The 125093-nt window shown below is 38.0% G+C and overlaps 1 protein-coding gene across 1 annotated transcript; it reads right to left on the bottom strand.

Annotated features, from left to right (window-relative positions):
• Window positions 1–3613: 3613 nt before the first annotated feature.
• LOC145987912 (inactive pancreatic lipase-related protein 1-like) lies at window positions 3614–113140 on the bottom strand. The gene is made up of 7 exons (XM_083122721.1): window positions 113065–113140; window positions 33673–33790; window positions 30729–30877; window positions 24743–24991; window positions 9543–9731; window positions 8794–8965; window positions 3614–6348 (listed from the first exon to the last, which is right to left on the bottom strand). Exons 1-7 carry the CDS (start codon window positions 113117–113119, stop codon window positions 6198–6200), a joined length of 1083 nt encoding a protein of 360 aa, XP_082978847.1. The 5' UTR covers window positions 113120–113140; the 3' UTR covers window positions 3614–6197.
• Window positions 113141–125093: the final 11953 nt, after the last annotated feature.

Raw genomic sequence — 125093 nt, 5'->3', positions numbered from 1 at the left:
CCACACCCCCATTCAATGCAGTTTCCGCACCTATACCCACTTGCAACATGTGATTTTCCTCCGTCCACGGGTCTCGTTATTACTGGCCTGTCCCGATACTTTTGACTAACCCTGTATATATATATATATATATATATATATATATATATATATATATATATATATATATATATATATATATATATATATAAAGGCTACAATTTGAGAAGGTGATTGGCCCCTCGGTGAAAGAGGCATCCTCCCTCTCCTTTGCTTCCTCTCGGGGGACAGGGGAGGGGAGCAGATCCTGTTACCACAAGTAAGGTGATTGTTGACCTGTGTTTTATTCAATGGAAACTGAGGTGACAACTTGAATGAATATTGGCGAAAGCAAAGTGATTCATAGTCAGAGTAGAGAAATTATCTTAACATGCATAAGTTTATAAAGAAAGAAGCTGACAATGGTCTTGCGTTGAACGTGAAACAAGTGCAAAAGCGTTACAAAGTAACTGGGAAGGGATTAGTAACGCCTAACAAACCACGCAGAAGAAGGAAATTCAAAAGTGATGTGGACCAATTTGACAAGTGTGTTTTTCGTAGAACAATTGACGAATTTCGCGATCATGAAGGACAGGGTGCCATTTTAGATTCGTAAGTTAATAGTTCTACCAATGAAATAAATTATAAGTGTTAGAGTTTACTAGATTACACACAAATATATAAAAAAATATCCTGTCACACACATAATATAAGACTGTTACTTTGTGAGACAGTGAGTAAATCTGAGAGTATTACTGTTCAATCATTCAAAGGATTTGCATATTTGGCAGGTAAATTAATCCCCACCGGCCACCACCACTAATCCTATTTGATGTTGAACATATATCTACCATGATGTATACCTGCCTAAGTAGGTAAGTATGTACAGAGCTTTAGAAGTTTATTTGATTTGGTTTATTTTACTTCAATTTTCTGCCACTCTTTTGGCTAATTGCAAAGCTGAAGATGAGTGATGAAATTGAAGAAGAGACACTCAGAAAGAACACCAACATCCAGGCTGGGATTCAAATGAAGGACCACTGGCATCATAGTGTGCTGTGCTAACCACTCTGCCATGGAGGTCAGCTTACAGAGCTTTAGAAATTCTGAAGCCTTCAAAGACGTGATTTCTTCACATCTTAAATCAATAGCATGCCTAAGACAATCTTATTGTATATTATTCTTCAGTATTCTTCATAGGGAGTCACGCACATGACAAGGGCATCACACACGTAATGAACATTATTTCTGATATATGTACAGAGCTAGAACTTATTTCAATAACATACTGTATTTGTAATATCCCTACATAACATGAGGTAAACTGCCATAATATTGGTTACCCGCCCAAAATCGGATACCATCATTTCTCGGCTCGTGGGTGCTGCCATGTGCAACAATCCACTGAACTACGTTCGTCGATTACCGCCAATTCTTCATTGTGAGTGGGAACGCTGTTGAGCACTCTGTGCGTGCACGATCGACGAAAACAGAAATTTTCAGTTTCCGAGTTTTTGGAAGCATTTCATGATCAAAGGTTTTCAAAGGTAAGGAGAAACTATAGCTTGCTTATATTTCATAGAAAGATGGAATATTAGAGTATGTTGATATGCTAGTCCTATTTGGGTAAATGTCTTTGTTTGATATTAAGGTTATATTTTCCACGAGGTCGCGTTCGGCCTAATATTGGATAGGGAGGCCTGCCAAATATCAGATATCAAATTGGTCAAATTGACATTCCCCAATCCCAAATTGTGGCAGAAAACATGTCAAGAGCAATCTGACTCAGAAGAATCTGACACTAGTTTGAAAATAAATAATAGGTTGCTTCTATCATGAGATGTAATTTTATTTCAAATATAATGTTAATATATATATTATATAATGTTAAATTCCTATCTGATATTAGGCATACCCACTATCCGATATTCGGATGGCTTTTTTCGATTCCTCAAATTTGCATTGTTTCTTATTTTGTACTGTACAACAAATAATTTAACAATAAGGGAGATAAACACATCACAAGGCAAAAGGTAAGGTACCAATAGTTTATATTACCAAAAATTATGCATATCTGTTAAATTTTAGTGGGTTATTATGGTGATTTTAAAAAGTATCCGATATTATGCCGGTTTACCCTACTTCATGAACAAAAAATATTATCCTTTGTAGTTGATGTAATTCACAGAAAAATAAGGTCAAATATTTCTATAACATGTTCTGCATTTCTAAAATGTCACACACGAAACATCTTTTCATTTATGCTTTACATGCAGTCAGAGTGGGCCATTCTATTCGTTATTTTTAATTTGTTAGCACATACTACTAACTGTATTATAATTCTAGAGAAATCAAATCATTATGAACTGTAGAGTCTGCTTTCATCTCTAGAACCTTTAATTTTACATGCGAATGTCCCATACATAATGCTGGAATGCCTCAAATGGAGATTAATACACAGACATTAAAAAAAAAAAGGTTTTGTAGTTTATGTAAAATACGTATCAAGTAAATTACCTGCCCAACCCAGGATATAATACTTGTAAAATATTTTTTTTTAAATGTTTTATTGAGTCATCACTCAACAACAAATTCAAGCTCTCTTTACACTAGGTAATCAAGATATGCTCCATGCTTACTAATGGAATGTCTGGGTTCACATTTGGGGTTTGAGTGAGTTTAGTTGCACAGATAGGCTAATCGGGAATACACCTGGAGTTTATAGTGGGATTCAAATCCCTGTACCTCTAGAGAGTATCGAAACTGGAACCCCTTGATTGTGATAATATTACCACTAAGCCATCATGGAGATCCATCTGGGTGCACATGTAGCAATTAATGTATAGGACTGAAAATTATAAATAGTTTATTGCATCCCACATTCTCAAAACAAAATGAGAACATTACATACATAGAATGTTTTACTGAATCTTTTTCACAATGTTTCTGGTTGCCACTTCATAGAAAATTACAGGTGGTTATAATTTCGGTAAAAATATCATGGCTTGTACTAGATATATATTTTCAGTTTATTAATAAAACACTGTTTACATTTTATTAATAAATTGTCTTGACTTTCCAATTGGTTTCAGTTGAGATTCCGATTGAAACCAATACATTCCGATATAATCCAATTCATTCCAATTGAAACCAATAAAATCTGATTTATTCCAATTGAAACCAATTGAAATTTAAATTGAAACCAATAGAAAATTCCAGCTGGGGTACCATTAACTTTGGCAAGAATGTTAGAAATTACAGTACACACATGGACTTTGCAGGTTTTTCCACAGAGGAGCATCGAAGGTATTTTTACATGGGGCGAGGGGGTCAAATGAGGCATATTTTCCCCTAAAAGAAAACAGAAAAGAAAACACTCCTTCAGTTTGAAGTTATCATGTTCCTACAATGCCCCTATAACACTGGTAAAAAAATAAAAATAAAAATGGGATAAACTTTTCCAACTGTTTTAGACTAATTTCAGTGTGCTGATTCCAAATCTGATCTCAGATTTGCTCTATCACATCTCATTTGTATGCTATTGCCAAATCCCATTTTCATTGATTTTACCCGGAATTGACCGGTGGTCACTTATGATTACAAGTTGTTGCTAGTCAGTGAGTGCTTTAGTGATAAAAGATGTCGTTGTATTTGTAGGATAGTGTGTTTATAATATGATTTTATGTAGACATCAACATTTATGTCATATTTTTCATCTGCAGGTCGTGATCTAACAATGGCTACAACATCCGGAAGAAGTACTTGCCGTAATGACGCAGATATCTTCTGCTACATCTGTGGCAGCATCACTTTGAGGGATCAAAGGTGCAACATCAATACCTTTGTCAAGAAGGTGTATCTTGCCTACTTTAAGGTACGACTGGGGACCAAGACAAAAATTGGGCTCCCCACAAAGTGTGCAAGACCTGTGTTGAAACTTTGCGATCATGGTCTAAAGGAAAGAATGCTAAGCTGAAGTTTGGTGTGCCAATGGTTTGGAGAGAACCAACAAACCATTTGGATGACTGCTACTTCTGCCTTGTCAATGTAAACGGTTTGAATAAGACGAACAAACACCACTTACAATACCCAGATATCCCATCTGCCAGACGACCAGTTGAACACTAAGAGGAAATACCTGTGTCTGTATTTACTGACCTACCAGAGATTGATGTTGAAACCCTCACTTCACCTGCTTCTACAGATGATGAGGATGATGATCTGACCGAATATACGCCATCTGTTGCAGATTCTGATAAAATTTCTCTGTTTAGTCAGCCTGAATTGAATGATCTGGTAAGAGATTTGTATTTGCCAAAGCAGTCTGCTGAAGTGTTGGCTTCCAGGCTGAAAGAGAAAGGACTACTCAGACCTGGCACTAGAGTCTCCTTTTATCGAAACAGAGAAGCAGCACTGCGAAAGTACTTCCATTCAGATGGTCAACTTGTTTATTGTAATGATGTTGAAGGGCTTCTTCTGAATATGGGACTGCCTGCATATGATATGATTCAAGTGAATGGAGACTTTTTATTGACAGTAGTAAACAGAGTTTGAAATGTGTGTTACTGCACAACATAAATATATGGTTCAATCCCAATAGGACACTCTGTACGAATGAAAGAAGAGTATGCAAACATCAAGACAATTCTGGATAGATTGGAATATCATGTTCATGGATGGGTAATTTGTGTTGATTTGAAAATGGTTAATTTTCTGCTGGGGCAGCAAGGAGGTCACACCAAATACCCTTGTTTCCTGTGCTACTGGGACAGTAGGGCTACATTAGAACACTGGGTTAAAGGGACCTGGCCAGCAAGAATCAGTTTGACGCCTGGTGACACGAACATCAAGAATGAGCCTTTGGTTGATAGGAATAAAATTGTATTTCCCCCAGTGCACATAAAACTTGGATTAATGAAGCAATTCGTCAAAGCTCTTGATCACACTGGAGACTGCTTCAGCTATATATGTTCAACATTTTCAAGTGTTAGTGCCTAGAAGAAAAAGGCAGGAATATTTGTCAGCCCTCAGATAAGAACACTCATCAGGGATCCACACTTTGTTACAACAATGACTGCGGCAGAGGCTAGGGCTTGGAATGCATTCTCTGATGTGGTGCGGAATTTCCTTGGGAACAGGAAAGCGGACAACTATGAAGAGATTGTAGAGGAGATGCTCTTGAGTTTCCAAGCACTTGGATGTAGGGTGAGCACCAAGGTTCACTACTTACATAGTCACTTGGCCGACTTTCCCGAGAACTTGGGTCATTTGAGCAAAGAGCATTTATATGCAGTCACAACTGTGCTACGGCTCATTAAATGTTTGTTTCGTTATTATTGTATATTGTATCTTATCTTATTCTCATCTGTATGTCTGTTTAGCTCTTTGTATATGATCATAAATGTGCTGTTTTTATTGAAAATGCAATATTTGATATCTCAAAAACCTGATGTGATAGTGACCACCGGTCAATTCCGGGTAAAATCAATGAAAATGGGATTTGCCAATAGCATACAAATGAGATGTGATAGAGCAAATCTGAGATCAGATTTGGAATCAGCACCCCAAAGTTATCTTAAAACCATTGGAAAACCTTATGCCAGAAAATGTGTGTTGACCAGTGTAATAATTAACATAAATTATTGTGACTAAAATTGAATTAAATGTGTAAAATATAGAACTTTAGACTGATTGATTTTGAAGGGGGCATGGTACCTCTTGCTTTTTCCTTCTCGATGTCCATGAGTACACACACACACACACACACATACACACACAATGAAAGATATTGCCAGTATTATTCACAATGTCGATGTCATATTTTTTAAATAGTATGAAGTTTTTGTCACAATATGTGAACTATTGTACATTTAGACATTGTACTTCACCACATTGACGAGGACAACTCGTACATGTCCAAGGATTACGTGATGAGTGTGATCTAATACTTCTGCTGCCTCTCACCCCTTAGTCATTCACCTTCTTGTATGTCCAGCAATAGATAGAATATAATCTTTCAACTTGGGTATACTTTCTGTTGCACAGAATATATGAGAACACTTCTATTGCAAATCCTGCTTGGTACCCTTACTAAGAGTTGTACTTCTTATTACTGTTATTTAATGTCATTTTCACAGATACAATTTTTTTTAATTCAGCTAGAACTATAAAGGTTTACATTAACTAGGAATGTCACGTGCCCTTCTATTTGAATTTCTTCTCCTTGATGAATTTCTATTTGCATTCCTTATTTGTGCTTTTCTTCTTAAAGGATGTCCTTTGGCATAGGGTTTGTTTCCATTTGTCTGCAGAAAGTAGATTCCTCTCGCACTGAAAGAATAAAAGAAACAAAACAAGAACAATAAAGAACTACAACCCATTTTTTTCTTAATACATATTTTATACAAGTATTTTGGTTACATATTCATTACAATAAATTGTTATAAGCTCAAATCATAGGGAAAGTATGGCCCTAAAGTTGGATACCCTATTCATTTGTTCTATGTAACATCTTAATGTTACAGATGGAATTAACACACCCCAAAGTAGCAAACTTTTACTATCTCCAAATAACATTTATTTTACAGAGAAAATTAAGACAAACATTAGATTTATTTTGTACTCGAAATTTTGTATTTCCATGTTGTGAATTATGATACTTTTTTCCGATTAATTTTGAAGACTCGCTGGCTCATTCACTGAGGATATGGCATCTGGGACGGAGATGGTAGTGTGTCAAGTGCGTCACTTCTTTGTTTCATTCATATTCAAAGTTCACCAACAGAATAAAAAAATAAAAAAAAACTGGTCCTTACAGTTTGTTTTCATCTCAAAGATATTCCTGTTTGAACTGTGTCATTGTTGTCCTTCATATGTTTCGTAAATCGTTTTTTTATAAGTGACATTATCTGTTAAAGTTCTAGGATTAATCAAAATGTTAGCAGCACAGAGAGAGCACTATGGGGCCCCTACACCTTGAAACACCCCCTCCCCCTGCACCACAGTGGTAGCAAGGGTGGCCGCTACACCACTGGTTGTGAGTACAAAAAAAATACACTATAAAAAAATTACTTATCTTTGCTTGTTATGAAGGGATGTGACTGTCTTTTTCAAGTAAGGGCAGTATATTCCTTACCCAAGTAACCAAAGTGGTTGGCCCAATGTTGGGCCAACATACTGAAAGGTAAGAACATACCATTGGGCAATGGTAATTTTGGCCATGGTTCCAACTTTGGCTCAACATGTGGTTTTAACGTTGGGTCAACATGTAGTTTTAAATTGGGCCAACATACTGAAAACTAAAGAACACATAGGTTTGTGTTCGTATTTATATATAATTTATTGTGAGGCTAAATGTAAAACAATACTACAAATTATTCATATGGTATCATTGTTTTCGAAGTACATTCAAGTGGTAGCGCAAAAAGCTATCTACAGTTTATTTAGTTTCCACCTTTCATGGTATTTAGTCTGTGCATAACATTGTTTAACCACCTTCTCAAGAATATCTGTAAGAGTGTTCTTGTTCTGCTACAGCAAAAGAGACAAACGATAAGGATTTAGGTCACTTTTCTATGATCACATCTTTCATCCATGGTGGCTGACAAAGGACTGGTGAGTGACTACAAGTTAAAAATAGCTTCTATTTTCATTAAAAAATATTATATTTCGAGTATGTGCTGTGACTGAAATATTCGAAAAGAAACACTGTTACATGTCTTTAATTTTACACTCTAGAATTTATAGCATACTCTTGAAAGTTGTTTTAACATGAGAAAGTTGTTTTGAAAACTGATTTGGACTCGCTTTTCCGTGGTTGGGCAAATGTCGGTAACCACCGTTGGTTTAATGTAAGACCAATGTCAATTTGCCAACCAGGTAAAAACAACCATTCCCACATAAAAACTCATGTTGGCCCAACAGTTGTGAATACTTGGGTAGCCAGCCTTACCCTCCATCCTTGTGTGCTATCCAACTAGGCTTACGAACTATGGAACTGAGAATGAGAGCCATTCTCCAAGAGAGATTTGCAAAGAGCAATACAAAATAGAACGTAATAAATTGTTTTCTGTCCCTTTGATGGAATCTTTGTGTGTGTGTGTGTGTGTGTGTGAATGTGCTGTTGTTGGAACATATACAAAAACGTTGTTGGAACTTTTTGAACTTCTGGAATACCACTAACAATATGCCCAACCTTAATCTGTTTGAAATTTTGGCCAGTAGTAGGCAAATGGGTTCCTTTCTTTCATGTTGTCTCTTTGTTTACGTCTCAGATTCATAATTTCAAATCAAAAGCAATATTCACTAAATAGATGAATTAGTGCACTTTCTTTTTACCACAAACCACAGAAAAATTTAGGGACCATACAAAGGATGGTAGGCTATGCCCCACTCCCCAAACCCTCTTGACCAGATATCAATGAATTAAGTTACATTCTATAATAAAACTAATCAGAATGGCTGGTAGGACAACAAATAAGGAAGAGTGTGTTAAATTAGAATAAATGTTAAGAAAGAGATGCAAACATAGAAAGTTGCTATAAATTTAAGTTTGGAAGACCATAATTTCTGTTGAATGTTAAATATCAGAATGTACTATAATTATTATGGTAACCAATCTCTATTATTAGCTTTTACTCTCATTTTCTAATTGTCATTAATTTTCCATCCTTAGTTCATATTCCCCGACATCTCATTGCCTCATTTGTGTTAATTGTTTATGGTAGATTTATATATTAACATCATAAGCAGATTAATTTGAATTAGTGGTTTTACCTTGTTGGACAATCTTCTCCCATGATAATGTAGTCACGTTCATTATTTGATTCACACCAACCCAGTAAGTAGTAGACCAGATTTGGACAAGGAGCTGCCCAAAATCCATCCCGTGAGACAATTGACTCAACAAAATATGGGGTCACTTTTGTATGATCACAAGTTAATGTCTCTGAAAGAAAGAAAAATCAATATCTGAAGTGGCATTGTGATTAAATATTTTATATCAATTTCGTGTGTATCTGGCACAAAGCCTTATAGCTCTATAAAATATGTAGCGAACTGACCTATTTTGAAAGGATCAAAGTGGCAAAATTAGCATTAAATATGGAAATATCACAAATATGAAATGCATGTGCTTTTCATATTTTCATGTGCTTGCATGCTTTGTGTATTAACTCCTCTTCTTAAGATGGAATGAATCCTTAGAGATAACTTATACATCAAAATTTAACCATCTTAAGAGTTTGATGGGAGGCTGTGACTACATAGCTTATAATATGGAAATGAAAAAAAACAGGAAGAAATTACATGTTGCATTATTGAGACCGGGAAGGCAAAGTACATAATGGAGAAAAATGTAAAATAGGAAGTTAAAAATTAGGATTCCACACTATTTGTAAAATGTGCAAGCCATATTGAGATTGGTTTTGTTTTCAACTGGCAAGGTTGACGCTGTGGTACTGTAACTGCCAAAATAGATAAATCAGTGTGTGCTCAGTCTCTATCATCAAGGAAAAATAACTTACTGTAAAGCCCTCCAGAACACCCTGGCTGCCCAGTTCCTCCATTGACATAGAAGTCCACGTGGCCATTCGGTCCAATTTGACCTAGAACTCCAGCACCAGTGTGAATCACATCCACAAACAATGCATCCGTTGGATCCAGATCAAGTGAGGTGTTTGATCCCATGTAGAAAATTATGGTAGGGTCTAGACCTAGAAGTTAATATAGCATTTTATACTGATTTCATAAATATATGATTGAATGTGTAACACTAATATCTCATCTCATCAGTAAATTAGAGATGTGTTTGGTGTTAGGCTTACCAACTTTAAAGAATAAAATTCTGGGAGATTTCTTTAAAGCCTTGAAGCCTTTAGATTAAAATGTCCTGGAAGACTAATGTCCTGAATATCAGCTGTTATCCGTTTGTAGGTTTTCTACTGTTAATACAAAATTGAATCAACCTGATCAAAACAATCCAGCAACCACAATTTACAAGTAAACAAAACAAAGCCAATATACAGATACACAGACTCTTCTGAAGGTGTAATACTATATTAAAATTATTCAAAATGAAATACCATGAAGATATTTTAAAATTATAATAATACTAAATTTCATCATTCCGGGAGATAACAAAGTTTGTCTAGACTGAGAAAATGAGATCGATTCTGGAGGGGGGGATTACATTCTGCTCCAGTCGCACTAGGAATGCAAGAGTCGAATGAGAAGTATGGCTGGAGGCCTTATCCTAATTCACCCATACCTAATTTGCATCCCTACCATACATAGCTGGGATTTCAGTTCTGTAAATTGGATTCAGAACTTCAGTTTGATAATATGTGGAGTTAATTAAGACCTTATTGGCAACATGGTGAAATAGGTGTATCCTGAATCATGAATTCTTGCATTCTGAGTACCATGTCTGAAAATGTTTTTCACCCTTTGGATGGTAGTTAATTGCAGTCACTTAGAAAGACATTTATGCTTTATCCAAAGTCACCACAAATTTTCATCTTTCTCCTGCCAGATAATTTTCATGCATTTACCTCCTACAGTTTTAATTTATGTTCATAATTTGCATGCAATTGTTTGTTGTGTGGCTGGATTACTTTGACCTTTCTCACTATAGTTGAGTCATTGTATCAACTGGTGTGCAATCACAGCACAGAAAAGTAATTTTGACAAAATCCTGTTTCTCTGCTGGCTGCTTTGGGGAGGAGAGATATAAATCTTGCTGATTCTTGCCCAAGCAGTAGGCCTATTGCTAATTGGTTGTTTGACCGCAAGTTCGTTCATATAGGTAAACGTGGCAACAGAGGGTCACTGCCATAAAGGTGGTCCCCGCACAGGCTGAAAGGGCACCTCCACTGTAATTGCATGCAGAGGATATGCCTGTTTCTTTCATTTTGGAGTCAATCCCACAGAGGCCTTTCCCATTTTATTCAGCACACTGCTAATAACTTTCTCTGATATGGAAAAAATTCACTTCCTGCACATGTCTATGACAGCAGAATAGTAATAGTTTGTGTAGGATAGGGCATCAATGTGGCTTTCAAAAAATGGTTCAATTTGCTTTGCCATAGTTGCAAATGCACAAATGTAAGAACTGGGCAGACATACTGGCAACTGGCTCATATATCCTCCAAGTTGACCTTGGTAGTGTCACAATGACACTTGTAATTTGTTACCGAAAATTGGAAACAATCCCCTCTATAACTTTTGTCAGCTAGTACCACCCAAGTTAATGACAATGCAAATGCAATCATGCTTACAGTGTAATTCAACACAAAATTAATTTGTCTTCTACTCTTCCAAATTTTGTGGTGCTGTGAATCCTTGTGTGTAAAGTGTAATGCCTATCGCTTTGAACACTTTTGTATAATTTATATAAATTATTCACAAAAATAATGTTCACTGTAGTAAGCTTTATAAAATTATTTATTTATTTAAGCAGTTAGTAGTAAGTAGTAGCATTATTGTATTATACTGCTGAAAAATAGCATGCAGCAGTTTCATATATAATAGAAAAATAACATATACATTCAAAAGTACACAAGAAAAATACAATGAACTTCTATATACTAAAGTATACTAAGAACACAAATTACAATGGAATAATAATACCAGTTCTATTAATTATATCATTATAATACAATTATACAAAGATTCACGTTAAATTGGTAAAATTATACATTTTAATTGATAAAAAAAAAGTCATTACCGTCCAACAGATTGTAGTAGTATTGTGATAAAAGATACAGGAGGGAAATCAGCAGCGGCGTATACTGTGGGTCATCTAGGTAATCCCAGATGACCCCGCTGTATTTCTTTTTTTTTTATTAAAAAAAAATATATATATATACATTTCTTCGCAATATTCTTCCAAACCAATTTCGATGCATACATTTGTTTGCTTCCAGCGCGCGAATGCTTCCAACCGTTTGCAGCTGAATGTCCGGGAACCTTTCTCCAGCCCGTGGAATGACTTCAGGGAATCTCACCCTGACGTCATTCCTCCCACTTCCCTTACAACCCTTGGCGAGGAGGGAGGAGAGAGGAAAGAGGGGGAGGAAACACTGCTTCTCAGGCGCCGTGATTCCGTGCCCAGGGTAACCTCCTTCTTGTGAGAGTCCACCGGTCGCACTCTCAACCTTTAGAGTCTTTTCCGTTCCCTCCGCTGAACTAGGGAAAACATACCCGGTAGAGTGCGAAGAACAGGAAATTGAATAACATGGGCAAACCAATTCTACACTAATTTTCACTCTACATTTGCTTCTGTCTTGCTGATTTCTGTTACTTGAACATAAATTTATCAAAAGGAAAAAGCTTAAATATTGAAATTGAAGCAAACTAAATTAAAATTCAATTAAAGCACCTATATGCTGACTCCCCCCATCCTTGTATTTACAAAAAATAGTGATTGTTTCTCCTCTCTAATCTTCACAAGCAGCGAGAATACTTCTTTCACGAACTGCATATTTTTTAAAGGGAAAGATATCAAAAATAAATCATATATATATATATTGTAACGACCCTGTTTGGTCGCCATTTAATTCTTATTAGACCTTGCGTGGTCACTATATTATTTTTAATCTGATGAAAGAGTTAAGCGGAATGTCCCTGCGAGGCGTACGCTTTTAGTTTAAATGTATTCAGTAAACGTTAACGGTTCCACCTCTACGTTTACGAGCTTCACTCATTATTAGACCCTGCGTGGTCGCTATATTCTTTTTAATGTTATCAATTATTGTCATTTACATCGTTCAACGTGTTGTTTAGAATAGCAGAGTCCTGCGAGGCTCATTATTAATTATATTATCTGAATGCACACAGTTTTAGTTTATATTGTCACGTGCATCTAGTGATTTTCCCACTAGTGATTTCTCAATGTCAAAACCTTGATATTTCTCAGTACGAAGGTTGCAATATGTAAAAAAAATGGGTTAGCAACGCGTACTTGTAGTAAAAATTTTCACCACCCATGCGCCACCGCGAGTATAAAACCCAGCGCAGCGAGACCGGAGCTCAGTTGGCTCCCGGATGTCAACTGGCAAACATCTTGGGAAAAACCGGCCATCCAGCCAGAAGCCTAGCAGCCATCCCAGAAGGAAGGAAGGAGGAAGAAAGAAGAAGAAGAGCCTAGCAGCAACCTAACTACCCGGTCTAGGTGCCAGGTTCTACCTGCCTGGCTTGTCTAGGAGCACCTAGACCTCCTTCCTAACCTGCCGCCCTTTTTCAGGAGACACCGGTCGGCTTGCCGATTCCTAGCTAACGCTGGGGGTGTCGCGGCATCCTTAAATCCTTTACCCTGCGCCCGCTTGTCGGAGGTGCCGGCTGGCTACGGCCAGTTCCTAGCTTTGGTTGGGGGCACCGCGCACATACTACTTTCTCTTACAGGGGAGCCCGTGACGTCAGCAGAGAACAGCGCCCTAAATAAAATTAGGTCCCTATACTCCCCCTGGCGCCTCACTGCGAGGAATAAATTGAATGGTCCCTTTCCCCCTTTTGAATCCAGAAGTGGTGAATGCACGTGTATGGTAAATGTAAATGCACTTGAGTGATAAGGGTTAAAGACTAGTGTGCTAACAGACTTTCTTACGATAAGTTTATAATAAACATATATATACATATAAAGCTGTTGTTCACGTTTTACCCAGCAAGCCCTGAGATATCTAGAATCTGTGTTCAACGACTGGTAAGAAGTTAGCATTTATGGGTAGACTTTTGCCGTCCTCCTAATTGAAGTGTTTAGAGTGTGGTGGGACGTTGCAAAAGAATTTGGCGCCCAACGTGGGGCCCAGTAGCGTACGCAGGATTTCATCAAGGGGGGTGTTATTTCAAAAACTTTTTTCCAAATTCACATTACCATTGTTTTATTATACTTTAATTAAATAATAATAATCACAATTAATTAATAATACTTATAATTAATTAATTATCTAAATTAGTACTAATAATACTACTAATACCACTACTACTACTATTAAGTAGTAGAGATCTACATAAATCTAGTAAAAAAGGTGAAAAGGTAAAGTGCTCCCCTGTGCATAGCACCACGCCATGAAGGCGTATAGGGGGTGTGGGGGTAACGCCCCACACTTTCTTGATCAGGTCGTGATTGGGGATGATGTGATCAGCATCACGTCCCTGACCGCCTTTACCCCCCAGGGTTTCCCCCAGGTACCCATGTTATTCGACGCTGTTTTAGTATAGTATTTATGAAAACATTAGAACGAAATTACTTTCTACTCATTCGATTTTTATCAAATCCTGGGAGCATTTTTTGGTTTCTTTGTTACGAAATAATTGTCTGGTCAACGAGGTGAGACATTTCAAGGGTGAAGAAGATCCATAAATACAAGGAAATATATTAAAATAAATTGAAATAATCAAAGTATGGAACTCATCCAAGGAGCAGCGGTGATCTGGTCGGTAGAGGGTCTGACAAGTGATAATCAAGCGGGAGATCCGGATTCGATTCCCGAAATTGGTTGGAATTTTTCCGGCTTCTTCCCCGCATAAATGTCCCCGATAATTCACACCTGCATTGTCTCGCTGTTCTTACCAACAAAACATTTTACAATAGTTAAGCTTATTGTCGTTTCAATAATTGTCTAGTCAACAAGGTGAGACATTTTAAAGAGAGACATTCAAACGTGCTGCGGTAAACAATACAATGGGAAGGCGAACTGGTGACTGTATTCTTGTCCGCCTAGCCTTTGTCTATACATTAGCCTCTTACAACGAACCAAGAACTTTATTTTGTTAATTCTCGTTGTTCACACAAAAAAAATACATGTTCGTTGAACACTATAGCGTACGAACAGGGGTGGCCGATGGTGTTCCAGCCCCTACCGAAATTTTGAGGAAATCAGAATTTTCAAATAAAAATCCCTTAAGAACTTTAAAAAATCAAAATGTGTAAATGCGAAACCTCTTTTAAAGTGAATCCCGATGACCATTTTTGTCTTTGAACACAATTTTAATAGACTGAAAAGATCCAAAAATACGAAATATTTTATTATGCATCCTGCCCTCCAAAACGAAGTTATGTGCTATCCACATTTACTATTCCAGTCCCTCCCGAAAAAAAAAAACTGCGTACGGCAGTGTATTGAACATTGTTGCAACTGAGATACAAAACAACTTTTTTTTTCTCTTTTAAATCATAGTTACCCTAACCTAACCTCATAAACTCGTGTTTATTTTCAAGGCATCACTGAAAGACACGTGTGTTTGGAATGCTGTGCTTTTCTCCATGCTGCATGGAAATAATAATTCAAATATTATTATTATTAGTAGTAGTAGTAGTAGAAGTAGTAATAGTAATAGTAATATTATTGTCCCAGATCTTTGACTGTGAAAAATTGGCCATTTAATTTTTTTCCACAGCATTTTTCATATTTCACAAGCTCAAGGGGGGGGTTTAAACCCCGTAACCCCCCCCCCCTTGCGTACGCCACTGGTGGGGCCCGACAGAACAGTGCAATTAAGTGAAGCCAACCGAACCGTGCATTAAAAGGACTGTCCAGTGAAAGTGAAAGTGTGGACTGTTTAAACATGGACCAAGAATTTACTGGTATGAACCTGAGAAGTAGAGGGAGGAAGACCATGGATTCAGAGTCTGGATATGGTTGCTGTGAAGAACTGGGAGAAGAGGCAGCACATTTCCAGTGTTGCCAGTGCCAACGCCAAATTCACTGGAGCTGTGATGGAAAAGATGTGGCTACCTTCCCTGCTGTAGGAGTTAAATGCCAGACGTGTGAATCTGCTCCGCAGACCCAGGTAGCAGAGACCGCAATACAAGAACCAAGTGCGCTGACCAAGCCTCCATCAGACCATTGGTTATTGGAATGGCTGACGAAAGATAGGGAAGACAGAAAGAAGGAGAGACTTGAAGAAGAAATACGGCGAGAGAAAGAGAGACTTGAAGAAGAAATACACCGAGAGAAAGAGAGACTTGAAGACGAAGAGCGCAGAAAGAAGGAGAAACAGGAGGAAGAGAAAGTACGCAAAAGAGAGGCAGTTCAGGCTGAAAAGCTGAGAAAAAAGGAACTGATAGATCTTAGATCCCTAATAGAGTTTCATGAAGAGAAAAGAGAGCTAGAGAAACGAGAGATTGAAGAGAAGAGAGAGCTAGAAAGAAGAGAAATTGAGGAGAAGAGGGAAAAAGACTTTGAAACTCTCCGAGCTTTAATTGAGAGCCTAGAGGAAATAAGAAAGAAAGAAAAAGAGGAAGAAGAAGCCAAAAGACGGAGAGAAAAAGAGGAAGAAGAAGCCAAAAGACGGAGAGAAAAAGAGGAAGAAGAAGAGAAGCGTAGGAATGAACTGCAAGCCCTCTTTGCCCAGCAGAGGACTGACATAGAAGGTCTTAAGGCCGGAGTAGAAAATATTCAAATTACTTCTCAGCAAGATATAGCAAAGGTTGAGGAGAGAGTAAAAGAGGTACTTCAGGAAAGACTGGAACCATTATCTCAGTGGCGCGGACAAGTAGAGATTACAGTGGAGTCCATTGAGAAAGCTGTCCAAAACTTGGGTGACAAGACCGAATCCATCGAGAAAGTAGTGCAGGAACAGAAGGAAGTGATGGAGTCAATAACCTCAACTCTGAGGAAGGACGTAGAGCAGGCAGCTGAAGAGAAGGTGAATTCTCTTAGGGTAGAGACAAGGAAGCTTGAAGTATCTCTGCGAAGAGAAATGCAAGATCAGACAGGAACATTTGTTCAGAGGGTAAGCGAACTTCAGGTTCAGTTCCAAAGATTGATTGTGCAGCCAGAACCCACTCCAGATGTTCATTCCAGCCCATTAACTCCGGATAGAGATCTGAATCCGGATGCTACTCCTTATGAGCCCCCCAGGTTAGCTGAGAAACCTCTATTCGCTGCCAACAGAATGAAGGCTGACGGAAGAAAGAGGCCTCGGTACGATGATACTTCAGATGGATCGCCACCTAGAAGAAGGCCAGATTTTAAGATGCCTAGAATGGCGGATATCGCCCACATTCCTAAATTTAAAGGCGACATTGAAGCTCAGTCAGCTGAAAAATATCTTCGGGAGCTCAACGTCAGCTTTGATCTTATGCAGGTACCCGAACATTATAGGCTAGAGTTGCTTCCTAGAGTCTTCACTGATAAAGCTGAACACTGGCTGGCAGGAAATATTGATAGTTTCGTGAATTATGCTGACTTTTGCGCCAGGTTCAAAGAAGAATTCGCTTCTGAGAAGGCTAGACAATGGCAGCTAACAGCTGTGAGAAACAGGAGATATTCCAGACTTGTCCACGAAAGTATGGAGAGCTTTGCCTGGAGCGTTTATGCGGCCTATAGAAACCTGAGTGATAACTTTAATGAGGGAGAAGTACTTAATTTGATCATCGGGCAACTTCCATATAGAATGCGAAACCTTTGTTTAGCACATGCGCCCAGAACGGTAGATGACCTAACTCATTTCCTCAAGGATTTTGAAATCTATGATGAGCCAGATGCATGGAGGAACAAAGATGAACCAAAGGGAAAAGAACAGAATCCCTCAAGGAACTATAAAGTCCGGAACATAGAAACGATGTCAGAAAGTAATTATCAGCGCCCTCAACGTTTCACTAATGAAAGAAGAGGCAGGCGTGATTTTAGAAGAAACTCTTTCCGACCTTACCAAAACCAAAGATGTAGATCTCCTGACCCAAGAAGGATCCGTGAGGGTAGAAGTAGCCCTAGTCCTCCGAGACGATGATTTACGGCTGAGCAGAATGAGATTTGCGGACCTCCATCTCCTAGACAAAACATTACATCGGAGCAGGAGGAGGCCGTAGAAACAGCGCGGGAGTTTCATCAAAATCAAAGGTCCCAGTCTAGCCAGACAAACTAGGACCTTGTCTAAATGCTTCGTTCCTGTTTAGGCAAGGGACTTCGATGGAGCGGCCCAAATTAATAGATAAAGATGTCCAAGAGTTACTAGTAAATTTCCAGCTAACAGAAACTGAAGATACCATTTTACAAAAGGAATTGAAGTCTGCAAGGGAATCCAAAATTAGATACAGATCTGCAGTGGTGCAAGCTAAATTAATGGACTTCACAGTAACCTATTTGATTGGTACTGGAAGTGAATGCTCGATCCTTAATTATTCAATCTGGACTAAGTTAGTTGATAAGATACCTGGCATACAGATCCAGAAAGTTCCAGGGGTGCGATTGGTAGATTTCTCTGGAAGTCATAAGAAGCGTGTCATCGGAAGTAGACGTGTGGGACTGGAGATCGGAATTGTGAAATATATTGTTACAGATCTTCTTTTAGTCAAGAAATTCATCGAGCAGCACGATGTAGAGATGCGATTCAGAAGAAGCCCAGTGAAGCTATTTTTCGGGAGAACTCCTGATCATGAGGAAGGGAATCCTCTGAATATTGAAGCAGTGCGGTACATCCACATGGCCCAGGAAGAGGATGTTGAGATGTATAAATCCGCGGACCTACGACGGAAAGTAGAGTCAGTAGATATTTTGACTGGTTCCCAAACACAGGAGTCGAGAAGTGTGCTGGACTGTACTCTGAAGAGAATCCCTGAGAAGCTCGTGCCAGTGAAGGAAGATAAGTGTGAGATGTTGCAGTGTACCGAAACTGTTCTTTACACGCCGTATTCTGTGCCACTTTTCCTGATGGAAGTTCTGGAGAATGAACTATATCTGTGGAAGACTTGGAACATTATCCGACCATCACGGTATCTATTTGTGAGTGTATTGGTTATCAGCTGGCTAGTTACTTTGTTCTACATTCTGTGTCAGATATTACAATGTATTATTCTTGGGTCATTAATCCATGTATTCATGCCTAACGAAGTCCTTCATCATTACAACTGGTCTTTCAACGAAGCAGACCGCAAATCTCCAACTGGAATCAAAAGCTGTTTCTAGCCAAGTCCAAAGAGCGCTCTAGAAATATCAAACGCAAATTTAAGACTAAAGACCATGCGCTCGAGCTGCACGAAGACGACTTGGTTCTTGTTCGAAATCATAAGCTTAGTTCGAGGAAGAATAGAACAATAGCTAAGCTCTTCGAAGTGTATATTGGACCTTATTTAGCCACTGATCTTCGGAACAACACAGCAATGTTAGTTCACCCCAGGACCAGGCAACCCATCGACCGAGTCAACTTCGACAACCTTCGCCTCTACAGGTGTTCATCGGAGCGAAGAAGAGAAGTGATAGGGGAAGAAGATGACCTAGCGACTAATGTGTAGGAGAAACAGACTCTTTTACTGTCATTTTTTTCTATTGAATTTGAAATCAATGTTTCATGAAAATTTTTCATAAATTGTAAGATTTAAATTTCTTCAAAATTTTCGCCCGAGGAAGGGGCATATGTAACGACCCTGTTTGGTCGCCATTTAATTCTTATTAGACCTTGCGTGGTCACTATATTATTTTTAATCTGATGAAAGAGTTAAGCGGAATGTCCCTGCGAGGCGTACGCTTTTAGTTTAAATGTATTCAGTAAACGTTAACGGTTCCACCTCTACGTTTACGAGCTTCACTCATTATTAGACCCTGCGTGGTCGCTATATTCTTTTTAATGTTATCAATTATTGTCATTTACATCGTTCAACGTGTTGTTTAGAATAGCAGAGTCCTGCGAGGCTCATTATTAATTTTATTATCTGAATGCACACAGTTTTAGTTTATATTGTCACGTGCATCTAGTGATTTTCCCACTAGTGATTTCTCAATGTCAAAACCTTGATATTTCTCAGTACGAAGGTTGCAATATGTAAAAAAATGGGTTAGCAACGCGTACTTGTAGTAAAAATTTTCACCACCCATGCGCCACCGCGAGTATAAAACCCAGCGCAGCGAGACCGGAGCTCAGTTGGCTCCCGGATGTCAACTGGCAAACATCTTGGGAAAAACCGGCCATCCAGCCAGAAGCCTAGCAGCCATCCCAGAAGGAAGGAAGGAGGAAGAAAGAAGAAGAAGAGCCTAGCAGCAACCTAACTACCCGGTCTAGTTGCCAGGTTCTACCTGCCTGGCTTGTCTAGGAGCACCTAGACCTCCTTCCTAACCTGCCGCCCTTTTTCAGGAGACACCGGTCGGCTTGCCGATTCCTAGCTAACGCCGGGGGTGTCGCGGCATCCTTAAATCCTTTACCCTGCGCCCGCTTGTCGGAGGTGCCGGCTGGCTACGGCCAGTTCCTAGCTTTGGTTGGGGGCACCGCGCACATACTACTTTCTCTTACAGGGGAGCCCGTGACGTCAGCAGAGAACAGCGCCCTAAATAAAATTAGGTCCCTATACTCCCCCTGGCGCCTCACTGCGAGGAATAAATTGAATGGTCCCTTTCCCCCTTTTGAATCCAGAAGTGGTGAATGCACGTGTATGGTAAATGTAAATGCACTTGAGTGATAAGGGTTAAAGACTAGTGTGCTAACAGACTTTCTTACGATAAGTTTATAATAAACATATATATATATATAAAGCTGTTGTTCACGTTTTACCCAGCAAGCCCTGAGATATCTAGAATCTGTGTTCAACGACTGGTAAGAAGTTAGCATTTATGGGTAGACTTTTGCCGTCCTCCTAATTGAAGTGTTTAGAGTGTGGTGGGACGTTGCAATATATTAGTTAATTTAAGTTGCTATATTCCACCTCTTTAGATTAATAGTGATGAAGATGAACGAATTAAACATAAAACGAAAAAAAACATCAGGCACGTAGCCAGGTGGAGGACTCGGGGGGCTAAAACCCCCCTCCCCGAAATCCTACAAATATTTAATTTAAAAAGTGTATAGTGGTAATTAATTTTACTTCATTAGCAGGATTAAACACCTTGCATAATACGTTGTAATAATCTGAGATTCATCTTCAGGACTTCGAACTCCACTGTTTCAACTTTATGTGGCGGACGCTAATAAGGGATGATCCCCATCCTGAAATAAAATTCTGGCTCTGGCCTGCAATGATTCGATCTTTTAAAACCTGTCATTTCGAGCTCGGAAAGGGATTTTTTTTATCATTCATAGGGAATTTCATTCTGAGCCAGGAACACAACAACAGAAGTTTGGCGCATGAAACTGAATGCATGTAGTCGTTGGCTTCGTGCTGTGCTTCGTGTTTATTATTTATTTAGGTGTTAGTGTTTGTCGTGATAGTGCTGTGTTACAGGGTAATGGATGTGATACAAGATTTGCTGGTGAAACATTTTGGAACAAGATCTTTTCAGGAGAAGTTGCAAATTGTTAATACAGGTAGGCCAGTGTCATCGCTTGAACTTATTTCTACACACAAAGACAAAAATCGGGAATATGTGAGGCATTTTCGCAAGCAAATTATGACAAAACACCATGGTTGACAGGAAGTATAAGTGTTAATAAGCTTTGCTTTTTTGTTGGCTGTGCTTACTTTTTGGGGCTGAAAAGAATGTATGGACGCATGGCGGATACTGTAATCTTTGCAACGCTTGTGCCAAATATGAAAAATCCAAAAGTCACATAATTTCCTTTGTTAAGCTGCAATCTTTCACACAGACACATGTGACGTGCAACTGGACAAACAGTGTGCTTTGGCTGTGGTACGGCACAAGTAATCGGGTCCTGGAGTAAGTTGAATTTTGCACTTAAATTAATATTGTGGGTTTTTATTTCACTAGTGCATGTCTTTCATTTTATATTTCACAGGTTGTTTTTTTATAGCTTTATAATACTGTCTTGTTTTATTATTTGAAATTCTACATTTATATTAAACTGCAATAACGAGAATTAATTGATTGTGGTCGTAGCAATAAGACAAACATTCCGACACAATACTCCTAAATCCAATATGGATCCTGACATAAATTGCATGGAAACTTTTGGAGTTTGAGTATCAAGGGTCGGAGATTACCCACTCGTTAGAACCAGCATACGCCACTGGAAATCAGGCATGTGCTCTAGGTGCTGCATTGCACTTTGTGGGTCCTCTTCAACCAGAATGCCACATTTAAACAATACTTACTTACTTAAAGTTATTTAACTTTACTTACAACAGTGAACATTATTGCAAGATTTCTACATTTATCATTAGTCAGAGAAAACATTGATATCTAAAATGAGAAGAGATAAAAGAAACTATCGTACAAACATAGTTGCCATCATATGGAAGTTTAATACCTTACATATCAACAGAAAAAGACAAACTGGAAATAACATTACTGTAAGAAAGCACAAAATTACCTATATTTGTTTCATACCTGTATGTATTAGAAAAAAATGGTAGATCACAGATCAATGATAATAATAATTTTTAACACTAAGTTTACATGACAAAGTTTGGAAAACTTTGAATGCAAAATTGGCATTTGGAGGCAAGATGTACAGTCATAGACACTTCTGTCTTCCAATGGTATTTTTACAATCTAGAAGCATGTGCCATTCTACCATCTTCATTCTGTTGCTCATGATAATACAGCGTGTCCGGCTTAGACCTTTAACATTACAAAAGAGCACAATTTGCAGAGAAACCAATTTTATTACCAAAATTTACATTTTGGTAGAAAAACTCATGCATTTTTTTGTCTCAGCACCAGCATTTCACAGAATGCACACAACCTCAATATGAGCCCCCCCCTGTGTACACAACCGATATTCCAATTCCGTCCAGGTATTCACTAGCATTTGAGGGGTCACTCTGTTACGCAGATCTTTCAAGTTCTCGACAGGCCATACTGTAGACTTGGTCTTTGATGAACCCCCAAAAGAAAAAATATAGGGGGGAAAGATCCGGCGAGTGTGGAGGCCAAGCAAGTGGTTTAGATCCTCTTCCTATCCATCTTCTAGGAAAATGCTCATCGAGAAATTCTCGTATAATGATAGCAAAATGTGCCCGGGCTCAGTCTTGTTGAAAAATGGTTTCTGGAGGCATTTGAGGCACAGCATAATGCTGAAGCATGTGTAAATAATTTGTTCCTCTCACTGTTTCTTCAGCAAAGAAGAACAGGCCTATTATCTTCTCTTTCATTAACTCACACCACACATTAACTTTTGGCGAGTTTCTCATAATTTCACGAAACTTGTGAGGATTGTCACTTCCCCAAATATGGCAATTATGCTTGTTAACTTTCCCACATGTGTGGAATGCAGTTTCATCAGAAAAGCATTGTTGTTGTCAATTTCGATTAACATTTTACCCGAAAACGTCTGTCTTTTAGGTTTATCATCAGGATAAATTCATTGATGTAACTGGATCTTGTATGCCCATAGACGTAACCTTTTTTGCACAACATCATGGACAGTAGACCGAGGAATGTTGAGCTCTAAACTTGCACATCTTATTGATTTTCTTTGACTTCTTGTGAATGCAGTGCGAATCACTTCAATGTTTTCCTCTGATACCTTTCGCTTTGCGTACTTCCCATGCACCGACACAACACTTCCAGTTTCTCTTAGTTGCTTATCCCACTTAACAATACTCACATAGGAGGAAACATTGTCGTGACGTAGAAGATTGAATTCACGCACAAAAGCATATTGAACAAGCTTCACAGATTTGTTTTCTGCCAGTGAAAGAACGCAGAGAACTTTCTGCTGAACCGTTCAGTCTGCCATCTTGGAATTTATGCATTACATGCACATGCACGTCATGTCAACTCGGCCACAGTTACCAGTCTCATACAAACAATAGGTTTCGTTTGAAATTGAATGTAACTAAAGTTATACTTACTTACGTGAGAATTAGAAATTTCGTATTTCCGCGGAAATACAAAATTTATAAATTCCACGTAAGTAATTTTAAACTGCCTTTACCGCATCCATCATGAATAAAGTTATACTGTTTTGTACTGTCTAAACCAGACACCCTGTATTATTATATCATTCTTATGTTTCAGCCAGGAATTTATTTTCAAATTAAACAAGTTATCTGTTATGGTCATTAGAGCTTGAAGTTGATATTGTTAGCTGGGGGATGATTACCTGAGCCTTGGGGCTAGCTGGAGGACACTCCTATGTCAAAACATTGTCAAAATGAGACAGGTTGGGGGTGCTTTGCATAAATTTTCTCACTTGGGTATACCATTGTTTTTTATATTATATAGTTAATTATTGAATAGACATTGTGAAAATGGATTATTGCAATTGTTGTTCTTTTGATTTCACAATTATCATAAAATATTTACAGGATCACCTTAAATACGACCAAGTTTAAATTTAATTTCTGAAAGATGGTGATCTGTGATTATTCTACATCCATTTCTAAAAAGCACATGCCAAGCGATCGGTAATGCGTCTGACTACCATGCTCAAGGTCCCAGGTTCGATCCCCAGCCGGTTCAAATCCGGGAACTTTTCTAATGTTGGAAGCGACCCTGGTGCCCACCCAGTGTCGAATAACATGGGTACCTGGGGTAAACCCTGTGGGGTAAAGGCAGTCAGGGGCGTGATGCTGATCACATCACCCCCACTCATGACCGGATCAAGAAAGTGTGGGGTGTTACCTCCACACCCCCTATACGCCTTCATGACGTGGTGCTAATCACAGGGGAGCACTTTACCTTTTCTTTTTTACCTTTTACATGCACTATTCGTATGCCTATATAGGAAGATTACTCTCTATCTTAATTTAGGAGTAATGTTTGCATTGACACTTATATATAGCAGTAGCTTCTAGGCTATAATACAGATTTTGTGTTCAACGTATTGTTGTTCAAATATGCTTACCTTGCCTGGCACATATTAAATTACTTAGTATATAATTACACTGTACCTGTTATTCTTCCAATTTTCCCTGACTTCACATAATTAGCTGTGAGGCCTGCAAAGTGAGATCCAGCACTCCAACCAATCAGATGAGTTTTCTCTGGTGGGACACCAACAAGGCTTAAGTAGTCCAGGAACTGTGCAATACACTGGGCCATGAATCGAGGTGACCACTCCAGTTGACTGAGGCAGGGCTCCACAACGAGGGTTTCATAATGCACCACAAATAGATTATATTCTCCTCGAGTAAAATATGCTGTAAATTTACAGAACTATGCACGTATTATTAGTGTGTTCATAATTATTTTACATATTTACATTCATAATTTACTTACAACAAAAAAGAACAAGTAGAAACCAACATGTGGAGCTGTGTTTCTGCTTCATAATCAATATGATGCAGTTCCACAATTAGTGGAGGCTTCAATATGTTGATGTTAGTAAATCATTTGGTATCAATTGTATCCTGCCATACCAAATCACTAATCACTCATCCTTCACAGTAACTATCATTAAAATTTCAGATCAAAATCTGTAAATTTACACAAGATGAAGACTTCTCTTCCTTATAACTGTCCTTCTGCACCTCCTAAATCACTTGATACATTCTATTTTTATTAAATAATAAGCATAATGAATTTTTTGTGAGTTTGCTTCTTTGAGCTTTAAAGCCATAGTTAAGAAAAGTTTTTAAAACTAAAGCACATGCAACTCTGTAAAAAAAAATTCTTCAGCCTCTTAAAACCAGTGTTTGGAAATAACTAGTTACAAGTAACAGTTACTTTTTTTAAGAAATTCTAACTGTAACTAGCTACTTCTAAAAGTAAGTAGCTTTGACTGTAGCAGATACTTCTTTGCAATAAAAGTAAGGTTATCAACATTTACTTTTACAGTTACTTTATTGTTGACTTGAACATGTGTAATTTGGGTGAAGAATTCAATTTGTTAACTCTGTGTTTTCTCTGGATGCTAAGGTGAAATGATGTTCATAGAATTGCTTAAGACAATGTAACTGAGCTTCATTGCATGCCAAATGTAGAATATCCATGCTTTATTGCAATTCGTCATTTCTAATTGCATGCAAAAACTTCTGGATGGATTGCTACATTCATTTGGTACGTGGTTCTCAAGCTAGAAAGAAGTTATTGCCAAGGTAATGGATCTTAATGAATTTTGAATGAAAGAGATAGAAACAGGTGCAACTGGAATTGATGCCACCACATGTAAAGTACTGTGGCTAGCATATGAACAATTTTTTGAATTAAAATAATTCACACTTAGTGAACTACTGGTTTCACCATTTTTTTTCAATAATATAAATATATGAAGCCTTATATTATATACCACAAACATAAATAAAAAACATACGAGGGGCATGCTATAATGATTTACACTTTAGTTATTTTTTTAGGTCCCATGGTCCACCATTCAAGAAGTGAGGAATGGCATATGAAGCTACAAGTCTAGTCTACAGATTGCAGGCAGCAGTGCCCAAAAAGGATTCCCAGTGTTCACACAGCAGCACGTTCCGTACTCATTGTCAGTGGACTATTGGACAACATGGAAAGCAATTATAATGGTCAGCGTTGGACAAGTTGGTTTCTATGGAGAGAGGGTGTGACCACAGCAGAGATTTACAGACAATTGGCAGCAGTGTGTGGTGAACATGCACCTTCACGGAAAACCGTTTCCAATTTGGCAGAAGGCTGGAAAACAGGATGCACGTCAACAGAAAAAGAGACAAGTTCTGTAAGGAAAGTGACTGTGACAACACCAAGAAACATTACACGGGTTGACCAAGTCATTCTTGAGAACAGGTGCATCACGTTTTCTGAAATGGAGGTAACCACGGGCCTGTCCAGAAGTGCCCTGCAGCGAATCGTGCATAATCATAATATGGGGAAAGTATTCGCCAGATGGGTTCAGAAAAAACGACCAGGAAAATGGGCAAAAGGAGTGCTCCTGCAACATGACAACGCACGCTCCCACACCAGTCGGGAATCAACCACGGCCATTGCTGAAATGGGATTCGAGGTCCTGCCACACCCCACATACTCTCGTCTGTAAATCTCTGCTGTGGTCACATCCTCTCTCCATAGAAACCAACTTGTCCAACGCTGACCATTATAGTCACTTTCCATGTTGTCCAATAGTCCGCTGACAATGATGTACGGAACGTGCTGCTGTGTGAACACCGGGAATCCTTTTTGGGCATTGCTGCTTGCAATCGGTAGACCCAGACTTGTAGCTTCATATGCCAGTCCTCACTTCTCGAATGGTGGACCATGGGACCTGAAAACAAATAAAGTGTAAATCATTATAGTACGCCCCCTTGTATATTCATATATTTATTTTATTGCAATAATTAATCATTGATTGTGTGTAATATGTTTGCAAGAAAATTTCGAGCCGGAAGCAACAGTAAAAGTAACTACAGTTACTTTTCAAGTACAGGTAACTGTAACTGTAATCAAGTTACTTATTAACCAAGTAACTGTAACTGTTACTCAGTTATTTCTAAGATGTAACTTTCCAAACACTGCTTGATACTCATTGGCTTCACTCGAATGCAATACCATACACGTTCTTCAAGGTCTAGCTATAAATTTAAGGCAATTGTCATTCACATACTAATGCCACTGTGCCAAATTTAATACCACCAAGGGGAGTTTTGTAACTGACTCGAATGGAATTGTGTACTTTCTCTTAAGAAAATGTGAAAATACACATTTTTGGGAATGTATGTAATCTAAAATGTATTATCAAGATATCCATTGATGTACTGAAATTCACTTATATGCAAAAATGGTTTCATGGATAAGCGAGTCCTTCATTTCTGTATATTAATGTTGCTACGTTGCTGCTCATCCTTTCTCCCCTGGAGTGTGAAGGTATACAGAGAGTTTATTTATTTATTACTTGAAATTTGACTACAGCAGTTTGTACAAATATTATGTTACCAGGAATTAATGAGAAGATAATATAAATTGCTACATAAATTAGTATATAAGAATCCAATTTATGAATGTACATTTTTAGTAGAAAAAAATGAACAAACAAAGTCTTTACTTCCTGAATTCTTCTTGATGATATTTATATTTTATATTGGAGATATCTGAATATCAGGGTAATTTGGATGACTGATATTCATATACTCAACTTAACTGGATATACATCATTGAGAGGGGCCTTCCTGATGGCACAGTGACAGCGTCATCGCCTTGTAATCAAGGGGTCCCGGGTTCGTTACCTGGTGGAAGCACATAGTGGTTCGGATCCCACTTTAAACTATAGGTCCGGTCCCCATTAGCCTTTCTGTGCATAAAGTGGACTTAAAACAACAATTCAATATCATTGAGATATTCTAATAATTTGCTAATAATTTCGTTAATGAAATTCAGATGCCATATATTTGTATTTTGGATATTTGTATATCTGAATATTCAGTTTATGCAGACACATATCATTTTGAATTTTCAGATAACAATCAATAAAAATCCTAAAACGAAAGCAATGGTGATCAGAAGGAAGCAGAGGAAGGCAAGTGTGAGTATCAGAGGTAAGAGAATCAAACATGTAGACAGCTTTAAATATATTGGATGCATCAAGCAATCATATGAAATGCAGCCAAGAAATAGAAGTGAGAATAGCAATAGCGAAGGAAGTCTTCAATAGAAAGAAAAAATATTTTATGTGGATCTATGAACAAAGAACTGAGGAAAAGACTAATGACATGCTTTGTATGGAATGTAGCTCTACATGGTGTGGAAACATGGACACTGAGAACAAGTGAGAATAAGCGATTGGAAGCTTTAGAAATGTGGCTTTGGAGATGAATGGAACAGATGAAATGGACAGAAAAAGTGAGAAATGAAGGTGCTAGAAAGAGTTGGGGAAAAGAGATCAATGCTGGAGATAATCATGAAGAGAAAAAGAAATTGGTTGGGCCACTGGATGAGAATAAACTGTATGCTAAGGGATCAGTGACGGATTAAAGACTTTCTCTCGGAGGGGACGGGCAGCCATTACGGCACCTCCCCCCCAAACTTTCGACACGCAGCACACTTCGAAAGGGGCAATTTTCCCTCTGTGCACCCCTGAAGGTGCCCTTGTCCATCAATAGTTGCCCCCGCTAGAATTGATTTCCTTCCAAGATTGGCCTTCCTGCCCCTCTGGTGGTTGCGCCACTGATGTAACATAGAGCGACGTGAAATATAAAATGCACACGCAACATGTGTAATACCACATTACAAAAATTTTCTTTCAAATGTGTACTCTCCCTTTCCTCCAAACAATTGTTCATGCATTTTAGACAAAATCAATAAGGAGAAGTCTTACTTCTCTCTCTGGTAAATTACAATGTGTTACAGAAAAGAAAATACAGTGCGAGCGAAGCGAGGAAGAAAAGTTTTAGATCCATTTTCTTGCAAACTGAAAACAATATTGATTTAATAGGGAGCAAATAATTCCACGGGGTGCCATGACATTCTCTCTTTTACAACTTTTTTCATAGATTGCTCGGCACCCAGAGCTGACTCCCGCCACTCCCTAGCTACGGTTCTGAACTTGATGAGACTAACAAAAGTAGGTATTGCGAGCGAAGTGGGCAAGAACATTTTATGAAATGTACTTTTATTTGCATAAAATTTGTAACCAAGGGGGCAGGCAATTGCCCCTTCAGGTGCTCTTGGCTGTCAATGTTTCCCTCTCTAGAATTGATTTCCGTCCAAGGTTGGGGGGCAATGCTTCCAGTCCCCCTGTGGTTGCGCCACTGTGTAGCACACCAATCATTCTAAGTTGTTTAACTTCAATAAATATAGACTGTAATAGATTTCTCAAAAATCGAAATAAATTTATTTTTGATTCCAATAGATGTGGTAAATATAGACTGTAATAGATTTCTCAAAAATCGAAATAAATTTATTTTTGATTCCAATAGATGTGGCTGTCGGGAACAGTAAAGCAAATTAACCTATGTCCCCAAACAGGCAGAAAGAGCACTGCTGTGTCACCTTCCATGGTTGATAATTCTCAGTTCTTGGGTATCTCATAAAATTCCACAATGTTTGATACATTTCATTCCAACTTTGTAAATTTATCAATAAATTAAAAAAAGAAGAGCCCTAGTGAGAGGCGCAGTAGAAGAATGATCACCCCCTCAAGCCATTAATTCGCCCTTGCAGCAAGCTACTAAGATTGATAGTTGTAGTTCGCCTAATTTTTTTACATGTCACCCTAGTAACACTAGACAATGACAGTAAGCATAAGGCGCGAGTTAATATGAATTGGCTAATATGGAATGTGCTCAAACTACTACAAACACCAGCTCAAAGTCCAGACTTAAATCCCATTGAGCATTTATGGGCAATTTTGAAGAGGCGAGTCCATAAAGCAGGCGTCAAGTCCAAACAAGAGTTGAAAACTGTTGTGCAAGCCGAGTGGAATAAAATAAGCTCTGAAACATGTCGGAAACTGGTTAATTCTATGAAGAACAGGTGTCAAGCAGTAATTAAAACCAAAGGATACACATCAAATTATTAGAACTGTCAGTCAATTTGCTCTGAATATACTTTTTTCTTTTATATTATTAAGTGTACAAATAGAAAAGTTGTACAAAAATGGCATGTTTCTCTTTCAGTTTCATTTAATTTATTATTGTCATTGGTTATACAGAATTTGGGTAAGATTTTATGTTCCTAATGATATTAGTTATTGAATTGTAAGGAAACAATTTCAAAAGAGTGTATTTCCTTTCAGGTATTAAAGCATTTTCTTTGAAAATCCGTGTGTACGAATAAGAATGTTACATACTGTAGTTTGTTTTTATCAGTGACCAATTTAATTTTAAAAACTTAGTAATTAAATTAACAAGTCATGCAAACTACATAGAATATTTTATTCAACTTGCATTGAGATTATTCTTGCTTTTTCACCCATTCTTTAACAGAGGTCTCCCATGTATCTTCTATTACATGGAGTTCCAGGTTGCTTACCTTGCCTCATGTCGGTGTTCGGTCGCAGATCCTTCCCTCCATTAAAGCCATGGATGATCACTTTTACTGGATGATCAGGGTTGAATTTGGAGTTAGGCAAAGAGTGTGGATCAGTAGTATTAATCAGTTCAGGGTTATCTTGTGTTTCTCTGACAGGTAAAAAAATGATACAAATGAAATCAGAATTGCTTTATACAGAGCATAAATTTATAGACACTATCATTTTCTTCTTTCAGTTGGCTACTAAATCTTCTCTGCTGTCTGATGTTGTAATATTTTTTTTTTTGAAATTTTCAATTAAATGTATTGTTAGTATTATTATTTGATATAACAAGAGTGACAATTACATTTTTTGCCTTTGGAGGAAAAGTGCTGGAGGGCCTTCATGGTACCATAGTGGTAATGTTGTTGCCTTGTAAAGAAGAGTTCTTGGGTTGAATTCCTGGTGGAGGCATGTTGCATAGTGGTTCGGATCTCACTTTTATCTGTAGATCCAGCTCCCCCAGCATCTGAGCATAACAAACAAACACACATCCTTCAACTGGATTTAAATATGAGAATGAATGAATGCATGAAATCTGCATATTTTTGAGGGGAAGAGAGGCACATACATAAAGGACTAGCCTTTCTCCAACCAATCGGTTACTTATATTCAGTTTACCAACAGAGTATTCTTTTTCCAACAATACTAGAAAATTGTTAGTTTTCTTTGATATAATAACATTTCAAAACAGATTTTTTTTTTAGCATGAACAAGTTTGCAAAGAATAATATTCAATTTCACATTATCACGCAGTACACTATGGGAAGAAAGAGCATGAAGATGGACAAAAAGATTCACACGTGTTAAGGAAAGCATATGAGAAGCCTTCTTACAGTGAGAAATTGATATATTTTACACGTACACATTCCTCATGTAATCATGATATTCTACCTTGAATTACTTCGGCCAAGATCACATGCACAATGCTTTTCTGGCATGTTTTCAACCCAGGATCTGATCTGTTTGCCTGAAATATGGCTGTGGAGCATAATTTTGTGCAATGAATTGTGGGTGAAGTTATTCATTGAATATCATCCATTAAAATTTTGAAAGTTTTACAAATTTGTTTGTTTCATATGTAAATCTTTTGTATTGAAGTGGAAAAAAATCATCCCTTGCAGGAATGAAAATGAACTGTCCCTGGTATTTTGTAGTGCACAAATTAAACTTCCTACTTTTGGAGAATCATCCATTATATATAAGAAATGCATGTACTACTTCTTACATTATCTTACGATGATAAATGCATAAGGATGATTATAATGACAACTAGAGGAATTCCTTAAACTTAATACAAGCCTCTATAATAAATATATTAGTCAATATATGCATCTATATTTTGTCATTATAACATTTAAATTCATTAAACATATGTTTGATATTTATATATTAACCTCTGGAAATTGCTCAACAATTCTGTCTTCTTGTGGAAATATTTAATGTTTGACTCTTCTTGTGGAAATATTTAATGTTTGACTGAGACATGCTATGAATTGTTGGCATTACATTCGTTAATAAATTAGCAGATATGGAGAGTAGTGCAATGTAAATATCGCCTTTAGTCCTCTGCAGTATATGTCTTAGTAAAGTGACTTGAAATAAGAAAGACATGGGTATTGTGCATTTGTTCATAGCCATTATTCACACAGCATCAAAGGCAGAAATTGAACACCTGCAAATAACATTCATATGTACTTTATGGTACATGTTGCCACCTAATGAAAGTACTAGAACTTTTGAACAAGGAAAATTTCAGGTGATATGTCTTCATACTATCATTCGACATCATCATCAACCAAAAAGTCAATTAAGAATCCTACATCTCAGTATTTTAAGAACAACACCATAATCCACTTGCCTATACCTGTCAGAGTAGCACGCAAGTACTCATTGATGAAGGCTATTAATGAAAGAACACTGAGGGAAAAATTCTCACTTGAAATCTTACAGGTTCAAAGCCTGGTGGAGGCACATATTGTTTTGATCCCCATTTAAACTGCAAGCCCAGTCCTATTAGTCAATCTGTAGATAAAGTAGACTTTGAAAATGTTATTGCCAAGGATGTGGTATAGTTGACTCACAATATTTCCATCGTAGGTTCCTGCTTTACAGCTGCAGCCTCAGTGTAAGTGTTCTTTGTCAATGACCTGTCACTGATTTTATCTAATAATAATAATAATTAATTTTCATTATCGCAATTAGTGTAAAGAGGCAGAAGAGAGGAGTAAAATGACAATAATGCAGAAATGTACACCTATAAATATTGCTTGCAGATTAATGTGGTTAATATTTACATAGAAATTATCAGATTGATCTTTGAGGAAGACATATTTTCATGTGATATGAATATTGCTAACTGTATGAAATAACTTCAAAATTTAAGACACAGTCCTATTAAAGTACAAGAACTTTCCTTTGAGTTAGACATTTAAACAACCATCTATAAATAATATTAATGATTTAATATGTTGGTTACTCAGAGAACCAGTAGTGTAATATATAAGCAAATTATTGCATTATTATTATCCTTATTTATATATAAAATTGATCAAGAATCATTTACATTTTGTATTCCTAGTTTAAAGTAGCAATTCCAGTGTAAAATATCAAATGAAGGATAAAGATGCATTGCTTTTCGTGTCTCTACTATGTCTTACATATATTAATTATTTGGCTTCTGTCCACTAAATGACTTCACCAATGCCAGTCCTGGAGTGGCCTCCCCATAAGCATTTTGTTGTGAAGTAAGCAGATGTTGAAATGCAATCTCTTTATCACATATGACTCTGAATCTCCAATAACTTATCCTCAATTGGCACATGTGCTGCATGAGATCCCTACAAGAATATTGTCAGCTAAAAACTAAATTATGACTTTTTACCTCTAGTGATAGTATCTTACCTGGTATAAAGATAGATATTGATGCTTGGATGTGGGCAGGTAAATGGTGGATCAATGCACGATGGTGTTTTGAACAGACTCCAAAGACTAGGTGGGAGCCTGTCTTGTCCAAATGAACCTTGAAAGCGATAAAGGTAATCAGGCACAAATTATATAGTTATTTTAAAAGGTACAAAATTATGTGCATACTAAAAAACTAAATGTGTACTTGATTGAAACAAAAAATGAAGCAGATCAAAAATATAGAAACCTTGCAGATTGAGAATACGGTTTTGAAAGAGCAATAATTGAATGAATATAGTGAAAATAAAATCTCAGAAAGTAGCAGGGAATAAAATATTACTTTTGTCAAGTAACATTATTGAAATATTAACTGATATCAAGGAAAACAAATACCAAAATATACAAAATATCAGATCCTATGTATGGTTCAGAAGTGCCAGTGGAGAAAGAAGCTTGCAAATATGGAAAATAAGAGATTTTTGAAAAAAAGAAAACTGGCGTGAATCAAAATTAAAAGGGATCCAATGTGATAGCTAGATAAAATAGTAAAGAATATATTCATAAGTAAGGCAGTTTGTTTTAAATAAATTGACCAGTTGGGATACAGGCTGAGAAGAAGAAGCTATCTTCACATCTAGGGGCAGTGACTGCACTGAGCCTTAATGAGTCTAGCAATGATAGATCACTTAGTCTTCCATCTCTATTTTGAACTTGTAAAAAAAATACATGAGCCAAACACAATGGATAATATTCAACTTGACATCATCACACAGTATACTCTGGGGAGAAATCAGTCAAACAGTGTCACATGTCTTAAGGAAGGCATACACGAAGCGTTCTTACAGTGAGAAAATTTGCATTGTATACGTTCCTCATATGATCACGAAAATCTTATGCACCATGATTACCCCCACGTGTTTTCAACTTGGGATCTGATCTATTTGCCTGAAATATGATGCAATGAATTGTTGGGGTAATTGTTCACTGAGTACTATCTATTGAACCCATCTTTGACTCATTGTTTTCAAGTTTCCAGTTCAATAGGCAACCAGCATAATATTTGCTACAATTACTACATACATGAGCACTTTCTGTATTGTCAGTATACTTCCAAAACCTGCTAAGTCACAAAAAGTAAGTCTCAAGAAAACCAATTTTTAAAGTTTGAGACTTTGTATAAAATCAGCTGATTTTTTTCAAGTAAATTTTGCCAGCAAATAAAATAATTGTGACAAGAATGTAATAATATTTTCATTTAGATGACCTCTGAAATTTCTGCACAGTAAATAGGCAAAGCTCAAATGTGCATGTTTTACTTTTATTTATTGACATTTCATCATTTTGATCATTGTCTAGTCCAGTAGCGGCTCGTGCCTAAAATAACAGGTGAAGAAGTATATTTATAGGCAATGAAAACAAATAGTAAGTGCCAGTGCCCCCCCCCCCCCAATTTAAAACGCCTTTTTTGTCTTCATCCGTCCATCTGGAAAATGGTGTCTGCAACAAATTACACACTAAGTCATTTACTGGGTTCATTGTAGAAACCACAGCTCAACACATGAACACAACACACGATAGGAAACGCGAAACACACACGCGGAACAAGATCTCGCGAGAACGCGAAGATTTTGCCACAAGCACTGGATGCGATGTTTTCTCCGACGAGAGAACTGATTCACGTAGAGGGCGACACCATGTTCAAGGCCAACGCTAGGTGACGTCACCGTTGCCATGACAACCGGCTAAGTCTTCCGCAACCTAGCGGTGTTTGCTCTTGGGTTGGGACGAACTCAATACGTGCGTAGCGCCGAGCGGCGTGTTATTTGAGTATTATCGTGTGCGTTCTGCTGGGAAATAGTTTAATTTAATAAGCAAATGAAAAATGTCAATATTAATTTGAAAATTAGGTGAAAACATCTGCACTTGTTGCACTTGGCCAGCCGCCACTGGTCTAGTCTGTGTATCTAAGTGAAGCTAAACGTTTTATTTTTACAAGATAGTCCTGTATTCCACAAGTTGTTTCAATGTCCTGTAAACATTTATACAGGATATTATTTTGGCTTGTATTTGCAAACTGGCAGTTTCAAAAATAATTTTTCCATTCAAGGTGTAAAACTATAAAAGCAGATGTGCATTGGACCCACATATTCAAATAGTTAGACCTCGCATATTTGGTGTCAGCTGTCCCGAGTTGGATTCCTGGTATAACCCCCCAGAATTTCAATGTTGACCCAGAAACATGATGAAGTCAATTGGGAAGTTACTTGAAAACGAAAAGTAGTGGGTTTTGGTCACGAAAGCTGCAATCCCAAGTAACCACAATGTTACTTGCCAATGTCAATTTTTATGTTGAAAAGGTTGGGTTTACATTGGTTGGCAAATTGACGTTGGGCCAACGTTTATCCAACCATGGAAAAGCAAATAAATGACATGTAACATGTTTCATTCGAATATTTCATTCACAGTACATACTGGAAATATAATATAAATATTTTTAATGAAAATAGAAGGTATTTTTAACTTGCAGTCACTCACAAGTCCTTTGTCAGCAACCATGGATGATAGATGTGTTGCTTATGATTTGTCTCTTTAGCTCTAGCAGAACAAGAACATTCTTGCAGATATTCTTGTGAAGGTGGTTAAACAATGTTACGTGCAGACTAAATTCCATCAAAGGTGGAAAACTAAGTAAACTCTAGAAAGTTTTTGTGCTACCACTTGAAGGTGTCTTGAAAACAATGATGCCATGTGACTGAGAAAGTGCTGTATTAGTTTTCATTTTCATAAATAATTTGTACTATTGTTTTCATTTAGTCTCACAATAAATTATGTCTATATCAAAACACAAACCTATCCATTCTTTAGTTTTCAGTACGTTGTTCCAACGTAAAACCATACGTTGGCCCAACATAAAAACCACACGTTGGGGCAACATTGGAATCACAGCCAAAATTACCGTTGTCCAACGGTATGTTCTTACGTTTCACCAACTATTTTCAGTATGGCCAACCACTTTTGGTTATTTGGGATGGGATTCGACATGCTAACTACATGTCATGCAATGAAAGAGTCATTTGGCAGGTCCTGGCCCCTAATTGTGTGCTGAAGGCAGTGGCAATGTCAGTTGCGAAGTGCATGTTCTAGAAAGAATATCGCTGTCTTGTGGTAACGTTGCCAAGCGTAGTCCTGTTTTTCCTTGTATCTGTGCCAAGGTCCTTAGATCGCCAATTGTCCCTGTGCTTTAATCGAGTTCGTTTAGCAGCCCTCGTGTTTTCAACCACACAAGAGGAAAACATTCACTTGCATTAGGGTTGGCAACATGCATGTCTCCGATTCATTTTTGTTTTGCCCCGTGAGCGGCGTTCGGCACCTTGGGATGCGAAAGTAAATAATCACTGAACAGAGCGCTGATTTGTTAGTTTGCATCCACCAGTTTAAAATGCTTTTACTATAGTTCCCACATTAGGTGTGCAAATTAAATCTTGCCCCCTAAATTAATTCACCTATTACTTTACTGTTGCGATTGCTCAGATTGGAACTTTCCTCACCATGATTGGGCACTCCTATACCACCCCAATTACGTAAAATACCTAGGGTTGATCACTATGAGGGAAAAGTAGTCCTTGCTATCCCAAAATGTAGGACTTTAAGTCAAAATGTAGGACTCTAAGTCAAAATGTAGGGCTCAAATCATTCACAGTAAACCTAAGATCCAAATTTCCCACATTTGTTATCAATAATAAACAATACATTTTTACACCTGTTTTCAGTCATGTTTCTCGGAGGAGCCAATTGTTCTTAAAATTTCAGATTTAGTCAAAATACGAATACTCGTATACTTATACTTGTTGAAATTATACTGAACCAGTACCAAACCTTTTACACACTCTGTGAGAAATTTCTTTCTTTCATCACTATATTGTGCTGACATTAATAAAAATACTCTCTCAACATTTGTATTATTACCGGAATGACAAACAAATATTTAGAAATTAACATAATTTGAAATAATATGAAACATTATGTCCTTAAGATAACTTTAAATGGTTCCAGATGTGTCATTTGGGATGTTTATTGTTCAATAACTTTGTTCTGGTACTTTTTTTCTTCAGTGTCTGAATCAAAATTAATTTCACTATTGGGTGTGGGATTACAGTCCACAGAATTTTAATCAATGATGTTTCTTTTGATTACTCTTTTTTTCGACCGAAGCAGAATGTAATTACGTGACGCTCAAAATGTAGAACATTTGTAAATTTTTCCCCAAATTCCTCCCGAACGCCGGGCATTAGGCTAAAATGTAGGACGTCTGGAAAAAAGAGGATGCCTGGTAACCTTAAAAATATCCGACTAGCAGACAACGCAACATAAAGAAGCAGCAATGAACACATGTTGTTCGAGAATCAGCACGTCAAGCACTGCAGGCATCTTGCGTATAACTGAAGAAAAAAGGCGGCGAGGCAAAGAAAATGATTTGTTCGGCCTTTGGTGCTGAAGAAGCGCATACATCACCTGCAAGAAGTGGTTTCAGCGATTCTGGTAAGGGAATTTCAATATAGATCAGTGGTTCTCAAACTTTTTTCTCATTGTACCCTAATGTACCTCCACCATTGGTTTTCTCCGAATAGTGAGTCTTGAGGATTTTTTTTTGGCTGCCTCATTGGTGGGACGTTTTTGATATGTTGGAGGCGCGTATCTGCAATAGAGCAAAATGGCATTCGGCTTATATGTGGAACAAATAAACATTAAAACTGTACATTTATTATTTTATTGGGTGTTCCTATGTTTACAATCTTTTTGATTAGTTACAAAAATAAAAATGTGAAACACACGTATGCTACGAAGTACATAAACAACTTTAATGGTAATATATTTTTTCCGGAGTTATTGAAAACAAAGTAAAGAACAAAAATAAGTTTGTAAACTAACTGTCAAGCACAATTGTGGAGTTTTTATTGTAAATCCTCAGAGTTTCAAGTAAGTAAGATGTGCCTGCGTAACCTGACACAGTTTCTTGGTGTTTGGCTTTGGCTGTGCACTTGAAACTTTCTAGCGGAGATTCGTCTCCAAATTATAGATCTTGAACGAGTATTTTATTTCAAAACACATCAAACAAAGATAAGAGTGTCAGTGAGAAAATCAGCCTCATTTTCCTGTTGAGTGTTAAAGCTATGAAGTCTGCTCTACACACCTGCAGCAAAAATGTTATCGTGTGGGTATTCTCAACATTTCTCTTCCGAGCTGATGGCGTAGCCCCTAAGTCTTATATGTACCCTCGGGGGTACACGTACCACAGTTGTACCACTGATGTAGATGAAGAGCGTCATGGACAGGCAAATATAGTGGAGGATGGAATTGGAGCAACTGTTGAATGAAAATCCAAAACTCAACGTCAACCGATTCGTTTGAGTAAGGAAATCGAGAGGAAAATACCATTCACCGGCAGCGGGACTAGGCAGGTGACATTGCTGCATGATGACGCCAGGCCGTACGCGGCAAAAAGAACTAAGAAGACACTCCATTAATTGGGTTGGGAAGTTCTTTCTAATGCGGCTTATTTCCCTGACCTGGCCCCTTCATTTCCGGTCCCTGCATCACCAGGTGGAAAATAGCATTGAGTACTCGAAACCGCCGCCGTTCTATCGCCAGGGGATTCTACAGATGGCCGAAAGATGGCAAAGTGTGTAAATTCCAATGGAGATTACGTCGATTAAAATGTAAGACTATTTTTCCATGAATATGTATTTTAATTTATCAACGTTTAATGTTGCCTAATCTAAGCAGTGATGAATTCAGGTGGCGGCCCGGGGGAATCTCTTCTGGAAATTAAAAAGCTCCCATCGGAAAATGTCAATAACCTATCAGAACATTCGGACAATTTCTAAGAATTTTGGCAACCTTGTTACATTTGGCTACTTTAAATTAACGCGGAATGTACTTCTTGTGGCTTTTTCGTAATTAGCACGGATTCGGTCCTCTTTATAATTACAAATCAAAATAATGAACGTTTTTAAATTATCGTCCGTTTGATACAGTGGCTATGTCCAACGTGGATACGGGCAGCACGGTGCGTGCGGGGCGATGCGAGCAACGCGGCAGTCGTATCCGATCAAACCTGTAGTCAGAAACGAGCCCGTCCTACGTAGACACGTGACGCGTGCGATTCGTCCGCTCGCAACGCACGCAACGTTTGATTTTCAAACAGGTTTGTTTTGTATCGCATTTGCCGTCCGGTGGCCAGTCGCCAAGAAAGATGGAAGGGCTTATTGCAGAAGTGCAAAGAAGAAATATGTTGTGGGATAAAAGAAACCCTCGTTACAAAGATCGTTTAATTGTTGATAAGGAATGGGATTCCGTAGCTGAGAGTACAGGAATTAATGATAACAAGCACCATCCAATCTTTTCACAATATAGTCAAAGGTGTTTATTGTCATTCTTGTGTACTGATGAAATGCATTTTCATCTGCTCGTAGCTGCGGATACAGATGATGAAATTCTCCATACGACAACCTATTCCTGAAGATTGTGTTCGTCTTTTGTCTGTGACGTCTCTTGTGTTCCTTCAATATTTTCATTTTAATGACACTACTTTCCATTAATAGCACGGAGCGCACCGAACTGGAAGCCATGTTCGTCGCAACTGCTCAACACAATCGCACGCAGTAACGTTGGACACTCCCTGCGTTCACGCACATATCTGCGGTGCGGCGCTCGCATCACACCGCACGCACCGCGCTGCCCGTATCCACGTTGGACATAGCGTATGCCAGGAATCTCTCGAGCAAGACAGTGTATAACGGTAGAGAAGGGGGGAGAAACCGAGTGGACGAAGCGAAATAGTATACGCTGCTGCAAATGGCTGGTAGCTGCAGTCGCCTTTCCCCCTTCATGTAATACAATTCCCTCGCATCCTGTTCCCTCCCGTTCAATGGTCGAGCCCTCTCGACCAGAGATCTCCCGGGACAGAGTATAACTAGTAATATACAGGGTGGTTCATAAAAAACGAACACATTTCATTCTATTTTTTTTCAACAGCAATACATTGAGATGCTCTGTGTTAGTTTCACATGACGCAGGGCATCTGGCAGATTCATACATCCTTAAGAGAGTGCGCAGCTGTGCATAGTTTGGTAGCTGACGTCGCCATATTGCCTCAGACGTTGTGAAGATACAGTACCCGCTACGAATTTTCATGATGTTTGTTGAGGTACCTGCAAATTTCCTCGAGGAGAGGGGGCTTTTTAATTTCCTGAGGGGATTCCCTTCTCCGAGCAACCCCCTGAATTCATCGCTGCCCATTACAAATATCATACTGAATGTGAATTACCCTTGTGACACATGGGCAAGTGCGCGCACACCCTACCGCACAAACAAATTTACAGTATTAAGTTTCAATCATATTATTGTAGCACGATATATGTGATTTGCAAGCCCTTGAGTTCATTGAACTAGACTGAGGACAAGCCCTCACCGCATAAGAAGGTGCTTAGCATGCAGTCAGCCAGTCCCTCGTGGCGCAGGTCACTGCCGTGCCTCAGCTCAGCAGTTCCTACTTCTTACATGAGCGTGAGTATTGTGTGAAACTTCTTGTAATGTTTCTTCTAAGCGGGAAAGTTGTTAGCAAATAGAAATTATATTCTCTATGGTTACTAGGCAACAAAATTGACTCTGGATTGATTTGAGTGACGTTTACGAGTTGTGCTCAAGTTGTGGAATAGGTTTACAGAGATTTGAATTCTTTTGGAAAATAAATGTTTGATCTATTAGAAAATATGTTATTTTGACAGCAGCACCTTGCATCTCTCTAATTATTTGAGGGTGGGTGGGTAAAAGAGGCTACAACTCCGATCTGCGGATTTAGGAAGGTACTGTACCCCTTCAAAAATTTAGGAGGGTTCAATGTACCTCTGTATCCCCCACTCCTGTTCCTGCACCACTGATACTAACTTGCGAGTAAGTCTGGCTGATAAGTCCGATTGCATCAATAAGAAGTCCCAGAATTCATTACCTTTGTGTAAAACTGTATAATTATTTGAAAATTATTCATGTCACGTAAATAGGGTCGTTTGGTAAAATAACACAGAATCCATGACGAACCATTAAATATGTAAACTAATTGTTTCTTTTTTCAATTGAAAACATAATAGAAAAATAAAAACTAACGATGAATTTTTAAATACTTAATAGCAAGATATTATTTTCCATTACGTTGATGGACGTCCGGAACGGAGGGTGGCAAGGTGGGCCCACGACCCATCCTGGAATATGAAAGCCAACAAAAAAAATATACATTTCACACATGCAATTTCATTTCAGCTACAATAATATATGTTAATTATTGCATGAACATGATAACTTAAAATTCAAGCAATTTTTTTGAGGGAACAACACTATTATGGGGGGAAATGTACCTTATTTACCCCCTCCTGGAAAAAATACCTTGCTTGCCCCTCCCTGGAAAAAAAATCCTACGTTCCATTTCCATCAAAATAAATTACTACTGTGTCACATGAGTTATAGGTAGAGAACGACCAAAGAATAGTTACATATAATTGTAATTGATAGTTGTGTTGAAGAAAGGTACGTTCTGCGTGCAAATAACAATTCCAATTCTTTATTAATAGCGAATCAAGGTAATCGAAGGACCATAACTGAGGCTGTCGAATTGTTTACGGACGTGATTCATGCCCTAATTCAGGACTATGTGCCACATAAAACAATGAAAAGTTTAAAATTTCCCCTGTGGTTCGATAAGGAGTTGCAGCATCTGTTGCACAACAAAAAGAGAGCATGGCAGCTGTGGAAAAGTTTCCGCAATCTCCACACACACAACACTTTCAAAGCACTTCGTAAGCATAGTAAAGGCCTTACGAAACAGAAATACACAGAATATGTAAACACAGTCACAAATGAACTCCTTACTAATCCGAAGAGAGTCTGAACATTGATAAATTCGCGGAGACAAACCAAACCATCCCTTTGGAAGCAACACACAATGGCATTTCAGCTGTTGGTATTCAATCAAACATTTCAAAATAATTTTGTTTCAAATGATGTTTTAGATCATCCTCGTATCAAATCTATTTGCTCTCACTCTCTTTCTACCGTATTTACAGAGCCAGGTGAAGTATTGCACTTCCTTACCTCCCTTTCTTCTCACCGAGCATCTGGACCAGACAATATTCCTACTATCTTCCTTCAAAAAACAGTTCACTCACTAGCTACTCCTTTTGCAATGTTATACAATAGGTGCTTCTCTGAAGGCTGCTTTCCCACTCAATGGAAGAAAGCAAATATCATTCCTATTTTTAAATCTGGCAATGCAAACGATACTACATGTTATAGGCCCATTTCTCTCCTTTCCACACTTGCCATTGTCTGTGAAAAAATTCTGAAAAATAGACTTCTGAAATTCACATCTCCTTACATTAACCCAGCACAACACGGCTTTCTTCCAAATTCTTCATGCCTTACCAATCTGTCTTCTATGCAATCCTATGCCATAAACGCAATTACTAATCGTAATCAGTTAGATGTTGTGTACTTTGATCTGTCCAAAGCTTTTGATTCAGTGGATTACCATTATTTACTGCATAAATTAGTTAACAGATTTAATATAACTGGAAACTCGCTAAAAATAGTGAAAGACTATCTAAGAAATAGACAACAACGCGTCATACTTCCTGGAACTCATTCTAACTGGCTTCCTGTTATATCTGGTGTGCCGCAAGGAAGCGTTCTTGGCCCTCTGTTATTTGTATTATATCTGGATGATCTCACAGATCTCTTTAATTCCCCAATCTCAAGCACAATTCTAATGTTCGCCGATGATTGCAAGTTTATGAGAGAAATAAAACAGCCATCAGACATGCAACTTCTCCAAAATGACATAAATAGATTCTCTGAATGGTGTAAGCGATGGAAACTGTCCACAAACCCTTCGAAATGCTCTTACATAACAATTGCATTGAAGCAAAACATTCTTGAAGGTAATTATACACTCACCGACATCACTCTAGCAAAAGAAGCACAACACCGAGATCTAGGTATCCTCATAGATTCTAAACTAACTTTCGATAATCACATATCAACCATCACAAAAAAGGCAATGCGTATCCTAGGCTTACTTTACAGATTCACCGAAATCCATAACCCTAAAGCACTTTCCATTTACTTCAAAATGTTTGTGTCCCCCATTCTAGAATACTGTTCACCCATCTGGAAAATGGCTGCCCCTTCTCATACCTTCAAGATCGATAGTGTTCTCAGCTTTTTCCTCTCCATTGTTCGATATAGAGTGCCGGCCCTGAGACACCAACCTAAGAGAGATCTGCTTGAAAACTTAAACGTAAATGCTCCAGAATCACGTAGATACGTTGCAGATATGAAATTACTACATAAGATAATTAATGGAAACCTAAGATGCAGCATCCCACTCCACAAACTCTCCCTCAGAGTGCCCAGACACAAAACACGGAGCAAGGAAACTTTCCACACTGCAACTCCAAGACTCTCACTCTTTCAACGTTCACTATTTCATAGGCTACCAAATCAGTTCAATGTCATATCAAACCAAATCGAGATATTCAGTTCATATCCATCTTTTATCACCTACATAGAAAAAATGGTATATAAGTAATGCTTTTGTGAAACTCATCTGTTTACCTTGGTACTGTCTTGACTTGTTTATGTTCATATTTATATTTTGTTTATTTTATTTTATTTTATTTTATCTTGTTTCGTGTGTTCATTTTAACACTCTAGTGTACTGTTTTACTGTTGTTTCTTTCTGGTTTAAAATGGCTTCTGCTGTACTGGAAATTTCAATAAATAAATAAATAAGTCTCGTCTCATCGAAAAATATTAATAATCTGTTACTTCTGTTCACAGCACACTTCATTTGAGTTACAATAGTTTGGGTATTATAAATAAAATCTTGAAGAAAGATTTATACGTGAGCCTCCCAGTACCGAACAATGTTTGAAATATTGCCTTAATTTAAAGAACCAGGACTTCGGCTGTTAAAGCAACAATTGAGGCGTTGCGGATACGAAGGGCTACCTACAGGGTGGGAAATAACCTTTTGCTAGGGGTCTGCAGGAAAAAGTAACAACAATTAAGAAATTATGGTAATACCAAATGTTTACTACGACAATTGTGGTTACAAAAACAAAATTAAAAGTTAGTTCACGACAAAGCACCTTGCTTCAAGGCAAATGCTAAAACCAAGACCTTCTTCGGCGAAGTGGCATTGATTTCTTCAGCAGTTCTGAATGGCCGGGTGCATCACCGGACCTGAATGCAGCGGAGCATTTTGGGGCTATTCTGAAGGACGCACTTGAGTCCTTGATGATAGTGGAACGCGGACCGGACCGCTATTCCCGGCCAACACTCCTTGCACATCTGAAACAAGTCCTCCGTGACATGGAATGGAATACGGACTGTTTGCGAATCTTCTGAGCTCCTACCCAGATCGTCTTCGTGCTGTGAGAGAAGCAAACGGCGGACATACTAACTTTTAATTTTGTTTTTGTAACCACAATTGTCGTAGTAAACATTTGGTATTACCATCATTTCTTAATTGTTGTTACTTTTTACTGTGGACCCCTAGCAAAAGGTTATTTCCCATCCCGTACATTGTGAGGGAAATGCGTTTCAAGTTGTGAACAAAAAACTTTGGAAATCACGCATGAAACATTCCGATCTACTGTTACCAAGTTTTTGTGGAGTTTGCACTGTGCCTGACAACTTGAAACGCATTTCCTCACAATGTAGGCTACGTTTGTTGAGTTCGCCCTTCGTATCCGCAACGCCTCAATTCAATGGTTTAGATCCTCGTTTTCGATTGTGTGGGGACTATTTAGAAAACTCTGAAAAGTACACCCTGGTAACGAGGCTCTGGCGTCTGGCGAGTAAAATCCTCTGTAGGGTTGTGTGTTTTCTTGCATTTTGTCCACATATGTGCTGTGCTGAGTGACCCTTTACAGGTCGGCTTTTAACCTAGATAAAGATATTTTATTCCTTAGAGATATGTGTTGATTTTAGTAATGGTAAGATCCTGGCCCCATATAATGTGACGGAAGCAAAGCGCTGACGCACCCAAAATGCTCATTTCATTCAATCTTTCATTTGCATAAAGCAGATACAAAGATGATTGTACCAAATTTAATCACTTGCCAAGACGCACATAAACACGCGCATGTGCGTCTGTGTGCGTGTGCGTGTGCGTGTGTGTGTAGAAAGCATTCGTACATTTAGCAGATCCATGCAAAGAGATCGTACATACTACCTCGATACCAGAAGTATTTTTTTTATCTTGCTCAAAAGGTGATTGAACTAATGTGGATAGGTACTTGAACATACTAACAACATTCTTGTCATTGTGCAGTGTTCTTTTTATCAAGCAGGCGTGTTGGCATTTCAAGGGACACAATAGTTGTTTGAAAGCAATTCATCCGTTCTTCTTCTATGCACCAAACGACACGGAACGAAACAAATGACCAGGTGGGGCACTGAGCGAGGAAAGCGCAAGAAAGGGAGGAAGCGACGCGACGCGACGGAATTGAACGCTATCCGGAGGTTACTGACAGACATTCAACGTCAGGAAATGATGTGGGTACGTCTTCTTGGAACAATACAAGGTCAAAACCATTAGAATAAAAGCATATCAGGCGAGAAGGAAGTATCTTCTAATCAGTTGACATTGTATGGTCCTGCACAGTTTCTTAGTTACACGTAACGTCACTTCACTAGCTGGACACTACTCCATGGGAAATCTTCTGCTTAATATTGGCAACATTGCTTTAATATTCTTGCGCAATGTTAAGAGAATTGTGTCTCTTCATGTGAGAAATGTTGTCATTATTCTCAAGTCCATTTATCGTTGTATGTCACAGGTCTAACATTGTGAACTGCTCTTCGACAATATCATGGCTACATTGCGCAGTGACGGAGCCGGATACAAATCAATGGCGAGACGGAAAGAACCGCGGATATATTATCGGGGAATTAAATTGACCACTGGAGATCAACCGGTTTTTTATGTACTGCTAAGGCATAAAGCAAAATGGGATAGACTCAAATAGAAAAAAACATGAATTAAACGTTCCCATCAGCGGAGGCTCAAGATAAAATTTTCACTCGGGCAAGGTGCATTTTTTATAAACCCTTCATTCCCATTCTCTGTCCCTTCTTATATTTCTAGCCGGTCCTGCTACTTTCCACCTTCCTCCAATAAGAAACATGACCATGTTATGTTTGTATAATTATGGTGATAATTACGAAACACAAATAGTCTACTTTAAACGTTACTGTTAAAGAACACGTTTATTGTATGTATGTGTTTATTTAATACTTAATTACATAACGACATCAAAATAACAGTAGTCTCTTAACTTAAAATTGCTTTATACTTTTGCAATATACTTATTAAGTTATGCATCTGTAACTTCAATTAATTATTGTCAACAATAAACGCAACTCCCTTTAAAACAAATAGGCACGCACACGCTGGAGGCACGTGGTGCTTCGGATCCCACTTTAAACTGTAGGTCCAACACCAATTAGCCTTTCGGTGCAAACAAATAGCAACGCTAGCCAATGGGAACATTCCGGTTTGCCCTCCTTCCCCCGACGGGTTGCCCGGCCTTTAAGTCGCCTCTGGTTCAGAGGCGCAACCACGAATTTTTGTCTGGGGGGGGGCAAGTAGCAGAATAAACGTACCAATAATAATAATAATAATAATAATAATAATGGCATTATTATTATTATTATTATTATTATTATTACTAGCGATAGTAGTAGTATCAAAGGCGTTATTATCCTCATAAATTACGTAAGAAGGGAGTAGAAGTCTGTGTTAATGCATTTGTGTTGGAACAAACAATTTGAAATATTTTTTCAACACTTTCAGTTTCACATTAGCTAATAATGGAAAACAAGCAGACAAACTGTATTTTTCAATGGCAGAAAATGAATGATAAATGCATTCCGAAGATAATTCTTTTTATACATAGAGTGTATGACTTTAATGTACAAGATATGCTTTACTCATATGCAACATGGAGCGACATAAAATAAGAAAATGCGTATGCAACATGTTAGCACTAAATTGTGTACGTATTGAAAGTTTATTCAATACATATATACGTACAACACATAGGCTACTATTTAAATACATTATAGAAAAGAAATAGGCCTACATTGCGAGCGAAGCGAGCAAGAACATATTTAGATCCAATTTTTGCAACTGAAAACAATTTTGATTTAATAGGGTGCAAACAATTTCACGGGGTGCCATGACATTCTCTCTTTTAAAATTTCTTTTCATTTAGATCGCTCAGTGCCCATGACTGACTCCCGTCTCCACCTAGTCTGAACTTGACGAGACTGAGAAAGCAGGTATTGCGAGCGAAGCAAGCAAGAAAATTTTGTGAAATGTATTTTTATTTGCATAAAATTTGAAATCGAGGGGGGCAATTGCTCCTCTGTACTCCCTGCGGGTGCCCTTGGGCGTTAACGTTTGCCCCCCCCCCCATGCCCCCTAGAATTGACTTCTGTCGATGGTTGGGGGGGATGCCTCATGCCCCCTGTGGTTACGCCACTGCTCTGGTTCCTATCCATGATATAGGAAAGTGGGAATACTTGTTCCGATATGTTATCAGTGTGGCGACTATCTTAAAAACAGCCATCTTGGAGTGAACTTCATTTATTTTAACGGTAATATACGTAAATTTCCACTTAACTTTCACCGAACCTGGAGATATATGTAGGGTTCAAGCAGTGAAAGGATAGAATGATTGATTAATTTAGGTTTTTTTTTTCTGTGGGGTGTACACCCTGGACTGCATTTTCCAGACGAACGAGGCTCTGGCAACTGGTCCTATGGCCAGTATAATTTTGTGTGTGTTGTCCTGTTTTTTATCCTTGTGTGTGCTGAGTGCCCGTTTACAGCCTCAGCTTTTAACAGAAGTCCGAATATTTTAAGATTTTAGTTATGCAACGTTACAGTTGTTATTTGTAATGGTAAGGGGCTGGCCCCCGTATAATATGACGGGTGCAAAATAGCCTAAGTGCTGACGCATCCAAAATTTTAAATTCAAATCAAATGTTTATTTTCTGTGAAATAAACTACATCAATCAATCAACCAATCCTTAAGGCCGAATCACACGGAACTGGATTTCCAGTAGGAATGCCATAGTTGGCGTTGAACTGACTACCTGGGTGGAAATCATGGCTGTCGGGGTAGATGCTTGACAGGTTTAAACGACTAGGCAACTGGTTTTCTTCGGCTGGATTCTGTTGAACAGCCAATCAGAGCGAAGTTTGGCCATATGAAGATAATCTGTGAGTTTGCCAAAGAAAAGTTTTTTGTCTGTGGTTTCAGAGTGTTTATTGTTTTTGTTCGCTTCTAAGTAAAAGAAAAAGTAACAGAGATGATGTGCATTTGTTTTCAGTTCATTAATATTTAAGTATTTATGTAAAGTAATGAGATTTGTACGTGAGAAATATGGTTAGCCGATAATGAAAATCCTTATTATTACAAGTTGATTATTAAATGTTTGACATATTTAGTTGAACAAAATATTTTTTTATGAATGAATCTTGCCAATCTCACCTATGCCTGTTCAATACGCATTGATTACCATATTTTCTTTCGAGCCAATTTCCAGTCCTCTACTTTTCTTTTTTAATTTTTAATAGCATCAGTAATTCTCCTGCAACGTTATTCAAATCGGTCGTCCACCTTTTTAGCTTGTCTGCTGTGCGCAATGTCTCATGGGAACAAACGTATACCGACAAGTACGGTAAGAAGCATCGTGTCAGACGAAAACTAGCGGATGGGTAGCCAGTCCAGCGCCAACTAGGGTATTCTACTGGAAATCCAGTTCCGTGTGATTCGGCCCTTACACTGTTGAATCTTACATATACTAACTAACTAACTAACTCCCTAGCCTTCTTAAACCCGAAGGTTCATGGCTGCAGCAACACAGGCCTTCCATCTTTCCCTATCTTGAGCAAGTTCTATATATTCTTTTCCATCCCTACCGATTTCCCTTAGGTCCATCTCATCTTCGTCTTGGCCTTCCTACAGGTCTCTTACCATCAGGTTTCCCAACAAGAATCCTGTAAACTCCTCTTTCCTCTCCCATTCGTGCCACGTGGCCTGCCCACCTAAGTCTTCTGGATTTAATTATTCTAATAATATCTGGACATGAATACAAATTATGTAGTTCTAAATTATGTAACCTTCTCCACTCACCTGTCTCCTCATCCCTTTTAGGTCCAAAGATTTTCCTAAGGATCTTATTTTCAAATACTCTCAATTTATGTTCCTCTTTCAATGTAAGGGACCAAGTTTCACATCCATATAATACTACAGGCAAAATTACTGTTTTGTATATTTTAACTTTTAGTTTCTTACATATTAAACGAGAAGACAAAAGTTTATGAAGAGAGAAGTAACATGCATTTCCTGAATTAAGCCTACTTTTTGTTTCCTCTTTAATATAATTTTCATTTGTTAATATTACTCCTAAGTATTTGAATTTGGAAACTGGTTCAAACGAGTTGTTATCAATAATTAGATTTTAATTATTACCTAACACTTGGTTTCGGCCTGTAAGCATATATTTAGTTTTCTCTTTGTTAACTTCCAAACCTATCTCTTTAGCAGTTTTGAAAAATATTTTAGCATTATTCTTAATTGTATTCACATCATCCCCCAGTAAGTCTACATCATCTGCATATGCTAACAACTGAGTCACACCATTTAATTTTAGTCCTTCTTTAGTTTCTTTTACCTTCCTTACAGCATATTCTAAGGCAAAATTAAAGAGCAATGGAGATAATGCATCTCCTTGTTTTAACCCATCAGACATATTAATACCCACACGAATTTTACTTTCTGTTTCACTGGTGCATATTTTTATCATACTAACAAGCTTCTTAGGTATTCCAAACTCTACTAATATATTATATAATTTATCTCTTTTGACCGAATCATATGCTTTTTTGAAATCAATAAATAGCTGATGGACATTTTGATTATATTCCCACTTTTTTTCAAGTGTCTGTCTGATGTGAAAAATTTGATCTGTTACGTTTAAATCCACATTGATAATCAGCTATAATTTCATTAGCATATGGTGTTAGCCTTGTTAAAAGAATGTTAGACAATATTTTGTATGTTGTTGAGAGTAGAGAAATTCCACGGTAATTATTGCAGTTCATTTTATCACCTTTTTTAAACACAGGAACAATTATGGATTCTTTCCACTGTTGAGGGATTTCTTCTTTATTCCATATTAAACAAATTAATTTATGAATTTGACATATTAAGAAATTTCCACCATATTTAATTAACTCAGCTGGTATTAAATCAATGCCAGGTGCTTTGTTATTCTTGAGCCTTTTAATAGCATCTTTAACTTCAGTCAAGTTAGGTTCTGGAACTAAAGGTTCTGCTGCGTATACTTCATTTACTTCTGATTTATCTCCTACATGAACATTTAAAAGGTCATTAAAGTAGTTCTTCCATCTATTTAGAATATCGCTTGGGTCATCTAGAAAATCACCGTCTTTATCTTTTATCCAGTTTACTTTAGGTTGCCACCCCTTTCTAAACTCATTTACACCTTTATATAAATCTCTGATATTTTTATTTTTGCTGTTTGTTTCAATTTCGTTAATTTTGCTTTTCAAGTAATCTCTTTTTTTACTTCTAAACGTGCGGTTAACTTCTCGCTTTATTCTATTATAATTGTTTAGATTTGTATCATCAGAGTTATTTAACCACCTAAGTCTAGCTTGATTTCTTATTTCTATTAGATTATGACATTCATTATCAAACCATGGCTTACTTTTTCTCGGTTTATGGTATCCTATACTTTCTTTAGCTGCTGATTCTATTGCATTACGTATGTGCTCCCAATTCTTATTTACGTCTGTTTCATTTATATTTTCATCATCATTTAAATCCTGCAAAACATCAAATCTATTTGACAGTTTAATTTGGTAATCTTTCTTAATTCTTTCATCAGTAAACTTTCCTGTATCAAATTTTAGAACTTTTAGATTTTGTTGCTTATGATTTATCACTGAGAGTCTTTCTCTTAATTTAGCAATTACTAAATAATGATCACTGGCACAGTCAGCACCTCTATGTGTACGAACGTCAATTATACTAGTATGCCTTCTCTTATCAATGAGAATATGATCTATCTGATTATGAGTTTTACCATCTGGAGAAGACCAGGTATATTTATGGATATCTTTATGTTTAAAAGTGGTACTTTTCACAATTAAATTCTTTGAGGCTGCAAAAGTAATCAATCTTATACCATTATCATTACTTAATTCATGAAGACTTTCTTTACCAATCGTGGGTTTAAATGTCTCTTCTTTGCCAATCTGTGCATTACAGTCACCTAACAGAATTTTCATATCATGTTGAGAAAATTTATGAAAGACCTGTTCTAACTCTGTATAAAAATCATCTTTAGTATTATCATCTTTATCTTCCGTTGGTGCATGTATGTTTATTAAAATAATTTTACACCACCTACCCTGTAAAACTGCATATGATATCCTATCATTAATAAATTGTACTGTTTTAAGAGCCGAGATAATTCTATTATTTATGAAAAAGCCTGTTCCAAAATTATGATTTTCAGTACCACCATAGAAAAAAGTATAATTTTTAGTTTTACAATTCCCTTCTCCTGGCCACCTAACTTCCTGGACAGCTACTACATCTAATTTATACTTAACTATCTCATTAACTGTACACTGAAATGCCCCAGGCCGGTAAAGGCTCAGAACATATATCTTACATATACTAGTATCATATATCATTCAGGTTCGATAGGACGCCAGTTGCTACTCTGAGTCCTCTGCAAAAGTAAAGTGCTCCCCTGTGATTTGCTCCACGCCATGAAGGCATATAGGGGGTGTGGAGTTAAATCACCATACTTTCTTCTTCACGGGCGAAGGTGAGGGTGATGTGATCAGCACCACACCTGTGGCAACCTTTACCCACCAGAGTTTTATACGACGCTGGGTGGGCGCCGAAACCGCCGGAAAAAATCCTCGTTCTCTCCCGCCGGAGATCGAACCCGGTCTCTCGCACGGTAGTCAGACGCCCTAACGATTGGACTGAGCTACCGCGGCTATGGGAGTAAAGTTCCTAAATTCAATTTCGCGTCACAACATAAATTATACGAGTAAGGAAAGAAAGAGAAAATAGTGAAGAACTGTAGAGGACACGAATTTTCCGCTTATTAATGGATTCTACTACCAAGTACTGGCATACTTCCGTTTTGAATTTGAATTTGAATTTGAATTTAAAATTTTGGGAGCGTCAGCACTTAGGCTAATTTGCTCCCGTCACATTATACGGGGTCCAGCCCCTTATCATTACAAATTACAACTCAAACGTTGCATAACTAAAAACTTTAAAACCTTAAAATGTTCTGACTTCTGTTAAAAGCTGAGGCTGTAAACGCGCACTCAGCACACACAAGGACATAAAACAGGACAACACACACAAAATTATACTGGCCATAGCGCCAGTCGCCAGAGCCTCGTTAGTCTCTTGTCCAGGGTGCACTACGTGGAAGTGAGGTTGACATTTGGGTGTGCTACGTGGAAGCAGCACCCCTTACACCCCATACTTCCGTTTTCATCCATTAATTTAAAAACTCCGCATGAATAACCTACATTTTGCATTAATTTGTATGTTTACCACATGAAGACTATAGGCACTGATTCCTCTATTGCCCCGCCCTTTATCCTTGTGTAAACTCGGAAAGCAGATCCTTGTGGGAGATTCCCACTGGAAGGCAGAGAAAAGCAGTCGTCGCTTCCTTCCAAGGCTTCCACCGAAGGCTCCGTTTCATCCTCAACACTAATTCGAGTTATGAAATGTGGCCTTTGTGTTGCTTTTTAATAGAGTGTGCTTACAAGAAGGCTGCAGGCGACAAACCTTGAGTATCGGTTTCAAGTAACTTTTATTTCTAAAGACAATGAGGAAACTTCGTATTTTGAATGAGTGGTACCCTCATGCAGTGGCTGTATAAGACACAAATAAATTGCCTGGACTGGGAATATTTCGAAGAGTATGCTTTTTTAAATCCACAAATGTACTTTTCTTTTTTTCAAAAAGTATTGGTCGTTCCTACACACAGAAAACTACGTTAAAGGAACGAGCGTAGGAGCAGGTCGTGCAGTATCGACCACCTTAAGTTTCGTTGTCATAAATGCGGAGAGTGCGAAAAAAAAAAACTCAAATGTGAAATCAGTGACCTCCAGCAGGGTTCATGCTTAGTTATGGACAGGTCTAAAATTAATTAGTACAAATTCCAGTGCATACAAAATTGTCGTCCAAGTTGCATCTTTATCTGATTGTACGGGATAAATGATTAACAACTCAGTGATAAGACGTTTATTCAAGCAAAGGTGAGATATAAAACGTTTAGACGTTAATAACCCGTGGCTCGATAGCCCTTGAAGGCATGGGCGGAGTTTGAGCTTTTGCTTTGAGGGGGCCAGACTCTGGAAGAAGCATATGATGTACCTGAGGGTTGTTGAATATCCCCTAGTTTATAAGGGGTCCGGAGGCCTTCCCGCGGGAAAAAAAAAACAACAACTGAGTTTTAGGCCTTTTAGATTTGAAAGTGTTAAATTTCCTCGCTTAAGTGAACAAATATTAATTAGTATATTGGTTGTCAGTTTTAAAGAAAGCAAAACAGTACGATTATTGCATTTTGCATTTCATTATTTTTTATTGATACAATACTTTTAAAAAGTTACGGTACAATAGTAAGCTTCAGAAATTTTAGAAAAATTAAATTGAAAAGTTCTTTTGATGCCTCAGCAGTAACTGTTGACTCAACACAAAGTCATTTTACGTTTTTCTTTCTTCAAACTGTACACATCAATCAAATCGTCTATGACCCGTTATTGCGGCGCAATTGCCGCACATGCCATCATGCCAAACGTCGAGATTTGCGGTATGGCTTCATAACAAAAATGTAGTAACTGAACTTAATCATGTGTTATTTTTTTAGTCTTTTTTTAATTGGGGGGCAGGCCCCCCTGGCCCCAAAAAATTCGCCTATGCTTGAAGGGCCTAGACCGATCTCCCGACTGCCAGTCTCCCTCCCACAATCCTACCTAGAGGTGTGAATATCTTCAACCGGTAATGGGATGACGTGGGGCAAGCACGTCGAACCCCCAGCCGTTATAGGAGATTTCCGAGACCGGGTTACGCTACTCACTCGTAGCTGCCCAATTTCCTCACGATGGTGGGTTGCCACCGGTCCTATACACATGCCGAGAACCCAGAGACTGAACCCAGGCCGACTCGAACCCATGCCGTCTCGCAGTTGGAGCCTAGACCGAAAGGCCACGGAGGAGGACTTGTACTAACAGTGGCGTGCCCAGGGGGGGTTGGTGGGGGTTAAAACCCCCCCCCATTGGTTTCGTAATTTAAAAAAATTCAAAACAGAAATACATTTTATTTCATAAATCGCCAATATTGTAAAATGTTTACATTTGGCAATGAGAAATTATTTGCTTCTTCAATTACTTTTAATAATATTGGAGTTGAGTTACAGCAATGCACAAGCATTCATTCATTCCTTAGTCACTGAAAAGAAAGGAGAATTTCCTTCTCAGTATGGTCAAGAAAAGAGCCGTAACCCTTGGAATGCGAACTGAAGGAATCCCTCCTCCCCTTTCTTTCACCCACGATGGCCCTCTTAGGAGAATGACCCTCCCTTTCCTGTTACGACAGTGCTGCTAACTTTCCTTTCCTTTTTTCCCCTTGTTATACCATTTATGCCAGCAGAGCAAAGTTCTGTGAGATTTGAATCACTACAATTAGTAGGCAAAGTAAGTCGAAATCTTATTTCGCACCTGGATGCATATTTATTTCAAAATATCAATAATTATAATAATAATAATAATAATTGTTGCAGGCAGTAGCGAAGCATGGTTTTACGAAGGAGGCAAGCGATGTTTTGTACAATAGCATGCCGGGAGGAAGGGAGGGGTGAAGGATGCAACAATAGCCCAACTCAGGCACGTATCCAGAGGGGGGGCTTAGGGGGCTCGAGCCCCCCCCGAAAGTTTTAGGTTTACACTAGATAAAAAGAGGTTTTTGATTTCTTGTGGTGTGAAATAAAATAATGTGACAATAATTTAAGGAGAGAAATAATTATCGAGGTAAGACGGAGAATGTTCCGTAACCCTGTTATTGATAATAGCACTTATCCAAGATGGGGCACCGGGGGCTCGACCCATTCCACAGGAAATGTTTCAGTTTACGTCAGATAAAATTAGGTTTTTGGCTTCTTGAATAATGTGAAAATAATTTAAGGAGAGAAATAATTATCGAGGCAAGACGGAGCATGTTTTATACCCCTGTTATAGTTAATGGCTCGAGTCCCCCCTCCCTCAGGAAATTTTTCAATTTACACTAGACAAAATTAGATTTTTGGCGTCTTGAATAATAAGATAATAAATCTGAGAGAAATAATTATCGAGACAAAACGGAGAGTGTTCTATAACCCTATTATTGTCAATAGCACGTATCCAAGGTGGGAATCAGACGGCTCGAGCCCCCCCTTCAGGAATTTTTTCTGTTTACACTAGATAAAACTAGGATTTTCTCTTCTTGAATAATGTGATGATAATTTGGGAGAAATAATTATCGAGCCAAGACGGAGAATGTTCTATAACCCTGTTATTGTTAATAGCACGTATCCAAGCTGGGGTTGAGGTGGCTCGAGCCCCCCTCCAGGATTTTTTTTATTTTACACTAGATAAAATCAGGTTTTTGGCTTTTTGAATAATGTGACGATGATTTAAGGAGATAGACAATCGAGGCAAGACGGAGAATGTTCTATAACCTTGTTGTTGATAATATTGCACGTTCACTTTTCTTGTGCTTTCTGTGTTCTCGCAGCGCACTTGAGCACTATGTAGATACTTGTCAGCATTTGGAAGCTGCACAACAAAGGTAGCGCCACACTTAGGGCGATTCGTTGTAATTTCTAATCTCTGGAAGGCGGGAGGGGGTACGTTCTTGAATGAGAGAAGGAGTCAACTACTGGCGATATTAACAAATCGTTTTATCTGCGGAACATTCTAGAATATAATGAGGATATAAATACGCGGATTCAATTTTTCGGTTGATCTGTACAAAGAATCGGTTAATGAGATTTCATAGGTAAGTGTGACAATTCATACAGTCGTTGGTGATCAGATCAGTCAGCGTCCTCTGATTGCTTTATAAGATATAGTGATTCGAAAATGAAGACATTGACGACAGCAGAATTTCCGGGGCTTCAGTGTAGTGCTAGTTCGGTTCGAGGGCCGAAGAGATCAAAGGTCTCTCTCTAAAGTGAATATTTCAGCAGTACCGGATATTGGAGTGGTTTATTAAAACAGAAATAAACTGCATAGATCAACTGAAAAGCAAAGTTTTGAGTGATGATTTAGTTTTGCCAGAACTAAATTTCGTATATTGTTACCCTGCCCCCGTGTCAGGGCAACAGTGTTTTTTTTCCTTATTGAAATATTTATTAATATGTTAATTAATTGGGTAATCAAGTGTATAAACATATATATGTGTGATTAGTGTAAATCAATTTATTATGCATTTTTAGATTCGTATTATTCCATGTATAAATACCATGTAGCTATCTGTTCTTTCTTCGTGTTTCGAACGTTCAGAAGAAAGGCGGGCAGTTTAGCTGTTAAAGATTAAAAATTTTGAAAGAAGGGCGGTTGGCAACAGACGCCAACCAAACGTATATAAACTCCCAGATGAGAGTAGGGGAGGTCGGCTGTTGGAACTGAGACTTGGAAGGGAGAGGCTGTTTTTGCTTCGGTTAGCTAGGACCGGAGGACAGGTCTCCCGAAACGGATGCTGTAAGAGATTGGATTGCCGGGCAAGCTAGTGCCTTGGTGTCCAGCTTACAGGTAAAAAGGTAGTTGTACTGGATGTTATTTTGAAGTAATTACGGTGCGCCGGGCAGCCTAGTGCCTTGTCACCGTGGAGGTTGAGAAATGTACACGTCGGGCGGCCTAGCGCCTGTTAAGACGTTTCTTGGAGTAACGCGAGTCTACCTTGTGACAAGCGTACTCCCGATGTAATTCATGCAATGTAAAGCATCCAGGTACAAACAATAGAGATTCCAACATCAAAATTAGAGTTTTGGCCCGATAATTAGAGAAATGAACGTTCGGATACGACTTGTATATACATCAAATTTTACGTTAATTAAACTATAGAAAATATCAAAAATTTCCGTTTTTTAATTTCACAAAAGCTGGACAAGGTAATTTATCCCCCTATAGCAATAAGGTTTCGCAAAGATTATCCGTTGTCTCTTGTAGTTAATTATATAATTATGTTGACTTGTAGCAACCCACGTGCATTGTCGTACAAAGAAAGATACCCCTAGACAAATCAGAGCCGAGTACGAAGTGCACCGAACCACGAGTGCGGAGGTAAAGTGTGGGGCCCAGGCAAGTAACAATATGCAGTCTGAGAATTTCATGATATAAAAAAATACTTTTGTTTAAGCCTACTGGGTTCGAAACACATTCAAACACTTAACTACCATAAAGAGACAGCCGAAAATTTTATGAATGTCGAGAAGAGAAAGCAAGAAGATGTTGCATATGTAGACATTTTAGGCTCTACCAGGGCCCAAATCAGGGCTCTACCAACTGAGCCACCTAGCCATCCTTGACTTCAACCGATTTTTCGTTAAAATGTCTACATAGTACATGTCCTGTGTATATCAAATCGTAAGGTGTTGCCTGTATAGTGAACAAGCACAGAAAATATAGGAGAGAGAAGAAAACTGAGGAGCATTATCACCGGTTGAGGATATTTTTTTCTGTGGTCAACAAGAGCTACTACTTCGAGGTGACAATGACAGTGGCCTAATAAGGGAGATTTCACACCCTGTCGCCTGAGGATTGCACAAATCGAAATTAGGTTTGTGCGGCCTTTTGTGTTGCTACGGTGTGAAACGTTGCTGTTGATTGGCCCATTCCAATCGACATGTATCGCGTGTCCCTTCGGTCTGAAACCTTCCTAAGTCTTGAAAATCCAAGTCACAAGGATGGAAAATTAGGGCCTTGTTAAGGTTAGGTGTGAAGGCAGGCAGACAGCACCCTAAAGGATCATATCCAAACCTGCAGGAAGAACGCATCTTACTTCAATCTCCAATACGATGATAAAAACTTCTGGTGAGTGGGTTTTAAAAAAATGTCCGAGATAAAGAGAGGCGTGCCCAGGATTTTCGGAAGGGGGAGGGGGGAATACTGGGTCAAATGGGGTTATTACCTCACGAAACCTCCCTTGGGTACGTCACTGGAGATAAGTGAGTAAGCATTTCATCATACTGGGAGACGAAACATTAGATGTGTTGGAACGGAAGGGTTTTAACTGTGCATTAATTGTTTCGTGATCTACCTGTATTCGAGAAGACTTCCTTTGTTTCGTGCCGATATAGCTATGACAAGACAGCGGAAGCTGTGGCAGGCATTTTTGAACACTTGTGAGTGCTAAGGCCTGAATCTGAACAATTTGGTGGGTTTCGGCTTTTATAAGAGCTGAAAAATGGGAGGACAAGTGTTCAGGCTCGAATCAGAGAGAAATATTCGAGAGCTGTCTGCGTCCAGTTCGCAGCCCACAATTTGAATCTCGCGTTGTCGAGTGGATTGTCCATCCCGTGCATGTGTAACAGCTTCGTAAAAACACTCAAAGACACCATAGATGTTTTTATGTCTGATGAGATGAAATGGAGAAACACACATACTGAGATGGTTCCGGGACACAATATTAATGCATGGAAACAGAGGAGTCGAGTGGTAAAAAATGTTCCGATTTCACGTTCTGATTAAAATGACAGCCTTACAGTGGCGACGATTTAAGGGATAGTTGCTCCACATTTTTTATTTTCTTGCCTCAACATTATGGCCTCTTAATGTTGAGCCTTGGCTACCAAGAGAAAGTAAACTTTCCTTGCAACGCCCTCCGCACCCCCCCCCCCCCCCCGTGTTTTGCAACCCAATTGCCAACACTGGTCTTAAACACACAATTGTGAGATTCTTACTAAACCCCTTAAAAAAATGGTGTTGAGCCCCCCCCGAAAGGAATTCCTGGATACGTGCCTGGCCCAACTGGCCCAGTCAGTTCATAAACAAAATAAAAGCAATTAATATGCCAAAATATTATACGTTTTACTCTTGTAAAAAGGTAAAGGTAAAGTGTTCCCCTGTGCTTAGCACCACGCCATGAAGGCGTATAGGGGGTGTGGGGGTAACTCTTGTGCTCTTTACAAATTAGATATTTTTTCTCAACCAATTTCCAGCCTTCAGTTTATTGAATTTTCTTGTAACATGTGTGAAAGATCTCACTTGAATTTGCGCGTAAATAATTTAGCAGTTGCCAACACTACTGACACTGACACTACTGGTTGCTGTCAACACTGGTGACGTAATTTGAGCTGGACCAAGCTGGATGCATGGTTCAGACATTCGACCGCCCGGTATCTTTGTCCCAAGTCCTGGTGTTCACTGGGGTTGTAGCGAGTTGCAGTCTGCAAGGTAGCAAGTCGAAGTGGTCGTGTTGTGTGTTACGTTTCTGCGTGTGTAATAGATTTTTGACGTGGAACTAAAGATGGATAGAGAAAAGAGGAGAAATACGTATTAGATTATTTCCAAAAGAAACAAAAAATGGAAGTTGAAGCTTCACCTTCCACAAATAGAACGTCAGAAATGGTCGATTTAAGTTCAGAGGAATTCCATCCGAATTGCGAGAGTGAAACGTGCGAACTTTCAGACTCTTGATATTCAACAAGAAGGCATAACAGAAGATATTGCAAACCTTGTTGCAAAATTATGTCAAGGAACTGTCGAGGTAAGTGACGTTCATTATTTGATAGCAGATATATCCATAGGCGGATTTAGAATTGTTTTTCTGGGAGGCCACAGCATGTGCTGTAAGCATACAATCGTGTGTGTGCAGGGAGGGGGGGTGCCCGCGTGTGTATGTCTGGAAGACTTGTGTAGGATGTCACCAATAAACTTTCGCAGGGCGAGATAACATGAAGATGAACAAGTTCCCTCAATGATTTCAGGGGCCTCACCGATGGTGGTGTAATCAAAGAGGTCCTGGGTTTGATCCCCTGTGAAGGTGCATTGCACAGTGGTACGTATCCCGATTTAAACTTTAAGTCCAGTCCCGATTAACGTATCTGAATATAAAATGGACTTTACAATCATTTACTTTTTGTTTTGTTCACGAACCCTCGAAAAACGATATTACCTATCTTATAGATCCACCAAGGCATTTGAAACCCTGGCGTCGGAGCAGTGGCACGTATTTTCCGAGGTCCCAGAAAGCTTGGTGCTACTATACAGTGTATATGTATGCAACCACATTATAAAATCACGGTTGCCATGGAGAGTTTTATTATTTTGTAGGAAAGGGATAAAATTTGTATTACGACACGGGATAGACTAGATAGGCATCCTATTAACTGTAAATATTCCTTACAAATCTTCGGAATATTTCTCTTGTACAAACGCAACAAATACAATAAGTAATATGTGTGTGCAGTAATAAATTCATTTTCTGAAAGCATCTTTTCTGGCATCAGTGGTCGAAGTAGGGGATGCTGCCTCCAGTTAAGAAAGTTTCACAAATCATACCCCCAATTAGAATAATTTGCATATTGAGCATCCTCCACCTACTGTATTGTCTCCATGTTGATCCATACAAGGATGTACCCCCTCGTATCTCCAAAATCGATCAAATATCCCCCTCCCTTTTCGGCTACGAATTTCTATTTCGAGCACTGTGTGGCAAGATTTTGTCGGGCTCAGTGACAGATCCTGTGGTGCGGTACTGGGCTTCGGAGGGGAAGGGGGGAGTGGCCCCTTCAACGGTTGGTTTCGCAGTTCCATAACGTTAACATTATACAAAATTCCTCTCCATAGACCTAATATGAAAATGAATATGACACATTAATGACACTGTAGTAGAAAATGTTAATTACTGAAGGGGTTCGTATTTGTTTGTCGACTGTCAAACAAATGTTTTGACCAATAATATAATAATACAATGCCAAAAATGTACACAATATTTAGCAAAATCATCTCCACAACAAGTACAATGTTCATTAAATTGATGTTTTAAATCCACTTTATGCACAGTGAGGCTAATCGGGACTGAACCTATAGTTTAAAGTGAGATCCGAACCACTATGTGCCTCCACCGGGTATCGAACCCGGGACACCTTGATTACAAGGCGACGACGCTCCCACTGAAATGAGACTGTGGTATCGTCATCTTGCAGCAATGCAAACACGTCCAGTAAATGCTCTTGAAGCAATTGATATGTGCAGTGAAGCAATATTTCCCTGGGTAAACACGTTTGCGCATATTATGTACAATCCCGGTAACAACAACATCAAATGATAAATCATTCTCAACTTTGAGACGTTGAAGACCTATCTTCGAAATACCATTTGCGAAGAAAGATTAAATGGGTTAGCTGCTCTGAACATTCACCGGGATATAAAAGTTACTTGTGACGACATATTGTCAGAACTCGCACAGAAATCTCTGTGCCTAAATTTCAGAATTTAAATTGTTGAAGTGTGGTACCTTATTTATTACTGTCTTTAAGACATCAAGTAGTCTTAATCTCTTTAGTGTTGTTACAATGTTGAGTGTACATATTTTTTGTTTAAAAATTATATTTGAGCAATTAAATATAAAATATTAATAATTTGGAAATATTCAAGCAGGTGCTTTTATATGATGCAATAAAAACATGAAGCATCCATAGCAAATACATTGATTGCGTTCATTGGGGTAAAATCCAAGTATATTAATTATCTAATTTATTACAAGAAATTTGAAATGTGAACTGGAAAATGTATTGGATTCATAACCCCCCCCTTACGAAAATCCTGGGCACGCGCCTGTGTACTAATGTAAAAAACACTGAAATTACAAGATGTTACACAGAGTTCCGAAACAACGTTTATCCTGATCTACACAATCGACTTGTTCCAAACTTTACACTAGGTTTATTGCTTTCCCGTGTGAGTTTTCTGTGTAGAACACGTATCGTCATCAGTGCCTGAAAAGAGATAAAATGGACCTAAACTTAGCTACCCTTTCATATTTTGTACGGCAGTGATTTTGGTCACTACTTGACGAACGCTAACATTTAACCTTAATGGCGATGATGCATTGTGTACGGAAAATATAGCACAACTGTTGCTTTATGTCGTAACCTAATAGATTGTAAATAAAGCATATGTTGCACCAAAATCATCAATTCACTTAAAAAAGAAGTGCACAATCTTCTATATAACTTAAGGCAACAATCAATAACAATCAACACCTTCACTGCATCGTACTCCCTTAACTCCGCGCACAAAACATAGTTCCCGAAGTTCGAGACAGATTAATATTCTTCCGTATGCGTCTGTAAAGTGCTGTTAACCTAACGCTGGGTGCGAGAACTGGCGATGGTCGGCACTGTAAGACCTCACCCTATATATTTGTATATATGTACAGGTTGAAAATGTAAATGTCAATGGATATTGTTTCTCCATTACATGTTTCTAGAACTCTGAAGTTCTTATTTAATTTTTTTTTTTTATGTGGTTACACATTTGTGGTTGCAACTGCACTTTATACAGAGCGTTCGAAAAGTCCTCGCCCTCAAAGTTTGAGAATTTTTTGCTTATAAGTTATTGAACTTGTCAACGTAATGAATACATGCATTTGTTAACTATAGCTTGAAATACAGAAAAAAAATCTGTAAACTAAATGTGAGTAATCTCTGAGGTCGGTAACACACTGAAGAGACGTCAAAGCACTTTCTGCGCGTTGAAATACACAAAAAGAATATTGAAACTAAATTTGAAACAATCAACCATTGCGGTTTTACCTGGTGCCGGATTATCGGGAAATAGACTTCTCCATTTCACCACACATCTTTCATATGAGATACTCAAAATATGCTTCCAACAGCGATTCGCTGTGTGCGCGTAAAGCTTGACGTTGACGCGATAACCTTTAACATAACCTGCAGACTTCTGGCACGGAAAATCTTGCTTCGGTTCCGCGCGTTTCTCTCCCTGCAGTGGGCGTTACACCATTTGATTTCAATAGAAGCAGACAACAGAAGTTCTGTTGCTTTTTGTTGCCGCCTGCTTTTCTCCGCGTCTCAGTGGGCGATGTGCTTAAAAGGCATTGTTGACAAACTGTGATTGTACGTCTCTCACCATGGACTGTAACAGTGCCACTGCTTTAAACATAAAATCGTTCTTCAAGGCCATACCAATCCCTCCTAGCAGGCTTGCCAACTCATTCAGATGAATGCCATAGTAGCTTTTTTTTTAAAAGTATGAGTGCACTTTTCGAACGCACTGTATATAATCGAAAAATGCACGTTCAAATATTAATATATGTTTCTACTGGAAATATGAGAACAGAATGTTCTTGAAGAGAACCTGGTGATAAACATTTAAAATACGACTATTGCATTCCTAATTTGGCATTTTGTTACACGAAGGAGAAGCTAAACCTCTCCCCTTCTTTGTTATTAATTGCTTTCACTGTGTTCCAAATGCAACGTTTGGCTTAATTATTATTAGATCGAGTTGATGAAACGGATGGAAGGCCAAACGAATTGATGCAACATATTCGTACTTTACACCTGATACGAAGCATTGACCACTCGTTTCGCAGTGAGAGCGGCTGATAAGTCTGTTAATATTTGATTAGTTTTCCTCCGCCATCGTTGAGAGCTGTGAAATGTTAGCTCTCACCGTTCATCCTTCATCACGTAAGAGCACTTTATACAGAGTCCTCGCCCTCAAAGTTTGAGAATTTTTTGCTTATAAGTTATTGAACTTGTCAACGTAATGAATACATGCATTTGTTAACTAGAGCTTGAAATACAGAGCTATAATAATAATAAATCTCGGTAGGTTATATGAATAAGCAACAGTAAACACCAATTAATTAAAAGTACCTAATATTCACTATGTTCATTACGATGTGTTTAATATTACGGAGACATTTAAACTTCCACGTGTCATGTAATGCATCAAACTGAGTCGCGTATTTTTGTTTGCGTTGGTTTAAATGACTCCGCGAACGGAGGCGATGTTTTTTCTGTGTCCAACTGCCCCACGTAAAATACCATGTCCATGAATTCTTGAGAGAAGGCATTTTTTCCCACCCCGGAGGTCGGCATGGAGAGAGTCAAGTAGTGTTAAATTATATTTAACATTCCTCATGTTCATCTCGGCACTTTTATTATTATTATTTGACATACTTTATCAAGGTTTTCCAAGATATTTGCGCTATTTTTTCTCACTGCACTCACGCAAGTTTACGGTAAAGATGACCGGATGAAACAATGTGCTTACATTTGAGAAATTTAAATGACTCTTTTTTTACAAAAGCCGATGAGATGAGACATGTCTCTTCCCTTTAGAAATAAGCAGCAATACCTGTTTTTAGACGTCATCTGTTGGTAATGTAAATAGGCATTCAGACATGTATGTTAGGGACAGCAAACATGGCCTCGTCGCTTTTATCGAGGGACAAGAGATGGAAAAGCGAAAGGAATGTCAACTAAAAGTGTGGTAGGTGTATTTGATATCAGGTTCTACTTCAGTGGTTAAGGACATTGTCCAAGGTAAGAAAACCTATCATCATTTTTTCCAGGACTCCTCAATTTGCATTATGGGTGTGCTAATGGTTGTAACGAAAACCGAAATAACCGATTTATTTAAAATCACATCCACCGTTCACCGTTCAAGCAGTTCACTACTGTTCAAGCAGTTTAGTTATTGGCTAACGTGTAACAGCACAGAACATGATTCTATTGAGGCATGAAAGATTACAAACTGCACAAATAACTTTACATAATGATGAATTGCACTGTCAAACAATGGTTCTACTAAATTTATCTTCACGCACCTCTAAAGATCTCTTGAACATATTTAATAGCATAACATGAAGATCTAACTTCGGATTCAATTTACAGTAATGTGTTAAAAAAGTTTTACCAGTTATTAACTTTGAGGATATCTCCGCAAAGTTTTTACTCGAGACGTGTAAAGCAGATACAAATTACATTAAGATTATGCTATTGTTTATAATTATTTGAAGCTTAATCATCTGTTTGAGGAAAAGGAATAAATGGAGGCAATTATATTCAATAACACACAACACATTGCTGTAAGATTCAGGTAAAATATTATCTAACTATCCAAACAAACGGACGCTAATTAGCTACAATACAGGTGAGGTTCGAGCTCAATATGTGTGGTTTCTTGCTATATTTCGAGCAAGTCTGTCGGAGTCCAAGATGAGAGATTCGACTATTTTGCAGTCTTGAATTCGGACTGAAGAAATTGATTGAGTTGGTGTTTTTAAGTCCACTTTAAGTGCAGGGTAAGGCTAATCGGCACTGAACCTACAGTTTAAAGTGGGATCCGAACCACTGTGTGCCTCCACCGGTTATCGAACCCGGGACCCCTTGAGTACAAGGCGAAGACGATACCACTGCGCCATCGGGGAGGCCCGGGGACTAAAGAAAATATGATGTATCCATATGCTTTGATTGAATTCAATTGATTTAATTAGGTTATTTTACGCCGCTTTCCTTCCACTTTCTGCAAATCGCGAAGATAAGGATGAGTGATTATATGATGAAATTGATGAAAGGGCACACAAAGAATATCCATGACCAGGCTGGTATTCGAACCCGGGACCCCTGCGTCTTAGCGCGCTGTGATAACCGACTCTAGGACAATTACGACCGCGGTCATTTGCAATGGAGACAAAAATGCGGACAATTGCGATCATTTACCTCTTTCAAAGTTGAAAAACGGACAATTGGAGCCAGGTCGACGGAGCTTGGGCCGAAACAAACTGAAATTCCCTCCCCACCTACTTCATTCCCACTCTAAACTCAAGTTACACCGTGTGTTACTTCGGGTATTACAAATCTGTCACATGGTCAAAAGCGAATAACTACTGCCTATGTATGGATGTGACATATTACACATAAACGACTTATACTTAAACGAGTAGTAATTTTCACTAAATTGATGATCCATATGGGAAAAAAATTGCTGAAACTTAAGAAATATGATAAAGAAGTAACAAGTAACCTCTATAAAGCTTGCTTGAAGGGAATGTGATACTATCTCGTTTTTGATAAATATATTGTTGCTGGAAAATAACAAATTATAAAAAATCACAAATATACTTTTAACTTCTTTCCATTTAGAATGACGTTTAATGTTAAATTAGTCCCCAATGTAGCTATATTTAAAAACACGAAATTCCTGTTAGATGTTATGTAAGACTACTTACATATTATTTTCCTTCGAAAGAACCATATAACTTTTTTTAGAACGTTTGCACTAGATTTATTATGATGTTTTATATGTTTTTACAAAAAGAAGAGCATATAAATTTATCCATATGTGTGCGCTGCTGAACCTTTCATTCATGAAATGAAATGGAGCTAACATTATTCATGTTTTTATCCAATTCGGAAATCATCATGGCCATTCTACATGGGAAACAGGTGATCCCCACATCATCTTATCCAAAATAAATGGAATTGTGTTTATATCGAGCGTTACTTTTATGAAAAGAATAAATACACTATTATAGTTTGCAAATTTATTAATAAAAACATTTCTTCTTTAGGAGATTGTGTTATTATTGGGTAATCCAGCGTTCATGGTAATGAACAAATTATAATGTTGCAAGGCAAAGCACTGAGAAGCATTTGCTATTAGTTCCGTGAAAAAAACTAAGATGTTACACAAATTTCATAAGTGCTCTTCTTTTGCTCTTCTGTATAAATTCTTTAAAAAGTCTTTGCGATCCGCTATAATTTTCTTTCCTATGTTCAATAGTGTCTTGCCTTATAGTTGATCTTAGCCATATTTTCAGATGTTTCATTGTAGAAAAAGACCGTTCGGCTATAGCAGAATTCAATGGCATACACTATGCAATGTTCAACACTTAGTGCAACTGGGTGCAATTTGTTGTCCCCACCCCCTTGCCCCCGCCAAGTTACGCCTATGCTTAGATCTTAAAAAATGTATACTGTAGATATGAATTAGGGAAACGAAGAATTCCGGACTATAACAAAATTAAGAACCTCGTAAGTTATTGAATTATTCGCGATAGGTGCTCCATTCTTGGTCTGTATGTAGGCTTTAAGAAAAAAAATGATATTTCATTAAAATATTTATCATAGGCGCCTGAAGAGGAAGGAAGGCAATTATCAAGTGGAATATCATATGTCCCTGAACAGTAAGTATATATATCCTTTAGTGCAACACAAATGAGAAGTATCATCATAGTGACGATGCATCTCAGTTCATTGCTGGTGCAGGACAAATTTCAATCTCATTTTTCTTCCTTATATATATAAAAAAACACCACTATAAGACTTTCTCAGCATAAAGAAAAATATCAAAAAATGAGAAAAATCGATTTGGCAGTGTTTTTGAGCTATTTAAACTTGAAATTTGAACAGAGTGTTCAAATTTTACTAAGTTTCAACATTTGATCATCCTACAGTCTTTCCTCTTAAGTTCAAGAACGCTTCTGTATCTTAATTCATTCCCGAGATATACGTAATTGAAAGAGGCATGTTGCTGAAAAATAACATTTTGAACAACCCTCATATAATACGTACGTAATAATCATATTTCAACAAAATCCTTTCACAGGTATCGGTTTTGGAGCAAATCAAAGCTGTGTACCAAATATCATCAAAATCGGTGACTATGAGGGTCAACTCCTGCCTGATTTGACGTGGAATGACCATATATACTTATACAGGTGTTTCTCTGATCGTGTTACAGACTTGCAGGAATGTGAAAGGGAACAAACTCAACAAAATGAGACAGGGAACCCTGGTCCGGATATGCCACAGTCAAAAGTTACAAGCCAAAACCTTCGAAGGGCCGGCAACCACGCACAAAGCGGAGGGGAACCAAGAAAGATGTCTGGGGAAGTGAAAAACAAACACAGAAGAATCTTTGTAGTGGCTTTAATGAGCAGTAATTGCATCTATCATTACAGCAGTTGTTCAAAGTGACGCCCCCTGCCCCGATACAGGCATGACAGCGTCGCAATATTCTCTGTCGCATCCGTTCTAATATCCCAGGAGTCGTTCGGATCAGATCACAGGCTGCAAGGATTCTTGCCAAGAGTTCCTCTACATTACTCACAGGTGTCTCGTAGACAACACTTTTGACATGACCCCACAAAAAAAATCAAGTGGGGTCAGATCTGGTGAACGGGCAGGCCAACCAACAGGTCCGCCTCTCCCTATCCACCGCTGTGGGAAGGTCTGCGTCAGAATATCATGAGCACCAGCTACGAAGTGGGCTGGGGCCCCATCATGCTGAAACCACATGTGTTGACGTACGAGAAGTGGGACATGTTCCAAAAACTCAGGAAGGATGTGTCTCAGAAACACAGTGTATACTGGTCCAGTTAATCGTGGCGGTAAAAGATACGGACCTATTAAATGTTCGCTGACAATGCCCGTCCACATGTTTACAGCAAATCTGTCTTGATAGCCCTTCATGATTGTGGCACAGGGATTTTCATCGGCCCATACATGGCTATTGCGACTATTCAGCTTTCCGTCTCTCGTGAAATAGCCATCGAAAAGCACAGAGGCATGGAACTGGTGGTCGGCCACGCAGCGCTGCAGTAACCATTCACTAAACACGACGCGGGGTGTGAAATCAGCTGGACCAAAGGCATGGACACGCTGTGGATGGTAAGGGTGCAGCTGTTCCTCCCTCAGAACTTTCCAAACAATACTATGGGACCTACCAATTTCACGTGCCACAGCCCATGTACTAATGGGTTGTTGTCCTTTCATCCGATCAAGTAAAAATAATTTTTTGGTAAATACCGATAAGACATTAATTTTAACAAAATATTAATTATTTCAATTTTGCAATTTAGGAAAGTATAAATGATACAAAAATACAATTTTATGCAATGAAATGCTATATATTTTATCCTTATATATATTATCATATTATCCTTATTAACAATTCGTTAAAAATCTATAACTCATAAACCGGGTGGTACATAACATGGCACTGTCTCGAAGTTCCCATGGTACATTTCGCGATTACGTAGTCTTATTTCCATGTTGAATGTTGATTTCGCGCACATTCCTGCACTTCTAATTATATTCTTACTAGATGTTGTTCAATATTTCTTTCTAGATTAGTCTTTTTATCCTTCTTGCAAGAATGTTTTGTCATGACTCTAGGGAAGGATAATTTTCATCTCTGATTCATGATAGATTACAGTGCATTTGAGGGAGTAAGAAAGTTCCATAAATTACGGATGTATTTTTTCAACGTAGGTCATAGTCTATGCCTTTCTTTATTCACCTGCCTGTTTTAACTTGTAATTTGACAAGTTTTGGTGCGCGTATTTGTCCAACTCGTTGAGCGCCCGAGCCGACCTCCACGGTGAAGTGGTTAACACAGCACGTTACGACGCCAGGAGTCCCGGGTTCGAATCCCGGTCTGGCCATGAGCGTTCTTTGTGAGTGTCCCTTCCTTCATCAATTTCATCATTTCGTCACTCGTCCTTATCTTCGCGATTAGCAAAAAATGGCAGAAAAGCGAAGTAAAACAAACCAAATCAATGAATCAATAAATAAATAAATCGTTGAGCGCTTCCCCATTAATATTGTACAGTCACCCGCAATATAAATGGAACATCTAAATCCTGAAATACTCGCTTCTCTGCAAGGCGTTTTGTGTGTTGCCTAACCCTACGGCGGTGGTAAAAGTTGCCACTGAAAATAGACCAAGATCCACTTGTTAGGCAACACACATAGCGCCTTGCATGGAAGCGAGTATTACAGACTCTACTGTCGGATTAAAAATTATAGATATTCGAGTTTGGATTCCAATTATAAATTTAATCAGTAGACATACATAAAAAAGAGTTACATCAAAATTTAGCTTATTCAATTCTGCGTTAATCTATACTAACCAAAGTTTTTTTCGAGTAGGCCTTATATTTTTTATCGTTGTGAGAACAAAAAATGACGGTTATTTTTTTAGATTTGCAAACAATCGCTCTCTTTGAAATTCTGTAAATCAAAAACGGTTTGTCCGATCGTTGTGAAATTTTAGTACAGTGGAGGCAGAAATGTTTTAAACACAATTCTTAATTTTAAAGTTTTCAAATTTTGCCAAAAAACAGCTTTCTTTAATTTTGCGAAACAACTTTTTCTTACGTAGAAATTTTCAGCGAAAAATGCAGGCTCGACCAGGACTCTAATCCGGGTCTCTGGCATACCGTGCCATTGCTCTAACCACTGAGCTACCGTGTCGGCCTGGCCTCGCCTGATTTTTTTGCTGAAAATTTCTACGTAGTACATCTCCTGTGTGTGCCTAATCTTCAATAATTAACATCTCTACGCTGGGAGGAACCAGGCAATGTCGAAGTCTACTGTGTTTCAAAGGCAACAGATCCCGTTGCGGTAGCACTGGCCGAGACGATTCCACGCAGGTAAAACAGCGATAGCGAAAAATCGGCTAGATTTTTTTATTTTTTATTTACAGAATTTCGAAGAGAGCGATCGTTTACAAAATAAAAAAACGCCCTTTTTTGTTCTCACGACGATAAAAATTATAAAGGCCAACTTGAAGAAAAGTATGGTTAGCATAGATTAATGCAGAATTGAATAAGCTACATTTTGATGTAACTCGTTTTTATGTAGGTCTACTGGTTAATTTTTAATTGGAGTCCAAACTCGAGTATCTATAATTTTTCTCATTGTTATTGCTGGTGGTTGTACATATTTATTTGAAAATTGTAACAATAAACAAAGTTGAAGTTGCTCATTCAACCCAAGTCTACTGCTATTGAAGTTGTTTGATTAGCAGTGACGGCTAAGGATTGTAGAGAAGTAAGACGGTGATGGAGTGGAACATCAGTGTCAGGTGTACTATGTTCCTTGCATTTGCTTTTCTCTCAGCGAAGTAATTTTAAAACTTGGCAATACTGCCAGCATGAGAGTTGGCAATGCTGTAGTTTACAGTTGTGTGGTTAGAAGGTATTGCTGATTTTCATACCGTTACGCTTCCATGACAAATATAAAATAAAGCGTGTTGAGAAAAGACGAAATCGGAAAAGGACCTGTTTCGTGTATTAGATTCGAGAAACAGTCACTTCTTAGCCACAGATAATTGGTACTTACATTCTTATGGCTATTTTACTCACCACTTCAGATTTGAAGATTAGAAGCCGTGAAGTAATATTATGTCAAATATGTTGCCCCTAACGTCACTGGGGAATGCTTTTATTGTTAGGCTAAATGCCTAAGTTGTTAGATTAGGCTAGCTAGGTTTAGTTCTCTTAGCATAAATAATACACTTGCAGTGTATATATGTTAAAAGAACCAAACCTAACAACGTAGGCATTCCTCGTCTGACGTCAGAACGCAAGGCTGTCCTAGCATTGTGCGATAAGGGAGAGCCGCACCCTCAAGGATTCCTCCTTGACCATGGGAGTGGAGGGTGCTATTAAGTAGTTGATTAACCACAAAAGGGGGTGCCGTGGAGTTGTCGGATACTTTAGTGATGTGCTTCAAGTTAAGCGACACCTAATTCGCTCCTGTCTGAGTGACGGGGCAAGGAAAAAGGAGAAGACAGACGGGTGGCAATATTTTCTGGTGAGGGAAGACGCATTTGATACACTCATAAATGCCATTCAAAAATGCTTATTCAGGTGCCGCTCTCCGTGAAGGAGTGATTACCACGCCAGAGAGCTCGGGCTCGAATCCCGGCCTGAGCATGTGTGTTCTTTCATCATTTCATAATTTCACTCATCTTCATCAAGAGTTTCAGAAAAACGAAGTAAAATAAACCAAATTAATCCATGATTCAAAACCTAGCTTATTTAAACTTCCCAAAAACATATTTCCTTAGTTTTTCTTGTTTACTGGGGGATGTAAGGATGTGAACTGGTCAACCGCGGGGGCGTCCACCCCGAGCCCCGTCACTCTCCTGTCTTCATTTGATCACAGTTTGAGTTTCATTTTGTTTTAAGTCCACTGTATACACATCTAGGCTAATCTGGACTGGATCTACAGTTTAACCACTATGTATGTGCCTCCACCGGGTATTGGACCCTGGATCCCTTGATTACAAGGTAACGACGTTAAGCCATGAGGGAGGCCCATTGTTCAGGGTTGAAGATGTAATTTTGATTTATTGCATAAGAGCCTGTAAATTCAACATGGATTGATAGTTTTAATATTTTTTCCCTATGCTTTGAATGTCGGATAATCTTAATGCCCTTTTCTTCGAGTGTGTCACGTGAAACTCGCGCAAAGACCAAGTCGCAACATTAACACAAAATTCAGCCACTATAGTCCCTCCACGGTAACAGCCGGCGCAGAGAATCGCCGTTGCCGCGTTTACATCCGAAGGAACTTGTGGTCAAACAGCCAATTAGGTCTACCACTGCTCTATATTCGTGCTATAACCTTAGAACCTTAGAATCCCTCCTCCCCAAAGCTGTCAGCAGGGAAACAGGATTTTGTCAAAACAACCGTTCTGCGCTGTGAATGGGGGCCGGTTGTTAGCGTTTCCATAGTACAGGGTGACCCAGCGTTTATCTACCATTTTGATTTACGTAGTACTCACGTGGCCCCGGTGCTATCGTCGTCGCCTTGTAATCAAGGGGTTCCGGGTTCGATATCCGGTGGAGGCACATAGTGGTTCGGATCCCTTTTTAAACTGTGGGTCCAGTCTCGATTAGCCTTACTGTGCATAAAGTGAACTTATAACACGAACTCAAACTCGTGTGGGCCCAGAGTAGGGATGACGCGATGTGCGCAGGAGTATTCGGCGAGAGACGCCATTTCAGTAAACATGGAGCGCTGATCGGCTGCACAGTGCACATTGAGCATTTGCTGTTGAGACATTTTTCAAGAATAGTGTCATGACGCAGCGACGGTTTAGATTGCACTTCAATATTGGAATACATGATAGCATATGGGGATTTCTCAAACACAGAATCATTGAAACACGTCCGCCAGATCTAAACACACTCAAGCAGAAAATTGTGAAGGAAATTAATGCCATACCGCAGTGACGGCTCGTGGTCTGAACTTCTGCGAGTGCACCCAAATCGTATTAAGCAATTTTCATGCAAGAGATACAACTAATAAGTAAGAAATAAAGAAACTTACAAACATTAATACAATTACTGTGATTTACATAAATTTACACATGTCTGTTAAAGGTTCACCGGTTGCGTGGTTATTTGTTTTTAAACTAGAGTTGGATTTATTGTTGTCAAGAATTAATTTAAGTTACTGCTGAATAACTTAATAAGCATATTGTAAAATCATGTAGGAATTTAAGCTAAGAGATTATTGTTATTTTGATGTCATTATGTTGGTATTAAATAAACGCATACTCACATACCTACAATAAGAATGTTCTTTAACGGTCAGTAACACTCAAAGTGTTTTTAAAATAGGGCTATTATTTTTTGTAGTCAAAACCGTAATTATTCGAGTATAACATGACCATGATTTACATTGGAGCAAGGTGGGAAGTAGGAGTATGCCCCGCGTCACCTAGCCGGGGTGAAAATTTTATCTGAAGCCGCTCCTGCAAACAAGGTAGCCGATCCAAAGACCACATGCAGAAAAACAGTTGTAATCTATCTAGCAGTTCTTTATTTCTAATGACCGACTGACCAAAATAAAATCAAGAGAATAATAAATATGAAAGAAAACAACAGTACTCACTCAGTCAACATTGCCCTGCTTTGTACTTCAGAATGTTTCTTTCCCTTCCGCCGTATCCGTATTATTACTGCAGTCCCTCCAAATATTCAACAACGTTAAATATTACGCATATGCTTTCGCTGTGTACAGTTTTCCCCTTCATCGTGAAATCAAACACTTTGCATTAAAACAGGAACGAGCTTTTGACAGTGCAACAATTTTGCAACACATGAACAAGCACACACTGAAAACAGCTGACTGGTCGACGTTCCCCCGTGCGTGTTGATCTACTACAGCGCCACAGGGACAGTTTATTTTGTCCAAACTGCACTAAGCAAAGTAATGCAAGACATTGTTTAAAACACGCATTTCGCTTTCAGTTGCCGCACCCCCTCCTCCCCTTCTTGCTTGCCCCTGCAATACTCGGAACAGAATGGGCAAAGATACCATAGAAATGTCCCTTTTCAAAATAATAATAATAATAATAATAATAATAAAAAAATCCCACGATTTACAATGATGTGTGGGCTGCCTCTACTCCACCAGCCACACGATCTCGAATGGAATGGGATTGCAACAATGCATCGTGAACACAGCACCAGCAGTGTGCGTAAAGCCTATAATACTGCAAGCTACAGGGGCCAATCCTTTCTCTCTGCCTGCGTGCTCCAAACAGCGGCATCTGAGCGCACTGCTACTTGTGCGAAACGAACTCACCTAAGTCTGCAAGCTCTCGCAAAACGAGGCATGCGAGGCATATACGGTCGGTGATGGGGCCTGGGAACGTTTGATGTTTTGAAGGAGATAGTGTTCAGTGAATAAGTATAATAAAAAATAATTACATTGCAGATTTATTTAGGTGTGCACGTGCGAATAGGCAGAAGCCGCTACTGCCATACCGGCAGCCACATTCTTGCGTGTGATGGAAATGTGGTTACTGGAGTGAGGCGAGTGCATTAACCAGGATGGCAATTCTTGTGTAGTGACAACTGGCATACGTGTGTGTTTCAAGTATCACCGTTGTTAATAAATTTGATCGATGATTGAAGACACAGTATATGTTTCAAAGTGGTTGATGAACGCTGGCTCACCTTGTATAAATATGGCACTTTTAAGCATTTCCCGATCTCATCTAGCGTAGGTGCCTGATGTTGGATGAAAATTATAACAGCTAAAGCTAAAGCAGCTAGGGAACTTCAGTTCTTATTGGTTGTCATAAGTGTAATTGTGTTGTGTCGAAAGACTGCAGGCTATTGCTTCACAGACACACTCTGGAAAAGCTCAATCCTTGCCCTTGAAGGGGAACTCCAAGGCACGTGGATCTCCGTCAACGCTCATCAACACTTGCCAAGAGACAGAAGGAAATGCAGTATTAGCGCGAGCGAGTTGACGTCAAAATGTTTCGCTTACGTAACGTTTCTAAAGCACTGGGAAGACACCAGACGCTGTAGCTCAGAAGCCTTTAAGGGGTAAGACTTGGAGTGACGCTTGCTTAACGCTTCAATTTCCATTCCATCTGGATAACAAAACACCAACCATGACCAAGTAACTTTGTACATGTAGGATATTATCCACTAAAGACAGACACTCTCTATTTTAATAATAATAATAACAATGAAACTGTCAACATTGTTTTTTTAGGAGAGACGTCGTACAGAATTATTTCCGAACTAATATCACCAATGAATAAAAAATTTCTAGTCATAGATGGAAAAAGTACTAACAAGAGAGTAATAACGAAAAACCGGAATAAATGGTTCACATCCACATAATTTCAAACATATGTCGATGTTACATATCCATATTACATCACACAAATGTTTAATTTTGGTAATAAAACAATGGATGATATTGAGCGAACAACTTGCTCCACAATTTATTGCGCGAAATCACGCCTGCCGCCATATTTCCGGGAAACAGATCAGATTCTGGGTTGAACACCTGCCGCGTAAGCATTGTGCGCGTCATCTTAGCAGGAGTAATTCAAGGTATGATTATAATGATCATATGAGGAATGTGTACGTATAAAATATACCAAATTTCCTCACTGTGAGAAGCCTTCTCATACGCTTTCCTTAACACCGGCGGATCTCTTTGTCGGGCACTTTGCTTCTTCATTGATGGTGCACCACACGAATTCTTGTGTAGTTATTTCCTGGTGGTAGGAATTAGCGCCACTCGTATCAAATAAAATTCACACCCACAGCAACATTTGGATAATACCTCGTCTACTCAATTGAAGGAGCAAAAAACATGCATGACGCAATTTTCAGTTTTTGATTCATAAATTTCAGAACTCGCTAAATAAAATTCTTAAATATGATTCTAACACAGTGAGTTAGAATCATTAAAATCTAATTTGTAAGATACACGTTTTAAAGAATTAGTAAATTTGGTTTTGTGCAAGTTTTCCCAGATCTTATTTGTATGTCATAAAATATAACAAGAAAACATACCGTATTTCTCGAATTCAAGGCTCACCTGAATCTTCAACATCAAAAAACCGAAAAAAAGATGCGCATAAGTTTTGAAGAAATAAAATACTCAATACTCAAGTATTGAAATGTAGGTATATACAGTATATCTTACATAACAATATAGGATGTAAAGAAATTTATATAAAAAATATTATCGACTCAAATCTCTCTAAGGTTTCTAACAAATTATTGTATCAGCTGTATTAGCTAGCAAAAAAAAATTGCTGTCGTGCTTAGAACATTCTTTTCTTGCATAAACTCAAAAATATCCACAAGACACTGAGAGCATCAGTGAATAAAGCGAATCATGTTAAATATTAATTAAGCTATGAAAAGTATAAGTTCAGGAGTGGTTAGCGTCGCATGCTGTAAAGAGAGATGTCTCAGGTTCAAACCGGCATGAACGTGCCATTGTGTTTCTCCCAGCGTCAAATTATCATCATCGCCGCAATTAACGCAAGAGGTAGACTTTCGATGCAAAAAAATCGGAAACTGCATCCGTGCAATCCCTCGCACACGCACAAATACGTTCCGCACATGAGACGTCCAGTATAGATTGGATTACCAGCTGACTGCGATTTAAAAAAAAAAAAAACGTTTCTTGGGCAGGTGAGTAGCCTTGCCTCTTCCACGGGTCACGTGACTTCAACAAGGATTGCGCTGCACGTAGTAACAAAATAATGCTTGGATTTTCTTTCCCTCCAGGCGGTCGGCTTTTAACTTTCTCCTTCATTTGGACGGTGTGTGTGTGTGTGGAAACCAGTGTTGCCAGGTCTACTGATTTCGCAGGAGAATTCCTGATTTTCAGCAGGATCTACTGATCTCCTGACAAGTTTCAAGAAAATGTGGAAATCTCCTGATTTTTTGCTTTCTTAAATATTTATAATGAACAATTATTAAAAAAAATCGAAAGTTGATTAAAAATTTACATATTCAGCTGGTGGAATGCAAAGACCCATGAATATTCCGCAGAGAGAGAGAGAGAGAGAGAGAGAGAGAGAGAGAGAGAGAGAGAGGAAGAGAGGTTGGGCAGGAGGGTCATACCAGGCTTGATGATATTGGGAAAGACGCACGGCTTCGTGCATTGGGAGTCCAAGAAGACGGTGTCCAAACTTTCCCCCTGGTGCGGTTTTTGTCAAAGGGGAGGCAACTGAAAACTGGTTACAACTAAATGCCAATGTTGCCACCCACACATACGAACAAGTATTCAGTTTTATAGTAGTGTTTATTGAAGCAAATGCTAGATACAGGTTCAGGTTTTTAACTCTGATAAAAAAGGAAGTCCACAATACAAATGCAGCCAAAGTTTATGGTTATAAGAGCTCTTAGTAAACTGTCGATTGATTGATTTGGTTTATTTTTCTGCGCATTTCTTCCACTTTTGGCTAATCGCGAAGACAAGGATGACTGATGATAAGATGAAATTAATGAAGGGACAACCATGCCCAGGCCGAGATTCGATCCCGAGACGGGATCCCTGATGTCATAGCATTGTGCTAACCACTCAGCCACGGAGGTCGGCTTAGTAAACTGCTGTTGCAAACTTATACGTCGCAGTTTTATTTCTTCTTAATCATCTCTTAACTTAGAAATAATAGTTCATGTTTTTAGAGCGTTGTTTTTTTAAGCTATTTCTGAGCGTAACTACCACTACAATTGCTCTTATGTCCCTTTATACACAGTCAATACTGTGACGGTAGAAATTCTCTTTCCCGATTTTATACTAGGTAATCCTCGAATGCAAAAAGCTGATTTAATTAAAATTTACATTGTCTGGAGTAACTGGGGAAAAAGTTGAAGAAAAAACCTGCGACTTGTCTAATACTGGGACACGGGTTCGAATCCCGGACTGGGCATGGGAGCTCTTTGCGAGTGTCCCTTCATCGATTTCACATCTTTACGATTAGACGAAAGTGGCAGATTCGAAGTAAAATAGAACCAAATCAATTAACCAATCTGTCCAATACTGGTTGGTTACCTTCCGTGATTGAAATAAAAGTTTTAATTCGAGGATATTTCGGAGGTTCAGGCATGATAGCCCTCCTCCATTACCATTAATGTGAGTATGCTTTGAATGTGTTGTTAAAAAAATTACATCTTGTAACTTTGGCTAGTTTTAAATATAAGCAATCTAAGGAGTTATCAGGTAGAGTATTTGAAAATATGTATCCCCGAATGCGTAGTGGCTGAAGCTCTAAATCTTAGTTAACACAAAAATCACGAAATGTTTCCATAAAGTTTTAAACGTCAAGTACATAAATCCACGCAGAGTCAAAACCATTTATTTTCGAATATTTCTGAGAAATGAACAGAAAATGGAGGTCGGATTTTTTCCAGTAATGAAACAGCTTTTTGCAAAGTGTTGGGGCATTTCCGGCGATTAGGGGGGGGGGGGTGGGGCAATCCTTGCACCTCACCTCAGTTTTGGCACCCGATCGTCGCCACTGGCTGGGGGAAACTGTACCTTTACCTTAGGTCAATTAAGGGGGTGGGGTTATCATACCCACAGATCGTACCCTTTGAAGTGCAAATTCATAATAAAATTTCTATTGACATAACAGTAATAAATTTATCTTTTGACATCTAAAATTAATAATTAACGTTCAATAATGATAGTGGAAAGCTTTTCCCATTCTACCCCCCCAGAACGTTGATAATCCGCTATTATTAGTTCTTCTGATTTTTTAAGCAGATCTCCTGATTTTTCAGGGCACGATCTCCCGATTTTTGAAAATCTGACCTGGCAACGCTGGTGGAAACACTGCGGCCTACTTGGCTCTCGTCTTCAGTGGCACTGTTCAATGCTACGAGTTGTACACCGTATCATTCTCGGAATGTATCATGAAGTGCAAAGTAAGGCACTAACCTTGCAGTAAAACTATTATTTTAAGTTAATCGTTGCCAACTGTAAACATTATGTCCTGTTGAGATCTGCTGAGTCATCGTTGGACCTTCACTTAAATCAAGAGAATTTTCTCTCTTTGCATTGGCACGGGAGACTATGATGAAATCCCAAGGTAATTATATATGTCCGCTAATGTTGCAAATATGCCTGCTGATTTACAAGGTTGCTATTGAGGCAACGTTATTGAATGAAAAGCGGAAATTATTGCTTCTTAATTCAAACTTTGTTCAAGTTTCTCGTTAAAGCAAAACCTCTCCTAGGCAAATGTTGTGCTAATATCTACAAGCATAATTTCATTGAATTGACAAAATTTTGCATTAATTATTGTAAGGGCTAATAATTACAAGAAGGGCATGCATTTGTCAAAATTTGCACGCGATCTTCTACATTGGATAGGGGAAACAAAATTCGTATTTTGTATTAATTGTAATTTTCTAACTTTGTGTTGTACCATTGTTTCTATATTGCATTTCAGTACTACGATATTAATGCATTAAAATCTGGTCTTGGCAATGTAAATGAACTTAATAAGGGTTCCTACGTAACTCGAGTTTCATAACATTATATTCAGTTTCCAGTACGTAAGATACGAAGTTTCTTGCTTTTGCACATGAAAAATCTAACGAGAATTCAACGATCAGAAATACAACGTTAGACTGCATGAAAATACGGACAAATGAATTAATAATAATATGGTTGCATCTTACATGCATTCTGATGAATACTATAGAAATGGCAAATTATTTCTGTAGTGTGTGCTTTTTGTACATTGTGAAACGAAACAGCGCAGTTACTGCAGGCAGACAGTTTTGCAAAATATTGTATCTATTTTATTTTTTATTGGCAAAAATGTTGGCTTGATAATCGATAGACAGGAACTCCTTGATTAATGAAAGATTTAATCAATTACAATGTCAGTGAGGTTTCACATCATTTTTATTCTTTACAGACACAGAAACTACTTACTCTTGCCATTATGGAAATTTTCGTCATATTTTCCATTATCATCGTTTAAAAATTCACATTTTTTAAAATATAGAAAATGTCAAGTGGTTATTTAGAGGTACCTTGATTGTTTATGGCACGAAACCAACTGCTTTTTGAAAGGGGACCCCCTTTAACTACCCCACCACCCGTTGGGCAATATTTAGTACTTCGATAACACCCACATCTTCATAGCTTATAATGCACATTAATTGTGAGAAAATATCAATTTGCTCGGTTGGAATGTGAAATGTGAAACGAAAATATAATTTTGTTCTGCGGTTTATCATAACCGCAATACCTTCCTTCGCTTTCGAAATGCGTATTCTTATGGCGGTTATCTCTCCATACAACAAACACATGGGCACTCGTAACTTACAACTTTTTTTAAAGAGATTGATGGCTTTGCTTTTTTTTATCTGTTTATCTCTTCAGTTCGGAAGGCGTTTTATTCAAGCATTTTAGAAATTAGAAATTAGATACAAAATGGAAGAAAATACAAAAATACAAAAATTTTACAGAAAATTTCAAAATTACGACTTAAAAGTTCCCTTGCTGGTACTCTTTTCCCGCCAAAAATTGGAGCTGCGGATGCGTGCCCATCGTATTCATTTCTAAATCTGACACAGGTACATTATGCCATAGGCGTCTGTTGATCGTAAATCGTAATACGAACATTTCGCACAGAATGCAAATATCAAATTACTGTTAGGGAACACGGTTATTTTAAAAAATGAAACTTAATATTTATAAATTTAAAAATTATTTTAATTCCAGTAAAAACTAAAATTGAAAATATAGCATTGGTGCTAAGCTGGAAGAGATCATTTTCTTTAATTACTTGCCTCTTAAATACTTCATTTTTGTTTGTCCTGGCTTTAGATTCGAAAGCTTTCGTCTCTTGATACGAGAACTCCACTGCACGTTGAAGCTGCGAGCCTCGCAGTACTGTCCTACTGATAGGGATCGGAGTTGCCGAGAAGGACAGTTTACTATTTCGTTGGTACACAAGGCTTAACATTAAGAGGCATGATGCGGCGGCAAAAAGTGGTGGGCAATTGCCCCCTAATTACTGCTACTGGTCTTTATCGTAATTCATCCCATTGCCACGGTAAACTCAACGCTCAGATATGAGGAGTAAAATAGATAAGCAGAGAAAACAAAAACCTTTTATCTCAAGGGGTCTCGGGTTCGATTCACTTTTGAGGCATGTTTTAAAATGGATCGGATCCAAATGTATATTGTAGGTCCAATTCCGATTAATGTATCTTGAGCATAATGCGGACTTACGTATTCTCTAGCCTGGTGATAAAAGACAGGATATTTGGGTCTTCAAAAATATTAGGCATAATATATTCAAAAGCCTATGGATCCGCGCCTGGTGAGATCTTATGTCACATTCCTGGAAACCATCCCACAAATAAAATTATTTTGTTAAGCATCCCATCATCTCCTTTATTTGCTTATTAAACTATGCAAATATCCACCAACTTTCCACAAAAATCGACCAAACATACCACTCACCTAGAATTTTTCCACTCCTTATTGCTGGAAACCAAACATATGTTCGTTTCAACTGTAGTTATTCGCTAAATAATTGCTAGACAGTAATGTACAGTGGCGTGCCGAAGAGGGGGTTGGTGGGGGTCATAACCTCCCCTGGAAAAGATGACAAAATGGGGACTGACTACTAAAAAAATACACGTAACCGCTCTCTTTCGAAAATCTTGTGCACGTCACTGGTAATGTATAATTTATATGACAAAACTCATTGCATATTTGATAACGTGCATCGCTATACAAAGGATCCCTCAAAGACCATCCAGTACCAGCGACAAAGTCGACTCGAGAGGTGCTGATTGTGACCCAAATCCGAGAACCTAATCATCCTGCAAAGCAACAAATCTGTGACGCTTCGAAAGAAACTGCTCCAGCCTCCCATTTTCCACTTGGCAAGATTTTGAGTTCGCCGGAGTTTGCAGAAGACGTGAAAAACATAGGGGAGTTGCCGGGGGAGTCCCTGCACATAACAGAGTCCCTTCGGTGGCCTTGTCGACTTTCGATTTCTCTCCACCAAGGTCCGTGTCCCGGCCTGAGCGTGGGTGTTCCTTGTGAGTATCCTTTCATCTAAGCATGATTGATTCTCATTGTCGCGATTAGCCAAAAGTGGAAGAAAAGTGACGTAAAATAACAAAAATTAATACATTTCAAGCATCATAGAGTCTTATTCACTCCCTCCAGTTCACAGAATAATAATACACCTGTGGCACATTACATCCTTCATATATTCAGATCTTACAAATATACTGTATTTGAACAAAGTGCTTTGTAAATTTTATAAATTTGCCTACATCAGGACAAATAGTGCATACCTAAGACATACCACTAGAACATTAAAGCATAGCATATAATGCAATTGTTAAACATATTGCAACGCCATTGACTTCGGGTGATGTGCGTGCTCGCGTGTGCAGTGGCGTGCCCAGGATTTTTGAAAGAGGTATACTTGGTTTGGTAGTCAGCTCTCATTTTTATCTTTCCTGCCTTTGACGTTCTTTTGTTGTGAATACTTGATCAAAGAGGAGGGTTATAACCTTCACTCCCTTGCGCACGCCACTGTTCGTATGTCTGTATTGGGAGCGTCTACGCCAAATACAAGTAAATCGTAGGCGGTAAATAAGGTTGTTCTTCTACCGTATAATTATTTTGTCGGAATAAATTAAGTGTTTATTTTTGGCACCCAACCTACTGATAAAGACACAATAATAGCCAACTATTCCAGCCCTATTTTTGAAAAATAGATTCTCTAGAACATGGAAGTCAGCTTGGTTCCTGTTTACTGTATGATATATTGTTTACATAAAACAGTGTAGGTTAGAACGGATTCTTGGTGAGTTGATGTACCAGATTGAAATTTGCCCCTCCTAACCGTAAATTCTGGATCCGCCACTGGATCTCACAATCTGCATGTCGACTGGTGTTGTTTATTGTCATAATAAGTAATAATGCTTCTTGGTCCAGATGTCATTGACCTAAATCCAGTAATCCATTCAACGCAGTTAACCTTTTCTCCAGATGTTATCACCAGAGAACACTTACGTGAACTGCATTAAAATAAACAAAGTCACTGATAAAATTATCACGTAAATACAACTCCAGAACTTGATCTTGTGCATTCTCTTAACCTCATAAGCAATCTGCTACTGTTACATCTGAAATATTTTTCGGCAGATTTATTTTAAGGGGGCGTCGGGAAATAAACATTCACAATACTTGCATGGTCGTTAATTTATTACACTTGATTCTCGAGAACTTTCTCCATGCTTCTAAGGTTAACGAAGTTTTTAATGCAAAGCATGTTTCAGTCGTTGTGGGAAGATCCTGAATACATTGTAGGTGTTTGTTGCCCATTGCATAGGTTCAATAAACCTTTCAAGTTACCATTACACAAGGGGAGAAATATTTACTATACTGATTGCTTTTGTTAAATGGTCAGGCAACACCCTACCAGGTTTATATATTTTCAGACATTCACGTTTGTAAAAAAAAAACACCGACATTTTTTTTTTGTATTGCCAAGCATTATACCGGTAAGAATTTTAGTCATACCTAAGTAACGTCTGTATTTCAATGTATTTACAATGTACTTTGTATATTTTAATGTACGTTTTACGTATTTTCTATTACTCTTGTACTTTTATTATGACTGTACGTATGTCTTGTCAAAATTGTATTATGGATTCGCATTCTTTTATGAACTGCTACATCAAGGATATTTAGCTGTTCTTAAGTATTAATAAATATTCAAATAAATAAATAAATAAACATTGTCTGAAACGCAGTGTGTTAACATGCAGCCTTTTTCTAATATTATGTTTCAGCACTGTAAATGCATCATTAAATTATGTAGCGTATTGCTCAATGTTTACATGCATGTTATAAAACTGTTACGACTAACATATAACAGCTTTTTGACACATAAAGAAGTTCAACATTGTATGGCCAATAGCCAAGACATGGAGAGTAGAGACAGTAAACTATTTTAAGAAAAAAAACCACTATTATTATCGATTTCGTAACAAATTATACAGGAGGTTAACTATAACACAAAAAATAAATCATACCCGACTACAATCAAAACATTGTTTTTGAATGATAAATAAAGAACAGAGATTGTTTTACGCGGAGGCGAATCCAACTTCACCTACAGATTTGATCTCTTTTTCTGCGCCAAAATTCGAAGCACATCGCTTTATCACAATATGTAGGACTATTTTTTTTTTTTTTTAAAAAAATTGATGCATGGTTTAGTATTAAAAGTTGACTGAAATTTTTGGGGATATAGTTACAGTTATTTCATGCAAGAAGTAACTGGGTTACAGTTACCCTAAAATAGTTACTGAGCTACATTTATCGGTGATTGGAAGTTAACTGTACGGTACTTTTAAAGTTACTTCATACTGACAAATAATTTACACAAATCCACCATAATTAATTGTTGTAGAAGAAATATATGAAGACTTACACTCATTTTATTTATGTTTCTGGACATTAGCGTAGGTAGGATTTTTTTTCGCAGGGGGCTGGTATTGTAAAAGTGAAAATCACAAAGCTGCGTTCTAAGTACAGACAGGATACACTAAAAAGATTTCGTAATTGCTCATTGCCGAACGGTCTAGGTGCCAGGCTTTGTCCTGGGGTACGGGCCGCGCGCTAGTTCAAGTCTCCGGGGGGAGGGGGGGGGGAGCGTAACAACTTTTCTCCTGAGATTTCGGCCTGTGTATGGGACCGGTGTCCACCCACCCTCATGAGGCAATTGGGGAGCTACGAATGAGAAACGTAACCAGGTCATGAAAAACCTACCTCTTGGATGATAGGCAGGATGGTATTGGATGATATCCTACCGCTGGTGGGAGTGAGGCCTCAAGAGCTGTTGCGCCACTGGCTATTATTATTATTAATTTTCAACTTAATCATTCTTTTAAAAGCTATTCGAAGACGAAAATGGTAATCGGAGGCTTGCATTCACACTTTGGTTTTTACTGAGTTCTTTACAGCGTTCATTTGAAAATTTTGATTTTATGAAAATTTTAGAAAAAGATGTAACTCCACCAGCTCCCTCCTGCGACCGCCAGTGTTGATAAATCATTCATTGTTCTTTCATCAAACGCCACGGAAGTTCCACCATAAGAACAAGAGAGGAACGTTTCTTACACGTGCAGAAGATGAAACACGCCTTCGCAGCAGAAAATCCACCACCCGCTGCCTTGATCGTGTCGCCCTGGAAACCTTTGCGTAACGGACTCTCAATCAATGGAGGCCAAGATCACTTCGCTTACACGAGGACAGACTCTGCTGGGAGGAGAACACGCGATTAAACGAGTTTCCTTTCCTCTCTACATTAGCATTTTTACCTCTTTACCACTTTTGTCGGACTATTTGGTTTTTTTTCTACAGAACAAGCTGATCTTTAACGCATTTACAATACTCCTAAGTGCAGCGTAGCAACAACTAAGGCATTATGTAAGTAGTGCAGGTCACGTGACTTCTGTTCAGGTAGTTTAGTTGCTTCCAGTGCACCTGGTACCGAGCGAAATGTGGACCATTCCACTTGACGTTCCTTTAATAGTTCTTTATTATGTAAAGAACAAACAGAAACAGAGAAAGTGATATAAATGTTCTTTAAATCAATGTATTCAGTCAGTACGAAAGGAAGCCTGATTATGTTGTAAAGCTACACAGGCCAAGGCATGGTAGTAGAATTGTACAGCCACAAACACAGCGGGTTGTAACGGCCCCATTGATTTTCAGAAGTGTTCGTGGCTACAGGATAACATTTTCAGATACATCAATGAACGTTGTGTCCCAACGTCTTTAATACATTCCAAATTGTCCTGATGTATATCCGAGGATTTTATAACATATTACCCATCTCATTTCACATTAGAAAGACACTTGAGAAAGAGTGGGAATATAATCAAATTGTCCATCAGCTATTCATTCATTTCAAAATAGCATATGATTCAATCAAAAGAGATAAATTATATAATATATTAGTTGAGTTTGGAATATCTAAGAAGCTTGCGTTAATATGATAAAAGTATGCATCAGTGAAACAGAAAGTAAAATTCGTGTGGTTGTTAATGTGTCTGACAAATTTACAATTCATGATGGGTTAAAACTAGGAGATGCATTATCTCCATTGCTCTTTAATTTTGCCTTAGAATACGCTGTTAGGAAGGTAAAAGAAACTAACGAAGGACTAAAATTAAATGGCGTGACTCAGTTGTTAGCATATGCAGATGATGTAGACTTACTGGGGGATGATGTAAATACAATTAAGATTAATGCTAAAATATTTTTCAAAGCAGCTAAAGACATAGGTTTGGAAGTTAGCAATAAATATATATATATATATGAGCTATATATAAATAAATATATGCTTACAGGCCGAAATCAAGTGTTAGGTAATAATCAAAATCTAATTATTGATAACAACTCGTTTGAACATGTACTAAAAGAACTGAAATATCACTTGAAGTATAATGCACTTGGAACAAAACCGAAAATAACAAGTATAACTAATAAATAAAAACCTGAAAAATATGTGGGCTCGCGAGAAGTTACGAATACATTTTAACTAGTTTATTTGGCAGTAACGTGATCAAGTGAAAATATATATTTGCAAAAGTTAGCGATCTTTCTTTATACACGAATTTGGATACAACGTGAATTTTCAGAGAACTTTCGTGCTTCTTTTTCAAATGCGGTCTTTTTTGGCCGTTTGTTTGTAGCATTGTGGATTTCATAAAGTATTACAAATTGTCAATGTAATCTACATGGCACGTATACACCAAGATCCAATGCCCTTAAGTCGTAGGAAGTTGAGTTCCCCCATTCCAGAAGAATCTGCAAAACTACTTCTGCCCTCACAAGTGAATTTGTTGGGGAAAGAGAAGAGAATATTCTGGAACGGAAGGGGAATATTTTATACTAGCGGTTATATAATTTCCCAGAAGTCAGTCAAAATGAAAAAATAAATCCAAACTAAAATCTTGAAAATTTTGGTGGCCGATCGTGTCCAAAACTCAACTTTGTTTCTCCCTTTGTCATTTAATTTCATCTGATCTCCAATCATCTTCATCGCCATGATTAACATAATGGTGTAAAAAGGCGAGTAAAATTAGGATAATTGAAATTGGTTAAACGTATAGACGGGGATTTCGTTGGACAGGTTTTGAAGTTCTCATATGGGATTACTTTAAAGTCCCACATCCTACAAACGCTTGCTACATGACACCGATTGTTCCTGTCTCGGCGGAACTTGTGCGTCCCTACTATGTGTAGTGTTTACTACGCACAATAGACGGCAGGCGCTGCTGGAAGTATTTGCAAGGAAGCAGTAAGCAATTTCTTAGACCTAAGCGTCAGTAATCCAGCCATATTGACCACATGAAAGTCGACTAGTCCTAGATTTATGAGAATTAGATATTAGAATAACTGCAAGTACCCCAAATTTTTCTTATATCTTATTCCTAGCTCATATAAATATGGTTATAAAATAATTTTGGACAAATATGATCGGAAAATTGTTTTATGAGCAAAACATCATCTGTGACTTTGCAGTCCCAACAGGCTTCTGGTGTCTACTTTGCTGGAAAAAATCTTAATATATTTTCCTCACTCCTAAATTAGTGACGTGCCTAGGATTTTCGAAACTGGTGGTATACACTCTTTCTCCTAGCAATCAGCTCTAATTTTGCCATTTATCCTAATTTCGACATTCTTTTTTACGAATACTGTACCAAAAGGGGACAATGACCCCCACCCCCTTCTTGCACTCCCAATGCTCTAGATAGCTCTTTTTGATGTTGTAGGGCTATGGCACAAAGATCGATATCGATGAGGATATTAATGGGTGACTGGCATAAAAGCTCTTGAATGTAGAGACACCATTTGAGCATAATAGTGATGCCTGCCCCTTGGCATAGTATTTTTAAAGAAGACCGTCAAAAAGGTGAGAAAGATGGAAAATAAGAACTGGCTACTAAAAAAACGTATATGTACAGCTCACCGCTGACGAGAAGATCCCCAAACGAGGGGTGACGGGGAGCGGGTATGAAAGGAAGGACCGGTTCATATGCAGATTTTAGGGGTAGCAGAAAGCCTTCCGCTGCGGCTTTTCGAAGTGCGTGGGAGTTGATTTGCGTCAATCACGCAGAGCGTGTGTCCGCACCAACAGTTTGCTGCTTTTCTTTCAGTGGCCAGAATACTTTTGTATTGCTTATCCTGTGCATTATTTAGACTGTATTTCAAAGAATTTTAAAATAATATACGGCAACGACGGCGACGACCAATTGACAAACTTTATAAAAGAAGGCATTTTTAGATTGCAAAATGTTATTAACTTTAGACGAAGACACACTTTTTGTGCTTACTGGTGTTTTGGTGGGCTTATAGATCACACACCCCTGTAAAATAATTTTACACCGTTTCCATATAACTAATAATAGGCCTCATTGTAGGCAAATGTCTTAATATTCTAATATTTATTCACTATGCTCCTAATATTATACGGTTGTGAAGTTTGGTCTCTTACTTTAAAAGAATAACATAAATTGACATTCTGCCTCAGATTTTTTTACTTCCAGGCCTAAAGTCAGGATACCGTTTTCGTAAGACGTCACTAAAAACACATTTGCATTTTGGCATGGTTCAGATCGCTGATCGACAGAATTTCACTTATCCACTGCCATGCCGGCAGTTAAAAAATACTGTTTATTTCTGAATTCTGTCATGAAACTCAAATCAAAGTAAGCCGCGGCGAAGTGCATATTCTTACCTATTGTCAGAAACTTGCTGCTCACCAAGAGTCGCGGTAGATGTCACAAATGCTTTGAAATCAAAACCTCACGTGGCGCGGCGGTGACAACAGAAGAGACGCAAAGGTCCAACAATTTTTCTTTGTTGCAAGAAAAGTTTATTTTCTTTGCGCTTGCAACTGAGAGTGTTGTATTTCTTTACTTTGAAATTGAAAACGGAAATAATATTATCAATTGTTTACAAATAACATTTTGTTACTAATCTTGAAGTTAAGCAGTTGTCTATACACACAAAATAGGATATTTCCAAATTTTCCTAAAAACCCGCCCGGAGCATTTTTAGTACCTGAAAAACAAGATTTGTCCGAGTAAAAGAGAACTTCTGGTAACCCTAAACGACTTGCGTCGCTGCACCGATTGCAGCGAGCCCACATGTGTTTTTCACTCAGGGTGCACACCTCGACTATTAGTAGTGGAGTCGCCTGCTGCTACGCCACTTCACTTCCGTCAGGGACCTTCTCCTGAGCGGTCAGCTGTAACTATCCCCCTTACCAAAATCAAGGCACGCCACTGATGGCAGGCCAAGAGTGATGACTCTTTTCATTTACTATTTCTTGTTCATTTTGTCTTTTAATTTATATATTTGTCTCCTAATCAGTATCTTCCAAAACGTGTAACAGGTAGGGTGTAGATATTTTGCATGTAGGTGTTGGAGGGAGAATATATTTTATAACTAAGCACCATCTGATAGCCTATATCATTCTTCTGTTTATACATAACACGCTAATGGCCTGTCGGGACTTTTAGGCCCCATTAGTTGTAATTAGTATTATTACAATGTCAGATTATTTTTTGTTGTCAATCCCTGCTAAATGAAGTCTTATCCATACAGATTAATGTTTCAAACTGTCAACAAAATGAAACTGAAAGTACCAAATGTTTATAAATGTTCGAAGGTTGCAATTTGATTACAAAATTTTTCGAACAAAATATACTTCTTTTTCAACACGGAATCCAAAAATGCAAAATGAATGGGGTGTTCCATTTGAAATTTCACATTTACCCTTCACCCCCTAAGGGGTGGGTGGCGGCGACGAAATTTTTGCGGCATTGACTTACCCCCTCAATAGTATCAAACTTTTTTTCTGTGCAATTTTTCGATTGGATGCATTCTGCATGCGATATTCCATACTATCATTATAAATGGACCACCCGGTACATTCAATTATACACAAACAAACTACGTACATGCACCATAAAATTTCTCCGAACTGGTCCAAAGATTATGAAATGAATTTATTTGTTGAAAGTGTACGACTTTATATATTTTTAATATGTGACCTTAAAAATCATATATACTATGGAACAACAAGTTTAGACACTGCATTCTTCCCACGCGAAGTCTTACTTTTAACAGAATTAATTATTTCATGGTTAGTCTATCTACGTATCTTATGTCCTAATTATCGCATCCTTCTTTCTTTCCTTGTATGTTGCGTATTGTGGCAAACATTACTTTTGTCATGGCGTGGAAAGGTATTAAATTTACATAGTGATTGCCAGTCATGCATCTACCTTCCATGCACAGAACGGACGTGGCCGTAGCGTAGGACTAGAAAAGGAAACTGAACAACATATTTAACTATAGTGCAAAAAAGAATCAGGAAAACATTATCTTGCTATTTTTTTCAGAAAAACTGGTGATCTTGTATGTCATTTTGTTGCATCGATGAACCGAAAGTAAAAGAATTAAAACATAAAGAAGCAAAGTAGTCTGGAATTATTTGTCAGCTAATTAACATCTGTTATAGCAACACCCAGGGTGGTATTTGAAGTGGGAATTTCTCCCTTTGTTTTCTTCACCCTATTTATGGTTGCTAATTTTTGGTACTCCGATGAGAAAATTCCGTATAATTTACTAGAATTTTTCCCTCAGCCCCTACCGGAAATTTTCCAAACATCCCATTGATGTACGTACTAACAGCTACGAAGGACAAACTGGAAGTTAACCCAATGTGTCCTTTTCTTTTACGTAACAACTACAAAGCCTTCTTATGCTCAGATCATGTTTCATCTGCAATTTCCTGGAGAGTAATTGAAAAGCATAAGTTCTTCGAGAAAGAAGCCTCATAATTTGCTTAGATTGCGTAAAGAAATAGGCTATATTTATGAAAACATCTAGTATAAAAATGTCATAATTAGTGTTGTGTCTTTCACGGATTGGAAACTGGAATTTTCAGGGAAGAAATACACTCAATTACAGCGGTTCTTGTCGCCTTACAAATAAAATTGATTGGTGCAAATGGATAACATTTAATAGTGCCACTGCAATGTCAACATATCTTCCTCGCAGGAAATATTATTGTCATCTAATGACGCTCTGGCGAGTGGGTTCATAAGCAGAATAAACACTTGGGGCGTTATTCTGGGTTGTTTACATCAGATGAGAAATGTTTTATAACTTAGCCTTGTTTTCTTTCACACCGTGAATGGTGGAAAAATCTAAACTCATCGTTAGGTACTATGTTACTGTTTTGGTAATTTGACGGTGCTTTTCTACCTCTTTTGAATAATGAATGATGATCAGATGGAATTGAAGAAGATAGATCCTTCTTCAGGCAAGAAGCCTAATTCAAATGTTTCGGCAGGAAGATCGTGAGTCGAACGCTGTCTGGATTGTATGTATATTTATAACCATAACCTAGGATCTAAATCCTGAAACTAAAATAGCAGAAACGAACACAGGAAGTTATCGTTGAACGAATATCTTAGACTTTGCAGAGAAAACGCATTACTTAGATGCGACTTCGTGGAGGACTGATGGACATAAACCAAAACGAAAAATGTTACACCATATAACTCTTTAATTAACCATAGATATTTGTGTGTGTTAGAAGGGTTGGCAAACGCTCTCAAAACCTATATTGCAGATCCTGCAGAAGGAGATACATTCCCCCTCCTTTTTGCTAGATTCTGAACACACATTTTAGACAGATAAAAGAATACGAAAATTATTTGTAAATGAAAACTTTGTGTTAAAGTTCTTTCCAGAAACGTACCCTAATACGCGGAATCTGAATCAGCTATCCTCAGTGATGTGCAGTGCACTATAAGTTTACGTCTCCCATTGTCTACACATAATCTACGCGTAGATTACATTGGTTTGTAGTTTACATAGACTACATAGACAATCTAAAGTGCATTAAAATAAATTTTCAAGGCTTTCATGAAAGGAAAGTGACATTTTTAACTATATTGGTTCCTAACGAACTGAAAAGAATCCTATTTACAACAAAATTTCTCTTCTCCTCTATCATCAACTATGGAAGAAGATAAATAGTATGGAAAAAAAGAGGAAAAAAACAACAGAGGGCAGTCGTGAACCAAAATTAGTCTTTTCCCCATAAAACATTAGAATATTTCCTACGTTAGGTTTTTTCCTGGGTGAGAAATTATTCGAATTTGAAAGGGAGCGTACGAAAAATTCTCCTCACAGTAGTATAATTGGTGCTATTATAAACTCAACTTATAAGTGTAGAAAAGAAGAGGTTATTTGATTGAACAATCCGATTTGCCTACACTTAAAACAATGCCAAGAGGGGCTTATACCCCAATTCTTCAAGTGTGATATGCTTTTAAATCCCATGAATTCTGAATTCTAGTGTAGAAAAGAAGAAGCCTCAACAGACAGATTTGCCTACACTTAAAACTATGCCAAGTTCCCATATGATCTTATTGTTTACAGTGTGTTTTTCTGTCAAAATCCCAGGAATCTTGAATTTTAGTGTAGAAATGATGAGCCCCCTCTCAGATTGATTTCGCCATGTGTACAAAGGCTGAATCTCTCAGTTTGTTGTCTATAAGCTTGTCAAAAATATGGCCCTCTTGATATTGTATTGGCTATACTTGAAATTAAGCGAAAAATATTTATATTGTCATGCAAGCAAAACTTCCCGATCAATACAATAGGACAAGAGCGGGCATGCATAATTAATTGCTTGCATGTTCTTTCTAATCTTTTGATCAGTCCCATGTCTCGGCCAGCAATAAATCATGCACGCCTGGGAGATTATATCTGCTGGCATGCAAGACATATAATCTACACTGTGCTCTTTCATCTTTCAGAGAAAATTGCTATGCCAGCAGATATAATCTCCAATTTACTGGAAGAGCACAGAACTTCACTCTTGCATGCCCGAGCCAATTCAAGTTTTGCTTTCTTCTGATAATATATACCGAGAGAGACTTACAAGAATATTTATTGCATATTTCAAAGTCCCACTTTGAATTGTATTTGAGTTTCCCTGCAATAAGCAGAAGTGCTGTATTTGAGCTTCCCTGCAATAAGCAGAAGTGCTGTGTTTGAGCTTCCCTGCAATGCAGAAGTGCTGTATTTGAGCTTCCCTGCAATAAGCAGAAGTGCTGTATTTGAGCTTCCCTGCAATAAGCAGAAGTGCTGTGTTTGAGCTTCCCTGCAATGCAGAAGTGCTGTATTTGAGCTTCCCTACAATAAGCAGAAGTGCTGTGTTTGAGCTTCCCTGCAATAAGCAGAAGTGCTGTGTTTGAGCTTCCCTGCAATGCAGAAGTGCTGTATTTGAGCTTCCCTGCAATAAGCAGAAGTGCTGTGTTTGAGCTTCCCTGCAATGCAGAAGTGCTGTATTTGAGCTTCCCTGCAATAAGCAGAAGTGCTGTGTTTGAGCTTCCCTGCAATGCAGAAGTGTTGGTATTATTGCTTTGTAATCAAGGGGCTTCTGTGTTTGAGTCGGCCCTCTAGAATTGCTCTGTGACTCTCTCATTTCTTACATCATAAACATATGATTTTTCACCTATGAGAATAACACTACATATGGTGTCATCAGGTAATGCCTCATGGAATTCACAGATAATTTTAATATTTGTCCTATCATTAACCACAACTTGTTTTCTTTTTGAAGTGTTGATTACAAACATGGGTCTCTGTGCTTTGAATTCATCTGGTGTGTAATACATGTCAGTATTGCCAGTAGTGACCCTTTTGTATGATGAAAATGCCTCATATAATTTGAGGAAATCATCCTTGGACATGTCTAAATTATAATTTTCTCTAGGAAATACCTCATTTCTGCCATTTTTAAGATATATGTTCTTGATGTTGCAGTTATCAAATTTACTTGAATTTTTTTCCTGATTATTGTGTCTTCCAGTCTGAAACAATACCACCACAAAATCCGGCATGTCATATTGTATACTGGAGAATGAATTTGTAGCATCAAACTCATAATAAGTACCAGTTGCGGGCTTCTGTACACATTGATATGTATAAAATTGTAAAGGAACCTGTGGATTTTTTATTATATCTGCTTTGTATTTAAGAGCATAACTGGCCTCATATTCAACAACTGGGATTCTTAGCTCCATAGTCTGAATAATGCATTTGCCTTCATCAGGTAGGGTATTAGGCAAAGCTTCCCCTGTAGAGTTTAATGTGCTGTACCTCATCAAAGCATTATTATCATTGGCAGCTCTTCTAAATGTGATTCTTAAACCACCCTTCCACATAATATCTTTGTAATCTGAGAAGAATCCTGGCAACAGGCGCATAGGGAACAGCACTGTGTGGTTTTTAGATAATATTTTATCACCAGCCTCAAATCCACCTATTTTGTAGTAAGAAGCCTCGGTTTTGGATAATTTTAGTGTGGTCAAAGCTGTGGAGGTAATGCCGGGATAATCTATTCTGTTTATAACAACACCATGCTTTCTGATCTCAATTTCAGAGAACAGATGCGGCACAAAATTATCTACCGATCTTATATTTGAATTTGCCGGATAATCTGTTCCATCGAGCTTTACAACATCAAATTTGATGTATAGATCTGCTCTGTGTATAAAGCCATCCCCTACATCAAGATCAACCTCAATCTCTGTGTTGGGTTGATTTAAATTTGTAAATGTCCTCCTGTTTGGGGGGAATGATTGTAGCTCATAACTCTCAATATTTTCCATTTTTTTCTTGTATGTATTTTTATTTAAATATTAATCTCTATGATTGCAGTTGTTGTGGCTCCAGCAAAATCAACTAATTCTTCTTTTTCATTAGTGACCATCAATTCAATATTATCTATTCTATTATGGCACACAGGAAAATATAATGTTGGGGATGGAGTGTAGATGATTGGCTCCATAAATTCAGAATTAGGTTTGAATGTTGCAATGATGCCAGTTTGTTTGTGAGTGCCTATGCCATTTGATTTGGTGATCATACCCTCGGCCACATTACAGTGAATATTCAGAGTCTCTATGGCTAAGAATTTAGGTATATTAATAGCAGTGTGTTTGATGGCTGGTTCAAGTTTTGTGTTGTTCTCAAAGCCTAACAGCTCTCCTATAGTACCCAGATCCACTGTTTCTGTAGCAGATACAATCTCTACTCTGTGAGTGACAGAATTTTGAGTTAATACTATACCTCTGGGTAATTGAGCATTTAGAGTGGACAGATTATACTGCCCTGGAGTGATGACAATGTTTTGATCCCCTACTGCAATCTTGTTGTTGTGGTGTGTAATATTAGGGATCAAGTACATGCCATAAAATGCTCTGAGAGCTATTGTTTTGGGATACACTATGTCATCATGTAATTTGAGTTTCAATATTGAATTTTGGCTGGTGACATGGAATACCCCCATGATGTTTCACATACCACAAGGCTTTTTGAAAATTTTCAATTGATGGTTTATTTATTTGAGACATATATCTAAGAACAGATAAACACAAGTGTCCACAATTAACATCTTTGAAATTTTGAACACGGGCATTATTGTAATAAAGATTAGCTGATTTTAGATATTTTATTAAATTTTCAGGTGGAACACCTCCAAATGAATCAAACACAAATGCCTCATTGTTTAAATATTTAAGATAACAGATCCAGTGAGTGCCCTGATTTTTGTACTTATCCAAATTAACTATGCCACACTCTTTGTTGAGTGGTTGTTCTGGTAAAGAATCAGACATGTACACACCTCTAAAATTTTTGATGCCCAGTGGCTTGATTAAAGCTTCAATATCTTGGTTTGTAAGCGGCTCTTGTTTTTTTAAAATTTATTCATGGCTCTCTTAACACCTTTGCCTTGTTTCTGCATGGCCAGGTTATGGCGCTTCAATTCATCTAATTCTGCCCTATTTTTCTTGGCATCTATTACTGTTTTTGCTATGGCTGCTGATCCCCCAGCCAAGCTCCCAACAGCCCCAAGTGCTGCTAAGATGGCCGGGATAGTAAATATGAAACCCCCTGTATGCAATTTTTTCCTAGATTGTTGTAATTTTTTTAATTGGGGGGTACTAAGCAACAATTTCATACCATGACCCTTTGCAAGACAAGAGCTTTTTTTCTTGCGCTGCTTTTTGGTTAAAAGACTATCAATAGTTTTAAGAGATTTAAGACCTGCATAAGGTATTTGATACATAACACCCTTGGCCTTCATTCTAGGTTTATTATATACATATTTACAGCCCCCACCCCAGTTTTTGTTTGGTGTTCATAGCTATGGTGGTCCCCAATGCTGCTATTTTTTCACTTAAAGAAGCATCTTTGCTTACAAATCAACCAAATGCAGCCTCTTCTAATTTCTTGTCTGCAACATGTCTCTTGTCAAGATCAGAATGTGTGTTGTATGCTATGTCATGGTCTCTACAAGCAGCATCTAGGGGATTAACACCAGGATCACCTCTGTTTAATCTATGGTCCAATTTTGTGCCTGGACCACAATACTGATAGCCTGGAATGTGTAGTTCAAATGGCAGCTTGTTTATAATGTCATTAACCAACCCCCGACCCTCAGAAATATTCCAAAATTTAGGTGGTAGAGTATTAATAATTTTTATAAGATATCCAATCCCCTTAGTGTCATTCACTATAAAATTAGACAATTTTGTGCTTATCATGTCCATAATTCCAACCTTTTCATTGTAAAAATTGTGGTTGCCAGCATTTTCCTCCCCAGCTATCACCAATAACCTATCTACAAGTTTCCTGACATCATCAACCCACACAAATTCTTTAGGCAGGGTGTTGTATTGTTTGATTCCACTGCCTGTCTTAATTTGTGACCATATGGGCTTGATTAAATTGTTGTATTTTGCTCCACTGCTAGACTTGACTCTTTTTTGTGTAGGATCATTGTTCTGGTATAGAGCATCTGATTTTATTAATATTTCTTTGTAGTGCTCATAGTCTTGATCTGTATAGCTGCCAGGCCTTTTCCTAGTCATCAGTTCCCACAATCCAAATGTGTCAAGATATTTAACAAAACCACCTTTTTCTCCAAGGTGAGATTCTGAATATACAATTATATCATCTCCCATAAATGTTACTCTGAAATTGCCAATTCTATGTATGATGCTACCATCACGCTCTGTGTCAGCATATAAGCCAAAGACCTCATCTTTGTTGTCTTTAGGTGTGCTTAAATATTTTTGAGCAAGAAGACCCAATTCAATAGGATCCAGAGTAGCTTCAATTCTTCGAGGAGCAATAGGACTAGGTGTATGAATACTGGAAAGTGGGGTGATTGGATAATCTAATATGTTCCTTGCAGCTACAGGTACAAGCTCTGTGATCAAATTTTGATTTTGCTCTGTAACGGTTTTGATATTTTTACCTAATTCACTAATAGCATCAATAATAGGCTGTTCTGTTTGTTTGTGTTGTTCATAAATTCCTCGGTTCTGTGATTTCCATCCCTTAAATCTTTTTACAAGATAATCTCTTAATTTAAGATCATCAATGATTGGCCTTTTCATGGTTATTTATATATGTTTCAATATCTAGAAAATTGTTGATTTTATTTCTGTATTTGCCACTATTGGGTTTTCTTGTCATATCAATTGTGACAAACCCATAACTGTCCTGGTTCCAGCACCTACTGCAAAACTTGGAAAAATCATTGTAGCTCAAGTCCCCACCTACATATTCATCATGTATGTGTTTGAGGTTGGTATGATCTTGATGAAACACACATATAAAATTGCTGTTGTCTCGGATCAGCTGCTTCGGTATTTTTGAAAAAGTCTGTGCCAGGTAGAAGCAATCAATGTTTTTGTGTCGGCCCTGTGTAAAGAAATTTCTAACCTTGTTTTGATTATCCAGTATAATGTCATCAAACACAACAACAGAATTATCGAGACATTCATGGAGTGGCTTAACATCTGATTCAAAAGTGGCAATATCCAATCCATCATATAGCTTCATCAGCTGCTGATATTTTAATTGTTCCAAGCTCTTAGAGAAGACATACAAGTGCCTATTTTTCCAGTCTAACCAGTTGGGTGCCAATAAAAAATTATCAATCATTAGTGTAGTTTTACCACAAGCCGATGGCCCAACAATAAGACATCTAATATTATCAGGCAGCAACTTGCCATTTCTCTTAATGTGCTATTCAGGTTCTGGCAGCCTTTTTATAACGTCCCAGGTGCTCATATTATCACTTTGTCTGCATCGATCCAGCTGTGTTCTGGAAGTCCTAGCCATTTGACAAATAACTTGTTGCCTTTTCTGCGGATGATTTTTTCTATGAGATATGTGTCCGGCTGTTTAGTTTTGCTGAGTTCTTCTTCATAGAATCTGCCTTTGAGAATTTCTCCTCGGTGGTCTTTTATTATATATGTGTTAAGGGTCCCAGGTTTAATTTGAACCACTGTAAATAATTCAGTGCTCCAGTTTCTTGTAAAGCCTCTTTTGAATAAGTGCTTATATTTGCTGATTCTTACTTGATCACCCACCTTGTATTTGGCCTTTCTTGTTGTTGGCTGGTATCTAGGATAATAAACAGTCCTGATCAATTTTTGCTCATCAGATGGAGTTACTTCAGAGGGTTTCATGTTGATTGTGGAATGGACCGAGTTGTTATATTTATGTAGAAGTTCTGGAAGAATATTAATCCATTTATAATTACCTTGAAGTGTAAAATGTTTATACATAAGATTTTTTAGGGTTTTGTTGAATCTCTCTACAATTGAGGCTTTGAGATCACTGTAACTCGAATAATGTTTTATTGACTGGCTTTTAATAAATTGTTGGAACACAGAATTATAAAATTCTTTGCCATTATCTGTTTGCAAATAGCGCGGTGATCTTCCACTCTGATTGATGATTGTCCTGATGGCTTCTGTAACACATTTTCCAGTCTTGGATTTGAGTGGCACAGCCCAGGCAAATTTTGAAAATGTATCTATTACAGTGAGTAGATACTTGTAGCCCTTGTTGATTTTGTCTAAGTTTTTCAGCTGTCCACTTGCCATCTCAATCAAGTCGCTCTGCCATAAATCATCTATGCCTTTTGTAACTACTGGCAGTCTCTTATAATTATGTCTGGCTTGTCTGTGTAATTCATCAACAATAATTTCTCTAGACATAATATGAAAACAAGAATATTGCAACTATGGGGTGTTCAGCAGCTGATACTACAGGATTTTCTAAATATAATTTGTCCCCTATTTGTATTTTAAATTCCAGAGAGCCATCATCTTCAGCATAGGCTGTTTCTAATGTATTGGGGTCTGTAAAATCCTCTAACTCTACACTGGTGATTTTTGGTTTGTTGTCAGCATTTGTTATTGATAAGGTGGGGTAGTGGTGTGCCTGTGGTTGAAGCCAATATTTGATCTTGATTGGTCTAAGTGTGCCCCCAACAAAAAACTGGTAATAAAATTGTGCAGGGGACAGCATATATATTTTGCCACCTGGTGTAAATGGTGAATCATATTCTTTGTTGGGGATGCTGTACAATTCAAGAATTACTGTATGTTTTGGATTCTCAATTATGCCTGTTATTTCTTTTTCTGCTGTAAGCAATCTGCTTGTTACAGATTCAAGATGCTCATTGATGGTCCTAACAACATCATCATGGCCTGGCTTGATTTTTATGTCCACAACAAGTTTCTTGTATTGTTGCACAATCTCTTGTAGCTGGGTGGCAAAAACAGACAGAGCATTTGCTTGATTGGATTCCATGGTCCCTAGCTGTTGCTTGATATTAGCTACAATTTGTTGCAAATGTTCAATAACTGCCAATTTTGAATTTTGAGCAGTAAGATCATGGACCTGTCTTCTGATATCCTCAAACAGGGCATGCAGTTCATTAATATGTTGATTAGTTGGTAGAGTAGCCACTGTCTGAGTAAGTTGCTTGATCTCTGTTTGGATATTCTTGATATCTTCTGATTTCAATATGCGATTCACAGCTCTCTTAATATTTTTAAGTTCCTGTGATGTAGGCAGATTTGACACAGTATTTTGCAAAGATTCAAGTGCCAATTTCACATTGTTTAATTCAGAAGCATCAGCCACATTTTGCATAGCATTTTGGAGCAGGGCTATATCTGCCTGAGTGGGTGTTGATTGTTGTAAAATTTGAAGCTTTGTTTGGATATCATCAATCAAGTGATGAAAATGAGATAGCTCAGATTCAGTGTTGAGGTTTTCAAGCTTTGTGATCTGTTGCTGGACACTAACAAGGGTATCTACAATCCCAGGCAATCGGGATTCTTGTACATTTGTCAAATCACTTTGCACTGCTGCTATTGTACCCTCAAGATGGGTTATGGTACTTTGAATTTTTCCAAAATCTTCATATGTTTCAAGTTGCAGCTTAATATTGGCAACACTCCGAGTTATTGCACTCAAAGCATCAGAAGATGGCAAGTTGTTCATAAAATTTTCAAGTGTCTCAATTTTTTCTTTAACCTCGGCTATGGCATTGTTCAAGGGGTCCAGATTAAGTATCTGGAGTGATTGAATCTGTTCCTTTAGAGTGGAAATCACTAGATCAAAATCTTCTTGTGATTTTATGCTTTTGACAATTGTTTGGAGCTGTGTCTGGACATTATTTATCTGCTCTTCCAATTGTTGTTTCAATTGCTCAGAGTTGTTAGCCTGGGTCTTAAATTTGGCTTGAAGAGCTGCTACAGCTTCTTCTAAACTTTGAAAATTATCTAATGTGGCCAAATCAGTATATTTCTGAAGCAATAATTTGAGTTCAGAATCAATTTTAAGAAGAGGGCCCATGCATTGTGATTGCAAATTTGTAATTTCTAATTGAAGACTGGCATTGAGTGTGGTTTGTAAAGCTTGTAAATCACTTCTTAATTTCTTGACTCTGACATCAAGCATCAGAATCTCATCACTGTGATCTTCATGTCTTGTATGGCCAAATATATCATTAGGCATTTTTGTTTTAGTGGTTATTTATTATTGAATATCTGATTCTTAATTCTATAAAAAAAGGTATAAGCTTGTCATATGATCCCGGGACCTCAATATATAAGCAGTCACCAGCAGAAACAGTATAAACAGTGCCAGAAATCATGTTTGAGTGCTTAATTCTATAAATATTTCTCCCTACTGAAATTTTGACATCACCCTCAGGGGTTGTAATAAATTGCAATTGACCACCTACAGGTAATTGGTAATAATTTAAATTATTGTTAAATATGTACAATATTTTACCTGTTTTATCATCAACATCTGTAAGTATGCTGTTCAGATGAATAATTAACAAAGCACTCAGTTTAGATATTATATCAGAAGAGGGTTGTGGTGTTGGCAGCTCCATAATAGCCTGTTTTTTGAACCCAAATAAGTTCATAGGCATGTTTATTTATTTCAAATCATGCTCTGTAATTGGGCATTGATTGCCATTTTTCAAATCACAATGCCCCCATGGTAGAGTATGTATGCCACATGATAAAATACATCTCTTATCATCATGTGGGTCCAGAGCCACTTTTCTTACAATATTGCTAGTCAATAAGTGATCCACTCTCTGAATTCTATTTTCTGATGTTCTGATTGTGCTACATGATTTGAGACAATTTTTGTAATCCTCAAATTCAAGCTCTTTGTCAACAATTACTCTGCCAATGCCCTTGGCCTTTTTGGCAACAGCGCCACTACATGTTTCAAAACTGTACATCTTGGCCCTTAACCCAGCAAATGCCACAATAACATCACCAAGTGTCTCATCTTTTAACTTGCCAGGCACCTTTTTGTTGTGGGGTTTAATTTTTGAATGTTCAGTGGTATCAAAATATATAAACAATTCAGGCGGTGCTATATCTTGATAAACATCTTCTGTTTGAATATCAAGAACAAAACTATCTGTATCCATGTACATCAATTTTACACTATCACCATAAAAAGGTTTCAGCACATCATAATACAATTTTAACATGTGTAATTTGGCCAATTCCAATATCACAGCCCCTACATAAATAGGCTTATCAAACTTAATCTTTGTTTTTTTCATGTTAAAAAGTGCCATATTTTCATCATAAATTCTTCTATAATTGAAATTAGGCTTTGCAATCAATTTTTTGCTCCGGCTGGGGTCAGTAATTATTTTAACATCAATATGTTTTCTGACATTTTCAATTGTTTTGCCATACACTGAATTGACCATCAATTTAAACAAGGTCTTATCAAATTGGCTCATTACAGATGTTCGAAGCTCTGTGTTTGTATCAATATATGGCTTCAACCATCTTGAGTGCCTGAACCTCAAAACTTTTCCAATTTTGGTCACTTGAACACCATGATGCATCAGAAACTGGAGGTTTTTGTAATATATGACATAATCCTGTTTCGGCTCTAGAGTCATCATCAATTTCTTCTGTTTAGAGCCAGGTGAACACTTAACCTCGGGAATTGGGGGCAGATCTGAAAATATGTTGTGTAAATCATCTGGAATTGTCAGATCAACCTCTAAGAACAGGCCATAGTTACTGTCATCAAAATCTTTAAGATCTTCAATATTGAAATTTTCAACCCACTCAAGCCCTGCATATGGCAATTTATCCATCATAGCATAACCATAGAGGCTGTTTGCATCTACATACAGTATATAATTTGATGGCAATGCTGGATCATAATCAGGAATATATTTGTTATTTGCTCTGGCATATCTCTGAGAACATTGCACCATGCCTCCTCTTATACATTGTTCCATAAACAGACACATATCTTGATCCTGGATCAGATCCAATTGCATTTTAGTGTTTAAAAACATTGCAGACCATGCTAGGCCCGGAGCACTGTAAAAATACATTGGATCCAGCTTATAATTTTCCATGGAAGATTTTCTGAATGCCTGCAGTATATCAGCTAAGAGGGTCAGATCAAGTTTTAAATAAGCCTTGTGATAATCACCAAATGTCTGGCATTTTAAATTGTTCCACATCAACTGGGCATGGTGATAATCATCATCAGTGATTCCAGATCCTCTGATTTTGCTGTAAAACTCTTGTTGTGGTGGCAGAGAACACTCATCAAATTTAGAAAAATCTGTAACATAATCATATGGATATACACCCTTTCGCCTAATTAATTTCAGGTCCTGATTTGGAAACAAAGCACATGTGATTTTGAATTGATCATCAGATAATTGAGTGGCCAGTGTAGCCAGGCTAGCCGATAAAATTCTGTATGAATCAAGAAATCTTAAGTGAATAGGAACACCATTAACTTTAATTATTTTGCTAATGGCAATATATTTCTCATTATTTTCAGCTAAAATATTTAAATTCTGCTTGTCAAACCCCTCATACCTGATCAAATGATGAAAATCATAATTGGATGCACCATGGCAAAATATCGGGACAAATTTTGGTCTCTGGATCTTAATATTACAGCTATTACACAGGGCCATTAAGAATTTACAATCTGTATGAGAATGGTGTTTCACTTTGATATTTGAAAATTCTGAAAATTCAGAATCACATACCGGGCATGTTTTGCATTGTTGAAATCTTCAATCTGTTTCTCTGTTAAAGGCAACATGGGTTTTGATTTTAATAAGACATTAGATGCTATGTCACGGCACTCATTTTCTATTCTTTGTGCAAATTTTTTGATGGCATCTGCTCCCATGTATAAATATTCTTTACTAACAACCCCATCCTGTACAATCACGTAATAAAAACTGGAAGGTTCATGTAGCTGGTACGATGTAATTGAAGATTCATCAGGATCTGGGCTACAGAATGCAAGAGGTTTGAGATTTGATTCAAAATCACAGACTATATATGCTGGGTGTTCCAACAGGGCTTCAAACTTTTTGAATTTTGCATTTTCACTTGGCATTGGCATCACCATATGAACAGGTTTATGGTTGCCACAGTATTTCAGATGCTCAATTAACTTGTTTTTAGCAATTTCTGCATTCACTTCCCGAACCCCATTTATTATTTTTCTACCATCAAATACAGACAAACATCTTCTGCACAACTTGAATATTCTATTAGATTTGTCTAGTTGTGTTCTGACTAAAGCTTCAAGATTATGTATCAGAGTGTAATGGTGTGTGTCATCCCCTTCAATTAAGAGCAGATCAATCGGAACAGCAGAATCATCGTCAAATGTACTGATTCTGAGAGGTCTATCAAGCAATTGCCACGGCCAGTAGAACAAATAAATACATTAATAGATAATTGTTTTCCATTGATATTCCTGGCCTTTTTTTTCAAATTTATCAATATTCTGAACAGACATTGGATATTCTAAACCCTCCATTGCCTCGTCAAAATCATGTTCATGTTGCTTATAATAAGTTATTCTCTCAGGATTCCTTGAAACTGGATACAAAGCAGCTAAAATACACCACAAAAAGCATTTCTCATCATTATTTTCTATATTAACCACAGCTCTTTTGTTTTTAATATTGGCAGGTAATGGCAAATATGTAGATCCTTGTAATGGGCTGAATTCAGAAATATTAACATAGAGCTTGTGTGGAGAACCGCATAGGCTCCATCCAGACTCTTTTGCTGCAAATTCAGAGTGTTTAATATTTAATTGATCTATCAAACTGCTTATTATTTTGTCTAAATTTGCATTTGAATATACAGGTACAGTTTCTGTTATGTGGGGCTGTGTAAATTTTGTGCCATTTGGCTTCTTATATTGTGTAAACAATTTGAGGGACAGCTTATAAGAGCCATTTTGTGTATTTAGAATTGCCTGCACATCAGAATTTACACTGTTCAAAAAATTCTTAATGTCACATCTTGGCTCTGATACAAAACGGTGATCCCTTAATTGGCCGTTAAAACTGCTATGGATGGGTTCATAGCGTGGCTGCTTTGCTGCTCTAGCATTAACAGGTGCTTCATGCTTTCTTTTCAGACCAGATGTAGATGGTTGTGGGGGCAATATTGATGACTGTACATAAGAATTACACTTATGCCTTTTGTAATATGCCTTGATTAATATTTTATGGCATCTTGGACACATTTTTGTGGCCTTTCTGCATTTCTTAGGGTTACAAATATGGCGATGCCTAGACCAATTAGAACTAGATATATTTTTATTGCATTGATTGCAATATTTTTGATTTGGCATTTTTTGTTGTTTGTTTATATAAAATTTCTTGGTCCAAAAAAACAGAACTATGGACAATATGCCAAAACAATTATAACAGCAGTTAGTGGCTGAGCTGATATTTTTATACCCAGACAACAGCAGTAACTAGGCTCTGGTGATCCCCAATATAAAATAGTTTTGCTCTTTTATGCTGTTGTACAACACACTTTACCAGGTTTCAGATCTGGGAGCTATCAGTTGTATATCAACTAGCAGTAATTATTCTCAAAATCTCACGTGTGGAGATATTATTTTGCCACATGTATTCAATCTTACACATTTTATCAGGACTCAAACCAGAGCCTCTTGTTTACAAGGCAACAATAGTAATATTTTGCAATCAGGGGAGGCTTCACATTTTATCAGAACTCAAACCCAGAAGCCTCTTGATTACAAGACAATAAAAACCATGGGGCTATGCACCACACTCTACTGGGTCTCAGAACCCAGGAGCTATGAGCTTTATATTAATGTACACATGGCGAAATCAATCTGAGAGGGGGCTCATCATTTCTACACTAAAATTCAAGATTCCTGGGATTTTGACAGAAAAACACACTGTAAACAATAAGATCATATGGGAACTTGGCATAGTTTTAAGTGTAGGCAAATCTGTCTGTTGAGGCTTCTTCTTTTCTACACTAGAATTCAGAATTCATGGGATTTAAAAGCATATCACACTTGAAGAATTGGGGTCTTGGCATTGTTTTAAGTGTAGGCAAATCGGATTGTTCAATCAAATAACCTCTTCTTTTCTACACTTATAAGTTGAGTTTATAATAGCACCAATTATACTACTCCTCACACATCAGCAACTGATACGCAGTATAATTTTGTTTTACTTCCACGGCGCCCTTTTCTAAGTTATCACCTTTCGCCATGTTGTTTACATAGATTACGTCATCTACGTGTATAAAATAGCCTACGTGTAGAATGTAGACTATCGTTGTTTACGCGTAGACGCACATCAGTGGCTATCCTCCACCTAACTTAAAATACTTATTTTCCGAATTGTAAATCCAATTAGAGTAACAGTGTAAATGTCAGATTTATTCATAAACATACGTACCTAGAGGCTTCTGCGCCCTTAGAGACAAGAGAATTTGCTTGAACCAAATGTTATTTCCTAGATTACACATTTTTAAATATTTCTGTGCAAACAATAACTACGACCTATTAAGGAAGCTATAGCAAAAAATACATTGACTATTTAGTCTTAGCTGAACGTGCCGCTCTATATTTTTTTACCACAAAAATTTCCTAATACGCATTTGGCATTATTAATTTCTGTGTAATTAGTAAAGGAGAAGGTCTAAATATGGGCGAAGGTTTAAATATGGGTTTTGGAGTTATCAGCGCTCCCGGGTGCTGCAGCCTGGCAGAGGCTATTGGAACTGGTTATCTGTCAAGGACAAAGGTTGCGGTGCAAATTCGCAAGAGTAAGTGGTGGATAGTTTCGGCCTTGGAAGCTGTTATAGAATTGCGACCTCCGAAAACTTTTTGCAGGTATGTTTTAACTCAGCGTTTTCTGAATTCTCATCTGCTTTGTGTATGTTATGATATTAGCGGTACATAAAACAAATGTGGGCTTTTATAATGCCTTGATTTGTTTGTGAAATATGCACCACAAAGAGCGAAAATAAATTGAAGAAGAAAAATAGCGTTATGGTCTATATGTGCTATGACATGAGGTCTAATGTTGAGATCACATTTTCAAATATTTGGATGTTTTTTCTTAATTTCGATTTTTCCCATTTCGTGATTTTCAAAACAACAGATTATTCAAAAATATGAATTTATAATGTTTTAGCGATAAATGACTGTTTTTTAAAATTTTAATTGCTTTTTGTGATATTGCCACTAGTAGCCCATATTTAGACCACAATTTTGAAATACATCATTTTACCATTTTTTGGAAATTGCTTTTTTTTTAAAAAAAATGGAGACCTTCTATACTTTAGCATGCTATTACATTTAAGTATACATTTAATCGATATGCATTTTAAAGGCAGGTGCTTGATATATTAATTTTTTTCTCCTAATATGACAACATAAAAAGGGGGGCCCATATTTAGACCTTTTCCCCTAACATACAACAATATGTTATTGTGAAATTATGTATGTTTTTTAAATGTTTGACCGTTTCCGATTTTCATAACGCCCTTTACATACTACGTATAAAACCCTGATCCCCGTGGCGGAGTGGTTAGCACAGGGCTCAAAATGGAAATTGTCACGAAACGGAACGCTTTAGCTTTGATAACATGGTGTTTCTTTTGTCTCTGACTGCTGCAGCGCATTCCAATTAATAATATTTAATATTAAAATATTTACACGAACATCAAATAATACATAATGAAACTTGTACGTATCCTCATGTACGTACGTAAATACTTTGTCTTGATAATACATATTAAAATAATCAATTTGTGCAAGTATGCGTATGATCAAGGGTTGGATCTTCTCTATTAGCCAGATTTGGTAAAAAAGCGAAGCAAAGTAAACCATATCAAACAGGTTTACAATACCGCCACCTGAGAGTATCACATACAAACGAATAAGGGGCAAAGAATGCTGAGGCACTGCTTTCCCTGTGCTTAGATGCTGTTTCTACAGTTAGCGTATTTTTGTCAGTGGAAGAACCATAAAGTTATTACGGTGACATCACTAGTGCACTAGCTGCCTCTAGAATGTAAATTTGAGCAGTGGCCATGTTGAATAGCCCGCTCGAAATAGAGTTCACAGCTCGGATCCGGGAAAATATAACATTTCTGTATAACATTTCCTTTTGTCAGTTCTCTTATAATTATGAACAGTTAATCATTCTGTCTAAGACATGGATATTTCATATTTTGTTCCTTCACCAACACATCATTCATTCTCGCGTTGTGATTAACGTAAAATACACATATAGAAGGTTTTAGCTCTGGGCCGAGATAGCGTGTGAAGAACTTTGAGCAACTTTTATAAGACAGGTTAGTACTGGTTAGGGGACGAAAATAACTTAAAATAAAAACGAATTATACTCTAACTACTAACCCCATACAAAAGGAACGTATCGTCTGAGTGGAGGCGATCCGATTGACCGATTCCTCTATTGCTCCCCTGGCAAACAAGAAAATCTACATAAATACATGACCTTTACCTTGTATGGTATTTAGAGGGATATAAAAAGTGACTTCTTCCCAGAATGTATCACCCTCCTCCTTTCTGCATCCCCACTATCTTTTTCGCCTCACCACTGTTCCTATCAATTGGAAAGTTCTATGAAGGACAACCAAGTTGATGGAGACAAAAGCAAACCTTGCAAGGCCAGTCCCACATATGCAGATGATTTGTGACCTTAAACTCGCCGTCCACGCTTCTCCCACCGTGGCAGGACGTAAAACTTGTTTCCAAATATTTCCGTCCATCCATAAACCGGATTTAAAAAATGCGTTTTTATAACTCTTTAGAAACAAGCTGACAAATTGGGCCAATGTACATACATAAAAAATGAAGTTTCCTATTTCTTAATTACAGGTTCAAAGCCTAGCCAGGTATAAAAGTTGTCACGGTATCGAGGCAAGAGGATATGAGGTCTCGCAGTCTCTCGTTCTTGTCTCAATTCGTAAGTGCTTGTCTCGTCTCGATTCATAAACATCCGTCTCGCCCTCGAAGCGCAAGGCTCGGTCTCGTCTCGAAATATGTGATAAACGATACTTAGAGCGTGTCACCGCACAAAATTTTACAGCCTATAGAGATCGTTAAGGAAAATATATTTCCTTAATAACTTTTTTTTTGCTTGACGCGTAGTTTCAACTCTACGGCCGAGCAGTCGAAAAACGGGATTTTATTCTGAATGGATTTGCAACCACACAGCAATTATTAAAAACGAAGTATATAGATATATATGAAGAAGTGGAAAGATATTGGATACCAAGTCTCTCGGTTTTACAGAAGTCTCTCTCATTCTCGTTCTCGAATTTTACAAGCCTGTCTCTACCTCGGTACCATCCCTATGTCAAGGTGCATTTGAAACTAACTAACACATGGTTAGAAAGTCTTACATTTCTTTCTTGGTTAAGGGTTTTATCCCGCAGAAGCAAGAGAAAACCTTGATTTTGGACATTCAGCAAAACTGACTTCGTATGTGTGATACCAGATGGTGTGAGGGCGAGAGGAAAAGCTTTCACCGAAACCAACTTACGTGAGGTCAGAATGCTTCTTCCGGTTGTTAAAGAAAAGTTCCCAGCATGGTGTCAGTGCTTATCACAAAACACACTCGGAACCATCTTGCAAATATTGTTTCTTTCGAAAGAACTACATTTAAATTTACTTAGAAAACAACTGCTTCATAGTTCGTTCATTCATTAATTGAATGAGTTGGTGTTTTAAGTCCACTTCATGCACAGGTTAATCAGGATTGGACCTACAGCTTAATGTGGGACCCGAACCACGATGTGCTCCACCGGGTATCGAACCCGGGACCCCTTGTCATAGTTCGTTCAAATGGAACTATGTTACTTTATTATAAATGTGGCATGAAATATTTTTTTACGTACAATGGAAATTACTGCAAATAGCTTTAATTGCATGTGTATTCTATGAATTAATATCATCCAGTTACTACGATCAATTATGCTGATTTCTTAATTGTTTTAAATTTATTTTCACGAAACGCACACATTATTATCTCAATAGTGACATTTGTTTCCAATCCTCGACTAACCTAATGCCTTTTTGCAGTAGAACGTAAAATATAGGAAAAATGTTGGCCTAGAGATATGGTAAATCCTGTCCAGAAAAGACGCAAATGTAAAATGTATTAGGCTACTACCAAATTCTATCATTGCATGAATAAATATAATTTTATCCACAAAAGTGTTGATTAGCATCTCATATCGCATTATATGTGGTCATGGATTTAATTTACACGTCACTTGAAAAGAAATATAAGTGTAGAAAATAATATTTAAGAAGCCGCCGTATATTTGTGATGATCTCCTCCTTACCGTTATTGTCGAGATGGATCTCATTCATACTTTTTAGTTTTTATTCTAAACACTCAGTATACATTAAAATTGACGTATTTCTTTCAAAGGAATAAGCACACACACACACAGACACAGATGGGACTAAAAGTGGTAAACGTTGTAAGTGCTAAAAGCGTAAGTGTTGGGAAATCGCATCGTTCAGCACATCAGCCCGTAAGAACGTTCACACTAGTGTCTCTTTACACGCCCTTTGAACTACTTAGAGGGCTACCAGCCACATTTCACGTTTACCACATTATAAAGCATGGCACATTTCACAGTTTAACGTGGAAAACGGTGTTTGAATTATTGTGGCACTTACAGCGTTTACCAATTTTAGTCTTCAGATATATTACCATCTCATCAAAACTTTCTAACGCTGAACCTAAATTTATGTTCTATGTGTAGCCTATATGATGTAATTGCTTTCAAATGTAAAACCATTTTTTACGATAATTGCACAACAGATAAAACTTTGGTTTCTGTTTTTAGTTCAACCTACGATTCCGTGACGAATGTACAACAAAAATGATTGTTCAAACTGTGTAATAATTTGCATGTCAGCCTAATTTCCATGACTTCAATAGGATTAAGACTTTCGCGTAATGAAAGCTGGAGAAAGAGTTTACAACTCAACTGGCCTTGCCCTCGGCAGGGCTTCTGCGCTCGCAATAAAAGCTTTGAGCCAATCTGCGGTTGGGAGAAGAAATCACATTGCAAGAAGCTCTGTCCCTATTGACCCCAAAGTATACATCGTTGCTTTAAATTTGAATACTTCGATGTTATGTGGCAAGGAAGTAAATTAACAATTTTGATTCAGGAATGGACAATCGAAATCTAAATCAAACTTCATATGCTAACTTTTAAATAGACTCATTAGCATATTGCGCATCTAATGACCACGGTATGTACACACACACTTATGGCGGTTACGTAAACTTCTTAAAAGGAGTGTTTTCTTTTACGTAAACGGAATGTGTACACATTTCGGGATTTAAGATAGGCATTTCATTTAATGTTTTTGAAGCATGATAAGCGTTTTGTATTGAACCACAAAAAGAGAATGGTTCAAGAAGTTTCGACGTTTCTAGTTTTAACTGAGATGCTCAAACCGGCAATAGATAAAAAAATGAACAGAGTGTTTTTCTTTTGTTGTTGATACCGATCCTAAGCTAACGTGATTTAAGAAATGGAAGAGTATTCAGAAGTTTCTAGTATCCATGTTAGAACTTCGAACGAAGTTGTTAGAACTGTTGACATTGATGCGAGAAAGGTTAATTGTTCCACGAACAGACTTTTATTTGTAAATTTGAAAAAATAAATTAAAAAAAACAACATATTACAGGTTTGAACATAATGTTATGAGAAAAATGAGAACTACGATAAATGTGTTATGTGTTATGAGAAATGAATTGTCCGTTTTAGTTTGTATGTACAGTAAGAGCTTGAGTGACAGAAAACCAGACCTTCTTTATATGTCCTTGCTTAGGAATAGTAAGTTCGATGACAATTCTGTGCAGTGTGAATCAGGAAACAATTGAACAAAATACTGTCAAAAAGTTCGAAAGCGGAAGGAAAAAAGATGTAAAAAGCAGTAATTTGTCTACCCAGATACATCACATTTCTTAATTCTGCAGGAACTATTTATGAATATTTTCGCCGAAAGCTTACATGCGCATTCTTCCGAGAATGCATTTACACCACAAACAATCAAAAATGGATTGATAAATTAAAAACAAAGAGCGAAATTTTCGCTTTTCTTTCACTCGAACCACTGGCGATAATGAAAAGACGGAAGTAAAAGTATTCTTAAATATTCGTTGCCAACTTGAGCATGTAGAAAACACCTCTTAAACGATTGACATATGAACTAACGTGGAATGTAGAGGAGAGAACTTACCTCCGACGCAGAGAAGGGCGCACACGAGACGCGTGGCCGTCGGGAGGAACGTCATGGCGATGCTTGTTGTCGGCTGCCGCTCTGCACACTGCGGCGAGGACTCCCTCCGCCCGCCAAGGTTGCCGCGGGTCACAGGCTGCGAACACGTCACAAGAGTTCCGGACCAGCAACCAGCAAGGTGAGCGACGTTGTTTCGAAACATTGGCGAAACTGTTGCGATGGTTCCTGTAGTGGGAGACACATTCTCGCTTGTTAATTTTTTCCTTGGAAGAAGAATCCTTGGGAAGCAGGGTTTAACAACCACAACACCTCACAATGCTCGCGCTGTTGTTTCCCGACGACGTGGAATTACTCGAAACCTTTCCTCCTCGTGTCCTCCCGAGGTACACTTAGTTGCCGTGCTTTATGATCAGACCCTGATAATACATAAGAACATGTTCCAGACATTGTCCAATGCTATTTTCCACACAAGGTATATTTCATGTTTTTCATCTATCTAATGGATCCCACTTTAAAATGTAGGTCCAGTCCCGATTAGCCTTTCTGTGCATAAAGTGGACTCAAAACAACAATTCAATCAATTCATCTATCTAACGATAATTTCAAATAACTAATATTTTCACCTTGAAGTTAGTTGTCAAGAGATGTTAATGACTTGAAGTATGTTCTCTGTGGATCTATGTTTCAATCTCAAACTCATAAGGGGCCTCGCCGATGGCGCAGTGGTAGCGTCGTTGCCTTGTAATCAAGGGGTCCCGGGTTCGATACCCGGTGGAGGTACATAGTGGTTCGGATCCCACTTTAAACTGTAGGTCCAGTCCCGATTAGCCTCACTGTGCACAAAGTGGACTTAAAACACCAAATCAAACCAAACCAATCAAACTCATAAGATTCAGCTTAACAGTAGGATACTGGAAAAAAATGCTGGTAAAAGTATGTTCTCTCTTCACTTTTAATCGGAACTTTATAAATACACTTATTCCGATTAAAGAACCAACTACATAATATATTGGTTTATCTTCCGGCTTCCCACATTGTAAATGTAAAAACAGATCTCTGTAGGTGAGGTGAGATGAAATTTTATGTTAAACAATTGCAAAAAGGTGGGAATTTCTATGCCACTGTTGTCGACTCGTGCGATCTTGATACCAAATGTTCCAGTTCAAGTTCTGGACTGGACACAGGTGTCTCTTTGTGTGTGTGTGTTTCTTCGTCTATTTCACTTAATCATCAATTCATCATTCATCCTCATATTCATGAATGGCCATTGCAAAGTTTGTTGTGTGTGTATGCAACCGATTCAAGAACGTGAATTTGTGACATAGCAATAAATATAAAACTATGTAAACAATATCATGCAGGCAGGCTACTCTTTTTCACTGCAATCATGCATCTACTCGTATCCATGGGCGTATATATAGCTCACGTAAGGGGGAGGGGTTTCAACTTTTGGTTCAATTAGGGTTCCTATATTTCATAAGTGAAAATCCGGGACACTACTGACCAGTAGCTTGTCAGGGAGCGGGCGGGGGGGGGGGGACTGGACCCGATAAAGTTGTATGTATATGTACAACATAATTGTCATTTAAATCCACATTGTGTGGGAACTTTATTTGAAAACTACGAACTGAACAGGTAGGCACCCAAGCACTGACTCTTAAGGAGGTTACTATACAATGAAAGAGAATCGTAACTCAAATTCAGCACTAACAGACGGCGGCACCATCGTGAGGTCAAAGATGTTTGCAGTATCGTCTGTATCTCGTTAACTTTTGTAATATGGAGAGGGAATGGTTCAATGTAGAGTTAGATTGTTTTGTAAAATGAGCATTTTAAAATTATGTCCAATTTACGTAAAATTTTAAAATAAAATAAAGTTCAGAAAAGTATATTCTTAATCATTTCTTCTTTCCCACCCGGTTCCAGGACATTTGTGCATTCCGAAGAAACTATTCAGGACACCGGGACAAATGATACCATTCCGGGATTGTCCCTAAAAATCCGGGATGTATGGCGTCCCTAGGTATGATCTGGCTATCAAAATTCACTCTGCCACCACATGAAAGGTCACACATTTAGTAAATTAAGTCTATCTATGAACTTCTAACTTTTGTACATAAAATGAGCAGAAAATTCTTTGAAAAAGCTAATCCCAGCTTATCTTTTAAAAAGGAATTCCAATTAGTCTTTTCCTCCTTGCTACAAAATTGAAATCAACATCATCGGTGTTATTTTAATATTCGTATGTATGGACACTTAACAGTGACGGGTTCATTAGTCGAGGATCTTCCGTTGAATTACGAGGACATTATTTCAACCTCCTTAATGTTAAACACATCCTCTCGGGTGTTGAAGGTGAAACTGACAGTGTAGCGTGCATGTAACCGGTGTTACGGCAGGTAACAGCAAAATATAAAGAAATTAAAAAGTTTTTTCTCAATAAAATAACAACATTGTTAAATAAGTTAACCGACAGCGTTGCAGTTGAGTGTATATTGCAGAGGTCTTTTTGCTGCAGCCGACGAAAGCGAAGAGACAGGCCGTTCCGCTACCCTCAAGAGGCAACAGAAGAAAAGGGCGCCAATACGCTGGTCTAGTGAACGTCACTTCCGGCGCTGTTGCCATAGCAACAGTATACCTGGCAATATACAACGCGCTGTCCGTACTTTCCCCATGCAGTGAGTATTGGAAGCGGACCGCAAGAGATACCTTTTGTTCTTAGTGACAGGGTTTTTCAACGAAAATGGTAATATGTATCTTACACCATTGTAAAGATTAGATTGAGAAGAATACGTACATAAAATACAGGTTGCTTACAGGTGACAAGTTAAAGAAAGAATGGAAGAACAAAAGCAGGCACTTTCCATGAAAGTGACCGGCAACTTACGATTTCTTCGGTTTCCGCTACACAGGCTTGCTGACGGGTAAATGAACGTAAGTCGCATGGTTCTTTGTCTGTGGTCAGATATGTCTTATTGCTATGCGTATGATTACAATCATTGTGCACATTAGGCATATTTCGTGCCTTTGCACTAATGGGTATTCAAAAACTACAATGCATTTTCTCGATTGGAAGAATACATATATGTAGTACATAGTCATAGACGTCGAAAGAAATTCTTGTAGGGGTAGTCAGGCCATTGACATATTTTAATAGTAGTAGTAGTAATATTGGGAGTGTCTAAAGTGATTTCAGTCAATAGCCGGAACAGCAACCACAAATGAATAGGGACTACTACTAATATGAACAACAATAATAAATGCATATGAAGATAACAATGGTTTATTATTATTATTGATTGGTTGATTTGGTGTTTTAAGTCCAGTTTATGCACAGTAAGGCTACTCGGGACTGGACCTACAGTTTAAATTGTAATCCGAACCACTATGTGCCTCCACCGTATTATTATTATTAGTGCATCCAAAGTAAATGTGTAAACTCAAGGTGTACCACGTCTGTTATTTCAGGAAATTAGGTTCGCATTTACATCTTAAACGAATGGCACTTTCCAAAATATATTATGTTCTTGAATTTCCAGAAATTCTGAATAATCGTACCTCGTAAATAAGCGATTTCTAACCGAAAATATTTTACTGCCAATTATAGATTATGAGGAATTGAGATAATACGAAAGAAATCTCTCCCCTAGAAGCTTATCTTCCCGCTTCTTGGAAATTCACCCCTTTTCCGAGTTATGCATATCGCTGTGTGCATTAAGGACTATTGAGCGAAAGATTCAACATGTGATAAATGCAGTGGCGTAAATAACACCCTCGCGGTGCGCGGGTGGGGGGCGCACGAGCTTCGGGGCGCAGTAAGAATGATAAACTAAGAAAGACCGATAGTTCACTTTCGGCGTTAAAATATATTTTCAACCGAACATATTATATTTTTATGCCCCTAACTGCAAACAGAAAATGTTAATCACAAGTAGAAAGTGGATTACCAGATTAGAAAACAAAACTTCATTAGCTGAATGATTTACGTAGCCGAAGGGTAGACGACAGGCAAGAGAACACACTGGCAACGCTAATTTTCACCCTACTTACAATTTTTACCAAACGGAAAAGATAAGTTAAAAAAATTCTTCCTCGACGGAATGATTTTCCAATTCATCAAAAATTCCTTGAGAAGCACAGTGTCAGGGTGAGAGTGATCGAGCTCGAAAACTATCAAACAAGAATTTGCTTCCATGAAAAAATGCAGAGGACTGCTAATGATCATTTGACAATATCGTAATTTTTGTAATAACAGTCTGTTTTCATATATAATTATCATATATAATTTTTTACAGCTTCTCTGTTGTCTTAATCTTTCGTATCAGTTTTTACATTGATTCAAATTACATGTATGCATTTCATGTTTTTATAAACCTAATATAAATGTGGGCGTGAATTAATATTTTAGAAAAGAAATATATTTGTATATTTTTAGACGAGTATGGGCACACAACTGAAAGTTGCGCGGGGGGGAGGGGGGTGCGCAGAGCATGTTAGTTACGCTACTGGATACATTCCTGGCGCCTGGAGCCTACTGATCGACCTGAAGGTGTTTTCAGCTTGGCAGCCCATTATTAATTACAGCAAATTGTTTTCTCTCTAATATTTTTGCATAAAAGAACATGATAAAGTGATAAGTTGAAATAATAACAAGATAATGATGGACAGAGGAAACGGCACATGTTGTGTTCAACCCTTTTGTCCTCGTAATAGGCTCGTAACAAAGGAATAGAGGCTACATTGGTTATGTAAAATATTTAATCTGGTTCACGTAAATATAAAGAAAGCAGTGGCGGCGATTGGGTTCCAAAACCGGGTGGGCAGGTGTCAAAACTGGGAGGCAAAGACAGTATATTTCCCTTTGTAGATAAGATTTAACATAGTGCGGGGGCAAAAGTGGGCGAAAAAGTGGGGGGAATTGCCTCCTCGCCCCCCCCTAATTGCCGCCACTGAAAGAAAGATAATAAACATCTTTTCGCACATACACAAAGCTATTGCAAAATTTTCGAAGAAGTGCTAGTCACAACACGTGCGACATCTAAGCATCTAAGTATCGCTTTCCTTAACATCATATTCTTTCCTTCATGCTTGCTTTCACCCTTACTTTGACGACGCCTTCTTATCTTGTGCATCTGAAACTACGAAAGTGTTTCTCCTTACATGCTAACCCTCCCTCCTTCATTGTTTTCGGCTTATCCTTCCAAAACCTCAGCAACGCTCTATACGCTGGTCTAGTGAACGTCACTTCCGGCGCTGTTGCCATAGCAACAGTATACCTGGCAATATACAACGCGTTGTCCGTACTTTCCCCATGCAGTTATAATTGGAAACGGACCGCAAAGGATATCTTTTGGTCTTAGTGACAGGGTTTTTCAACGAACATGGTAATATGTATCTTACACCATTGTAAAGATGAGATTCAGAAGAATACGTACATAAAATGCAGGTTGCTTACAGGTGACAAGTTAAAGAAAAAATGGAAGAACAAAAGCAGGCACTTTCCATGAAAGTGACCGGCAACTTACGATTTCTTCGGTTTCCGCTACACAGGCTTGTTGATGGGAAAATAAACGTAAGTCGCATGGTTCTTTGTCTGTGGTCAGATATGTCTTATTGCTATGCGTATGATTACAATCATTGTGCACATTAAGCATATTTCGTGCCTTTGCACTAATGGGTATTCAAAAAGTACAATGCATTTTCTCGATCGGAAGAATACATATGTGTAGTACATAGTCATAGACGTCGAAAGAAATTCTTGTACGGGTAGTCAGGCCATTGATATATTTTAATAGTAGTAGTTGTAATATTTAGAGTGTCTAAAGCGATTTCAGTCAATAGCCGGAACAGCAACCACAAATGAATAGGGACGAGTATTGCTACTACTAATATCAACAACAATAATACTTGCATATGAAGATAACAATGGTTTATTATTATTATTATTGATTGGTTGATATGGTGTTTTAAGTCCAGTTTATGCACAGCAAGGCTAATCGGGACTGGACCTACAGTTTACATTGTAATCCGAACCACTATGTGCCTCCACCGTATTATTATTATTATTGCATCCAAAGTAAATGTGTAAACTCAAGGTGTATCACGTCTGTTATTTTAGGAAATTAGGTTCGCATTTACATCTTAAACGAATGTCACTTTCCAAAATATATTATGTTCTTGAATTTCCAGAAATTCTGAATAATCGTAGCTCCTAAATAAGCGATTTCTAACCGAAAATATTTTACTCCCAATTATAGATTATGAGGAATTGAGATAATACGAAAGAAATCTTTCCCGCTTCTTGGAAATTCAAACCTTTTTCGAGTTATGCATATCGCTGTGTGCATCAAGGACTATTGAACGAAAGATTGAACATGTGATAAATGCAGTGGCGTAAATAACACCCCCGCGGTGCGCGGGTGGGGTCGCAGTAAGAATGATAAACTAAAAAAGACCGATAGTTCACTTTCGGCGTTAAAATATATTTTCAACCGAACATATTATATTTTATGCCCCTAACTGCAAACAGAAAATGTTAATCACAAGTAGAAAGTGGATTACCAGATTAGAAAACAAAACTTTATTAGCTGAATGGTTTACGTAGCCGAAAGGTAGACGACAGGCAAGAGTACACACTGGCAACGCTAATTTTCACCCTACTTACAATTTTTACCAAACGGAAAAGAGAAGTTTAAAAAAAAATCTTCCTCGACGAAATTATTTTCCAAGTTAAAATTCATCAAAAATTACTTGAGAAGCACAATGTCAGGAGTGAGAGCGATCGAGCTCGAAAACTAGCAAACAAGAATTTGCTTCCATGAAAAAATGCAGAGGACTGCTTATGATCATTTGGCAATATCGTAATTTTTGTAATAACAGTCTGTTTTCATATATAATTATCATATATAATTTTTTACAGCTTCTCTGTTGTCTTAACCTTTCGTATCAGTTTTTACATTGATTCAAATTACATGTATGCATTTTCATGTTTTTATATACCTAATATAAATGTGGGCGTGAATTAATATTTTAGAAAAGAAATATATTTGTATATTTTTAGACGAGTATGGGGGCACAACTGAAAGTTGCACGGGGAGGGGGTGGGGGCGCAGAGCATGTTAGTTACGCTACTGGATACATTCCTGGCGCCTGGAGCCTACTGATCGACCTGAAGGTGTTTTCAGCTTGGCAGCCCATTATTAATTACAACAAATTGTTTTCATTCTAATATTTTTGCATAAAAGAACATGATAAAGTGATAAGTTGAAAGAATAACAAGATAATGATGGACAGAGGAAACGGCACATGTTGTGTTCAACTCTTTTGTCCACGTAATAGGCTCGTAACAAAGGAATAGAGGCTACATTGGTTATGTAAAATATTTAATCTGGTTTACGTAAATATAAAGAAAGCAGCGGCGGCGATTGGGTTCCAAAACCGGGGGGGGGGGGGGGAGCAAGGTGTCATAACTGGGAGGCAAAAACAGTATATTTCCCTTTGTAGATAAGATTTAACATAGAGAGGGGGCAAAAGTGGGCGATAAAGTTGGGGAATTGCCCCCTCGCCCCCCCTAGTTGCCGCCACTGAAAGAAAGATAATAAACATCTCTTCGCACATACACAAAGCTATTGCAAAATTTTCGAAGAAGTGCTAGTCACAACACGTGCGACATCTAAGTATCGCTTTTCTTAACATCATATTCTTTCCTTCATGCTTGCTTTCACCCTTACTTTGACGACTCCTTCTTATCTTGTGTATCTGAAACTACGAAAGTGGTTCTCCTTACATGCTAACCCTCCCTCCTTCATTGTTTCCGGCTCATCTTTCCAAAACCTCAGCAAAGCTCTATAGCCAACTCCATGTTACCGACCTTAGCAACGACCGTAGCAACCGGTTGTTTATTGCCAATATGGCCGCACCCATGCGCGGGACCAGCAGACGACTTGACCAGCGTATAGCCAACGCCATGTTACCGACCTTAGCAACGACCGTAGCAACCGGTTGTTTATTGCCAATATGGCCGCACCCATGCGCGGGACCAGCAGACGACTTGACCAGCGTATGCAAGGGAACAGCGAGGAAAGATTTGGAGGCAAGTGTGCTTGGGGGTTATTCATATGCCTGTTTAGGGGCCCTGTTGCCGCTGCGGCATACCGGATCAGCAAGTGTTTTCACATTGGATTTCCAGAAAAGAGCTAAATCCCGCATAAAACGGGGATACTATTTCTCTGAAGCAACAAGAGCTAGACTGCAAAGCCAAAACTAGATTTAACTACAACTGAGACCAGGCACGTATCCAGGAATTTCTTTCGGGGGGGGCTCAACACCATTTTTTTAAGGGGTATATAGTAAGAACCTCACAATTGTGTGTTTAAGACCAGAGGTGGCAATTGGGTTGCAAAACGGGGGGGGGGGGGTGCGGAGGGCGTTTCAAGGAGAGTTTATTTTCTCTTGGTAGCCAAGGCTTAACATTAAGAGGTCATAATGTTGAGGCAAAAAAATAAAAAATGGGAAGCAACTATCCCTTAAATCGTTGCCACTGTAAGGCTATCATTTTAATCAGAACGTGAAATCGGAACATTTTTTACCACTCGACTCCTCTGTTTCCGTGCATTAATATTGTGTGCCGGAACCATCTCAGTATGTGGGTTTGTCCATTTCTTCTCATCAGGCATAAAAATATCTATGGTGTCTTTGAGTGTTTTTACGAAGCTGTTACACATGCACGGGATGGACAATCCACTCGACAACGCGAGATTCAAATTGTGGGCTGCGAACTGGACTGGACGCAGACAGCTCTCGAATATTTCTCTCTGATTCGAGCCTGAACACCATTAACGTGTCTTGTCCTCCCATGTTTGCAGCTCTTATAAAAGCCGAAAACCACCAAATTGTTCAGATTCAGGCCTTCGCACTCACAAGTGTTCAAAAATGGCTGTCACAGCTTCCGCTGTCTTGTCATATCGGCACGAAACAAAGGAAGTCTTCTCGAATACAGGTGAATCACGAAACAATTAATGCACAGTGAAAACCCTTCCTTTCCCGACACATCTAATTTTTCGTCTCCCAGTATGATGAAATGCTTACTCATTTATATCCAGTGACGTGCCCAAGGGAGGTTTGGTGAGGTAATAATCCCATTTGACCCAGTATTCCTTTTTTTAAAAAAAAAAGAAAAAAAAAGAGGAACGTCAAAGACTGGGAAAAAATGGCAAAATCAGAACTGACCACCAAAAATAGTATGCGTAACCCCTCTCCCTTCCAAAAATCCTGGGCACGCCTCTCTTTATCTCGGACACATTTTTTTAAAATCAACTTACCAGAAGTTTTTATCATCGTATTGGAGATTGAAGTAAAATGCGTTCTTCCTGCAGGTTTGGATATGATCCTTTAGGGTGCTGTCGTCTGCCTGCCTTCACACCTAACCTTAACAAGGCCCTAATTTTCCATCCTTGTGACTTGGATTTACAAGACTTAGGAAGGTTTCAGACCGAAGGGACACGCGATACATGTCGATTGTAATGAACCAATCAACAGCAACGTTTCACACCGTAGCGACACAAAAGGCCGCACAAACCTAATTTCGACTTGTGAAATCCTCAGGCGACACGGTGTGAAATCTCCCTTATTAGGCCACCGTCATTGTCACCTCGAAGTAGTAGCTCTTGTTGACCACAGAAAAAATTATTCTCAACCGGTGGGAATACTCCTCAGTTTTCTTCTCTCTCCTATATTTTCTGTGCTTGTTCACTATACAGGCAACACCTTACGATTTGATATACACAGGACATGTACTATGTAGACATTTTAACGAAAAATCAGTTGAAGTCAAGGATGGCTAGGTGGCTCAGTTGGTAGAGCCCTGATTTGGGTTCTGGTAGAGCCTACAATTTCCGCCTAAAATGTCTACATATGCAACATCTTGCTTTCTCTTCTCGACATTCATAAAATTTTCGGCTGTCTCTTTATGGTAGTTAAGTGTTTGAATTTGTTTCGAACCCAGTAGGCTTAAACAAAAGTATTTTTTTTATGCCATGAAATTCTCGGACTGCATATACGAAATTTAGTTCTGGCAAAACTAAATCATCACTCAAAACTTTGCTTTTCAGTTGATCTATGCAGTTTATTTCTGTTTTAATAAATCACTGCAATATCCGGTCCTGCTGAAATATTCACTTTAGAGAGAGACAGACCTTTGATCTCTTCGGCCCTCGAACCGAACTTAGCACTAAACTGAGGCCCCGGAAGTTCTGCTGTCCTCAACGTCTTCATTTTCGAATCACTATATCTTATAAAGCAACCAGAGGATGCTGACTGATATGATCACCAATCGACTGTATGAATTGTCACACTTACCTCTGAAATCTCATTAACCGATTCTTTGTACAGATCAACCGAAAAATTGAATCTGCGTATTTATATCCTCATTATATTCTAGAAAGTTCCGCAGATAAAACGATTCGTTAATATTGCCAGTAGTTGACTCCTTCTCTCATTCAAGAACGTGCCCTCTCCCGCCTTCCAGAGATTAGAAATTACAACGAATCGTCCTACGTGTGGCGCTACCTTTGTTGTGCAGCTTCCAAATGCTGACAAGTCTCTACATAGTGCTCAAGTGCGTTGCGACAACACCGAACGCGCAAGAAAAGTGTACGTGCAATATTATCAACAACATTGTTATAGAACATTCTCCGTCTTGCCTCGATAATTGTCTATCTCCTCAAATCATCGTCAGATTATTCAAAAAGCCAAAAACCTGATTTTATCTAGTAAAATAAAAAAAAAATCCTTTCTTGGGGGGGCCTCGAGCCACCTCAACCCCAGCTTGGATACGTGCTATTAACAATAACAGGGCTATAGAACATTCTCCATCTTGTCTCGATAATTATTTCTCCCAAATTATCATCACATTATTCAAGAAGCCAAAATCCTAATTTTATCTAGTGTAAACAGAAAAAATTCCTGAAAGGGGCTCGAGCCTCCTGATTCCCACCTTGGATACGTGCTATTGACAATAATAGGGTTATAGAACACACTCCGTTTTGTCTCGATAATTATTTCTCTCATATTTATAAATTTATTATCTTCACATTATTCAAGATGCCAAAAATCTAATTTTATCTAGTGTAAATTGAAAAATTTCCTGAGGGAGGTGGGGGCTCGAGCCATTAACAATAACAGGGGTATAAAACATGCTCCGTCTCGCCTCGATAATTATTTTTCTCCTTACATTATTTTCACATTATTTAAGAAGCAAAAAAACCTAATTTTATCTAACGTAAACTGAAAAATTTCCTTGGGAGAGGGTCGAGCCCCCTGTGGATACGTGCTATTATAAATAACAGGGTTACGGAACATTCTCCGTCTTGCCTCGATAATTATTTCTCTCCTTCAATTATTGTCACATTATTTTATTTCACACCACAAGAAATCAAAAACCTCATTTTATCTAGTGTAAACCTAAAACTTTCGGGGGGGGCTCGAGCCCCCTAAGCCCCCCCTCTGGATACGTGCCTGACTGAGACCGTTTAGTAATAGACGAAAAGATAAGTACTTGATGCGATTCGTGATTTGGACAAACCTTGCTCCAAAAAACTAAGTTGGCAACAGTAGTACGTACATCTGGACTTCTCTTCCACCGCTGAAGGGGGGGAATTCTATCGTCTGCTCACCGCACAAAGGTCAAACTGACCCGAATGTGTGGTTCTTCTTCCCCTTTCCACCTCTTTGCAAAGAAACAGAGATGGTTGACAAGGCTCGTCTACTATTCACTGGATTTTCGCGGTAACTCTCTCATGAGTGGTAGTTCTTTCTAGGAGTGATTGTGGCTAAATAAATGATTGAGCGGATTGAAAAAAAGAGAGAGAGAGAACAAAAATCCAGATCAAAGGCATGTTTTTTTTGGGGGGGGTGGAGATGATAACGTCTGATGGCCGGTAACACTTTTGAAAAAGTCACGCCACTGCAGTGTAGCCAAACCAAGATCACCAACAATTTGTGAATATTTGCGTACAAGAGCTTGTTACAAT

The sequence above is a fragment of the Lepisma saccharinum genome, chromosome 5 (assembly GCF_977018435.1).
Source record: "Lepisma saccharinum chromosome 5, izLepSacc3.1, whole genome shotgun sequence".
Classification (NCBI taxonomy): domain Eukaryota; kingdom Metazoa; phylum Arthropoda; class Insecta; order Zygentoma; family Lepismatidae; genus Lepisma; species Lepisma saccharinum.
The sequence above is the reverse complement of the archived record's forward strand: the minus strand, read 5'-3'. Positions and strand labels throughout refer to the sequence as shown.

What these genes read in the sequence shown, in the direction of transcription:
- LOC145987912 (XM_083122721.1), bottom strand. Translation starts at nt 113,119, where the DNA reads ATGACGTTCCTCCCGACGGCCACGCGTCTCGTGTGCGCCCTTCTCTGC. An exon ending in CGCCCTTCTCTGCGTCGGAG is followed by an intron (nt 33,791 to 113,064) that starts GTAAGTTCTCTC and finishes ATCGCTTTCAAG; the next exon opens with GTTCATTTGGACAAGACAGG. An exon ending in GGAGAAGATTGTCCAACAAG is followed by an intron (nt 6,349 to 8,793) that starts GTAAAACCACTA and finishes TTATTCTTTCAG; the next exon opens with TGCGAGAGGAATCTACTTTC.